Below are 144,179 nucleotides of genomic sequence, written 5' to 3'. Positions count from 1 at the left end.
ACACGCCCACAATAATGTACACGTGCTAGCGAGGAGGTGAACTCTCGGGTAAGTTGGAGGCCATTGCCATATATTCGCTGACATAGATGTACAGTTGGTGTTACAACAAAATTGGGTGGTGCGCATGTGCTTAAAATGATGTCACCATGCACATGGTTTACACGTAGCACCTAATGAGCACGTGGGCAGCTCTGGGTGGCACGTTGACAGCGGCAAAAAGGAGATCCTTTGCTGTAAATTCCGACGCATCAGCATAATATTAAGGAAGTGACCGTAGCTCCCTGACGCAGATCTCGGTAGTTCGGACGATGCGTTGCGGCAATGTTTTAAGATGGACCGTTTCGCGTAACGATTTCTGATTTGAGAACAATGCTGACCACCCTGCGGCCCGAGGGACCGCGTTTGCAGTATTTTCCACTTGTTTCGCTGGTCAATCTTTGTGTGATGCCAATTCATGATATTTCTTATTTTATTGTTGCTAATTTTGCACATCTGAAAACAGCGTGAACTTAGGGCGCGTAGGCGGCATCAATGCTTGGCGGTCCTATTGTCTCACGCATACATTGTTTCAAGGTTTTGAGGTATTGAACCATTAACTTCAACTTCATAGCAAGTTTTTAAACGTTTATTCCCAAGCCAGAGAGCCATTCTAACCATAAATAATTACACTAGCTGTGGTTTTTTTCTCGGGAAGTACCCTAACTTAGCTTCGAAAAACGTTGTTTGCGGAGGAATTGAAGGCTTTCAAGTAATATCACAGCATATCTGTAATGACGTGCAATGTCGGCTGATGTTTGTTTTTCCCCATTTCTGTGCTTTGATCGCCTAGGTTATTGGCGCCAGGGAGGTAAAAAAACAAAACAAAATATTAGTCTTGTTTGGACTACGATAGATATCGGGATCACGCGTGTTTTTAACTGACCCAAAAATCCGTGTGAACGCGTGCGCCTTGACCAGCTTTGCCTCTGTGATGTTTCCAAACCACACTCTACACTGTATCAGAATGTATCTTTTGAGTGTTTCACGTAGTTATTCGCTCGCATCAGATAATCTCTGCAGCTAAGCTCGCGTCCGTACAAAAAAAAAAAAAAAAAGAACAGGCTGCTTTTGAAGAAGATAGTATCGGACCATGAGCAAATCTAATTAAGCTAGAAAACACTATCCGTCAAAGTCAGCCTTGTCAATGGTCCTTGTTACCGTAGTCACTCTTCTGAAGAGGCTTGGCATGTGACCAGCTCTTGCGAAAGGAAAGAAAAATAAAGAGAGACAACTTTGTCGCGAGAAACCAGCGACTCAATTTTAAGGGCGCTGGCTTATCTGCGTAGGAAGTACACGTAAACTTCGCGCAAGGAGGGTATTCCTATAATCTTCAGGAAGTTTAATTACATTACCAACACTCAGTTAACCTTAGAATCGTGGCATACTGAAATACTTATTTCGAACGTAAATTATGGTATAATTTGTAATGAATAAGAAGAAGAAAAAAAGGGAAGTTTAAGACATTTTGGTGCCCGAAAATCTGTTATATAAATAAGGTATCTAACTGCACGTATGCAATACTGCTTTCGCGATTCTTTGAATTCAGTCGGGGGATGGAAAGTAGTGCTTTGAGAGCAGGAAGGAGGGAAATAAGGAATAAAAGGGAAGGAACCATTGACGCGAAAATACCCACGCTATTTTACAGATTAAGCACGGGAGGAACATAGTGCCACAAAATTTCCCAATGTTTGCATTTTCGTGCATGCGCTGTGTGCTCAAAGCCGCCAGAACGCGTCGTTAGTGCTCAGTCTGCAATTATAGAGGCGATCAGATTCCTCTGGAATAATTTCAGCTGTGTGCAAGTGAGTCTGTGTTTTTATGTCAAATTTTTATTCGTTTTGTCCTTCAAAATGAGCATTTACCACTTACTGGCTTCTGACACCGTCCGCGATATTTTTCTTTCTTTTTTTTACTATTCGTGGGGACACAACGTAAAATAAAATGTAAATTTGTTTATAGGAGAGGAAATGCGCGGTACCTGTCACACTTCTCGGTGGACTCTTGAACCGCGCCGTAAGAGAAGATTGATTGATTTATAGGAAGGGAAAGGCACAGTAACTGTCGCACTTGTTTTCTGTAGACGATTGATTTATAGGAAGGGAAAGGCGCGGTAACTGTCTCACTTGTTTTCTGTGGACACCTCAACCGCGCCGTAAGGAAAGGGAGGACGGTGGGAGTGAGAGTAGAAAGAGAGAAAGAGGGGCCGTAGTGGAGGGCTACGGAGTAATTTCGACCACCTGGGGATCTTTAACGTGCGCTGACATCGCACAGCACACGGACGCCTCTTCGTTTCGCCTCCACACCTCAACCGCGCCGCAAAGGAAGGGAGGAAGGTGGGAGTGAGATTGGAAAGAGAGAAAGAGGAGCCGTAGTGGAGGGCTGCGGAGTAATTTCGACCGCTTGGTTATCTTTAACGTGCGCTGACATCGCACAGCACACGAACGCCTTTTAGAACGCAGCTCTTTGGCGCTCGTTCCTGGGTTTCGCGTCGGCGTCGGCGTCGGCGTCGGCCTCGTAACCAGTGCCTCCCCACTTTCATCCCCCCAGTTCGAGCCGGCGCTTGGCAACCGAAGCCTCGCAGGAAGCGCGGAGCAGCCGGAGAACACAAGGAAAGGAAGGGGGTTTGGGGGGGGGGGGAGGGGTCGCCGGAGGAAGCGCTAGCAGCGACTGTCTGATGCCGCTGCCGCCGCTAGCGAGTCAAGACAACGTGAACGCGTAGATAATAATAATAATAATTGGTTCACAGGAAGGGAAAGGCGCAGTATCTGTCACACGAGTTTGTGGACACCTGAACCGCGCCGTAAGGGAAGGGAGGAAGGTGGGAGTTAAAGTTTAAAGAGAGAAAAAGGAGCCGTAGTGGAGGGCTACGGAGTAATTTCGACCACTTGGGGATCTTTAACGTGCGCTGACATCGCACAGCACACGGACGCCTCTTCGTTTCGCCTCCATCGAAACGCAGCCGCCGAGGTCGGGTTCGAACCCGGGTATTCCGGACAGTAGTCGGGCGTCTTACCACTGTACCACCCCGGCGGGGCATGACCGCGTAGAAAAACTGATTTATTTTTTACAGGAAGGGAAAGGCGCGGTAACTGTCTCACTTGTTTTCTGTGGACACCGCATCCAAGCCGTAAGGGAAGGGAGGAAGGCGAGAGTGAAAGTGGAAAGGGAGAAAGAGGAGTCGTAGTGGAGGGCTACGGAGTAATTTCGACCACCTGGGGATCTTTAACGTGCGCTGACATCGCACAGCTCACGGACGCCTCTGTATCCCGTTCCTCTCGCTCGTAACGCGTCCCACGGCTGTGACAACCTCGCGAGGCACTTGTATAGATCTCGTCTTTGAGAATCAAGCATTGGTGTACCAAGTCGAACATATATCAGTCTATTTCTCCGACCACAAAGCTTCCTTCATGACTGTCAAGAACTGTTAGTGGAGTCTTTGTTAAAGGAATACGTGTGAAAAATAAAAAAAAAAATTCTGTGATAGCGCATACATGTGTTGCTCGATTTCTTTGCCTCAATCTATCGAAAGGGTGAAACAGCTTATTTGCTGCGCTCAAATTTTGCATTAGGAAGTAACGTAATCGTCGGTAAATTTTTTGTTTCGCCTCCGTCGAAACGCAGCCGCCGAAAAGCCAAGATGGGAATGAAAGAAGAGAGATGGAGGTGCCGCAGTGGAGGGCTCCGTAATAATTTCTATCAACTGTGGAGTTTAACGGGAACAGCACACGGGCGCTTTTGCGTTTAGTCTCCATTGAAACGCGGCCGCCTAAAGTCGGGTTCGAACCCGCCAGCTCTTGTTCAGTAGCTGAGTGATCTTCCTCCGAGCAACCGCGGCGAGCAACACAACGTCGCCCAATAAACAATTTGTGTTTAGATATGTTTTCTCTCTGCCGTCGAGTTCGTGTCCGTGACTCCGCTTTAGCCACGTGACATATGGGCAGCGTCGCTGAAACTGGAGCATTTATGACACTGAACTCGAGCGTGTCTTACAGCCTTTTAAAAAAGTTGGTTGCTAAAGCGAAGGCTGTACAAAGCGTTCTATCCTCCGGTAGGGAAAACAAAAGCGCCACATTATAATCTCAAAGCAGATTGTAATTAAACCTGTTCGTCCGCGATAAAACCACAACTTTCTGTAGTATCATGTGGTTAGAAAAATGTATCTGATACAGTTTTTATAAGTCGTAAACTTCGTACAAGAGTGGCGTTTCCTTTTTTTTATTATTTGATTGATTGATGTGCTGCGTTTTTTGTTTACATGCTTGGAATAATTCGGGCCAGAGGTCCAGCGATTCGCCTCAACGATATAAATAACAGGGCTGTCAATATCTGATTTCATCTGACGAATGTTTCAAGAAGCGCACAAAAATACGATCGGATGAAGATAAGCGGGAAATCACCAGTGCTGGTCCAACGCTCGGGTCTTCTCTTTCTTTGGAGAAACTGATAGCTTTTCTCAAGGTGCACAGCTTAATAATTAAGGAGCGTTACTGATGTGTTACTGGTCCCCTTCTTCATTTGTCTCTACATGAATCTCTTTCTGTTTGGATGAGAAATAATGCAGTGTTATCAAGTGGCCAAGCTTTAGAATTACTTGCTTTCGCTGAACTTTACCCTTGAAGCACGGGAAGGAACGGAAATAAAAAAAAAAACAAAGGAGCATTGTTACGCGGTGCCGAAGCTGAATGGTCATGACCCTATTTTGGTGTTAGTGATAAAAGATTGCAAGGCTAAAGCCGTTATAGGCTCATGGATGTGGGCTGAAAGTGTCCCTCCGCAGAGGATGTCACACCGCCCCTGTCGAAGAATGACGTAATTTAGGAGTAAAAGAATGGTTCTATGAGATAGATGGTGTAAAAGAATGTCTTTGCGTGCAATATTTCGTTAATGTGGAGTAATGGGGTAATTAATTAGACCCAAAAAACGTCAATTCGTCGTCGAAAGAATCATGGATGTCGATTTAGTGTGCAGACGTCAAAACAGCCACGGACGTCGAAATTGTGCAAAGAATGTGGAAAAACGTTGCACAGCATTAATTTCAGGCCCCGTCATTGCGTTACAACATCGAAAACAGTCAGTCAGGAGTAAAAAAAGGAAAGCGAAATGTTGAACGCGACGTGCTACCTCGCACGCTTCCCAATTGGCCAACTCAGCTAACTTGGGAGCGTTTCTTTTTTCTTTTTTTAAAGTCAAACTGAAACTACATCTGCCCGAGGTGAAGCAGAAGTCTAAAGTTAGGACAGATACATGTAATGCGTAAGCCTCTAAAGAACGATAATAACGGAGAGCGTGCGCTTTTGCAAAGAAATAGAGAAAAAAAAATATATGCTTTGCGCTGGCAACTTTGTTTCAACAAAGCGGAGACATGGAAGGAAAGCTCTGCGAACGCTCTTAACTGCCCAAGTTGCACGCAAGCGCTGTTGACTAAGAGCCAGTTTTTGCCGCGTGACTAACACGAGGCATTCCAGTTTGGTTAGTTAACGTTGGATATGTTCTGGTACCGTCATGAGCTCAGAAGTGTTCATAGTGGTCGCATCCCATAACGTTTTTTTGTAGCCGGCGCATTGTGCAGTGGCTCAGTCTGTCACTGCTCTTGTTAGTGAAACGTCCAAAATAAAACGGAGCATGGGCCTGTGGAAAAAGTGCTCTACTTCGTCCGGGCTGTTGATGAGGAGCACAAAAGTATCAAGCTTAACATCCGGGTGTTCCGCACGCACCCAAGCTATACTCATGCGCATCCGCGAGCTAGCTCGAGCACTCTACTTCCGGACAGCCAGTCCCCCCGACGACTGGGGTAACGAGGAGTGGTTGCTGAATTATGGAGAAATAATCAACCATTATAATTTGGCACGTAGGCTGGTACCCCGCCAGACCCAAAATTGAATAACGAAGAAGCGGCTGCATGGAGGCGCTTGCAAACTAATACGTTCATTAATCCGGTCTTGGCGTACCATGTGTACCCCGAGACGAGAGATCATAATAGATGTAGTGATTGTGGGGCGAGAGGGACCCTCGACCACATAATATTGGAATGCCCGTACTCTCCCGGGGTGGGAAAAAATATAGTTAGTAGAGGGAACTGGGTGACCCTGCTGCAAAGTTCGGACCCTGAGCTCTAGCTGAACATCGTCCACTTGGCGGAGAAGGCTGCCATGGGCCAAGGCCTGCCAGCCAGCCTTTAACGCCGCAGCCTCCGTTTTCTAGGCCTGCGTACCGGGGGCGGGAGTGATCGGCTTTTTCTAGTGGAAAACAAAGTTTTTCGATCAATGTAGGGCGCCGCGAAATGAATTTTGTTCATTCGTGTGCTCAGTTTTATTTTTGGGGGCACTAGTACGTCATATCGCCTGCCTTCCGTGCGTGTACCTTCAGGCAGTAAATACTGTGAAACGATATCGCTTATTGTGAGTGCTTCTGTGACCCACCTTGCAAAGGCCAGCGTGCTAATATGATTTCATTCCGCCCTTATGCCTGTGTATTCGAGCTTTGCAGCGACGCGTATTGGTTACCATTGATCTGGGCTTCATTGTAGACTTCTGGATTAGACTAGACTAGAGCAAAACGAGCAGAATGAATTGAAATATAATATAATAGAATTGAACTGAATAGAATAGAACTTTATTTGAAGTGTATGCCATGAAGTGTATTTCTGGACGGAATTTAAACGGCACTGCTACTGACACGGGCCTAACAGTCTGGTGTTCAGGCTGGCTGACAATGTTTAGGAAAATGAAGTACTGAAGGCACAGTTACAACTCAATTTGCTTACATAAACACCAAAAGTGAGTAATTAAGCGCTAATGGCATACAGCATATTGTGAGAAGAGCGTCGTTTCTAACTCGGCATTGTACTTAAAACCTCCCCGTTCCAACCACTCCTCACTGCAGGACTAAACCTTATCAGGCATCGCATAAATAATGCACATGTCTTTCGGCATCGTACCAATATACGCGCTCGGTCGACTGTTGCCATTTATCTCTTCATTTAACCTGAGCCAAGACGTGATGCTGGCTGTGACATTCTATGTGACATTCGAATGATCTTCTAGTGCATTCTAGAAATTTCCAGGAGGCACTGGCTCTGCTCAAACTGCCAGGGCCGAATCTGCGCAGCAGCGGGTATGTCAGAGAAACCTCACATAGCGTAAATTATTGCGGAGCCAAGCCCCAAACAGCACAAAGCACCAGCCCAATATTAGAAATGTGCGAACCACTTAGTCCGCACATACAAAGAACTGGCACTGTCAACGGAGTTCCAACACTGGGCCGATGCCTTGCAATGCTTGGGCCATTACGGCATCCCTGAATGCTCACGCACTGCTACATGACGTTAAACACCACACTCTGCACAGAGCCTACAAACAGCGGGTTTAAAGAAAAGGAAAAAGGGATAAGGGAGGGGCAGTAGTCGGCCTTATAAACGGAACATATTACACAGGAAAACGACAATGAAGCCAATTTTTTCGACCAAGAAAATGTTTGAGAGTTGCGATAATTATAAGTTAGCTTTTGTGCATGCGTTATTGACCGAAAAGCGTCACTGCGTGTGATGTCTTCGCTGAAAATTCAGGATCATCTACGTAATAACTTTGGAACTATTTCCACCAAATATTCGAAACACACCACTTGATAATGGCCATTGTGGGAAAGCCTTACGAGATTTGTAAATTGAGTTTTCGCTTTCGGCGCTTCGAACCACAGTGCCGCTTCAAACATTTTTAAAGCGCCCCGAAGCTGTGGGTTAAACGTCGCTTTAATAACTTCGTTTATTGCCTTCCAATTTCACGTTTTCACGTAAACATTATTACACAAACAGTAATGGCTACTATAACTTCAAACCTTAAAGAAACAAAATCTACAGTGAATAACTTGTACCACCAGATATATCCCAACAAACCCATCCTTTCATTCTTTCCTTGTCCTTTTGCTATGCATGACTTTTCAGCGAAACTAAATAACTTATGCTGGAACCAGAGTTCTTCAATACATTTCCTGATTGTGTTTTTCTTAAACATCAATTATCTGCCATCTTTAGGCCTCTTGCACTTGCGCAGTCCAGAAATGTGAAGCGGACTCAGACTGACGCGTAGCGTGAAGCCCAAGCGCGTAGCATGAAACCCACGGAATTCATTTACAAAAATCTGTTAAATATAATTATATACCGTACGATATCGCCCGTATCTCAGACAAAGGTTCGCGACCTTGGCACGTTTGTGCCACTGATAACGCCGTTGCTGCACCGTCTGATGGCTCCCATTAATTCCTGAGCTCCCCCTTCGTCGCCGTGCACATTCACCCCCTCGGCCGTTGCGCCGTTTCGCGTAGCGTCGCGCTTAGCGGCGCCTTTACGTCTTCCGACCCGACGCGCTCGCACCACGCCCCGGAGAATGCCAGGCACGTGAACGCTAACCGCCGAAGCGCGGCGCCTTCGCACGAAGCATGCGGGGGGCGTGCGAGGAGAGATGCGCCGTGCACAACAATAACGCGGCAACAAAAACGCGCCCAACGGCTGGGCGCGTGCGCGGCAAGAAGGCGAGAGAGACGTGGGGTGCCTGGCTGGATGTTTGGCACGCTTTCCTTGCGGCACACACACACACACCACAGGCGAGCGCGCGAGCGTGCACGTACAGCGCGCAAAGTCGAACGAGGCCTGGGCCCAGCTTGCCGCCGCTCACTGGAACCCTCCCCGCCCTCCCTAAAATAGCGGGGCGCCCTTGCTCCGGCTCTTTTGTCTTCTCCCGCAGAGCGCAGCCAGCGGGCTTCCTCGTCTTCCTCTCGTGCTTGCCGCGTCGCAGGAGCCGGGGTCGCCGAGCAAGAGCCCCGGGGTTCTGGGAAGAAGGAGGGATGGGTGCGAGGCTTCCTCGCGGCGGTTTCTGCTGGCCGGCCCCAGTAATTGGGACGTAAACGACGACGACGCCGCGCTGTTCTGCTGCATCCGCCTCTTTCTCCCTCGTTGCACTCGCGCCGCGGTGCGCCTTTCGTCTTGTGCCAGGGCTCCGAGACGACGACCAGCACGCCGCAGCCCCCTTCCAGAAGCGATGCGTCCGCGATTAGCGAGCTACCCGCGCCGTCGATGCTCACGCTGCGCGCGCTTGGCCCGTTTTTATTATTATTTTTTGATTTCGCCCCTCCTGTCAGCGCATATGGGCTGTCGACTGCACTTGATGGCTGTGGATGATGCGACCAGTGCGTGCGCGTGAGCGCGAATGGTTCGAGGAAAATGTATTTGCCACTTTTGGAGTGACAACGAAGTCATTTTATAAACGAAATGTAGAGAAAAGTGAAAACTTAGGGCAGGAGAAACCACGGCTGGTGCCTCAGTTCCACGCGTATGCTGCTATAAGTTTCCCGCTTGCTGAAGAACACGCGTGAACTGGTGCCGGAATTATCTCAGTTATTATTATTATTATTATTATTATTATTATTATTATTATTATTATTATTATTATTATTATTATTATTATTATTATTATTATTATTATTATTATTATTATTATTATTATTATTAATTTTATTATTCATTGGTTCACAGGAAGGGAATGGCGCAGTATCTGTCACACTTGTTTCGGACGAGAACCGGCGTATTCAGCATGGTATGCCTGTGGGCACCTGAACTGCGCCGTAAGGGAAGGGAGGAAGGTGGGAGTGAAAGTGAATAGAGAGAAAGAGAAGCCGTAGTGGAGGGCTACAGTGTAATTTCGACCGCCTGAGGTTCTTTAAAGTGCGCTACATCGCACAGCACACGGACGCCTCTCCGTTCCGCCTCCATCGAAACGCAGCCGCCGGCAATCTCAGTTATAAAGGCCGGCTTTTGGAGAAATGCAAGTTGCCTAAGAGAGTGCGAAAAATAAATAAAGAGTGCAATGCTTTGGGTTCGAGAAGGAAAGCCGGTACATAATTACAATCATACACTGCGAAGAATCAGTGGATCTTGCGGCCTGAAGACAAATCAGATGACAATGAGTACGCGCCATGTCGACGTGTAAAGACTTTTGCTTCGCCATGTCGAGCGCATCAGGGTATACTTTATCACGGCAACAGGCAAAATAAAGCAGGAGAAAGGACTTGTGCCTTTGATTTTAATGATCGGACAGGTTGTTAGCGTCCCAAAGCTGCTCTAGTGCCGGAACGCTCCAAAATAATTTTGCCGCTTAGGGTTTCTTTCATATTTATTGAAAGTCAGAGCTTTTACTACTCCTTCATAGCTTCTTCGCCGTGTGCGCATTTGATCTTGAATCTGACTCCTGAGAGTAACCACGTGGAAGTTGCTGAAGAAAAAAAAAAATGACGAGCCGCCTTGGTCCGAGCTAGCGCACTCGCGCATGGGCTCGGGGAGATGCTTTCATAAGTGGCATTAGACAGACGACTGATAGCGTCCTTCTTTGATTCCGCCGCAACAGCTATAATGCCACTCAGCCAGCGCCGCCGCCGAAACCGAGGTTTTCGCGCTCGCCTCGGCCTCGTCACATGACAACCATGACATCACTTTATTTCAGTCAATCGGTGACAGAAAAAATGCAGTGAGGAACTTTGGGAAAGGAAGAATCTCGGACCTGGCCTATCGACCACTGTAAAATAGCTCGTACGTGGGAAGTCCATCCCGCCGCTTCATAGTCTGGGCTCCGGCTCACTCGGGACCAGGAGGAAACGAGGCAGCAGATGCCGCCGCCCGCGCGCTTTCTAACCGAGCAACTTCGTCCCCCTCCTCCTTCTCAGAAGAATTCGCACCAGCCTACGCTTTTAAGCTGTACCAAACCAGACACAGCCTTTACCCCCACCCGTGTAAAGGGTTGAGGAGAGCGGAGGAACGCGTGTTTCTTCGCCTTCTTACGAACACCATGATGTGCCCGGCGTCACTTAAACACTTTGACAGTGCCTTCTCCGGAGAGTGCTCGTACTGTGGGGAAATGTCCTCGGACCTTTTTCACATGGTGTGGGCGTGCCCCTCCAACCCTGCATTTGAACCCCAGAAGGCGTTGGTCAAACGAGCAATGGCGGCAGCGGAAGCCACTGGGGTCAACCTAGTGTTTGTGAGGGGAAGGGCACTAAGCTTGAGCCCAGAGCAACTTCCATGTAACTATTTCTTATAAACGTTTTCACCACCACCACCGAAAGAGGCCAAACGCGTCCTCGAGGCGAGGCCGATAGAACGTAATGTAGAGATAATATAGATTCCAGCGCACGAGTCTATTGCAGGAAATGAGGCTGCACACGAGCTTGCCCGAGCTCTCTATCACCGGGCGGCCGTAGAGCAGCCCTTTCGCATAGGCATGAAAGATAGCTTGATGTTATACAACGCGATCACGGAACATTATAAGCTGAGCAGGAGGGTCTATCCGCCGCCCTACCGTTCCCTCGGAAACGAGGAGGCAATTGCGTGGAGAAGATTACAAGGGGGGAGTCATATAAGCCCCTTCTGGGTATACATGATAATCTCTAAAGAGGAGAAATACCAGCATTGCATAAAATGCGGGGAGAGGGGCACTCTTAACCACGTAATTTGAAAATATGCTAGCAGCCCGGGCGCCGAGCAAACGATAAAAGATAGAGAACATAAATTGTTAATTTAAACAGCGCGAACAGGAAGACACAGGACAAGATAAAAGGAAGCCACAGTACAAGCGCTGACTCGCAACTCAGCCTAAGCCTTTACTCCAAGGCCCAGAGTAAAGAGAGTTGGTAAACAATAGATGTTTACCAACTCGCCCTACAAAGTTACCTTGATAAAAGATAGAGAAGCCTAGAAGACCTTGCTGCGCAGCGAGAACCCCGCTCAACAGCAACACGCCATCCGCCTGGCGGCTGAGGCCTTGAAGCAACAATGTATCTTCACCAGACTTTAGTTGGCGAGGCTCCTGAGTAGGGCTCCCTTAGGCCTGCGTGCCGGGGGGTCCAAAAAGGAATTTTATGTCAATGGAAATAAAAAGTTTTTACGATGATGATGATGAATCGGAACGCTCGAGTCGTGCCGCTCGCTTTGTAGCCTCCGTTACCTCTTAGCCGGCGCCAAAGGGTCGCAACAGCTCTCAACAATTTAATGGCAGCAGTCAACATGGATGATCTAGTCAAGACGCCCCGTGAACTGTCTGCGTCTCAGAGGTTGCGAAGACGACAGGCCGAATCCGATCATCCAGTGGAAGTAGCTCGTCGAGAGTCTGCTGCACAGAGACGAAGTGAGGCGGGTACGTCGAGCGAAACTTGCCGCCTCTTTCGCTTTGGTTCCTTAGGTTTAGCAGGGTTAAACCTTTGCCTATTCTTTTTTTTTTTTTTTTTTTTTAGAGGCACTGACATTGCATATCAGGCTAGCGCTCTTGCATATCCTCTATAATATTCGTCAGGGATTCGACCTCGCGATATTGGTAGCCAAGCGGTGCTAAGCCACTACGACCGGACTCTTTTGAAGAGATGGCATGCGGAAAGTTGTTACTTGCTGTGAATGAGGAATGCACGCTAACTCTGACAGGACAACGAACACTTTTGCGACGCTTCAGCTGCACAGAAACTACTGGACACAAAAACTACGCCGTATACTCTGCGTTTTAAATGACCGTAGCGTAACGTGCATTCGAATTCCTGAGCGAGGAGTGCCAAGCGACCACGCTCATCGTACTTACTGTAGCGGAAGAGTCTTTCAAACTCGTTGTAAAGCCGTGTTCGTTCCTCTCCGCGGGAGCTGAAAAAAATAAAAAAAAAACGATAAAGAAAGGGCATCGTGTACTGCTTAGCGGTGCCGTTTAAATAAACCTCGCTAATGTGCTTGCGCGCGTCGGGCGTCGCCGTTTAAGCTGTTGCAGGCGGCTTGGCTCGACCAGCTCGCCTCTTGTTTTGACAAGGCGAGTCGACAACCGCATTGGAGCCCGCAGTCGCGCCTCTTCGCTTCTTTGCTCGACTTTTCTTTCAGGTGCACTTCTTACTTTTTTTTTTTATTTCTTTCGTTTTCTTTAGGTGATCTGTCCAGGAGGAAGGGATATTTGCCTTCGGCTTGAGTTGTGCCAAGTCGGTGGTGTTGTCGAAGGCCGGGTTTATTTGCTGAACGTCCGGCGCCAGCCGCGTTTTCCCCCGCACGCAGCGCAAACGCTTGGTGCGCGTCTGCCGTGGTCGGCGCCTCGCTTGACTTGGTGTTTATTGTTTCGCGCATACACGCTCGCGCTGCCGGAACGTCTCAGCCTTTTATTTTTTTTCGGAACCTATTTCCCCCTCTTTTTGGCATTGATCCGCAGAGTGGTGATGCTTGAGCAGCGTCTGGCCATCTTGTTGTTTGCTCAGAAAACTCCCCTAGAACATCGGTCGGGACAGACATGCTCGTGCCGTTTACAAAGCACTTAGCATTCGCCGCCCGGCGTCGCCGACGTTGGACGTGTGGTGTGCTTCAACGGTCGTCTGGGTAACGAGGGTCTTCTTAATTTTTGCCGTCGGCCGCATAAAACCTGCTACCCATAAAAGCGCTCCTTTTAACTGCGCAATGTAGATCATGCCTCATTGTCTGTAGAGGTCAGGACTTCCAGTTCAACAGATTTTTCGTTTGCATTCCAAGCCAGAAACGATTACAAAATGAGACCATCCACTTTGTCACAGCCATTAGTTTTCTAGAGGCCAACCACCAATTCTTACCCATAAACCACCAACTTCATTTGGTCTCCACGGAGGCTAGCTGTTTGCCGTGAAGGCAGAGGGGAGCAATGCGCTCTGTTGTGCCAATAATTGGCTCGTATGACGGCAAAATACCAATTAACACCACATTTACAGCCCCCTCCGTCCTCCCCACCTCGTCATTTTGACTGCCCCGCTGCTGCTCCCATGAGCGGCTGAAAGTAACCCTAGATTCCTTTTGGGCAAGACACCTTTTCACTGCATTTAGAGGGAAGCATGAACTTTGCTACATAGAGCTAGCTACCCAGCATCTCTTCCCATTGGGAACATTGGCAAGAAAATACTCTTTCAGCGTCAACACCGGAACGCCTGGGATTTGAATCTCTCCGAGATTCTCAAATCCATCAGCATTCGGCTGCAGAAACATCCGACCCCTCGGAGACCAATCTGGATTGCAATTTCGCAGTACCGCGAACGAATTTCGATTACCTTAGGAACACAATGGGGATTTGGCGAGTAGTTTGAGTCGTACGTGGGTAATCGACAGTAGATACGGGCGAACCGTCGCTCTGTATGCGCGGGCCGACTAAGACTGCTACTGTAGTGTACGCCCACGGCTGAATAGAGGGTTAATCGGTGACAGCCTAAATGTGCGGCACGGCAATAATAATGCCATGCTGACTCGCGTTGTCCTTTGTAGTCGTGGGTCCTTCTAAAAACAGCCATCACTTTATTAGTGGCCATCTGCAAAGCGGCGATCTGCCACACTCGTCTGCTCATGGTCTTGCCGTTCAGCGTGGCCACTAATTGCAGCAGTTGGTTCAGTTCCCGTTTTCAGCTCCGAATGTTTGGTGGTTCGAAAGTTGTGATTTGTTTGTTGTTCTGCTTGTAGCATGGATGGCTTTAGTTATCGCAGCTCTAATTTTGGCTCTGTTGGACCAATTAGGCGGCGGCGCAGTGAAATTTCTCATCTTGCATTCACTACGCACTTTAAATGGCTATAGAAATCGCGAGTGTTAATCTATAATGTCCAAGGGAATAGGGCTTCTGCGCCAGGATTATGTGTCATTCAAAGTGTCAAAGTGTTTTATTTCAGACAACACAGTTGCAGTTGTCTAGGGCATATAAGGTAAGATGGAGTCCAAAGTCAGACTCCTCCCGCACCACTAGTGTCTCTGATACATCTGAACATCGATCGCTCTCACCCAGCCGATCTGCTCTGATGATGTCGACCGTATACAGCCGTCGGCGTTCTCGCTTCCCCTCGCGGTTTGCACGGCTGAGCGCTGCCTCTTCCAAATTGCCGCTTTTCAGTGGCTTTGGGTGTACAATCGGCACTTTCTCCTGTAGGTGTCTAGGGGACAGCCCAAAAGGCAGATAAATGCCTGACAAAGAGTCTGTGGTGTCCTTAGTTGGTTATTAGTGGTGTCCTTTGTTGGTCTTTTACAGCCATAATAATTCGAAGGACTTTATTCTGGCTTTATGAGTACAGGTGTGCGTTTCCTGCACGCACAGCCGGCGAGTATTTGTCTAGTAGTCAATGTAGTATAGCATACGCGAAGCTAGATAAACAGTAGGCTCTTTCAGAACAACGACCTACCTTCTGGGTTGCTAATATGACTCAGAAATAAAAGTTTACCTCCTGATTGAGCACAGTGTTCATAAATATATTCAGCTGACTGTATAGTCAATATAGTTGATTTTGAAGTTGAAAACAAGCAGCGAAAGAACACAGTACACTAAAGACGCACCCCAGGTTGTGTGGCTTTTTCTTCTTCTCTGCGCTCTTGCGAGGCGGGTTTCAAGAGAAAAATGCAGTAATGCCTATGATGACTATTAACTTTCTGGCCACAGCTTCTCATGTCGCATTACAGAAAAAAAAAACAGCAGCATCAAAACAAACAAACAAACAAACAAACAAACAAACAAACAAACAAACAAACAAACAAACAAACAAACAAACAAACAAACAAACAAACACACAAACAAACAAACAAACCTCATAGACAAGATGAATACGTGCGGCCTTACAAAGCGTTTATATTTCACCGCATTTTGTTGCATTTCTCGAAGGGAGTGCTGCCTCGCGCTGACACCGAGCTTATGGATTGCCGTTGTCTGCAAATAAATGTAAAGAGTTGAAAAAATGCAGCAGCATTGGAGAAAAAGCCGTGCGCAAAGAAGCGCACAGCCATGCTGAAACGTCTTCGTGTAACAACACCAGTTCGTCTTCAGTTCTAGCTGAACGCCTCGCGAACGTTATTTTCGGCGTGTCTGTCTAGATTGCCTGACATGTAGAAACAAACGATGCTTGCGATGCTCGAAAACGTGCCGACGTGTGGGGCCAGCTAGGGCGAAGGAAGACAGAGGGACCTTCCTGTTCCGAGGGGTCTTTGAGCCAGCAGGCGAACCACACGCTACGAGCATGCGCAAAGAAAGAAACCTTTGTATACGAATTACATTGCTAACAGACTGCCAAAGTAACAATGCGCAGTCAGCTACTGCAATGAAAGCGCAGTAGGTTAGTGTTTTTATGAGCCCGCGTACCGTATCTTGAACTGTGTTGCAGTGTCCTCTAAACGCCGGTTTACCCTGTTTTAGCATTTGCTTCCACTAAATACTAGACCACGAGTGAGCTAATCAATATGTAAGTGCTCTTCCATTAGCTGCAATAAAATATTGGCCATTTCTTTTGCACGATATGCGTGAGGTTAAACCGCTTCCAGAACACAATGACGCTCATAATTATGCTTACGCATAAAAATGCGTTTAATCGCAATTATGGATGTTTTGGTGAGCTACTGTTACATGACTAAGCTATTGCGCAACCACACACGACATGGCAAGAATGTTACATTTGTCTTTCTCATGTCGTCGTCTCGGGTTGCGCATCTTGTTTTCAAGTCGTCTTTGTCGAAACTCTTTCATGGTTCTTTGTATAGTAGGCATGGAACAGTGCCAGCCACGCCACGTGTGTCGTCGAATGTCTGCCACGAAAACAAGAGAGTAATACCTGAAAAGAGGCTCCTTTAAGATAACTTGTCAGGTCTAGTAGTAGTAGTAGTAGTAGTAAGTGGTAATATAAAAAAAAAAGACAGAAATAAAAATATGTTTGCCAGCTCCGGTATCTGCTATTTAATCATCAGAACCACCTGAACTGGGACGGGGAAAGTAAAGGAATAGTAAGTCATAGCGAGAGGACATGATATAGGTTGTCGACAGGAAGAAAGAACAGGGTAGGTAAAAATAAAAGGTAGGTAGACTATTTTAGCAGGGTGGCCATGCGGGCTAGTTGGTTTGAATCATGCATAATGCAACCAGCGAACAAAACGAAACACAAGAAGAGGGAGTACACAGGACAGCGCTGGACTAACAACTGAACTTTTATTGGAGAGTGGTAAACCCAGGAAGCCAAACGACACATGCGTAACAGCGCGTTACACCCATGTGCTGAGACCCCCTTACACGCTCAACCAACAGCCCCCCCCCCCTCCCCCCCCCCCTCCCCCCCCCAAAAAAAAAATGCATCGACACAGGGAAACTTCTTTTTACTTTTTCCGCCTACACGCGTACACTGTTTTTTATCAACATATATTCTTTATCCGTAAAGAACAGAGATGGAGCGCTAACGCACTTATCACTGCCTTGCATTTTACTGGGGAGAAGTAGGATGCTAGGCCCCACCTGTAAATTGACAGGTCTACGTTCTTGTTTATCCATTTCCTTGTTGTGGTCGATAGTGATGGATATCTTTTTATCAACAATACGTTGCTTGGTGTCCAAAAAAATGTGCATCGAGTGGTTTAGGGGCTTGTCGCACCTAAAAGGATAACGGCCAGTAATAACGAACGCTTGGCAGTTACGCACCTCCGAAATTATCTACTACGAACTCAGTTTGGAATGCGAATAAAACGGGCTACTAGGCGCTGCTTCCATTAAGAACTTCATATTAGCATCGGTTGGGCAAACCTGTCTTTCTGGTAAGTTTCTGATTGCTAATAGCCTTTCGAATTGAGGAACAATAAATAGCATATAACCCCTCACCTCTCGCACGCGAAGCGGCTGTCCAAACTGCGAGGAAGCAACTTAAGGACAAAGGACACGAAAGAGACGCGTAAACGAACAGAGCTATCATTTCGCATCCATTGGGTTTCTGCGTTTGTTCAAAATGTAATTGGTTCCCGGCTGATTCCACAGAATGCTGTTACACACATCGCTCACCCGCACACTGACACACACGCACGCACACACATACACACCATGTAAGGCCCACCACGCACGCAGGTATACAGACACACGATCACTTTAGAGCGCGCAGGGTCCGTCCCTGTTTCGAGACTCTTCCAAAAATAAAAGAAATAAAAACATAGCTGCAGTAGGGGTGCTGCCAGAGTGGGCACGCAGAGGAGGCAAGGGGGGGGGGGGGGGGCTTTATCGGGAGCGGGCAGCCGGCGGCGGCTCCGGTCGAACCCTCCGTCGCGCCCCCGCTCCGCTCGTCTTCGGGGGCCCTGAAGCCATCGATCGGCGCAGCCGTGCTCAGAGTTAAAAATTACTCGCGGATATGTACGTGCGCCGTTATCTGGAAAAGGACGAGATAGAATTCTCTCCCCTCCTCCTCTTTCTTACTTCTCTTTTCTTTCTTCTCGCTTTAATTACCGGATATCGTGTCATCTGTATGGATTAAGTTTCAGCTCGCGCCTAGGAAGGCCGCGTTGTGGGAACAGTTCCTCGTGCAGAATGATCAACATTCCTCATGCTGCCCTATCGCCCCCCCCCCCCTCCCCCCCTCGACCTCTCCCTGCAAGGGTTGAATCGCTGAAAATATGAACCCTAATATTGATGCAACTGCTTAATCTTCGTGTTAGATTTCTAGGTTTTCGTCTCTTTGTTTTACTTTTTACTTGTCTCATTCTTTTTTCTTTTCTTTTTAACTGTGGAATTCGCTGTGCATAGTTTGTCTGTCAGCGGGAACCCCGAATACATCAACAAAATAATTGATATTATTCGCATCCACCCGCGCGAATGTGAAATGTAATTAATCTCGCGTAAATGCACTTTTTTTCGGAGAGTGCTCCGAATTTTCACAGCGAGTAATTCAGCTTGCTGCCGCTGACTGAATTACGTTCGTAAAAAATGCAGCTCATTTCAACCTCCTCGACGCTTTTGAGAGATTAAAATTAATTGATTATCCAGGTGGACAAAGTTGACCGTCGGAGTATCTTGTCCTGTAGCCCTGCTATGAGGAAAATAAAGTCGCGTGGAATACTTACGAAGGCACGTGCTATAGAAGTGTATTATTGTTTACCTTGAGAGAATGCTTGGGATTGTTTGTTTTTATTTTGTTGTCCAGTGTTTAGATTCGGTTTTCCATTCTGCAAAAGTTAAAATTACCTCTTCACTCGGTGTTGGTCTGCCCGCATTTTAAATTGCCGTCACAGTTTCTGGAATCCAGAGGCGGATTTATGGGTCATGGCCGGGTGGAGCGGTTGACGATTAGTGGGAGGAGTGGTCCTCATTTGGACCATGGGTTTCTCGTTCTTTCTGTGTCAAAAAAAAAAAAAACGGCTTGTTTGAAGGAAGAAAGAGTAGGAAGCAGGCATATTAACAGCAGTAGGGTTATAACTGTGTTGATCCATGCATGCAGCCCTTGCTGGGTCTACTCCCGCATATCCCGGCTGCTTGCTTTGTGCTGGTCATTCGCAAAAGCAGTATCTCCGAAAATGCATTTGTCTGTAGAAACATGGCACTTTGTTGAGAGAGGAGAAAATGACAGTGGGAAGAATTGTCTGACGGCCCTCGCTACTCTGTGAATGCTTTCGAAACATGCTTGCCAGCCTTCTCGCTGCCTGTCCAACTGTGGAAAACGTAGAAGCATTTCGCTAACGGTCTAAACACGTTATTGGGACTCATTATTTCTTTGTTTGCAACGAGGTGAAGAATAAAAAAAAATATATTTCTTCGCTCCGCTAATGAAGGTTTATTATTTATATGCTCAACGTCAGGGCACTCCTTTGTGACATACCGTTAGGTTTCTACGTTACGACGTCTGTGTTACGCAAGCGGGTGCAAAGGCGTAAACCAAACATCTACCCATTCTAAGATGCCTTGTTAACCTGGTACGCCGTTTTTATGGCCATATATTTTCAATGAGTTCTTTCCTTCGTGTTTTTTTTTTAACCTCCAGCACTTGATATTTCTTCTCATCTTGATGTTATCGTTTTAACCATGATTTCGAACTATTTTGTTATAGATCAACGACTGTTAGATGGCGAAGTTTCGGGATGCACATATGGCAATCTCTCTTGTGTGCCTATTATGGATAGAGCTTTGCAGCATCATTTTTGTCGCGAGTATAGATGTGAGTGCTCTTGTGCGGAGCAAGCGGACAGTAGTTCAGCATCGTTATACGTACCCCCTGTATGAAAGTCAGCAGTACTGCGAACAGACGATTACTTCCACGCTTACTGTCAGCGTTCAAAATTTAGGCTTTCAATTCGGGCCGACCTTGGGTGGACAACCAGCGGTGAGCCGCACTCCTTCGGTTAATAGCGGTGACCTTTTGCTAACGATGGGCTGGTCCGCACTCGACGCATACGATTCTTATTCGTTTCTCCTGTGCACATACGGTATCGTTCACCACGCTACTCGCAGAACTCGTCCTATTGTTGATTCACGTTTTCTGTCTAATGCAGGCGGTTAGAAAGAAGCGTTCCTTTCAGTCTACCGGCTGGGCGGAAAAGATGCAAAAAGCGGGCTATACGAAGTCTCATTCAGCACCGGCGAGCCGCCGTTGATGGCGCGGTGTGTTGTACGTTTCAGTCTCTTGGCGTCCATTACCATTTCTTAACGCTGCCAATAGTGCGGTTTTTCGCTTCCCCTCTCTATTTCTCTCTCTCTCTTTGTATTTTTCTGCTATTGCTTTCGTTTAGGCGATTTTATCCACTTTTCGGTATAATTCAGCCCTCGATAACCATCTCCGCTTTCCTCTCTTTCGCTCGCTTTCTTCGTCTCTCTGCTCATTTTTGTTTTTTGTTTCGTCTCGTCGATTACAGGCGGCTGAAGACAACAACGATGCGGACGGCAAAAAGAAAAGTGGCTGTAAGTGGGCAACAAAGAGAAGTGACTGGGGCAAAAAAAAAAAAAGTGAAATGTGAGAGAGGGCTGGGAAGGGGAATGGAGGGTGATGGAGAAGCAAGCGAGTTGTTCGGTGGCTTTATGTCTGCTCATTTGCATAAAGAAACGCACAAACGAGCGCGCTGATCTGGTTGAGAAAACATAAAAAGATAACAGCTTTACGGAAGGAACCTATCGGCCAGCAGAGAGAGAGAGAAAGGAAACTCAATATAAAACACAGGGCCATGCCACTCTTCCATCGCAGGGTATATAGCTTCCTCGACGACGCGGTATATGCTCCGTGCTGCGAGAGCCGGGTTCTTTTTTTCTTTTTTTTTTTTTCGGCACCGAGCGGCGCCGTAATAAGTTTGCGCAGGCCGCCGTCTCCGACTAGGCCTGCTGTTCCTCTTGCATGCCAATACGTCCGCCGCGCACGTTTCAGCCTCTTTCTTTACTTTCTCGTTGCCTGGCTCTCTCCGCTTCCCTTGCTCTCTCTGCCTATTTCCCCCATTGTGTTTCAGATGCCACACAGCGACTGCGCTGTACGCTAGTCTGGCTTCGCACGAGCTGATTCAAACGCACACATGAACTCGTTTTCTTTTTCGCACTCCCGCCTTTCTTCCTTTCTCACCTGCTCCCACCCACCTACTCGGCCTCCTCAGGCTGCGCGAGCTGCACCTGCCGTAATTTACCCCATGTGTGCTTCAGGATAAAAAAAGGTGGACGACCAGGAAGCAGGTAGACCCGAGCTTACTGAGTGCGTGGTGAAGGCGCCTGCATCACGCCTCTCTCTCAATCTCACCAATGTGCACTGTCCCCCCTTTTATTCTTTCCTTTCTTGTTCGTTTTTCGCCCGCTGTCTTCATGGAGTGGAAGTACGCTAGCGTTGTCGAGCCATAAACGTGGCGAGCGAACACAGCGCGGGAAACGGTGAAACGGATCTTTTCGTCAAACGTGTGGTGCATGCGAATTCGCCGCAGCTATGGTCAACACTTTGGTGGCGGCATTCCTGCAGCGCTCAAGTCTCTTTAGCAGCGAAGGAGAAAACTAATGAGAGATGCCGGCGGTAGCGTGTTTGGCTGACGTGTTTTAAGAGTAATTCCTGATGGGCTGGTTGGTGGCAATTCTTTAATATTTTCCAGCGCAGACTTTCTCTAGCTAATGTTCACCACAATTTCACGCTTGTTATCCAAGAAGCAAATAAAGTACTTCATCTGAATACTTGCGGTCATAAGATTGTCAGATTGAAAAAAAAAGGGGAAAAAAAAAAAAAAGCCTGAGGTGGACGGTGTTGAAAGCGGAATGCCATCGAAGAATAAACACACACAAATGAAATAAGAGCGATCCGGACGCCAGTGGACATGTAGCGAATTCCCCTGACGCATCAAACCCATTTCACCGCCTGGATTTTTTCCAGCTCTCAGATGCTACCCTCTTCATCTTAATTCTCGTTGCCGCACTGGATCACCCAAAGGATTTGGAAGCAGAGAGATGCAATGGGATGGAGAGTGGACGAAGCAACCATAAGATCAGAGGCGTAGAAGCTTTTTTTTTTTTCTTTCTTTTAACCCCTTTGCTCTGCGCTGCGAAATGGGAAGTTTGGAGGGGAAACGGAAATGAACGGCAAGGAAAGACGCCTACAGGCACTAGTAAAGTGCGGAACGCTCATCACATGTAGAAGTCAAGGCGTCCCTCAACGTCAAGCACCCGGCGAGAGCAGAGAGAGACCAGAAGCTGTTTCTCTATCTCTCTGTTCCTTTTTTGCTCCTACTTCTCTCTCACTCTCAGTCTATTTGGCCTTCTTCCGGTTGATGTCTCTTAGACTCCTCCGGCGGCTGCGCACGTGAGCACTCCGTGGAATTGCACTCAGTCATTCTGCGCGCCCGGAGGGCGTCCCCTCGGAAAACCAAGCTGGGAGGCTGAAGCGGCTTCGCCAAGGGCTCAATCTCGGAGAGACGCGCGTTTGGTCGGCTTTCTCGCTGTCGCATCGAGCGGTGACGAGAAGAGCTCACGTCGACCCACTCGCACACACACGCACACATGCTCGCCACTGTGCCCTCTGTCCTTCTGTCCAATTAACCTTGTTGCCGCTAACGTTGCATGCTGCTGGTCTCTGCTTGTCCACTCGCGTGTACGATGTGTGTAGCGTCAGCATTTCGGACGCGAAAACACTAGTAGAGTTAATTTTGCTGAGACTGGCTTTTTTTTTGTGTTGTTTGCTATAAAGGCATGTTGCGCAGAGATCGCGTGGTTGGTCTTTCGCGCGATATGACGTCATGGTCACGTGGCAACTGTAGCTCACAGGATCCATCGGTTACACTTACACTAACAAACCACGTGACTATAATAACGAGATCTAGTAAGTACGTAAAACGAATATTTAGACTCCTTACTCACGATCATGACCCCCTTATTTTCCCAGAGGCGCTGAAGGGTGTCACGTCACACGAGAATCATGCATGTCTTCTCGCTGTTTTATGTTATAAGGATAACGTTCTCTTTTTGGCGCCACTGTTCCTGCCTTAAAAAAGCTGCAACAAAATCCGTTTCAGCTTTTTCCAGACTATCCGCTGGAGCTCAATTTATCGTAAACTGTACCAAGCCACCGGCGTACTCGGTTCGTTTTGTGAATGAGAGCTTAGGGCAGGGCTTCCCATAAGAATGGTATTATAGACTATTATTTTTAAATACCTGCGTTTCTTTTTTTTTTCTTTTCAAACTGTCAGAAAGCTGCTCGCCCACAACGAGAAGGAAGTCTTCGATTTTAAGCAGACCTGAACCTTAGACAGGCAAGAAATAATCTGCAAGAGAAAAGAATGAGAGGAAGAAGAATGAGGGCTGACGCGAGGACTACGTAGGCTGTTCCGATGGGTATTTTCGTCTGTGTTATATGTTTAGGGTTTTTTTTTTTTTGTACTTTAATTCGCATAACACAACTGTCGAGATCCATAGACGTTCATACTTGACACTTTTAACATTTAGCTGTGCGCAAAAGGCCAGAATTTAAGACGGCTCTATTCTCGCTTCTGTTCCTAAATTTCTTCCGCTAGGTGATAGCGGCGCGTTCTTCTCATGGATTTAGTGGTAATTTACTCTTCACTTTTTCGACCATCATCTGGGGAAGAGTTTTGTCAACAGAAGTTTTTCATCCGTCCTTCCTTGTGTAGCTCACTCACCCAGGACATTCGTGAAAGAGTTCGTTTCACTGGGAGGCTACGGAGTGCTGTTTTAGTGCATCTCTTAAATGGTGATGTATAAGACGGCGGGATTTATTCGAGGGTTACGTATCACAGAACTTTGCGCCGCCACACTTTTCTATGATGCGACTTGTCAATTGAAGGCCTCTTGGCAGTGCAACTTAGAACTGCTCTGTATTGTGTCACGTGCTGCCAGTTGTTTTGCATGCATCGTTAGCAGTGCCAGAGTAACCACGCGAATTAAACAGTCCTGAAACCAGCAGAGCTGCCAGCCGAACGCGAGGCGCAGCAGTCTTTCTATCGGCTAGAGAATGCAGACGCACGTCTCAGCGCAGTAGCAGTTCCAGCACGAATATTGGAAGCAATTTTAGAGCCTGAGTTCTATTGCAGCATTCTTCAAGGTCGCGTTATTCCGCTATTTGACCTTAAGCAATACATCACATAGATATACGGATAGACAGAATTAACTGTAATGGCCAGCGGATACGCTGGTCTACCTACCCCCCGACATGCAGGTCAGGGGGTGGGTGCCGCCGACTCAGATGCAGGGGGGAAGGTCTTGGTTCCTATCAGCCTAACTCAGCCAGTTGGACGAGCAGGAGCTGGATCTCAGGGCACGAGTTGCGCAGTAGGGTCTCCCAGGTGTCTCTACAACCTATATTGTGCGTCCCCCTGGGAGAGTACGGGCATTCTCATATTATGTGATCGGGGGTTCCTCTCGCTCCACCAAGATTACAGTTACCGCTCCTGGCCTCAGGGAACATGTGGTTCGCCATAACCGGGTGCGGATACGTATAAGTTGCAGTCGCCTCCACGCGACTGTTCGTCTGTTGCTTAATTTCGGGTCTGGCGGGGTACCAATCTACAGTCCAATCTATAAAAGCGCGTAGCACACGTGGACACCACACCCGCACCGTAAGGGAAGGCAGGAAGTTGGAGGTAAAAGTGAAAATAGAAAAAGGTGCCGCAGTGGAGTGCTGCGGAGTAATTTCGTCCATCTGCGGATCTCTAACGTGCACTGACATCGAGCAAATAGATCGCACAGCAACAGACCGTACCACGTAACCTAGGTAAATTGTAAATTGGGTTACAGCAAATGAAAGACGTAATAACTGTCACCCTTTTATGTGGACACCTGAACCGAGCAGTAAGGGAAGGGAGGAAGGTGGGAGGGAAAGCGGGAAGAGAAAAGGGGTGCTATAATGGAGGGCTGCGGAGTATTTTCGACCACCTGAATATATCTAACTTGCACTGACATCGCACAGCACACGGACGCCTCTCCGTTTCGGCTCCCCGAAACGCAGCCGCCGGCAGTAGGGCAGGGCTCGAACCCAGGTACTCCGGTTCAGTAGCCGGCTGTCTTAATAACTGAGCCACTACGACGGGGCTATACCATCATGACATGCAGGTGCGGCTGCCATTAACGGATGTGCTAACGCTCGATATTCGTCGCCGCTTCGACGTCGCGCCATTTTAATCCGTCATAGTCGCGGCTGATGCAGACTGCAAGATAAAATTTAGCAGTAGCATTGGGATGAGTAGCACGCATGTGAGGGTAAAGTTTTCTAATGTTAAGAAGACTTCACCGATATACCCGCGATATTTTATTCGTACGGGTGAGGTTTCTCTCATCAGACCTCACACAGCTATGCCTATATACCTGCTTACCTACTTAGCTATAACACTCAAAAGGAAAGTGTATAACCAACGTGTCCTACGAATTTGTGCTTCCACAGGAAAAAAAAAAAGGAGTTTATAGAATTATTATTGATGCAGTGGACAGAGGTGCCTTGGCGGAGCAGTGCGGAGGAAGTAAGAATGATTATTGTAGTTTGGACGCAGAGCTGGGAAGATGCGTAAACATGTTTTCATATTGGGATAATAGTCGAGCAACTGAAGGTGACGAATTCAGGAAGTGAGAATGCCTTGGGCTGCAGCATCTATATCGGCTACCAGATTTTGTGGGGACAAATTTGATTCCCCCCCATAATTTTTTTGCAGGGGTCTTGACTCCGCTCTTGATTTAAATACAGAGATAACAATTAGAGTCGCCATAGACAGCAACAAAGTGAGAGTCTTAGGCGCTTTTGGAAAACAATGAGTCGGACGTGGCGAATCTTTCGCGAGTTTCTTGCAATGCGGCATTATTTCTTTTTCTGTTCTTTGCATTCGTTATGGATGCCACTACGTGGCTGTCTTCTTCGTGCCGTTTCTCTTACTCCAATGCAGATTCTGCAGTGCTCTTTAATTTTTCTTCGTGCATGCTGATCGCTATTCCGTGTGACTGAGAGGGAAGAGGGGGAGGATTGCCCTTCTCCGCCAATCGATCGAGTCGTCGACGGGCCTGCAGCATTCGTGGCTCTCGCTGTTTCCTAGGTGGCACTTGCCGTGCCCGAAGTGTCGCCCGCGCGCGAGCGCACGCCTCCATCGCTCCCAATTATCGCCACGGTTGCAAGATGGGCTCCCTGGCGGCGGCGGCCCTCTTTGAGCGCCGTCACCGCCGGCGCAGAGGCTCGGGAGTAGCGGGGGCTTCGACCCGGGCCCATTCCTTTCTGTCCCGTTGCCGGCGCAGGCGCGGTGTCCTTTCGCAGCCCATTGCATCAAACTGTCGGGTATTTGTCTTCCTGATTGGATATGCACTGGTAATTTTTACTCTGTCCTTTTCCTTTTCATACCGAGAACCCCATTTTCTTGAATTGATAAGGTTTAGAGCGTAAGAGCCCAAATACGATACTATACCATATCAGACCATACCATAGCATACCACACCGTACCACACCCCACCATACCATACCATACCATACCATACCATACCATACCATACCATACCATACCATACCATGCCATACCATACCATACCATACCATACCATACCATACCATACCATACCATACCATACCATACCATACCATACCATACCATACCATACCATACCATACCAGCCATTCGATACTATACCGCACTGCCGTTCCGTACAGAACCATACCATAACATACCATACCACACCGTACCATACCTCAACCTTTCTGCACCATGCCATACCATACCATACCATACCATACCATACCATACCATACCATACCATACCATACCATACCATACCATACCATACCATACCATACCACACCATACCATACCATACTAGCCATTCGATACTATACCGCACTGCCGTTCCGTACCATACCATACCATACCATACCATACCATACCATACCATACCATACCATACCATACCATACCACTCCGTACCATACCGCAACCATTCTGTACCATGCCATACCATACCATACCATACCATACCATACCATACCATACCATACCATACCATACCATACCATACCATACCATGCCATACCATACCATACGATATCCAACTGCACTATACCATTCCAAACCGCACCGTACCATATACCATACATACTATACCTTACCGCACCACACCGTACCATACCATACGATATCCAACTGCACTATACCATTACAAACCGCACCGTACCATACATACTATACCTTACCGCACCACACCGTACCGTGCCATACATTTCGAGCTACTGCGGCGAACCCTGCAGTGTGCAACTGAAAACATCAGACGTGCCAAAATTGTGCTTACATACGATACATCGCTAGAGGAATACTAAGCATTGTTTTGAGCATTTGCTCATTTTACGTTGAAAAGGAAAATTTGCGATGAATAGATATAAGCGGTCTGTCGTTTTTCGCTCTTGCCGTTTCTTATGTTTCGAAGCAGTGTTCGGACACCTATAAAATTGTTTTCATCATATATTATTATATTATATTAAGCATCATAACTTTCTTGCTCTTAATAATTTCCCTCATCGTAAGATCTGCGTACCTTTCGCTTTGAGACTGTCTTTTTTCTCTCAAAACTTCCTTTCGTCAGATCGACCCTCTTGTGCGTTGTAAGAAGTTGTGCGGTGAGCATACTAATATCCCCGACATTCCTAATCTTTTTTAGGGCCTGAAGTAAGAACCCTAGAGAATTGAAGCACGTGCGAAATCTAAGTTTGTCCAGTAGTATTTTCAGTATAGTAATCCATGAGCAGCCAACACAATTAGGAATAACTAGAACGAACATTGCAGTTTCATTTTCATGAGTGATTACTTAAAATCACGTAGAAACAACTTTTCATCTCGTACCAAACTCAGAATAGTAGACTGTTCCTCGTAATAGCGGACTAAGGTTACGTGCCTTGAATATATGGTGTCTCACGACTCTGTGTTTTCCCTTTCGTTATCTCGACGCCCCATTCCTTCCATCCCACGTGTGCCTTTCTGTCCAAAGGGAAACTAAAGTACATCTGAGTGGCGGCGCCGTTGCATTAGGACACCTCTTTTCCCTCTTCTATAACTGAACCGATATTCGAAATCGAACTATTTCCCGTGGCTTTCTCCGCTGTGCCTGAAAAACTCTGGTCACGTTGCCAGGACACTGGCGTTGCCGCACAGATTTCGTCCCAAGCGCGCGAAAGAGCTCCTAGCTACGGCAACAACACAGAGAGAGGACGTTCAATGACGACGGTTGTCGCTTATCGATTCGTTTTTCTCTTGTTCGGCCCACCATCTCGGCTGATGGTGGCAACCGCGGCAGGGGTTGTTTCACAATGCGCTTCTCGCGTCTACTCCTCCTCACTCTCTCAGATTCCTCTTTTCTCGCGGCTGGCAGCAATTTGCAAGCGTTGACGCACTTTGCTGATGCAACAGTTTCTTGTGGCGGCGGTCGCCATAAGACGGCAGCCACTTTTCGTGCGTTTTCGACGACGGCGGATACTTTAAGGAGAACGCAGAAATAATGATTTCTCCCCCCCCCCCCCCAAAAAAAAAAAAATTAAATAAACCGAGCCAGAAAGAGAATGAAATGGTAATCTGCAGTTCCTGGAGTTTCTTGTGTTTTGATACTTGTATGAATGCCAGTAATTAGTGGGGCTACTCCTAGGGCTTTTTGATTTCAAATGTGTTTTTTTTTCATCTTTAAGTAGGTGGCTCCATGAGTAAAGATGAGAAATGTGAAAATGTTCAAAGCTATCGAATGACAAATTTCCTATTTTTCGCTTTAGCTCACTAAATAAATCAAGCGGGACTTGTTGAATATTATGAGGAGGTATTTGAATATGTTTTGAAGTCTGCGGAAAATTTTCAACCGCTGTTTTTTTTTTTTTTTAAACAGTTAGTGTGAAGACGTGCTGCAGTATACTCTGAAAGCTATCTCGAAAACAGTAGTGATTTTGACACCCTGCTGTAATTGTGTGGGGCGGGAAGTAGGGCTCAGCCCCACCACGCTATTTACCCTTTGTCGGTGATTATAATAAGTGCCCCAAATATCGGGTAACTTGGCAGTGTTTGAGCAGGTTCAGCAAAACACGCCGTTTTGCCTACGTCAGAGACCATGACTGAAAACTGGCAGTGCTTTCATATATTGATGCTTCTCGTATAGGAACTCCGAGTGGTTGTTCCCCGCCGGGGTGTCGCAGTGGTTACGGCGCTCGACTACTGTGCTCAAGGACGCCGGATCGAATCCCGGCCTTGGCGGCCTCTTTTCGATGGAGGCGAAAAGCAAGGCGCCCGTGTGCTGTGCGATGTCAGTGCACGTTAGAGAACCCAGGTGGTCGAAATTTCCGGAGTCCTCCACTACGGCGTCTCTCATAGCCTGAGTCGCTTTGGGACGGTAAAACCCACAAACCAAACCAAACCAAACCAAACCCGAGTCTTTGCGTGGCGGCAACTCCAAACAAACACGTTCCCAAACCCAGCGATATATGCTCGCATATATCCTGGAGTCTACTCTTCATCCTGTATGCTATGTGGCCAAAACGCCACTCTCTCACACATACTCTGGGCTTGAACCCGCGACCCCTCTCCCGCAGGTTTGAAGCTTTCGAATATACCCCCACACTATTCTACCACTTCCTGTCGACGGAAATGTAGTTTTTCTCCTCCTCCTCCTGTACCGATAATTGGCGGCAGTTAGTTTATCAGTGTTTTATCCTGCTGACTGTGTTGTGTCTTCTTAATATCAATGCTGCCTCTCCGTAGCCTACCGCAGCCTATACTATTTGTGGGTTTAGTCGGCGGGTCACTAGCAATAAATATTCGGATGAATAGTGCAACCGCATTTCGTGCGGTGTCTTGAAACAATATCTGTACCTGGTTCTAAGTAAAGCTACACTCTTTCAATTCGAATCGGATTCGAAAAAAAAAAACGGCAATCGGCACTCTTGCACTCTGCAGGCAAAGACAGTTTGTATTACTGTGCACGCAACTGTAATAATATAAATAGCACTGAAGTTCATATTCCGAAAAGTATCTAGAGGATGGTCTCTTATGTATGTCACAAAAATTCCTAATTGGTCGTGAGAGGTGACGTCGTCTCGTGACATCTAACAAACCGCCAACTAACCAGCATTTGGCCATGTCAAATGCTAGTTCAAAACACTCGATGTCAGCCTTTTGACACAGTGAAGACCCCTTCATAATGGCGGCCAAACCTCTTTTGGATGCTGAAAGTGGGTGCAACATTGGAGACTTCTGTTGTGACAATAATTTCGCGCAGTGCCCTACACCTCTCTGCCTTGTGCTGTTGTCGCGAGCAAGGGATTAAGAGCAGTGCTTTCAAGTCATTGCTTTGCACGTACCGTTGACTCTACCTAATTTTCAATCTAGAAGGAATGCTGCTCGCTACATTCGTCCATGTCATAAGACCTGACACAGAACTATTTCACGCTGCACCCGTTTTGTGCCCCAATGTCGGCCCGCGCCCCCATGCAATGGAGATTTCTCGATGCAGGAAAGCTGACTTGTGGAGTTTTTCGAAGGGATTGAACGCATTTCATGTATTATTGTATCCGTCTCTTCTCGCCTATTTAAAATTTAAGAATATGCAGTGGTGTGACATAAGTAAAAGGAGTACGCTATTTTATTCTAATGGTGTCCTCGTCTTACCCAACACTAATTAAGACTTAAAGTGCAGCAATTAGAAACCACATAAAAGATTGCTCTCCTATTATCTTAGTTCGAAACTTCGATTACGCAATGCGAAAATATGGTTAAAAGAAAACTGTACACTCTGTTAGCATTTGCCTTCACTTGTACATTTCAGCAAATGTTCTATTACTCAAGCTAATTAAGACAAGAAAAATATTTTTCGAACAAAATAGAAGTTTGGGCTACGTTTTTATAGGCTCTATGGCTTGCTAAAACGTAACTCTACAGAGAAGACTAGGAAACCACAAATTTGTTGCGCCTAAACTGGAACGCAGAAAGAGTATTTTGTGTCCCAGACAATGCAGGTGTCGCGTGTCTAGATGACCCGGGTGAGAGGTTTCTTGGAACAAACCTTATATTTTCTATTTCCTCATTAGTCATCAAGAAATGCAAGTTCACGCCGGTCTCCTCTGCTCTACCTTTTACCGCTTCTTGGAGGTTCTTAAGGCTGTACTGAATGTTACTGGTTTTACTGATCATTACAAAGTGGGCTGCCTGAATTTCTAATGTGTTCCTTTAAAGCGTGTTCTGCCTGTTAGACATTAGTGTACAGCAGCGAAACATGCCAACGCCTTATATTTCTGGCTGTTCAGTTACTTATCAGTTTTGCGCAGTCGTTGCCGCGCTGTCCACATGCCCTTTTCTACTTCTCTCCTCTTCGGTACAAGAAATTGGAAGGAAAATAACAAAATAACAGAAAAAAACATAATGTCACAAAAAAAAAAAAAAGAACGCAGCTATCTCAATTCTAGGTGGACACCTCAACAGCGTGGTGAGGAAAGGGATCAAAATTGAAGGCAAGATGAAGAAGGAAAGAGGAGGAGTATAGGAGGGGGAGGATGAAGAAGAGGACAAAAAAAAAAATACATGGTGGCAGTAAACTGGTTTCGAAGGCTGGGCCCCAAAACGGTTTAGCATGATTGCAGCAAAGCCACCGGTCGGGGGGCAAAACACTCAAATAGAGGAATTATAAAACTACAAATTTAGAACTCCGCACTAACATAAGAATAATAAATATATTTTATCTTGTTGTATGATAGGGGCATGTTATTTTAATAAATCACTTCATTTTTTTTTATATATTTGCAGCACTCTTGTTGCGCCCTGTTTTAATGTTGCAACGGCATTGATAAGACTGCAGGCCTTGCTGGGTACTTCCGAACGAGGCAACGAAGCAGTTTCATATCGCTGCGGTCACGCTACCTGCGATGGGGCTCCCGGGAAGCTACGACGCTAGCTCGTTTGTCTAAAAATGTGCCGGTTGCGAGGTTTTCATTAAGAATGCAAGAGTCTTCTCAGTCATTGCTATTAGATAGGATGCTTTCTCGCTTTGTAAGTCCGTCGTTTTCTCGTTCTACATGCGGTCAGCGCTAAGTGTGGTTGTGCCGTGGTGGCACGTTTGTCGTTTCTTTCAAAGCGCTTGGAACTTAATAAAACTGAGTTCGCGGAATTCAATGGAATGACGAACCGTGCAACAGCGATGACGGTGCTGGACGTTCCCACGTCAGCTTCCGTCTACATGTGTAGTCTGCTTTGGTAAAGCAATAGTAACTTACATATGCTGATCAGTGCTGGCTTTGTTATACATTCTGCTGGTATGCTGTATCACTATATTTGTGGGCCTAATATAATAAAATACGAATATTTTCGAGCGATACTTGTTCGAAACTTCATTGCGAATTGCGCGGTGACGCCAGCGCTTTACAGGTCATGCTGTACTAGTATGCTGGGCCTGTCCCTTTGGAAGAGGTTCTGGTTTGCTCCCCTTCCTGTGCCGCCGTTTAACTACTGGGTTTGGTTGTCAACTGCACTCAAAGAGCAGGATTTGAGCCAAATAAAATGACAAAGCTGGGCGAGCGCCGAAAGGCGCATTCAAAAGGACGTCTTCGGAAATACGGCAGGGTGTATCCAGAAAAATGACAGTTTATATTTCGCGCTAGTATTATACGTAGTCCTGACATCATTCGACGTCACTAACTTTAATTGGCGCCAAATTTTTATGGGCGCTGGAGTGCCCATGAGCCGCCATGTTTTGAACGTAGGGGCGTCTATAGAGCCTTCGCTACCATTGTAGATATTCGGATGCGCCACGTATAAGCTGTGTACGCGCACCAGCAAAACTATGACAGCCGCGTGTATAATAGAACCGCAAATTGCTGCATGAAGTATCAATTGGGGCTTCGTGGAGAAATTGTCTCGCTTTCGCACAACTGTTTTATTCGCACCAATAAACGAGATGCCTATGATGTGCGTCGGTTCTTTCTTTCACCAATTTTTATTTAAAACCCCTCTTTATTTCTTTTTGCCTCCATCGAAAAACGGTCGTCATGGCCGGGATTTGATCCCACTTCCTTGGACACAACAGTCGAGAGCCCTAACCACTGCGACACCGCGGCGAGGCAGAACAACTCAGGCTATGAAGGGCACTGCAGTGGCAGCACTAGTGTTTTGCTGCTCGCCTTCCTCACCGAGAAGCGGCTTTCGGAGCCGGGATCGAACTGGTATCCAAATTCTTTCAATAATGCCTCTATACAAGCTAATGTGCTCTTTGAATACGCATTGTCTTGTACAACTTCGTGTCAATAGCCGGGTCTCTTAATCTCGTTAAGCTCGTTGCTATTATGTCATTAAACTTTCGCGTGTGAAATATTCTCAGCCGCGCTTAGCGACTATAAAATTTCCTGTTTGAATTGTTATCGCAAACGGTACACATGTAAAACGTCTAGGCCATTTCATACCGAAGAGCGCGCCCATATTAACCGAGCCTGCAAATGTCAGTTACGATTTGGTCGTAGACAGCGGTGTTCCCTCTCGAACCCCAAACACACACAGCTCCCACTGGATATGACGACTAAGGCTGCACGCCTATTCGTCGCTTGTAAAAAAAAGTAAGAAAAAAAAAAGGCATTCAAGTTGTTACGAATGAGTGTGGGGAGAGTAAATAAAGCGCGTTCAGTTCTCGCTATTTCGCACCGATAAACATGCATCATTTCGGCAGAGCTATCAGGCTGAACGGCATAATGCGAAACCAAGCGAACTTTAAGCGGGGCTGCGAAATGCGATCTTAATGCCGAGGCTACATGGGAGGAGGGATGGGATGGTTTGCAGTGTGTCATGGCGAATTGCTGCTAACGCTGTACAATTGAGCGGATTTTTATATTGACGTCATGGCGCCGTTTTGGTGGTCTACTTGTTATTGGTGCATGTTTCCTATTTATTTTTGGATGGTTTTCTTTTGAGTATTTTGCTATACCCGCCGCGGCGGCCCTGTGCTTTCGGCTGTTTCAAGTCACTTGCTGATCCAAAGGACTCGGGTTCGATCCCGGTCTTGTCTGCTGCATCATGTAAGGCTTAAATGCTAAGGGCGTCCGAGTGCTGTGCGATGTTAGGGCATTTGTTAAAGAACCTCAGGTGGTCTAAATTGTTACGGAGCCTTCTACTACGGCGTTCCTCAGTCTACTTATCGCTTTGTGGCGTTCTACTTGGGGATTCGCAGTTTATTGTGTTAGGTTTTTTTTGTAAGCTGTCAAGGTTTGTTAACTTAGTGGGAAATTATATTTACGAGTTACTGCGCTGGCCAAAGAATTGTTTCATATAGGGGTATACCTTAATCATAAGGCGCAAGAGGTTGAGGAAGAGGTAAAATTTATTGAAGAGGCTTTACGCGGGTTGATCGGGTCGGAAAGCAACGGCTATCGTGAGTATTCGCGCTCTTAGACAACATGGAAAGCTGTGCTTCTATCCTTCTGCTGGGAGAGGGCAAAAAGTGTACAGCTCCTTGACTGAAATTTGCGCACACTGTTCCTTGTTCATCCGCGCCTAAAAATAAAACAAAAAAAATTTGCTGCGTTCAGTTCGCGGAGGTTGGGTCCTTTTTGCTTAGCATGGGAGGCATGCATCTTTTTTATCGCTTACCCGAAAGAGGCTTCGCAATACGCGCAAAGTGCACATTTAGGTGAATTTGCATGTTTTTCTGGTCTGTTGTTCTCGCATATATGGCGCGACTTGCATGATAATTATATTTTCACCCTGAAAAATTACATCTGAAACTTGCCGCGGGATAAAAAGACGCTTGTGATAAAATTACTTTATTGCCAGAATACGGCCTCAAAAAAAAAAAAAAAAAACAACAACAAAAAAAAAAAACAAACAAGAAAGCAATCGCTCCATATTACTGCGTCACTCATGAATAAGAAGTAACCCTGCTCTTGACAACTTTGCCTAAAGGTGACTCTTCTGCGTAATGACGCGACACTGCGAAAGTTTGTCATACAAGGTTTTATTTGTGCGCTTCAAGGCTTACCATTTTCTTCCTCGTAACTCTGGCCTCTTAAATAGGGCACCAAAATTGCCTACACCACCGCACACGACGAAGTGTGACTCGGATGTCAGTGATAAATCTTTTTCTGGGCTTACATATTTGATGCAGCAACCATGAGCACTTCCAGCTATGCGATGCACGAGTCTCTGTTTTGTTTGTAATTCCTCAGATTATTTCACTTGGAAACAACACTAAATTCGTTAGCGTTTAAAACCATATCGTGAGAAAAAGCCAACGTCACCCCGCTTTGGTGGATGGATGGATGTATGGATGGAGAAAGTTTATATACAACACATATTTGAGGTGTTCGTGACTTGTGCGCCATGGGCGATCCTCGAGCATGGATGCCGCACTTCACTGCTGCTATTGTAGCTCAGAGTATGAGAAGTCGTTGCACTTCTTCGTCTTCGCTGACCAGCAAGTACTCCCACTGTGTCACACTCGAGTTGTATATGATGGTGTACAAGTCTACTTTAGGTCAGGTCAAAGTGACACGCTCTATTGTCTGTTTACCGTGACACCACGGGCATTCGTCTACATATTGCGTAGTTTGTGTTGATGTGCATAGATACCGGTTTGTAACCAGCGTCACTCTACTGCGCCTTCTCGTGTTAGCCTTTTGTGTGGTGCTGGGTAGCGTTTCCACTTTCCCCTGTCATGATCGAATATATCTGAGTACATAGGGAAAACAAGGTAAAAGGTGCCCGCGATGCAGAGTGTTGAGTGTGCTCGGTCGACTACTTTCGGGCTAACTCGTTTGCTGCTTCGTTGCCTCTCATCCCTTCATGTCCCGGAATCCATACTGTACTATGTTTAGTCTTTTTTATGCTTTCTCGTTCATTGTAGAATACGATTGACGATTCTGTCTATTGTGTCTTTTGTGTAGTTTCGGCGGGCTTGCTTGCGGTCCGTTGCTATAGTGAGGTTCTGCGTGTTGCGTTGTCGTGCTATGTTTCAGAGCAATAGCAGTTTTTTCAGCTCCCTATATGCTTGGGTAGTCTGTCGTTGCTCAGCTTATTTATTTTCCTCCTGCGTCCGTTACCACGGCGATCAATTAGCGCTGGTATCGATACTTTGCTGTGTCCGTGTAGTCTATGTTAGGATTGTCGCTGAGTTCCCTGCTGAGTGCTCGGACTCTGGCTTGTCTTCTTTCATGGTGCATATTGGGGTCCATGTGCCTGGGTATTGGTCGTACACTTATGTTATTTTTGTTTTCATCCTTAATAGGTTTCTTTTTTGTGTGTGGTGGTGGAAAGCAATAATTTCTTCATTAGGTGTCTTCCTGTTCATGTCTGCATGAGTCTGTTTAATTGCGCGCTACGTAGCGTTTCTCGTAGTTCGGCAAAGCTGTTTGATACGTCCAGTGCCATTGGCTGACATCGGAAGTATTAGCGCCGTTTTGTAAGTTTTGCGTAGTAAGGTGTCAATTTGTAGGACCTCTTGCTTGTTTAGGCTGCGGCACGGTAGTCTGTACGTTACCCTGCTCGTGACGAGGGTGTGTAATGGAGGCGAAAAGCAAGACGGCCGAGTCGTGTGCGATGTCAGTGCACGTTAAAGAACCCCAGGTGGTCGAAGTTTCCGGAGTCCTCCCCTGCGGCGTCTCTTACAGCCTGAGTCGCTTTGGGACATTAAACTCTGCAAACTAAACCAACCGTAAAGCCAATGCCGGCGTATGACGCCTTGTGGTGTCCACCTGCCCCTGTTGGTTCTCCTGCGGTGGCTGAAATATGTCAAAATGGAGATAATATAATATCCTCTCCACTTGTAGAGGAGAGGCAGGAAGGCGGCTACCGTGAGTAGAAGCACAAAAAATGACTTTGCGAAATTGTAATGAGTAATAGTAACTAAGAAAGGGTCAGAAAAATAAAAATTACTAAGAACGATTCAGCGAAAATAATATAACTGCACATGACTCAGCGAAGAGTGAGCGGTATTCCAGCTGCTCAACAACGTTCAGCGAATAACTCTGAACGGGCTTCATTGTAAAATAAATAGAGTGCAGGTGATAAATTATGAAGAGGGGACAATAAATAGAAGATAAATTAGAGGACCTAATGTGAAGACACGTTGTAGCGTAATAATGATTAAACGCCGCTATAACTTTTTTTTTTTTTATATCGCACGTTTGGCCTCGAGGGCTCTGTTTTTTCTGCAACGCTACTGCGTTCTGACAGCAGAGGTTCTCAGTCGTGGACGGAATTGGGGCAGTCACTTTCCAAACGACTAAAGTGTGTAGCTGGTAATAAAGAGAACTGAAAGTTAGACTGACAGTTACAATCAGATAAACTTTATATAGGCTTTGCCGCCTTCTTGAGCTTCAAAAATATAAGAATGGTTCAAGGCTGGAGTGTTCATTATGTATTCTGTAAGGACCAATGAAAAACTCTGAGAACAAACAAAATCAGCGATCATAGCCTGCCTTTAGAAAAGGGGAAAAAAATCAAGGTATTGCAGAAAACAGAAATGAGACTTATATTAGCATTTACTTCGTTCGTGCATTTCGATCAAACATCTGGGCTCTTTTTGTTTTCCATTTTTTTGCCCGCTCAAAAGATTACTTTAAGTTGAACGACGGAACTGAACATATTCCATTCAACACGCCACGCAGACTTTCCTAAAAAAAAGAAAGAGAAGGCTTTTCAAAGGCCTGTTAGCGTTAGAAATAAGCAATAAATAAATAAATATAAGAAACGAGAGAAGGCGGCAAAGCGGCGTCGACGGCGCATTTGAAAGCGGGCACTTAAACCCCTTTTCCCAATCCGCTTGCCGCTGGGCTTTGGGGGCCCACTGGGGGCTTTTCTCCGCTTCGCCAGGTTCGCGCCGTCCATTTCTCGGTTGGTCACGTTTTTGCGAGACTCTCTTCGAACAGAGCGAATCAGCCCCCAGGTGGTCGTGCTTCGTTATTTCGCGCCCAGGCAGAAATTTCCCGGCTGCCACCCGTTTCTGTTTTCATCCTTCCCGTGCGCTTGACTTCTTGATGCCCTGTGGGCCGTGTGAACTCTTGGTGAACTGGCCTGACTGGCGACCGTGTGCCGAAGGACCTGCTATAGGCCTTATTATTCACGTATTGCTGAGCTACTCTGCGATGCACTGCGTATTTCTTGTTCTGAGTCTGCATTTCTTATTTTCAGTTTTATTTTTTAACGCAGGAATCATTCTGGAGCTTAGCGCCATCGCGTTCGCTACGTTCGTTTAATGGATCGCTTGGAAAGAGCGGCTTGTATTAGAGTCCAATCTACACGTACCAGTCTCCGAAAACTTCGGTTTGACTTCTGTTTCGTACATTTTATTCCGTGAACAGAAGCAAAGTTTAACCCAAAGTCGAAGAAGTCACAGGCGCAGTAGTAAAAGACTCGGAAGGCTGCACGGATGGGCTGCCTCCGCAGAGTATTTCTGAATAGTAGCTAACAGCTCCACTGCATGTGCTTCTGTGCCGCATGGAGTTTCTGCGAACATGAAAACATTGCTAGAAAATTGCCTGCTGCGAAAAAAATTAAAAAGGAAGGCTCTTTTTTTCTACCACTTCCAAAAGTCTGCGAAAAGGACACCTTATATGCCCACCTGCATTCTCTTGCAGTAGTATTATAGAAGAGCGCCATTATTTCCACGACCATATGCAGAAGGCTAAGGTAATGTTCAACAGCCTCGGGAAGGAACAGCAGTTTACATTAGGTAGCGAAGTAGTGGAAGTAGTAGGCGAATATGTCTACTTAGGACAGGTAGTAACCGCAGATCCGGACCATGAAAAGGAAATAACAAGAAGAATAAGATTGGGATGGAGCGCATTTGGCAAGCACTCGCAGATTATGACTAGCAGCTTACCGGTATCGCTCAAGAGAAAAGTATACAACAGTTGCATCCTGCCTGTACTCACCTATGGGGCTGAAACGTGTAAGCTAACGAAAAGGGTTCTACTTAAGTTGAGGACAACCCAGAGGGCTATGGGACGAAAAATGGTAGGAGTAACATTAAGAGATAGGAAGCGTGCAGAGTGGGTCAGAGAAATAACTCAAGCTTCCGACATTCTAGTGGAAATTAAGAAGAAGAAATGGTCATGGGCAGGACATGTAGTGCCAAGAGAGGATAACCGATAGTCGCTTAGTGTAGCAAACTGGATCCCAAGGGAAGGAAAGCGTAGAAAGTTAGGGGGGCGGATGAGGTTAAGAAGTTCGCAGGGGTCAAGTGGATGCAGCTAGCACAGAACAGGGTTAAGTGGAGAAATATGGGAGAGGCCTTCGCTCTGCAGTGGGTATAGTCAGGCTGATCATGATGATGATGATGCTTAGTCTGAGATCATACCTGGGTAGCTAGGTGCCTTCAAGCGGGGCCAAAAACCTTGATAGAGGACCGAGGATCCAAGAAGAACAACGGACCCTGGGAGGCCGAAATGTCGAAGGGTTCCCTCCAAGGAGATCATTGAGTTGCAAAAAACGTTATCTACACCGCAACGTTTTGACTGGTGAGAAAGCAAGGTCTGGTATTCTGCATTATGTCTTACCGCGGGAAAAGCTGTGTTGGTTTAGGCGCACATTCTAATGATGTTTCTGAGCGCGTAGAGCTGAAGCTCATACACTGAGTTCAAGCGGATGCATTGTAACCTCACCCGAGGCTTTCCACTCAACGCGGCGGTATTCGCGTTGTGCTTCGCAGGAGCGCCCGAGCTGCGGGCGACCTGGCGCCGCAGCTAGCGCGCCGCAGCAGCGTGGGCGGCGATGCGTCGGCACCGGAGCCCGTATCCGGGTTCCCGGCTGAGCGCGCTGCGGGGGGACCCCGCTCCTCCGCCGCGCGGAAGGGGCGACGCGGCCGGGGACGACGACGACGAAGGGCCCAGCCCGCCGCTCTGCTGCCGAGACCGCTCCAAGTCACGCTCAAAGTCACGCTCCAAGTCCCGCTCCAAGTCCCGTTCACCGGAGTCCCAGGTACGCTCGCAACTCGTTCCCTGTTCTCCGTGTCCTCTCTCCACTGCACTGGTGCATACGTCTCTCTCGACACATCTTCCCTGGGTCACTACAAAATTCCACCAGCAGAAAAGACTCAGCGCGAGTTTTTTACGAACTCGCTTTTAGTTCCGTCCATCTGATCGCCTCCAGTTCTCCGATCTGTGCAGGTTCTGAAAGTGACCAGATATTCTTTCAGAATGCGCCCTGAAGCCACTGATATACTGAGGGTATTTGCAACCATGTTTAACTTTGTTGAGAATCACTGCACTTCGTCGTCGAAGTTGAATACGAAAAGAAAAAAGAAAAAGAAAATAGTAGTTGAATCAAGCTGTCTTTATCGTTTGCCCTCAAGGTTTCTGAAAATGATCGCTTGTGTTTCTGAGGAGACTGCGAGCCAGTAGAGAGTTTCTTAAAGCTGCATAATTTAGTTTCTTCATTTTGTTTTTAATTTTTAAGTCCGAACTATTTTTTTACGCACAACATAAATAGCTTTGTTTCGTCACCATGCAAAGCTGTTGAACGAGCAAAGCGAATGTTACAGGAAATTGACCCGAAAAACGTCGACGCTACAAACGGCGAAAGGAAGATCCAGTTGCAGATGAAGTAATAAGCACGGAACCAGTAGTGGTGACAAGTTCGGTATCCACAAACCACGACACTGGCGTTGCTCGTGACTAAAACTCATTATTAGGCTGACCTGCGCCCTCAAAATAACTATGAGAATGGCGGCGGTCATAACAGCAAACGCGCTCGTCGGTCGTCGAACTAAGAATCTCATCAGCCTGAATTTAAAAGCGAGGAACAAACATCTCGATAAAACCGCGAACAATGACTAGCATAACCTGGGACATTGTAGAAATACAAGCACGTGGCTAGAATACGTAAGCTGTACTATTAGGAGTTGAACATCGGATTTCGCCTCACCGGTTCCGAATGACGTTATTCTCGTTCAATTCAGGTGTGCACCGAAAAACGAAATATACTGTACCTGCATTCCCCAACCACAAACTTAAAAAAAATATATATAAAGAAACGCGGAATGAAAAGCGGTATGAACTTGACCTCATTAAGTGCAAGTGTTCACCCGAAAGTGCGCGTTTATTTCTCCAAAAATGGACTTACACTAAAATTATAAGAATTATGGGGACATTTAAGCTCTACCTTTAAGGGTATAGGAGCGCGACATATAAAGCCCCGCATTAACTCCGACTTTCTGACATCACGTGGTCCCTAGCCGCACAGGTTCTCTTCCATGGTTTAAACTATGGAAGAACCTGTGCCCGGCAATGCCAGCTGCCACCTACCGCTGTGGTCCCTAGCTGCACAAACCATGAAAGAATCTGTGCCCGGCCATGCCAGTTTCCAGCTATTGCCTGCCAGCGCAATGCTCGGGATCTTTCGCTTGCAACGACTACGCCGGGCATTTAACGCTATCGCGTTTAGGTCGCGGAATGAAAAGGCGCTGTTAAAGGCGCTGTTGCGTCTACTCTGAAGGCGAAGCTTGAACGTCATCCAAAGTCAAAACTTCAAACCGTGTAAAACCTTGCTACCATGCAAAACCATGCTTACCAGAGCTATCGCTCGTCTCACTGGGTTCAAGCCACGCTTAAACCCCTACCATGTTTGGTCTGTCTTCCCGCCCGTACCGCAACCACCCCTCCAACCATCCGTACAGAACCATCATAGCAAAGGGCAATGCGCCCTCAGCTCCGCCGCGGAGATCAGGGAGATCGAAAGATGGATTCAAGGATGCGGGTTCAAATACAGTCCATAGAGACCACTTTTCGATGGTAGCGAAAAGCAAGTTCATGTACTCTGCGATCTCAGCGCAGGTTAAAGAACCCCGGCTGGTCGAAATTTCCCGGGGTATTCATTACGGAGTCCTGCATAGCCTGAATCGCTTTCGAACGTTAACCATATAAACTAAACTAAAGCAAAGTAAACTAAACTAAAGCAAACCAATCCGCCCTTGATCCTCACCGGTGCTGACGCAGTACACAGGTGCACCTGCGCACTTGTGCGAACGCCGAACGTCATGAAATACGCCTATCTAACATAAGACTAAGCTTGCGTGAATGTCTGGAGAACACGAGCTACCACCACTGGCTAGGTCAGCCTGTATGGGCCATTCGATAGTAGAAAAAGAAACCTTAGGTAGCTGATGTGTAAAGGAATAGTGTTCTCCATTTCTCCCACTGCAGTGGCTCAGTAGTCAGGGCGCTCGACTACATCGTGATCCCTAGGAGGTGGGATCGAATCCCGGACGCGACGGCCGGTTTTAGAAGATTGATTGGTTTCTGGCGTTTAACGTCCAAAAGCGAATCAGGTTATGAAAGACGACGTATTAGAGGGCTCCGCAAAATTTTGACCACCTGGAGTTCTTTAACATGCACCGACATCGCTTATCACACGGGCGCCTTGCTTTTCGTCTCCATCGAAAAGCGGCCGCCGCGGCCGGGATTCGATCCCGCATCCTCGGGCACAGCAGTTGAGCGCCGTAACCAATGCACCACCACGGCGGGCTTTTCGAAGAAGGAAGAAAGCAAGGCGCTCATGTGCTGTGCGATGGGTAGTACACGTAACAGAACCCTGGGTGGTCGAAATTTCCGAAACCCTCCGCCGCGTACTCTCTTATAGCCTTAGTGGCTTTTGGGCATTAAAGCCCATACACCAAAACTCTTTCTGCATTTTGTTGTGTTGGATAATCCAGGGCAGCAATGATTAGTCGGGAAAAGTATTTTTTTTTTTTTTTACACCAGATCTTTGAATGTCAGAGATCGGTTTAACAAATTTAATTCAAAGAATACACACAAATGCCTACTATAACTAGCTATTTGGTGAGACTAGAATGCGTAATGATTATTTCCCGCTTTCATTATGGTGCTGCGACAAGAGAACGCACATTTTATCAGAAGCCTGCGTCAAAAGGTTGCCTTAGTTCTTCTGTTTTCAGCGATGTTGTGTTTTTAGTTTCTTTTCTGATATTGAGGACTAAGGAGATTCCAGACAGCGTTGTTGGACAAGAAAATTCTAGTCCCAAACGCATATACAATAGAGCACACCCCTCCGCTGTGTGTTGATACACACAAATGGTAGCGTCAAGAACCGCCAGTGAATATATGAAAGAAGTGTACAACACGAGCCATGAACAGAGTCTCGCTCAGGCATTTTTATTTATTCTCTTTGGCTGGCTTGTTGTTAAAAATATAATATAGGGATAGAATATCTTCACAATTTCTTTGTTGTATGGCACGTTTCCGCAAAGAGTGAATAAGGTAATTCAAGCGCAAGAAGATATCTCCGGGCGCGCTACAGCACGCCGAGCGCCCGAGGTACCACCCGCTATTCGGCAGTGCGGCGTCCACTTTGTGTCGGCTACTACGCTCGCCAGTATGTTCCCCTGGCGTAAGCAAGCAGCAACTGTATACAGGACATGGAAGCGCTATTAGGTGACTAAACAGAAAATAAATGCGGATAGATTGGCGCACTGCCGCCAACTCATGCGAGATTGCATTAGCCCTCTTGAATAATTCGAAGGAACGAGCCATCCTCCCTCACACACTCTGTTTAGAAAAAAAAAAAAAAAAAGAGGAACCACGGCGTCTATGTCCTTTCATTATTTTTTACGCTTACCGTCTCTGCGCTTTCCCTGTCCTTTCGGGGAAATAAAATTTGTCTTCTTTTTATGCTTAGTTTGGAAACCGAAAAAAAAAAAATAAACCTTTGTTGCCGTTGGACGCGCAATTAACTGCATCTTTTCTGCTAACTGAGGCATAATTATTTCAGGGATCGATTTCCCGGCGTTAAGATCGGCTCTAAGACCGGCGTTAAGATCGGTTAAATATCGGCTCGTTGTTTTTATCGCCTGCGAGCGACCGCACTTGCTCGGAATAGCGGAGACGAAGAGATACTGATTTTTAGAATTGGCACGGAGAGTCTACTGCAATAAAATTTTGCACTTTGTAAGGTTTCATTGTTTGAGTTATTGTGACTGTCAGGAATCGCACAGGGGCAAAAGGACGTATTTATCGCCGAGAAATTAAATATCTCCGCTACTGGGTTGGAAGTCGTGACGCTGGTAATGACGTCGATAGAAATATGAACTCCGGGAACGCTGCCTGGAAATAGACTGCGTAGCGGTTCATGGTCGTCTAGACGCCGATATCTGCATCAGGAATTAAGCTATGACGTCATTGCCGAGTACCTGTTAAAACGGGCGGTGCCGTCTAGAATAAATTTGATGTCTATGCCGCTTTGCAGCGAAATTTAGGATTACTTCCTTCCTACAGTTTATATATGACGTTACATTTCTTCCTTGCTTAACTTGTATATATCTACTATTTTTTTCAGTACTGTGCTTCTGCATTTAGTAATTATCCTTCTATGCTTCGTAGAATTTTTTATTTGAATTCTTAAAGTGGTGCCTTGTGATCGTTTAGTTTGTTTGCTTTGTTTGTCGTTATCTTGCTGTACACGTGCATGTTTGCCACCCTGCGGAAATTCGGAAGATAGTCTAAGTACGAATAAGCCCGAAACATCAGTATTTAACTTCTTCCTTTTTTCAGCTTATAAGAGCTGCGTTTTCGCGCAACTAACCATTCCGCATTTGTGCCGCGGTGATCTCTCGAGGTAGTCTAACTTGCATCTTAACTCGGTGGCGATACAGGTACGTTACAAATAAATATGGCGTAGGCGTCGGTGTAGTAAGGGAAAAATCACCGTCATGACTCTGGCAGGTGGTAGCTGCAGCTCACGGGGCCGAACAAACATTTTCTGGTGATTTGTGCGAACTAAAAAGACCACACGACATCAGAAAGCTGGGAGGAGCTGCCAACTCAGTTTTGAGATGGGAGGTGGATAAGAATCAACCTTCCATTGCTCTTGTATGCTCTCAGGCACTAGACACCTAGGCCCCGTAGGCACGTTTATACGGCTTGTTTAAAGCGTGACTTTATATGTTGGGTGGTAGCCTACAACCTGTAGCTAGTAAATGTGGCAGGTTAGTATATGAACGTTATCGAGTCATATTCATAAAGACGGAGCTTAAATATTTCGCAAAAGTGTTTCCTCAATTTTCATTTATTACCAGGAAAGGAAAAAACGGTTGTTCAAAGGACCGGGCCTCTGGCCTATTTTTGACACTAGGAAATGGAATTGGGTAAGTGTTGAATTGTAAGAGAGTGGAAGTGAAAGAACACAATGTCATGGAACAGTGAACTACACCCTCTAATACATAACCCACAAGCATACTCGCTCTAGGAGGTATGACACACGAAATCATCAGATGTGCTCTTTACGAAGAAGCGACCGTTACTCATTCAGATGCTGAGTATGCGATTCTGCAAAGCGTTCCCCAGCTGGTGACGTAGTCTGAAAACATTACTTACTGCGACCGTGAAAGGTGCTAGATGAACGTACTCACGTTCGCACCATGTCAGCCATCAGACTGTGCAAAAATCTGGGGGACACTTAAGCTCCGCCTTTCAGGGTATGACGCGATAGCGTAGGCGTAACATGAATGCAAGGGTCCCGGTAGGCTGATTCTGATATCACCCTCTCATGTAAAAGAAGAAACCCGAGTTGGCAGCTCCTGCCAAACGTAATGTCTAGCAACCCTGTGTCCAGTTCGTGCTCGGCCACGTCAGCTGCCAGCCACTGCCTGCCAGCGCCATGATCGGTATTTTTCTCGCACAACTCCAACGCCGATGATGGCCACCAACGCCGAATTTTCAGTGAACGCTATCAAGTTAAAATGAAGCCGTAGTATTGCTTCCTCTTTGCTTTCGTTCAAGGCTTTCTTTCTGACTCTTGTTCTTTCGTGTGCTCCTTCGTGGCGAATGACCCCGCGATGTCCGCGCGGCTTTGTCTTCCCGTTGATGAAACAAAGGTTAAGGCATTGGATCCTGGCTGCAGCGACTGTATTTCAACATAGGCAAGTAAAAAAAAGAGAGAACTGCGCTTAAATCTGCTTAAGGCCAGAAATGGCGAAAACCACTTTACAGGACTGTTTTCGCTAACTGCATTGTCATTGCTATCTTTACTGTCATCGTCATCATCATCATACCACTAACATCACTATCATCATTATCAGTTGAATGCACCGTCATTGTCATCGCTACAGTCATCATTATCATTGTCACTGACTGCATCATCGTTGTCATCGCTACTATTATGCTCACGCTAGACAAGGATAATTACAATCGGCTGCTCACGGCAATGAAAAAAAAAAAAAGCCCGGCATGGCCTAGTGGTTTGCGCGCTGGGCTGGAGACCAGAGGGATATAGTGGTTCGATTTCCGGTGCAGACAGATTTTTTTCTCTTAGCTCCCAATTCGTGCGAACATTTCCTGCGAACGCTACCGCCGCCCATGATCCGAGAAAGGCCATCGCCTTAAAAACGTCGGTGTATTGCACCGCGATGTCAGTGCGATACTAGGCGGTCAGAATTCACCTGCAGCCTTCATAAAACATTTCTCGGTCGGGGATGCTAAGTAGCCAATACGCTAGAAATCAGCTCCGGTACGCCATAGATGGAAGTGTGAGGCGCTGGATGAAACCACGCACTGTGGACGTAGAACCAGTTCGCGGAATATTTTATTGTTGCCGTAATTTACCAAATAACTTATGACACACACCGACGCAGGGGATCGGCCAAGAACTGGACAGCAGAGAAAGTTTTAGATGTGTACTTTCATGTCTAAAAAAAAAAATGATTGTAGTGTTAGAGAAAAAGAAACGATTCATTGAGACAGCTACGTATGGCACAATGGGCGAAATCCTGGATTCGCTGTCGCCGTTGTTCATAGTGGCCAACAGCGCATGGTATACAAGGATGGAACACAAAACACGGCGGTGCAGGCGTTCTTATTGTCCGCTTGCACCGCACCCTTATGAGCATCCCAACGCGCTAATCAGGCTAAAGTGCGCACGGCTACCTCGGCACTGTTAGGAAAAGTTCACAAGGGCTTGAATTTGGCGTACTTCAGTATGGGGCCAATGAACAACGGACGTCGTCCGCCCATAACGTACGCCCTACTTTCTATACACTGCCGCACCAGTCTACCAGATGCTGAAACTGGGAAGGACAAGGCTTCGGGGAATTTTCCGGCTGAGACTTCCTCTAAATTATCTGCCGCATTTTTGCTTGGAGAGGTTGTGGTCCGTGCTTCGTACGATGGTCTTTACTGTTTCTCCGTTACATCTCCACCCTCTTGTAATTGCCCGAACCTCGAGTGTATCCGTAATCACCCTTCAAAATTTCCATACTCGCCGGATGGGATGACTTGCTCGCCGTCTTTTCGACCCTTTGTTGGGAATTCACTGCGCCAACCGCGTCGGAACTGTTCGAATAAAATCGGAAGTGCGAGCTTTCTACCGTATAGCCAGGCTGGACCCGCTTCATTTGAAAATAAAGACTCTTGGTTATCGGCACACTTGAAGAAAGTGAACACGGGAACAAAACGCGATAGGAAAACAGAACTGGCGTGATTTTTTTTTTACAGAGAAAGAGGGAAACAATAAAACTTGGCAGATCAGAAAAGGAAATCGTAGAGGCGGAGAAACATGAAGAAAGAAGTGGGCGAGAGCTGTCATGCATGCGTAATGCCAAAGAATTTCCTAGGCTCATCACGCTCAGTAGAATCGAAACGAAGCCTTCGTAAACAAATAGCTGTTTTTTTTTCTCATGCTTCGCTTTCACGCGTGCGTATGTGTGCAGCAAGAGATGATTTTAACTTGGGGAAGTAACGAGAAGAAAGTCTGCAGTGCGACTGTCGCGGACAGGAGAGCTCGGAACAATTTGCTTGTAGCATTTACCTTGCGAGAGGTTTTTCTACGAGGCTCTCTCAGATTCGCGCAACAAACCTGAGCACGTGGAAAAAACTTGCATGACAGTCTTGACTTGCCCGCTGTACTAAGGGGTGACACGTCGTATGAACGCGCTCACTGTAATCTCCCTTGGATCGCAGCTCTCATCTAAGCGCAATATTACCAGGAGGCCCCGCATGGGCTGATTGAGAAGAGCAAAATCGTCTCAGAACAAGCCGCACGTAGTTGTTATCCTCTGCAGAACCCGACGAGGAGGGCGTGCAAGTTTAGCTACGTAGAAAAGGTTTGGTTTGGTTTGGTTTGGTTTGTGGGGTTTAACGTCCCAAACCGACTCAGGCTATGAAAGACACCGTAGTGGAGGACTCCGGAAAGTTCGACCACCTGGGGTTCTTTAACGTGCACTGACATCGCACAGCACACGGGCGCCTTGCTTTTCGTCTCCATCAAAAAGCGGCCGCCGAGGCCGGGATTCGATCCCGCATCCTTGGGAACGGTAGTCAAACCCCGTAACCATTGCGCCACCCCGGCGGGTTCTCCGCAGAAAAGGGACGCTGCAATGCTGGTCTTGATGAAGTAAACACGTTCCGAAAAAGCTAAGCGAAAGTTTCTGTACCATAAATAAGCGAGGTGTACTTTGGCGACTTCAATAAATGAGCGCAGTCATTTCACTGCCACTGCAAATATCGGTAGCATTTGGCCACGGTAGCGCAGATTGAGCCGCGTTATCGATGAAGTGTCTAATAGCGTGCCATGAGAAAGAACTCGGTGGTGCGCTATAAAGAGTAAAGGAAAAACAAGGGGAAAAGAAATGAAATAAAATCCGAGCCGATGCCTCGAAAACAGTGATCTGTTTTTTCTTTACCGCTTTATCTTTCTCTTCAACATCCGTTCTAAGCCGTGTGTAGTCAGCAGAGGAGGTCTTAGAGCCAGATCGCAACGGGTCGAAGTAGCGGAAAACAAAAATCCCGAAGACGCGAGACGTCGCACCGGCTTTGGGCATCGCGGGGAGTCGCAGAAGTCATTGATGCGTGCTTTTGCGCAGCAGCCTTTTTCCAGCGGCGACAGCGGCTTTCGGCGGCAGCAACAATTCATGAAAAGATTTCTCGGCTGCTGAACGCTAGATGATCTCTCGGTTCTGGTTCGCTTGCCCCGCCGCTCGCGATGTGGCCGCACATTCCGAGCGTGAATTCTGAATCCAGTTTTCCTCTTCTTCTTTTTTTGTTCATTTGTTTGGATGCGAGAGACCAACAGCGCGACAACGAAAAATTACATGAAATATAGACAAGGGAGTGGGACAGGAGCGGTGACGCGAGTGAGTGCCGCATAGACATTTCCGGCAGCGTATAGCGAAAGAACTGAAATCGGCCTAACGCCCGACTCATGACAGCTTAGGGGGCAAAGTGCGCAGCGATAGACTCGCCAAAAACTGCCAACGAGTAAGAACACAGCGTTGAGAGCCAACCGGCAATACTTTTTGTGTGCCTCTGCCGCTACTTAGAAGCGCATTCGCTGCTTAGAAGCGGTGGCGTTACCGCTCTTACAGTCAGAAAGTACAAAAAAATTGATTACAAAAAATAGTTAAAATATAAACAAAATTATTACGGAGTGAATAGATCAGTTCCTCAGCTAGGGAAGGTAGCAATCGCCACCACCCGATTCTATGCGTGCGTCAACATAATCTGTCTATAATACCTAGCGGGCCATTTAGTGCCTTCTATTGTTAACTATGCTTACCCTTTTTCTCGGTGCCCCGTATATCATGTGCGTGATTTGCTGAGTGAGATGTTTGAGAGCAGAACAAGCAGAAGCAAGGTTCCCATAATATAAAGGGGTGAAGGAAAGGAAGATAATAGGGGGAGGGGGACGGGAAGGGTGATTGAGCCTGTTTTTGCGCGGGAAAATTGCGATACAAAGCGTCTGCCGCCACCATCATGCGGGCATTCAACAGTCACTCTTTCCCTGAACCGAAGCCCAAAACAGTCGTGGACATCGCTAAAAAAAGAAAAAAAAAAGCCCATGAGGTAAACGATATTGAGCTACCAGTCCTCGGCGCTGTTTGCGGCCGCGCTGTACACTGCGACTGCGGGATAACGCCGCACCCGACAGTATATCGGTACATATGGCCTTTCATATATGCGAAAGGTTTCATCTGTGCATAACTGACTGCCTTGCTTCGCTTTTCGCTCCTTCCACGCGCGCTCCTTACTTTCCTGACGTCCGCGAGCGGCATTGAATTTCTCTGGGGCTCCAGTATGTGTGCATTAGCGCTGACGGAGTCAGGGCATCGCCGCCGCTTTCCCGAAGCCGTCGGAAAGAGTCACGCACCATAAAACTCGCGCCGTGCGCGCTCTCGCCTCTTCTTTCACGCGCCTGGGTCGATGCTGCCTCGTGCACCGTTTGTTCGGCCCTGCCTGGCTAGCGCGCCGCTGGCGTCCAGCGCCGCACACGGCCCAAAACGCGATTACCTCGCGCCGGTCTGCACGGGGCATCGTCGCGGGCCCCGAAGGCCTAATAATAACACTTTTCCTCTTTTCACCCACACAGTTATGCGTGTGTAGCGCAGTGCGTTCCCTCTTTCCTTTCTACAGCCTCGCTCTCTCCCTATTCCCGCGGACGGTCTCTTTCGACGACGACACTGCTCATAAGTTTCGCTGCGAATAATTAATCACGAGCCTTTTAATTACCGCACAGACGCACGCGAGCGAGTCCAGGCTCGCTTATACGTAGCTAGCAGCAACTGGAAGGTGAGCGAGGGGGAAGAGGAGGTTGGAGGAGGGGTTCTTTTATTGCGCGCGCTCGCGCAGGGGTCGGCGCTTATTCTGTCTCAACAGCCGCCACTCGCGTGGCATGCAAGAACTGCGGCGATGGCGACTAGTGAGCGCGCGAACTGGTCCTCACGGCGTGGTGTTTGCAGCGACCCGCGCCGGCCGTGGACACTGGATCGTTAATAATTGTTGAGCAACAACGAAGAAGCAGAGGAGAGAGGAAATGGAAACAGAAAAAGCTGTATGCGGACAGCAGTGATGAAGGATGCATGGAGAGCATTTCGTGCGGAGATGAAGCGGTTTTCGCTGCGTCGGCTTGAGCACCTGCAGACACGGTGGAGTCAGTGTGGATGTGGGTTGGGCCGGATAACTTTTGACATTCGCCGCATTTCTGGTGGAGTTAATGTGGGCGTTTTGACTTTTTTTCTGCCTTTTGCTTCTGGTGGCTCGGTTCTGTAGTGTCTACGGCTTCTTCTGCCACTATAAAAAAAGGCTGTTTCGAGTCTTTAAGCTTCACCTTGGGTAGTAATATCTTGACTTGACAAGACGTTATCTACTTCCTGTCCGTAGAGAGCACGCATTCAATATGCAAGGAGCGAGCAGTTGAATTTACATATATCATTAAACCGGACTTAAATATCAGTGCCCTCGTTTAAGCATCAAATGAAAAACAGGCTATGATACCGTTTTCGTGGTAGTAAAGAAATCCAGATATTACAATCATGCAAATGGATCAAAGACCAATGGTCAAAACTAGAAAATTTTGTAGTGGCACGAGTACCTGTAAAAAATTTTGTAGTGGCATGACTACCTGTAAATATACGGATTCTTTTATTTGCAGGCTGTGTATTACTTCTTTCTGGAACACGCCAGAAAAATAAATAAAGGGGAAATAAGATTGTGAAGACAAGGCATTGGTAGGAAATCCAACCTAATTCTTTTTGAAGTTTATACACCTAAATAAATTATGCGCCTTTTATTTTGAAACAAGCAGCTGAACACACAGAGCAGCAAATTGAGCTACTTGTTTCAAGATGATCATTGCGCATTTCATTATTTTGGTAAATAATTACGGGCAAACGGAGGGAAGGCAGGAAAACATAAGGGTTACGCTGGTCTCGTGGAACGTTTTCCTGCACCTCGCCGGAGGAGTAAATACACGCTATTCTTTTATCGGTCGCAGAGAAAAGCCACACCGAACGGGCAGCGGCGCGGGTACTTTCACCGCCTCCCATTTCAGCAGTGGCTTGTATGTTCTTAACAAAGCTCCACGTTGGCAGAGACTAGTAACGGAGACTCTAAATAAAAAAAAAAAAATACGGATGTAAATGTGCCACTGTTGTCGAGACACAAAAACAGTTTTATACGTAATATGTGTGGATCGCCCTTCCAACTGTATAACGAATGGTATTGTGTCAATAAGCGTTCTGTTCAGTCTCTTAGACAGCTTTCCTACAAGATGCAATCCTAAATTTCTTATCGGCATGGTGGATGTGAATCGTATTGACAAGGTGATGCCGGTGACGGCAAGGAAAGTTTTCGCTCATATCACAGGCAATCTAGCCTGAATTATTGGAAAAAGTGAAGTGATAGCTGACGCTTTCTCAAAACAACGTGATGCGATTTTAAATGCAAGAGGTAACCACATAGATTGCGAACGACGGCGTAGTGAAGAGCTCCGGTTAAATTTCTGTCACCTGGTTGTCGATTATCCTGGGTGGTCGCGCTACTACTATATATACACATTGAAAGGACCCTGGATCCGGGCGTCTTATCACTAACTGTAGCTAAGGAGGTTGCCATTAAATAAGTAGGTAACCTGTAGAGTGATGCCCTGAGGTAATGGAGTAAGTACCGATTAAAAGGACCCAGCGCATCCACGCGGCGACAAAGGCAAGCTGAGCAGCTTTCACAAAATCTTCGTAGTTGAGCAGATCGTCCTGGCTAGGCGATTACCTCCATACCTCTAAGTCGAAGGACTCTTCCACATTAAGCAAACAAGTGACAAAATTGCATTAAGAGTATAAATAAACAAACAAACTCGTAAGTTATGTGCAGTACAGGTACGATAGTTTATCAGATAATCTGCAGGTAGCCTAGCAATTCAACTCCACGTGCTCAGGAATGCAATAAAGCAAACATGCCAGATAGGCAGTGATCAGGGGTTCGAGCACTGGCATTTTATGAATTTTGCTTCAACTACAAAAATTGTATAGCTTTTTTTGCGGCTTCATGGCGCCGCTTGGCGGATACTGACAAGTTTACTACATAAGCTTACAGTGATCTACTTCTCCGCTTATAAAATGAGCACCCGCTCCAGAGCATAGCTCGCGCCTCTCTGATAGGCTCTAACACATCTGCGCTATTTTTAGTTGGCAGAATTGATTGCCTGCGTGTTCCTCGAAGAGTGCCTAAAATAGAATTCCTCGACGGTATTCAATGTGCTCGCAGTCCTCTGTAGCTGCAGAAACAGACCCTGGTACGTACACGCCACACTTTCGAATAATGACCGGTGTTTTTATATTCGTATATTGCCGCGGGCACTGGAGATCACGCACGTTCACTCGAATGTCAGAATTATGTACTTTGGTAAACCAGATTTCCTGATCCTCGTCGGTTTCGAACGCGCTGGATGCCACAAACGTAGAGAAAATTGAGCTCTATAGAATGAAGTTGTGTTTAAACGCTGACATAGTGAGGGGAAAGTGGGGAATTTATTATTAGATCGATACATGAGAAAGGAGCACAGCCGCTGACATAAAGAAAATCGTTGAAGTTTTTTGTTAATGACTCTCAAGTAATATATAGTGGTGGTAATGATGCGTCGGCCACTGCGGAGATCCAGCTTGTGACGGGGATCGAAAGATTCACCTCCACCAAGAGATGTTACGGGAAATATTCACAGTACGGCAGTTGTCCACACCACTGAGGATGATCACAGCACAGCACTCGCACAGCATAGCACTCGTCTGCGTCTTCTTCTTCTGGAAGTCTGTCGAACTTCTTTTTCGTCAGCACGGCCAGCGAATACCGCTCAGTAACAATATAATCATGGAGGTAATTGTTTAGAGGGTAGAAAACAAACAACCATATGCCCCTGAGAAATTCTGACCCACGACCTCCGAAGTTCACGTCCGGTGCTTTTCACTGAGCTATAGCGACTGCTGTTTAATATCACGCTTTCCTATAGGTATCTATGTTGAGTGTAGTCTATCTTTGAGAATATTAGCCAACGCCACCCTCCACCGTTGCTGCAGACGAGGAACGTCCTGTGTCCTCGAGTGCCACGTAGAACGTGATCAAACTCCCCGATGTATCTAACTCCTCGATCTAACGGGGAGTTAGATCACATTCTACGTGGCACTCGCGGACACAGAACTTTCCTCGTCTGCAGCTGCGGTGGAGGGTGGCGTTGGCTAATATTCTCAAAGATAGACTACACTCAACATAGATACCTATAGGGAAGCGGGATATTAAACAGCAGTTGCTATAGCTCAGTCAAAAGCACGGAACGAGAACTTCGGATGTCGTGGGTCAGAATCTCCCCAGGGGCCTATGCTATGCTGGTCATAGGCAAAGTTCTCTGCAGTCGCCGTAATGGCTCGTCCGTGGCGCAGCCTATAGTTCAGAAAATCACCGATATCCCGCCACAAGTCATTTAGGTCCGAGCAGGTCACACGAGACCGTATACGTGTAAATCTGAACACAGCTTCACGACTATATTAGCTAGGACGATGACGTTGTCAACATTCTAAATGTTTTTTTTTTGAATGATTGGCAGTGTCACGTTTGAAAATGCGGACAACAGTTTTGAGTTTTAAGGGGAACTTCTTCTGTGCTAGCTGCAGAAAGAAACGAAGTTAAAGGCTGCGAGAAAAGGGCCCGCTCCAGAAGCATGTTATTTTTGAAAACACTATTTTCGACTACAAGACCTACAGGCTGTAGAATCCTTGATATTGCATTTACCATTATGGTGCGGCCCGTCGCGCACATCACCACCGCTTTTCGTTAAGGTTGCACTACTGGTCTTTTTTTTTTTTTTTTTTTTTTTTTTGTAAGACACAATTGGCGCTCAGTTACTCCATTTTTGATGATTTCGCTTAGCGACACATACTCCACAAGGCATAAAGGGCAAGTAGCGGTCCTTGTGTTCTTCTTCTTGTGCTTCTTGTGCATACTAAGTCGCGCCACGTTCAAACGGAAAGCGAGTCCAAACCATTGAGACAAGCCTCTTTTCTGCAAGCCAACTGACTTGTAACTGCTTGCCTTTACTTATTGTTCGATGTTTATTATTTTATTGTGTGTATGCATGTGTGTCGAGTTGAGCAGGGGCCAGACGCCAAGATGCGTGAAGCTTGTTCCACGTATACACGGCCGGTTTTCCTTTTCTCGTTTTCTTCCACGACTTTGCCTTCACCGACTCTCGCTCGAATTCCTCCAGAACAGAGCGACGGTTTCTGGAAGCTTGTCTTACTTCCCGGTTTTCCTTGTTCTTCCCTCGACCACCGCTCTGCCCTCGCTCGTGTAACGACGACAGTGATGAAATGGTGTCGTGTCGCACCACTTGGCCACGCCGGGCGGAAAGCGACATACGGGCGTTCTCCGCAGAAGGCCGCGCGTGGGCCATTTTTTCTGTGTGAGAACTCTCCCTTTACCCCTCTCCTCCATTTCTCTTTCCCCGAAGAAGCGACGGGAGCAGTTGGCTGGCCCGCTGATGTTGTTCGTGGGCGGCAAGTCTTCTTGTATATGGAAATAGGCGGAATCAGTTATCATAGAAACACCCTAGAAATATATTGACTATTCTGCGATAGTGCTGCTCTCTCCTCCCGCCGCAATTTGTTTGTTCTTATTCGCGGCATACATGCCTGGTAGGAGTTATGTCATTGCGGAAAGAATGCTACCTTATACTACGAGTTCTCCGAGAGGTTCATTTTGAAGGTAGCGCGAAAAACGAGGACCTAGAGTAGAAGGACACAACACGAGCGCTTTTTCGCGTTACCTTCAAAATGAACCAGATTCAATTCGTCCAAATTTCAACCTTACTCTGAGAGGTGTCCCACAGTAGTGTGAAAGGGGCACCACGACTGCATTTCTTGTTCGCCTGTAGTGGGGATTTGTGCGCGTGGCCTATTATAACGCACAGATGCAAGAAAAAAATTTGATACGCAAAATTATTGTCCCCCCTTCCTTCCCTTCCCCCCCCCCCCCTCCCCACTTTTTTTTTTTTTTTGGTATATGAGTGGATCATAGAGGGCTCTTGTCAGAGTTATTATGCAAAATGAGCTTCTGTGTTTAGGCGCGCGTTTGTATAATTGTCTCAGTTCTGCACGAATGGTTTTATATGATTAGGCTGGTCTGACGCCACAGCCCCGCTCGGTTCTGAAGTATGCGCTTCCGGTGTGCTGCCAGATGCTATCAGATGAAACAGGGCCGCCCCTAACTGGAAGCCGAGGGATGAATAATGCGCTCTTGAGAGGAGCATTTTCATGATTGGGAATAATTCGCTGCCGACGCAAAGTCCCATGAGAGCCATTTTATAAGTGCCAGGCCCAAAGTGCATTCATTATCATTACCATTAGGCCCTGCAGCATTTGCTATTTTATTTTATTTATTTACAAATATGGCAAACCCGTCTCGGGCCCTTGCAAGAGTGGATAAAAAGAAAAAAAAAGGAATAAGAAAAGAAATGTAAGCAAAAAGAAATGCACAGTAACAATGCATTACCACAGTGGCGTCATGGTGGTAATGACATCAATTCAATGAAACGAAAAAAGCTGGTTGAACAGGGGAGCAAACGTAGTTACAAAGTGAAACGTCAACATCATGGTATTGGTGGCGATTCAGAACGATTAGCATCTTCTGCGAATGATTCTACTGAGTTACAGTTTACAGATGCTGACGATAGTTTATACCAGCATGAAATAGCCGAGGGCAACAAGGAATATTTATGAGCATTAATGTGGCTAATGGGTTGATGAAGTACTTTTTCATAGTAAATTCTCGAGCAGTGACGCAATGGTGCCTGGAGGTATGTTTCTCTGGATATGTTTCAGACGACCGTGATAGAGTAAGCACAAAAATTTAATTCTTGATGCTATTCTACGATGTGCTAAGATTTGAGATCTGCTTTGTGAAGTAGGTTAGATACGCCGGAATGTCGGCAAAAGTTTGAATATACAAACCGAACTGCTACGTTTTGAATGTGTTCCTGTTTGCCTATCAAATATGTCTGGTGCGGACTCCAAATAATGCCAGCATATTCAATAGTTAGTCTCACGAATCTTTTATGTGCGTTAAGGTTTACGTTAGGAGGAGCGTTGCGTAATCTTCTTCTGACGAAAAATAGCTTTCTTTGGGCCTTATGACATATGTTTTTAATGTGCGGTTTCCAGCTTAGAGTGTGATAGTATTACTCCTAGGTATTTTATGCAATTAGTTTTCTCGACTGGGACATTACCTATAGTGTACGAAAAACCTAGTGTGTTTTCTTCGTACTATTACATATTATGCTCTTTGTTTTGGCGGCTTGAGTCTCAGTCCCCACCTAGTGTACCAAGACTGAATAGACAATTGATACTCATTCAGCTTAATTTGATCTTATATGGTATATATTCCCTTTATAAACTACGCATTCATCAGAAAACGAGTCAACTTTGTACCCCATAGTCAACACATAAATGGATAGCGTCGATATATATTATGAACAATAAGGGGGCGAAGAGTAACCCTGCGGTACCCCTGAATATACAACCAGGTTATCAGATTCGAATTTTTTCAGCTTGACGTACTGTTTACTGTTGTTCAAAAAGCAATCAACCCATGTATTGATATTTTTAATCTTTATAGCCTTAAGTTTTGTAAATAAGTCTTGGTAAGGAACGAAGTCAAATGCCTTTGAGAGGTCTAAAAAAATGGCGTCTAACTGACCCGTTATCCCCGCTAAATGTGTGGTGATTGACAATCGTGATCAAAAGTCATGTTGGGTATTGTATAGAAGGCTTTTTTTTTTATTTCTAGGGGGTTAATAAATGCTTTGTAAATGATATATTCGAGCACCTTACATGCAGAGCTTGTTAGCGAAACCGGCCTATAGTTGTTTAGCTCATTTTTGGGACCACCCTTATGAATTGAAATTATTTTAGCCTCCTGCCAGTCAACCGGGATTGTTAGGGTTTTTAACGACAGAGTGAAGAGTTTTAATGTGTATTTCGAAACTCAGAAAGCATATCCATTTAGGAGATTATTTGAGATGTCATCAGGCCCCGTCGTTTTTTTTTTTTTTTATGTCCCGTTTGCGCAGCAGGCAGAACATTAAACCTTTATTAAAGTTTATTTCAAATATGGAATGAGTGACGGAGTATGAATCAAGGCAAGCACCGGAAATCTAACTTGAGAAAACAGACTAGAGAGACGAATTAAATTTTGTAGCAATAACGTCAGGGTTAGTTATGACTCCACCGGACGTTTTTATTTCGAAAACTGCGGATTGCTCGCTTGTTATAAGTAGCGCCCAAACTTTCGTGCGTCATGCTTCATAAACAAGGGCAACGTCTCCGAGAAGAAATGTATTTTCGCGGCTCGAATGTTATCTTTGAACGTACAGATAAGGCTAGCAAGATTGCATGATACGACGCTTGCGCCGCCGCCTAGTGTTTCTTTTCAGGTGGATAATTTCTCGCGTTATATACAGATATTCTTTGTTGACGCGTTTTTTCCTCAAAGGAATGTACTGCTTTTTTAGAAGTGAACAATTTATTTAATATAGGTCCATGTAGCACATACGTGGTTGATTACTTCAAATTTCCAGGTAACAAGTTTCCAGGTGAACTATTACACAAATGTCATCAGCCCGTTCGTAATATTTAACAAAAGTAACAGGTGGTTTGACAGTCTTATTTGAAACATATATGGGCATGTCAGCATTAACGTCTTATGGCCTGAGATTCCTACAGTTACAATGAAATGACAGTTTTCAAATAATTGTTAGCAAGCATAAGGTCGAGCAGAGAAGAGCACGAACGGGAAGTTTAAGTATCAGAAGTAACTAATTGATTTATTCAGAAATTAAAGGTACTTAGTAGTAACAATTCCGTGCTTTTAAATTCTCTTTAGTAGTGCGAAAAGTCTGAAAAATTGATTCCAGGCAATTTTGAGTCTCTTGTAATGATTATTTTGGATATTGAATTTGCACGTTGTGTGACAGGTAGTCGTGCATTACTTCGAGATACTCGAGGGGAGAATCGGGCAGTCGATACAAACCTCCGATGAGTATGCATTTATCCATGTATTCTATATTGAACCATACGCTCTCATGACCATCAATGTCATTTATGCGGGAAACTTTTATTGTTGCTATCGCGACTCCTCCACCTCTTGCGCCTCGGTATTTACGGATAAATTTGTACGATGGTGGGATTATTTCTGTCTTGTACTTCTACATGCAACCACGTTGCGCTAATGACCAGACTATGTGGCTGATAAGACAGTACTATGCCTTCAAAACCACCGAGTTCGTTGAGTATACTCACACGCTTGCCCAATCCGTTGCAGTTTTTGCGCCCCGGAAACCCGAACTTATGCGCTCAACTGCCGTACCTCGCACGCCTCGCGAGGAGTACAAGGCATAATTTCATTCGACGGTTTTATTTCTTATCAAGCCCTGTTCTTGCTCGATTTATCTTGCTGCTCGTTTTTTTTTTTTTTTCGTCATTGATTACGGCACAATACGTGTGACTTCAAAATAACGGCTTGAGGGGCTAGTTGGTGCTGCATCGTATTCAGATATGTAGCGCAACAAACACAAACACAAGAGAAGATACACAACACACGCGCACACTACCAACTGTAATAAGAATCTGAAAACACTTCCTCTTCACCACTTCTCCTCTTCTACACTCAGGCACGTCTCATCTTCCTCTTCTTCTCATCTTCCTCTTCTTTGCCAAGGGGATAATGTCACTCTCTTCTCTGAGAGGAAGAAAGTGCCACTATCCCCTTGGTAAAGAAGAGGAAGAAGAGAAGAAGAGGAAGATGAGATTGGTCTCTGCCATGTTTGGACGATGTTATGGTCTGCGAGGAAGAGAGTGACATTATCCCCTTGGCAAAGAAGAGGAAGATGAGACGTGCCTGAGTGTAGAAGAGGAGGAGTGGTGAAGAGGAAGTGTTTTCAGATTCTTATTACAGTTGGTAGTGTGCGCGTGTGTTGTGTATCTTCTCTTGTGTTTGTGTTTGTTGCGCCACATATCTGAATACGTGTGACTTCCTCTGCAACTCACTTGAAACGCATGAAACTGGCGAGAACATTTACTTTGTTGGATCCGCAGCATTCACACGACACTCGCTAGGTGCGCGAGCTACGGAAGTTTAGCGCCCAATTTTGGATTCCCGCGGTACAAAACTGCAATGCGGGCCTGAGATATGACGCTACATCCACAAGGAAAGCGCTGACAAACATCTACGTAACGGACACGCTGTCTACGCGGTGATCCGACACAGTCGAAAAAGTAGTCAAAGCGATCGGCACTCAAACTATCGTCAGTCGCTGTAAGCTTAAAGAGAGGATTTATCTCGCACGCGATGACCATCGTCCTATCACTTCGCGGCGCTGGCGGCATTCCTAACCATCTTTTTTGTCATTCGCGTTACACCTGGGGGCAATTGTATGGTGCCGCTGTACGTGGGCGGCCTCACGTGCTTATGGCATTGGCTACGTTTTCTTGACTGATGGCTGTTCAGTTTATTTCTGAAGCGGCCATGGCTGTGCGGTTGCTTGAATAGAAGGAGCCAATGTACTGTCTTTGCCAACAGTAACCAGGCTGCGTGTTCCGCTTGTCAGACGGGTAATAAAGAATTGGTACCGCTTATGAAGCTGTAAATCAGTGCAAACCAAAGGCGAGCTCTTGTCCTCACTACTTATCAAGTTGTGATCCTCTGGGAGTTAATGTTGTCATTAGAATATAAGCGAGAAGCTAAGCATGCAGCCTGGTTACTTTTGGCAAAGACGGTACCTGGACAGCGTCCGCACACTACATGAGCTTCCTCTGGATATATTATGCAATTTATATTTCATCTTTTGGCTTTCAACTCCGCTAAGCAGGTATAATACACTCAGGAGAAGAACATCTCAGGTTGTCCATAAAACAGCCTTCGCCCCGTCCTATTGCACTTGTCGCTGTCCTTGTCAATCTGTAAAATAACGAGCAAAAAAAAAAAAAAATCACTATATATATGTTGCCCTGAATTGGTATAAAGTCAAATGAATGGCTATAATAATGATATTTTTCTTTGGGATGGCGCATGGCACCTGACAGATGATTCGGCTGAGCTTGACTTGGTCCCTTTGTTGCAATTCATCTCCGGGCTGTCATATTCCTTTCCTGAGCTCCTGGCACGGTAGGGTGGAAGCTGTGGTAACCTTCTAATTTGCGTTTTTTTTTTCTTTAGCCCACAGTAATCTAAGCCAGGAACACCGTATATACCATATGTTGCTACAAATCCTGTGATTACAGTGACCCTCAAAAATAGGGTACGTCTTAATAGACGCGTTAAGATATAAGCGTTAAAGAACGGTCCGCAAACGTGCTGCGCTCAAAGTACATGCATATACCAGTTTTGCTTTTCTACTTTTTATTGTGTTAATGCTTCATTTTATTTTATTCTTTATTTCGTAATTTTTATTTCGATGTTACTTTAACGACCTTTACTTATTTTTGTTTTCGTTTTTTCCCGCTTTTATTTTGTTTTCACTTACCACTATCATTATCATAACCATGCTTATTATTATTATTATTATTATTATTATTATTATTATTATTATTATTATTATTATTATTATTATTATTATTATTATTATTATTATTATTATTATTATTATTATTATTATTATTATTATTATTATTATTATTATTATTATTAGCTTCTACTTTCTGGCGTCGAAGTCTCACTCTTAGCCTTCCTACGCAACTATCTCCTTGATCGCTCCTGCTTTGTCAGGGTCAATGGACAGACCTCCTTCGTTTACCCTGCAACCAGTGGAGTTCCTCAAGGTTCGGTATTAGGCCCGCTTCTCTTCTCCGTTTTTATTCATTGATGTTTCCTCGGTGATAAAGAACTCCTCGTTTCTTTTTTATGCTGATAATATAAAAATATTTAAGGTAATACATTCTTTTCAAGATTTCTTGTTGTTGCGAAGAATCGACTTACCCTCAATTCTTCGAAAACTAGGGTTGTCTCATTTACTCGTAAAGGACATAGCTTTCTCTACCATTATTCTTTGAATTCTGTGATGTTGGACAGGGTTGATGAAATTAATGACCTTGGTACACGTTTTGACCACACCCTCAGCTTCTCCTCTCATACTAAACGCATTGCTCAGCGGGCTATGCGCACACTCGGATTCATTTGCAGACTTTCGAAAGAGTTCTGTACTGCACTTCCGTTCCTAAAACTGTACCTGTCCATATGCTTGCCGCTCATGGAGTACGCGTGGGCTGTTTGGAATGGCACTTGCAAATCGAACTTGTACAAGGTTGACAGAGTAAAAAATTGTTTTTTTTTTTTTTTTTTTTGTACGGATATTTCAACATCGCTTTCCTTGCGCACCTTTCTCTTCTCGTTCCACCAGGAGCACCCAACTGAATCTTCCTTCTCTTCACTGCCGCCGTGTCAGATTTGGTATCATTTTTCTGTACAAACTCCTTCATGGCCACATTATGTGCCCTCAGCTCTTAGAGTACATCCTACTGCGCGTTTCGCGAAAGAGCATGAGGGAATACAGGCCATTTCAAGTTTCTCCGTCTCTTCATTCCCATTCCCCTCTGAACAGAATGCAGTGGTTATTTAACTCTTTTTGTCCTCACCTTGACATCTTCCAAAACTCGCTCTATTCGTAGCGTTGTATTCTAAATAGTAGTTTATCATATATAACTCCCGCTTTCTAGCCTAAAATATTGCATGTACTTCACTTTTTGCTTTTATCCTGTTTAATGCTGTCTGTATCTTGAACTGCTTTTTATCCCTTTCTTATTTATATTTTAACTTTAAACTTTATATTCGAATCTTACTGTCTCGCGTTGAATTCTATTTCTGTATCGTATTTTCCTGTATTTCTAGCCTGTGTTTTAAGTACCACGCACTTGTTGCGTCTGGAATGGCTGTTTGTTTTATGTATATTTCTATATTACTATAATTAATGTCAGTTATTTGTCGTTGTTTTTTTTCTCTGTCTTTCGTGATGTGCTCAACAATTCTCTCACTCTGTACATAAGACATGCTACTCACTGATTTCTTTCTTTCCATGACACTTTTTGTCTGAGTTTCATTTCATGTGTTATTTATTTCTTCTTTTGTGTTTTACCTGTGTGTGTAAAACTTGTGTGTGCATTTTCATTTTTTTTTATTTGTGCTGCAGCACGAAGAGCACATGGTTGTTCCTGCGCACATTAAATAAAGATTATTATTATTATTATAATTATTATTATTATTATTATTATTATTATTATTATTATTATTATTATTATTATTATTATTATTATTATTATTATTATTATTATTATTATTATTATTATTATTATTATCACCATCACTAATTATAACTATCTGTTTTTTACAAAGCCTACTAATAATTTCGCATCAGTAATTGGTTTGCAGGGCAAGAGAGGTGCAGTATGTTTCACTTTCGCTATGAACCCCTTAACTGCGCCGTCATACACAGTCGTGGCTTCACTTTTTTCGTCCACATTTCGCGTCCCCAGATGGACCTCAACAGCATAGCCTATTAATGCGAAAGCATTAATAAAGGAAAGGTTTTCCCGTGAGAACTTAACATCACCCAAACAATGACGGAACCCGACTAGAAGAGGGCACGGCAGATAGAAGGGCAGCAAGATCACTTGATTCTGACTGCGGTGCTACTGCGCGAACAAATTTTTTTTTCAGCGAATTTATGCCACTGCTACTTCCAGGTGCGCTGTGCGACAGCCACTGGCGGGAAGATAATTTTCGGGCAAAAAATGTGTCTATACGCAGTCTCAGCAACTGCAGAGAAGCAAAACGTTTTCGCCAAAGGTGGCTATGCCGCATGGTGAGTCTGCATGCGGCGAAGCTAGTTTTGCAGGTTCTCCTTGTGTTCGTTATTCAATGATGTTAGGGAGAACTTTTAAAACAACAACATGACTTTTAATTGCCCAAACTGCACTCACAATGACACTGGACGGAGAGCGTCTCAAAGAACAACCGCGCTGCTCCGCGACGCTGAGTGTCTGTCTTCTCCTTGAAAGGAGCACGAGCACCCCTCTCGCGTGCCACCCATCGTCCACACAACACAACACACGCCCACACAACACAACACACGCCCACACAGCCGTACCCCGTGGGAAAGAATGGGCGATTCCAGTCCGTATACGTCCTTCCCCCGGAGTCAGCAAGATGGCCCAGATGTCGTGCCGTGAAGACCGCAGTAGCGGAGGCGGCACACAGAATATTCAACACCTTGTTTGTGCTTTGGCGTCATGAGCGAAAAATCGCGAGCATCGCGCTGGCAGGTGGTACCTGGCGCAGATGACATGTCAGGACTCTGGTTGGCCGTAGGGTAGGAGCTGCCAACTCGAGCATCTCCTTTCATATGGGAGGGGATATCAGAATCAGCCTGCCAGGACATTTAAATTCACTTTACCCCTACGCTCCACAGGCACGTTCTTACGGATTGGTCAAAGCAAGACTTTATATGTGGGCTGGTAGCCTACTTTATCGCGTAATACACTTACAGGCGGTGCTTGTGCCCCCTAAACTAACTTTTACCGTATCTTTCTAAGTTAGTTGAATGAATGAATGAAAGAATGAATTTGTATAGGTGAAACACCTAGTCTAACGTTCTATTGGCCCTTGCCAGTCTTCTCGGCTTTCTCGACTATAGACTTCTCGTTGACAAGGCTCGAGCTGGACATCAAAGCTTTCTAGCGCGTCGGCGTAGGGTTGTTTATGCTTGACATTGCCGTACGTTTTTAGCAAGCTTATGTCTTATGATAAGGAGTAGCGCCTTACCGCACTGTGAACACTCACTGTTGCTAGTTTCGCCGCTGCTCTCTATTTATGCTTCTCGTGCTTTTTGAAAATGTTAGGTCTGTGCTTGAGTATCTGTTGATGCTATTTCCTACCCTGGTAGGGTGCACTGCCAGTAACAAAGATGTCATCTGTGATCGGCCTTTTTGGCCAGCCCTATGCTTGTTTGCGCCCAGTCCCAGCTTGCGTGTCATGCATTGAAGCCCCTACCACAATGAACGCGCTCTTGTTGGCAGTGTTTTCTGCTTTGTTGAGCAGGTATGGTGGATGTGAGAGGAAAACACTTAGTGCTAGAGCTGCACTGAAAACTTCCCAATAAGGCAGGTGCTAAGGTAGGCATAAACGTTTTATACAGCTCATTCCTTAAACCACCCGGTCCAGGAGAATACTGTCCCTGTAGTGAAGAAATGGCCGACTTGACCTCATCTTAAGTAATAGACCTCGCAATGTTTGCCCGCTGCTCACCTTCAAGACGAGGAAAATTATCTTTTAAATGACTGAAATCAGACCCACTGATCGAGTTACTACCACCACTAAGAGCCCTGTAGTGAAGAAATGGCCGACTTTACCTCATCTTAAGTAATAGACCTCGCAGTGGTTGCCCGCTGCTCACCTTCAAGACGAGGAAAATTATCTTTTAAATGACTGAAATCAGACCCATTGATCGAGTTTCTACCACCACTAAAGAGCCACGCATAATAGTTAAAGAAGGCATCAAGAACATTGGAGCCATCTCGGTAACCGTTATCAACTGCTGAAATGCTAGTTTTTCTCGCTGTGCTTTGGATGCCGTGGTCTTCATCCTCTTAATCTGTTCAGAGAAAGTTGAACTTGAGACCTTAATTAGGCCTCCTTCATCCGAATAGAATGTCCGTGTGGCTTCTGACCTTAAATTCTCTCCTTGTCCTTGACTTCATTGTAGAGCATTGCCATGTATGTTATATAACTTGTTCTGACAAAGCAGCCTCATCATTTACGTTGTCAAAAGAACACTTACGACCTTTTAGCCGTGTGCACGACGCGTGATATGGTTTTATATGAAGTGCACTCCTTTTCTCCGCCTACCCAGATTACCGTGCCGTTGCTGTACTGCTGCTCCTGCTGAGAGTTGTGGGGAGGATGTGATGTGAGAGAAGAAGTAGAAGAAGTTAAACGAATTGAGGGTTGTCCAAACGTGGCAAGATGGGGCAAAACAAACCTAAACGACGAAAAAGATAGCTAAACAAGTGCTAAACGTTGCTCTTGCATATGTATTCTTGTTTAGCCACGCTCAACCCCAACTTAATTGTTTTGCTGCCTTTCAGCTGCAGATCTCACATGAGAAATTAGCCGCCTTTCACGTGCGTGAACGCCAACCGTTACCGTCGTTGGCATACGCGGAGAAGTTCGCGAAGTTCTTCCGGTTATTCCTAGAAAGCACGCATGAAGCACATCGGTATGCTGACACCATAGCTCACAGTTTCTGACGAGGCAAGGGACGCAGGTTAGGGACGCAAAAAAAGAAAGGTTTTAATTGATACGGTGCATCAAATAAAGAACCTAAGAAACTAAAAGCGAAATATCGCGTTTAAGACCTATATTTCGACATTCTTCAGTGTACACACACACAGCAGGTGGGCGTGTGCAACTTACTTCTCAAGCCATCTGCGTGCCCTGTTTGAAACGTGTCTTGTTTTAGCTGAGTGCATTCCTCCTCCGCCTTCGGTTGTTGTCAGTAGGTGTGTTGCGTCAGTGGCATGGTTTCAACAAATTTGTGGTCGCTGCTTTACTTTCGCAACCCTGCTAACGGCTGCCTCACCGGACATGTCGCGATTAGGCGAGCAAGTTCAATGTCTATTAGTGGGACGAAGCTGACAAGGACAAAGACACACAGACACTTTCTATCAAAGCGACGGCCCAGCGTGGAGGTGAGTCAAGATGGAGGAGGAGGAGGAGACCTGCAGGTGGCCAGGGATAATAAGAGAAACATAGAGCGGCTGTGGGTCGATCGATATCGAATGGTCGCGACACTCACTCCACCTCACCGCTCCTGCCGGCCGGCGTCTCCCTTGCTTGCTGCCACTGCTGCCGCTGCATCGACCTCAGCGATGTCGCCCTCCTTGTCGTTCTGTGTCTGTGCCAACTCGCCGAGTTTGCGTTCTTGGGGAAATAACGAGCGTGGGAAGGACGTAGAAAAGTGTTTGCTCTTGTTCCATCCCACTTTTCTTTCTTTTTGATTGTCTGCGCAATGTTGTGTTGCGCCTTATTTTATCGTTCACTCAATTTACCCCAAGAAAAGGAAGGTGAAAGTGTGACGTATATTCTGGATGTTGACAGGGGCTCTACGGGCGCTGTGCGGCAACTGCGGAGGAGCCGTTGAATGTTAACAACAGCGTGAGGAAAAAATACTAAAGGTGTAACATTAAGGAACAGAAACAAAGCCGCGTATTTCAGAACGCAGTCCTGAGATTGTTCTATCCGACATTAAGATGAGGGAATGCGCCTCCAGATACATATTGCACAGAACCGACAACCGCCAGGTGTAAAAATCCTGGAGAGAAGGGGGGTCACTTAAGCCTCCTTTCTCCTGGGAATGCAGTGGCGCCCCCGCTCTTACTTTGGAAAAGGCTGGCATGTTCAGACATGTCTGGGCATGCAGTGGTGCCATCTACTTTGAGTTATGACGTCAGACACTGTAAGCATCACTATGACATTGAATAACTACGACTAAATATGACTATAACTATGACTAACCATAGTCATAGCCAGTCATGCTCATAGCAATCGTTAGTCATAGTCATATTTCGTCATTGTGATGGTTATTCAGTCATAGTTGGTCATAGTCATGATTATCCATAGTCATAGTAATGGCTAGTCACTTCATCACAGCCATGATTAGTCATATTCATATTCATGGTTGGGTACTCATAACTATCAATAAATAGTCATAATCATAATCATATACTAATTATTACTATGACCAACCGTGGTTGACAACTATGACTAGGTATGACTATTACTATGAATACAAGGACTGATTATGACTGTGACTAACTACGACTGATTAATGATATCCTAATTGTCGTGATTAATTACCAGTGACTGATTTTAACATCGATCACTGGGATCATAGGCGCGAAAGATGTTTTCTGATCATTTTTTGGTCACCTGAAGCATGAAGCAATCAATACTACCGCATTAAAGAGGTCATTTAATAGATCACTTTTTCTTACTACATTCAAGTATGGTCTTTAAGGTGATGTGACTGATGACAATGATTTAAGGTGACCTTTTTCTGCCCCTTTCGACAAAGATATATCGGTTACTTCGTTTGTTTTCTCCCATCAAGGTTTTCTTAGACAAAATAGTAAAAATAATGAAATGTCTCCGACCTGGAAAAACTCTAGCTCCTTCCGTTATTTATTTTGAAACGCATCTCATGCGTGCTGTGTGAAAGATGATTTGGTCCCATGGGAACTTTTATTGTTGAATGCAGCTGGGCACGGTTATTGGCTTTGAACTTGTGTGTGGGTGGTTACATATATTCCATTTCATGTGGGCTGCTTTGACGAACATAAAAGTTCTGCCTTTGATGATGTGATGCGACAGCGCCAATTCCCCCCTCCCCCACAGACACACACATACACACAAACACACGCGCGTACGCATGCGGCCGGGTGGGGGTGGGGGGGGGGGGTCTTTTACTTGCTTACAGTGATACACGAACACACTAAGAAAGTAAATACACTGAGAAATCAAACTACCCTATTTCATATTATCTCAGATCTAAGCACCGACCGATTCTAAGCACCACCACCACTATTTTCGCATTTTTTTTTTTCTAAAACTCCTTCGCATACGGATCTGAGCACCCCCTTTTTTCGCAAGGAAGATCGCGTATACAAAGCCACAAAGCGCTCTTGTTCACTCTTTTATCGAGCTGGAGCTGTCCCCGAGGCGGGGCGAAATTCATAGCGTGATCTCCGTCTTCGCGCGTTGTTGTGTTCCGACATTGCATGACGGATTGCAGCACAGAGCACTGAACAAGGTCAAAAGCGACCCCAATCACTCTACCAACGTGTTGTAAAGTGTGCCTAATATCGGCGGCGCTCGGCAGGTTTCACGGATATCGCGGACTCTTGTTGCTTGGTTTGGTGTAAGGTGTTTGATAATATAGCGGAGGTCGGAACGAATTTGTAGGGGCTGCCTACAGCTTAAGTTTAGGCGAAGAGTAATCGCATTCGCGGAAGATGTTTGCCAAATTTGTTTCTCTGATAAACTGCTATTTCTTGCTCCCATTTCATCGATATATCGCCGCGAAAAGAAGGGGGGGGGGGGGGGGAGTTCATTTGAGATTTTTTGGATATAATCACTTTCCTCACTTTGGGCATCGCGATCGTGAAAAAAAAGAGGGGGGGGGGGGGGCTTAAAATTGAGTAAATACGGTAAGACAATGTGACCATTTTACTTCTCCGTCTATTGGGGCGGTGGCGTACACAAGATCTTTAGTGGTTTATGGTGGCCGCCACATTCCTACGCAACTATGCCACTTTAATAAAAACCATATAAAACGGTGCGTTTCGGAGATTTTTCGCTGATGCCTTTCATAACATCCGACGTGATAACATCATAACATTCATGCCGCCGACAAACAATATGGCCTTTTTGCGACATGGGAATCTTATGCTGTCATGTAAAAGCCATTGTGCCAAAGCTGTCTGCACAGGATGCACTGACTGCCAGTATGCGAGCGGCCGTCGTGGTTTATAGGCTGATTACTGTATCGAATAAGGCTCGGATGCGTTCCTTTGGTCGGCAAGATAAAGAATGTTCACCGATCCGCTTGTGACTCCAATATTTCCTTTCAGTGTTTCCAGCTTCATCTCATCTTGCAGGCCAGACTGATGGTGGTGAGGCCAGTCTCTAAAAAGGATTGTGTTGTTTCTTGTGCTGAAGGAAGTACACTGTGCTCGCATGTTTTCCGCGCACTTGTGATGACCCAACTAGGGGGATCAGCACTTCGCCCCAGTTTTACCCCTGGTCTTCATTCAAACAATTGGGTGAATGTTCACTGGGAAGAAGGGAATATTACGAATTATAAAACTGGTCTATATTGAAATATATTCTTGGGCTAGCACACGGTGCGCCGTACCCTTGCCGTTTGCAGGATCATTCTCTTGACCTCCTTCGCCAAGTTTCGGCAGCCAACTTTCCCACTTCTTAGCATCGTGCCTACGTGTATGTTTCTTTCTTTCCGATGTGACCTGGCCGGCGATCGCAAAGTGCCACTTACATCTGACTGCCCAAGAATAATTATTTATTCGAAGCAACACCGCTCGCCGTTCTCGCGTAGGCAACAACTATCGGCGGTAAACAAACAATAAACGACGACAAACAAAAAGCGTTCAACATCGCCGTGCATGAGCTGCGCCCCGGACGACGACGGCCGCATCGCCAAGTGGAGCGAAAAGCTCATTTCTTTCTCTTCTCTCGACGGGCGAGTCTGTTTTGTCCTGCCTCGCTGAGTCCCACTAACGAGGAATCCTAAGCGCGCATTTCCCAGCATGCAACCAGAGAGAGAACCTCCTTCTCCCTTTCCTTTCATCTTTTGTTGTTTTATGTTTGTTATTCCTTTGCTTGCCTGCGCGACGCCGATCGGCTCGTGTCGTGCGCTGGGCTGCCTTTAACAAGCTGCAAGCGCACACCGAGACCAAGAGACGGGCAAGCAGAGGGCGATGGGGGGACGCACTTGTCGTTTGCTTTAGACGCATGTTTCTAATCGCCTCTCTATAGCTAAAGCAGCGGAGAGCGCGCACGCGCGCTCTTTTGTTCTTTCCTACTTCGCTGCCTCGCCCAAGCCGCCCTGTAACGGCTGCGAGGCAGGCATGGCTCGCCGTTTTGTGTACAGCCCCGGAGCATCATCCGCCCTCGCGCTTTGGGATGATGCCGTCTCAAAAGCATTTTTTTCGAAAGTTCCTTTCTTGTTCGCGGATCTGAAGCCAGTGTCGCTGCTGCTGCTGCTGCCGTCTCCGTCGACGCTTGTTTACAAGTTGTGCGGGGCGTCATCCAGGATGAGCGGGTACGGAGCGGCGTTCGTGCGCTCTCTGAATGGTGGAATGTTTTCTCGGGACGTCGCTGGAGTTTTGCGTAAATTTCCTCGGCCTGCTTGGAATTTCTTTCGCGGGTAAGGGCGATTTTAGACGTGAGCATGCACCTTGTCCGCCTGGTTTGTGCACCAGGTTGCTCTGTCTCTAATTTAGGCATGACGTTTATAAAATGTAGGACTCATGGTGCGTTTACGAAGCATAGTTTGTTTTTCACAAACGTAAAGGTAAAAAAGAAATTGCGACGTATAAGCACTACTATTCTGGGATCGCGTGAAAAAGCTTTGCCATCTCTGCTTCTAGCAGGGGTCAGGCCCGTAAATGAGCATAAATAACGACAGGCCAGTAGCGCATGTCGCCTGCAAGAAAAAATAAAATAAAAATTGACTATAAATAGTGAGAGCTCAGTAAAGCCTGTCACCCGCAAGAAAAAATAAATAACCTGAGCTTTTAAACTGTATGTGCGCTCATTCAGCTTCACTGATGATGGTGCTGCTAGAATGCGCTTGTAGCTGCGAACGCGCTCGTAGATGCCTCCAACAGTAGCCCAAGAAGATTTTTTTTATGTATATGAATCTTGCTACGTTAATTGAATGGCGATTTTCATAAGCCATCAGCATGCCTCTGGTTGCCGTCAATATGCTCATCTTGTAAATCAATTCCAAATGCGTGCCCTGCGTGTTTGTTGTTGATGATTCTGAATAAGTGGCCATTATCACTGCATAATGTTCATTTTACATATTATGCTGACTTTTACATTTATGAACAGCATGTAGAGATCTTGAAATTCAGTGAACTTTTCTGATAAGGTCAAGCTCTTTGATCCGTGTGGTGTTTTCGTTCATTTTTAACGAACTCATGACACAACTTTTGTGAAAAGTGCAAAAACTCAAGTGGTTTGCACCTGGACCGCCTTGTGCAGCTCGATATACATTCAGTCCAACGTAGAGTGAAAAAGGGTCCAGAACCCTTGCTCTAAGTATCCCCCCCCCCCCTCCCCCCCACCCCCCCCCCCCCCCCCCCTAAAAATATATATCACTGAGTATCCAACCCAACGCATTCCTAATGTTTTTGTTATCCAGTCCTCCACTCTTCGACAGCGTGACTCTCCTGTGAAAGTTAGGACTTACACGAAGGCCCACAAAATCGCATCATACTACGCAGAAGCGAACTTATTTTGACGAGGGCCGTAGATGTATATCCATCGCCAAGTGCGCCGAAGTGGTCTTGCGTGCCGGGAAAGCAGATGTATCAACGATTGCCTCTCGAAAACTGATCTTTGATCGGAGTTTTGTTGCATGTAGACAGGTTTCGAAGAAGTGATCGTTCCTTTCTCTAACGTGATAACGCTGATTGGAATTGAATGATCCAATTACTTTTAACTTGTGTCCACTCTCCTTCTCCCCCTGTCTTTTCATACATTAGACTAGTCCTTTGCAAATAAAAGTTTGTCTCTCTCTCTCTCGCTGGCACGAGCTATTCACGTCGTGTTCTGAGCTTCTTTACCTCTTCAAAGTTAATTTTTTTGATGGCGCAAGCTAGTCATTAAACACTCAATTACGCTCGTCTTGCGCTCCATGAGCGCTCTGTGCACACTCTGCGCTGTGCCGCCCACCTATTTTATATTTTTCCGACGCTGCGCAGTAAGTGCGTATGAGCTAAAAAAAAAAAAAGAAATAAAACCGCAGCAAAAGCCGGAGGCACGCCCTAGCGAGCATTACGCGCGAAATGAGTCATGACTTCTTGAGGGACACGCTTATTGCGTAGCTTCACTTCCCGCTCCTTAAGAGGAAAGTAAAAATACATATAAATGGCAGGACAAAAGGGCAAAAAGAAACAAAAAAATGAACAGGATGAACGCTCTGGATGAAATGCTCTGTCGCAGTCGTATCTGCGTTCCCTCTCTCCGTCACACAGTCCTTCTCGCTATGTTTATTTGCTCCAGCGCTTCATTGCGAAAGGGTGTATCTTTCTTCCAGTTTTCTTTTCGCCTCCTTTCGCGTATGTTGGCGAGGCTTCTCTCCTTGTCTCATTCTCGAGACGGCCGCTACTGCTGCTGCTGCTGCCTGTGGCCAATGCGCGCACCACGGCTGCAGCGTGTGGCAGCTCGGCCGCCGATGTGTATAAAGAAGAGCCCTAATAGATGGCGCCTGGAAATGGAGCCTCCGCGAGATAATAAAGCAACCTCGCCTTCCCTCCTCCACCTCCCCCGTCTTCTCTTCTTCACTACTTCCTCCTCGTCCTCAATAGCCTCGCGACTCAAGAAACACTGCAAAGACGGCGGCGGCCGTGCGGGCTCGATTGTCCAGAAGACTCGAGGGGGAAAGAAAAGGGGAGTGAGGAAGGAATGATGGGGCACTGCATAGAGTTGCATCTTTCTCCCCTCTTTACGCCTCTCTCTCATCTTTGGCGGACTGGGCAGAAGTCTCTCCACTTTCTCGGACCATTGTCTGCTATTGTTTCGCTTTTCTTCGTCCCATATTTCTGTATTTCTTCGCCCGTGTATATCCTCGAGCGTGTTTGCGCTCGAGCTGTCGTTTGTGCAGAGACAAGAAAAGGAAAGACTGCGCAAAGAAGCGAAGCAGTGAAAGCAAGCCTGACACGTCTTTTATGGGATAGCGGCATTCATTCAAAATGCTCTCTCCTCTTGTGGCTCTTTGCCTTGAAGCTATATGCCACTGTGGCATGAGCCGCGTCGAGCCTTTTTCTCCGCTTCTTGCTGAGAGGCCCTGCTCCGGCTCGGTTGATTTGCTCGTTTTCCTCGGGTAGTAGTGTGTGTGCGTGCTGTGCGAAGAGATGAATTACAATATTTCGAGGCCGGAATTACCGGCCTGAATGCGTGTTCTGGAGAGCGACGCTCTCCGCGTTGCCGCGAGAAATGACGGCGATGGCAGATGGGAGGAATTGTATAGAGAGCGGTTTGCTCTTTACCCGCAATTCGAGCGATGACTTGCGCCCTGTTTTGGAGCGCTATGCGTATAACAGCGCCCCCCCCCCCCCCCCCTTTTTTTTTCTTTCTCTATCTCTCGTTCTCTCGGTTATGCGAACGAATCTACAGCTTACGGCTGCGCCGTTACTTCTTCGCTCGCGCGCTGTAGGCAGCCGCTATGTGGGCGCGCGTGAATGGCAGTTTTTCCAGTGCTGTTGCGGTTAGCCGAGTCGTTCACTTTAAGTCTGCCTGAAGAGAGAAAAAAAAAAGACAGATATTTTCGCTCTTCTCAAAAGTGGCCTGCTATGACGAACCATGAGCATTATCTTCTGGCGGCGCACTTGACTTCCACCCTTCCATCTGTCCCCGACCATTGCTTTTTTTTTTTTTTTTTTTTTTTTTACCTTGCAATTTCATATTTTTTCACCGGTGCTGTGGCTACTGAAAGTGCCACTATTGGCGACGGCCCAGGATGGTGTTTGGAAAATAATACATTCTTTTGTTCTTGGTTGCCATCCCAGCTCTAGTCTTCAAGGGATAAACTCGCGCGTCCTTCTGTTTAATTAATCCCCTGCAGAGTGCCATATAGTTTAATAAAGGAGGAGGGGGGGGGGGGGGGGGTGAAACACCTTTCAACATTGACTCCAGATTCCACAGCGGGGACAATTGTGAACACAAGCGAGTTTCTGCGTATGCTGTGATGAGCTGTGGACGTCGATGTCCAAGCGTTAGTGGGCAGAACGAGCGAGACACACATAAGTCGGCCAGAGTGATGATCATCTCAGCCGATACTCCGCCCAGGAAAGGGCGGGACAAGAAGAGAAATGGAATGCAATATTGCGTGTTGGTGGGGACAGAATAGAAGTCCGAATACCACTCGTATGAGCATGGCCCGGCTATGGTATTGTTTGATATTGTATGGTATGGTATGGTGTGGTATGGTATGGTATGGTATGGTATGGTATGGTATGGTATGGTATGGTATGGTATGGTATGGTATGGTATGGTATGGTATGGGATATAGTATGGGTATGGTGTTGTATGATATGGTACAGTATAGCATGGTATGGTATGGTATGGTATGGTATGGTATGGTATGGTATGGTATGGTGTGGTATGGTGTGGTATGGTACGGTATGGTATGGTATGGTATGGTATCATATGGTATGGTATGGCATGGTGTTGTGTGGTATGGGATGATTTAGTATGGCATGGATATATGTTTAAACGTTCTAAGCCGACATGGACCGCTATGCAGGAGCGCCCAGAATAATTATTACCACCTAACGTGATTTAACGTGCTCTGGCTGACATCGTACTGTGCACTGGCGCCCTGTGTATCGCCTCCATTGAAACATAGGCCGCCGCTGCCGAGATCGAACCCGCGTCCTCAGCCTCAGCAACCGAATGTACCAAGCAATTAGCCACCGCGGCGAGCCACAGATAGACTATGGTGATCAAACTGGGGAAAAGCTGGCTAGATAAGCTCAGCATCCATACTGGCTGGAATTTCGACGCATAAAGTTCTTATATTTTACGTGCATTTAGCTCAAGTAGCAGCAATTAAAGAAACGATCAAGCTTGTTTTGTCTCAAGCTCACTTGTTCGTCCTTGTGTGCTGCCTGCGAAGATCACGGCATGCAAATTCATCCAGCTTTCTCTTTTTTTGTTTTTTTTTTTTTTTTTTTTTTGTGATAAACCCGAGAGCAATTGCTGTGCTTCATTTGACCACGCGCTTTCTGCCCAGACGCGACCGCCTGAGGGCTGGCAGTTTTTTCCTTTACTGATGCCATTTATTTATTTATTTATTTATTTATTTATTTATTTATTTATTTATTTATTTATTTATTTATTTATTTATTTATTTATTTATTTATTTATTTATTTATTTATTTATTTATTTATTTATTTATTTATTTATTTATTTATTTATTATTTATTTATTTATTTATTTATTTATTTATTTATTTATTTATTTATTTATTTATTTATTTATTTATTTATTTATTTATTTATTTATTTATTTATTTATTTATTTATTTATTTATTTACTTGACCCTCAAGGCCGGATGCATTTGTAAGTGTCAAGAAATCATGGTTTGAATTATGGTGTTTAACTTCCCAAAACAACTAAGTAATATGAAATGCGCCGTAGTGGAGGGCTCCAGAAGGTTTTACGACGTGAAAGGTAATACAACACAATCTCCACTGGACATGAACTTTGTGATGAAAGACTGCTGAGTCCTACCGCTGAGGAATAAAAGTATACTCGCTTGCGGAGATAGAATTGTATTCGCTGTCTCAACTGCTCTCAGTGTTTAGTTACCTAATAATATCTCAAAATAACAGATTGAGGGGCTTGTTGGTGCTGCATTATACCCAGAAATGTGGCGCAACAAACACAAACACATGCGAAGAGACACAACACTCGCGCACACTACCAACTGTAATATGGATCTGAACACACACTTCCTCTTCTGCGGGGAAGAAAATACTATCTCCTTGGCAAAGAAGAGGATGTTGAGAATATGTACTTGGGTGTAGGAGAAGTGGAGCGGTGAAGAGGAAGGGTGTGTTCAGATCCATATTATAGTTGGTAGTGTGCGCGAGTGTTGTCTCTTCGCATGTGTTTGTGTTTGTTGCGCCACATTTCTGGGAGTTACCTAGTGCTTTTTTTTTTTTCATTTGGCCAGTTTTTAACTCGTAAAAATAAGATATTCAGAAAGAGATCTGTTTTTGATAGTGAGCACAGAGATTATGGAAAGATAATCATAGTGTTGTAAAAGAAAGTGTATAGTGGCTCTTTGAGTTAGGAGACGCAGAAGTCGTACCAAATCACTCAAGTGTTCGCCTCGTTTGGCTCGTATGCGGTGCTGTCAAAAGCCTGTATAAAAGTCTGGAAAGCAGTGAAACCATATTAAGAAGTGTGCAGGCGAAGCACTTGTTTCTCGGAGTAACCAATGCAATACGTCTTCAGTCTATGTTGACCTATCGTGAAAAAACTTTCCACGAAGGCCTTATAATTAAAAAGCAGCGCTGAAATTCGTGCTACATCAGAATTCCCCTACGGCACGAATGCATTCATGGTGAGCTGTGTCCATGTTTAATGAACATAAAAAGAAAAACCTTTAAGGAAACCTAATGGCCCCTGCGTATCTCTCTTATGTATGCTCCCCTTACGAGGCATCGTTCACACAAATACACATTTCTACTGCCTTAATATGACTATAACCTTAATTTGTACTTTTATCTGCTTCCTCAAAATTTGGTAACTTGACTTAATTGTAACATACCGGGGAGGGGAAGGGTAGCCTTGTACTCCAGTGGTTCAGCACCAGACATATGATTCCGAATATATGGATTTTGATTCGGGTTCGGAAGTGGGCGCAGCTTCTGTTATATTTCAAGTGAACTTCGCTACTAAGCTAAGGGTAATACAAGCTACTCACTGCTTAAGCGCTTAATATTCAGCTAAAATAAAGCGTTTATTTCTCTCTCTGTGTTCCTCTCTCTCTCTCCCTACCTTTGTCATTTCCTCCTTGAAATTACTCAAATAATTATATAGTGTTGCTGTTTTACTTAATTCTAAGTGAACCGTTAACATACCACGTCTTCGTATCTAAACAGTACTTTTGAAGTGCCATTGACGATAGTTAATTACTGTTATTTTTTTTTATTTTCATTTTGAAATTATAATTCAAATTTTGCAAAAAAAAAAAAAAAAAGACATGTTGTCTAATCTGTCCTACTCCTGTATTACTGTAGAACCTCTTCTAATGTGGTACACTTACCGGGGCCCGTGCAACGTTAGGGGCTGTCACCAGCGCTCGTGAATACGTGATTACGCCTCTAAAATTATGGCTACCTTAGATCTTAAATGGCAAGTGGGTTTCCATTGAAGTCTATGTGTTTGCAGCATTAACTGTATAAAGCACATTGGCCTCTGTTAGGACGACTTTGGTTCCTTTTCTGTGGACAGGGGGAGAAAGATTAGAGGACATCGTACAACGGTGAATGGGAAACTGGGCACGGAAAAGTCAGTGTCGCTCGCCATGCGTTAATCAATGAACAAATAGTGAGTGAGTAATCTTTAATAATAAATGGAGCTGGCACGAAGACCTATTTGAATGAAGAAATAGCACTCAAAATGTCTGTAACTTTGCTAATGGCGATTTCCACTGGTCGATAGGAGCTGGGCGTCTGAACCCGAGTAGAGCGACCACCTAAACAGCTACAGAGCGAATCACCCTTCGTCGACCAGCGGAACGTGCGGAGCGCGCACGGCGGAAGTCATACTGAGCCAGTTCCACAAGTTGAAGTCGCATCCCAGCGGTTGATAAATATGCAGGAGTGCGACCCTTTGCAACTTGCTTTCGCCCAATTTTTACGCTGTAGAAGTTTTTAAATAGACGCACTTAGATATATAGCGAAAAAAAAAAACAAAAAAAAACAACTGTGATATATAGTGTCATCTGCCAATATCTCTAAAATCGCTAAAAATAGCCGAAAAATTTCGGAATGGAGGACATCACTGGCTAGATCTTCCATCGAGATCAGGCTTTGGTCGGCGGATCGAGCTAGAGCGCCCGACTTTGCCCCGAGTTGCTTCAGACGACCAGCGGAATACGCGCAACATATCCCGGTCAACCAGTGGAATGCGAAATTGTCATCCCCAGGCAAGAAAACGTTCTCCGGAGCGACCAGTAGAAATCGCCATAAAATTCATCAACTTCCCCTAGTCCGGTGGAAGTTAAATTAGCTTGACGTCACCGCGGTGGGAGGATTTTACCGATGTCCGGGCGTCACTCTGTCAATGCGGACAAACATACCCGTGCATATCCCGTGCGGCATGCGGTAACGGCCGCAAATTTGGCGGCGGCGCGCTAAACACGACGAGAAGGACAGCGGAAGGAAGGACGTGTTTTTGTGCCGGCATCGTGAGCCCGCGATGCTGCGGTGGGCGAACCTCGGAGGCGGCGGCTGTGTAGCTGAGGCGCTTATAAATATTTGACGCACGTAATCCCAAGTGCGGGCACGTCGACAATAGATGCGGCCGCCTCAGCGACGCGATACGGTGCTGCCGGCTTCCTTTCTCCCTTTTTCCCTGAACGCGCGCGCGGTGCGCGAGTGATGCGCCGTTGACGTGAGCGGAAGCCGCAAGGACCGTTATTTGGCCCAATAAAAGCATGATGTCTCGTGATGCCGCCTCCGCTGTCCCCTCTCTTGGCGCACATTCGCTCCCCCTTCGCTTTCTCTTGGACCGTGTCGCCAACGTACCCTCGCTGTCGAAGCTTCTGCGGAGCGCATGAGACCTGCGCCTCCTTGGTTGCCCCTTTAGCTGCGGTTGTTTCTTGTTGTGGATTATTACCTCACCCTGTTTCGTTATTTTCCGTTTCAAACGTGGCGGCCTTCGTGGCGTTCGTCGGGCTTCAAGGAAAGGACGTCTTTTTCGGAAGTGTTATTCGGATGTGCGCAGCTCCTTGAGGCCACCCGACTGTAAAGGAAGCGGAAAGGCGATGGCAGTAAGATTTTGGGCGTAACCTTTCTTCTCTCTTCCCCCCCCCCCCCCCCCTTTTTTTTTTTTTTTGAGATCTTGGAAGGCTTGTTGTGGTGCGAGTTTTATTTGGTAACCAACAGAGCGCTGAATTTCAGCTTTCCGGGTCGGGCAGATGATGGGGTGCAAAGTACACTCATGATCTGTGTATTATATATACTATAGACTGGAGGTTGTCAAACTTTTTTGCCTCAAGGAACCCCACAGCCATCAATATGTGCCACGGAACCCCTTCTCACTCTTACTGCTGTCGCAACAAGGCGATGTTATTTGTGAATGGACCCATCCTGGTTTAGTTCATTTTTGTTTAAGCATTTGTTTTCTTGCGTTTGGCAGCAGATATTTTTTTAAACTCGACATCCTACCTTTCTCTCCTGCTCGGACATTTAAATCGAAAACACGAATAGCGAAAACCATGCTTGATCTCATTCGCGCGCTCGGCCTACGCCTGTATCTGGACCGGCACTGCGGTGGCCGCTCGCGGAAACCACAAAAGCAGCTCGTGGACCCCTGGGCTCTTCGGAACCAAGTTTGAGAATCCGAGGTATAGACGCAAGACACTAAACTCTGCGGTGCTTTTGTGCTAGTCTATGGTAAAATTACTGAGTGCGTTAGCTGTGCTTTTCTATCGCTTTTTTTAATAGCACTTCTTGTTTGTTTACGTGGGGTGAATATAAATGAACCGAGTTATAACAAGATCGAAGGGATGTCGCTGTTTCTTCGTTATATCAGCTGTTTCATTATAGCGTTACGCGACATTGGTTCAGACTTAAGCCCACCAACCTTGTTTACTCGCCACTGCGTGCACGGAAGCAGAAATAGCCTGCACTTAGTGTGTCGCCGGCGCGCGCTGCGGAAGGCAACCACGCACACCGATCGCTTACAATGTGTCAACGTTCACTGGTGTCTTCAGCAGTCCACACGAGCTTAGGAGATTACAGAAAGCGTACTGACGAAATATTGTCGTAATGTGCAGGGTCGGAAAAATATGTGGGTTTCTTTTTTTTTTTTTTTTTTTTCTGAGTGCTGAATACAATGCGGGATTTTTAAAAGAGAGCCTTCGACGGTCATCTCTTTAAAGGCAGCTGTTTTGGTTGAATTTTCTTTATAGCTAATTGCAACCACAAAACTTCTCTGCATGACAGAAGTGACTTTCGGTCAGTCAATAATGCAATTGGAGAGTGATTACTCATTCACATTCGCTTTAACGCAGCAATACGGGTACAAAGGAAAGCTATACAACTTTGAGTAATCACTCCCCTATGTGGAATAATCCTTATAAATTGCGCTGACTCAAGGATGCGTACGCCACACTAAACTCTTAAATTATAATCGCCTTCTAGCCAAACAAAATTGTTTAACGTTTTTGTTTTGCGCCGCTTTGCCCTTTGAATCGAGCCGCACTTTGATGCCACCAAGCACACCGAGCGCAGCTTCAAAAGACTTCGACAATACGTGACCGCGCTGCGTATATCGTAACCAAACAGCAACTGGAACAAGAGGAGCAAAGTCCTTCCGTAGTGGGTTTGTGTGCATATATGAGATTCGAGAGCAGAGGAACTGCAATTTCTCGCATCGAACCAACGCGGAAGCTTTAGGAGCTGTTAAAACGTGGATACTCATATAGCGAAATGGCCAGTGCCATTGGCCGGTCCTTAATCACGTTAAAGAAATATTTTACTTCATAAAAACGAGATATTTGATAAATGTGTTTCGTTGACACCTTTCAAGAAAGATTACTGATCATTCGTTATCTTCAATACTTACGTAAAATCAGTTTCGTTATAAGTAGGTTACACTGTGGTACTGATAATATTCTCTTCTTGCAACGAGAGTGCTATGTTTGGCAGGTCAAGCTTTCCATGGAACTGGTCAAATACTGCATGCACAGCAATAAACAAATACAACGACCGTGCAGCCCAACCAACTCGTTAACCGAGAGTGAAGACGCTCGAAGAAACGCAACGACGCTTGTCTGGAAGAAATATTTTCATCGCTAACGTAAACCGGATGAATAGAGAATTGGTAGTCGCACAATAACTCGCGCGCACGCGCGCACAGAGCTTGGAATAGGAGCGGCTCGTCGTCGTAGAAGGGAAACGGAACAGCCGGTCCGGTTCATTGAGCGCCCTTGGCCTCTTTATGGCCGGCAACTAAGAGAACAAAGTAAGGAAAGACACGAAGAGACAAAGCAGCACAGCTTGCGCCGAGACGGCAGCGTTGGCGTCTTATTCAGGCCGCGTGAGACGAATAGATGAATGGTCGCGTGGCCGCCGGCACAGACAAAAGAGAAAGGCTCTCCCTTTTGAGCTCGCTCGTGCCCACCAATAGGTCCGTTCGTCGCGCGGCATTCTGTCCCGTTGACGCAACGCCATTTATCAGACGCCGGCCAGAAACAGGACGAAGAAGGGGGAGGGATGTGGCGCCTTCGCCGGTCACCGATAAGCATTTATCGGGGTCCACCGTCGGCTGGGGTGAGCGCCAGCAGTAGAAAGAAGCAGATGCGAAGGAGCCAGAGAAGCTGCTCTGGCATCCGCTCGATGGAGCGGAGACGTCAGGGTTTGTCGGGCCTCCAGCGTCCGAGGACGTCGGCGACGACGGTGTTGGCGGCCGCCCGAGCCAATGTCAACCCTTCTTACTTTCTCTCTCTCTTTCTCCGGGAGCCCCTAGCAGGGTCGAGGCGTCCTTTGTCGCCGCCCTTTGTTCTGCGGGAGCATTACTCTTGCTCGCTTGAGGGAGCCAACACCGTTCTCCCGCCAGCTCCTCGGGTCGCCTTCCCGCTTTGCCGCCACCGCTCTGTGGAGGCGTGTCCTGTCTCCCGAGAAAGGAAGGCGTCCGGCGGGGAAGCAGTCCGCGACGAGACGATGTATCGTCCGCCGCGTGGGCGTTCTCGGTGCCGTAGCGCCGCGTTTCATTAGGCACGCGACGTACACGATCGCGAGCGTCGGGAGAAAGCGGTGGGTGGCGTGCGTGGGATGGTGGTTGTTTTCGCGGGAACAGAGTTAGTGCGAGACAGGGAGATTGGCGGTTTACCCAGAGAGAGCGGTGTCGGCATTCTCTTCTGCTAGAGTCATCGTTGTCTCCGGACGAGAATGTCAGGAGCGAAGGGGAGAGTTAGATGAAAGAGGTCGATAGTGGGGGTCATACCACAGCTGTGTTGTGCGCGAGCCATTGCAAGTGACCTTTGTTGTCGCGTCCTGTATGGATTTTAGAGGATACAGTGATAGCCTGGAAGTGCAGCATTCGCCCGTGGGTTCAGGGACTATGTAGAAAATATTTCGTGGAATCAGGGTTACGCGCACTTTAGATAAACTCGGGTGATCGCACATCATTAAGCATTCCTTAATATGGCGTGCCACTCTGCATGTTTTTAGTTTCGAGGGCAATCATTGTTTGTATTTACTTTTTATCTACTGCGTAAATGAATTCTGTTATTGTGCTAGGGTTCGTGGAGAGAAGATGCATAGAAATAAGGACACAAACATGTGCACACTTGTAACTGAACCTCAGGTAATCCGTAGCATGCGATTTCGTTCTAATAATTGGCGTAGGCGGCGATTGTACTGTACCGCCCTTGACAGATGACTAAAATGTTTTGTGCTTCGCATTGAAAAGAAAAAAGCACCACTGTTCAGTTCCTTGTTCCCGCAAAGAAATTTCTTTTCTTATTCGCTTTTTAATCGCTATTTTATTACTGGAGATTTATTCGTTTCTATATTTTTTTTTTTTTACGTAAAATAACTAACGTGATTTGGTGTATTGTGGGCTGCTTCTTCTATCTCTCTACCTCTATTGACAAGATAATGAAATTACCAGGGACAAAAAGCACGAAAGAACCGAAAAGAAAACCGCGAATAAATACAGAAGGAACTTGTAATTAATACCGCGATGCAGGACAATAAATGGCGAGGCAATAGCTGCAATTACTAAAGATTGAAAGTAGAGAGAATGTAACAAATGTTTCAAGCAAAGGTTGCAGAGACAGGCAGTACAGTGAGGAGTGCTGAAACAAAGAAGCTGTCGTAGTAGGTCGCTCTCCTCGACGTAATGGACTATAAAGGAGCCTGGAGAACGGAGTACATAGACATAGCTTATAAGCAACCTCTCACAGTTGTTACAAAGACTGTGTAATTTAGCTTCGTTTCCTTGATGTCTTTATTACATAAGCAAAAGCTTAAAAACGCACTTTGTTATAAATTCTTGCTTTAAGGAAACGCGAAGCCAAAGCTAAATTTCAGTTTCGCTCGCTTACAAAGATAAAAATAGAAACGCCGGAGGGGGGAAGAAAAGCGAGGATTTCGGATAACATATTACGGGAGAAAAGGGTCGTCTCTCGTGTCGGGCCATTTGTTCAGCTGCTTAGTATATCTTGGATGCGAGCTGGCGGGGTTTGCTTTTTCTTTCGCTATATCAGCTAAAAAAAAGGGGGGGGGGGAGGGGGGCGTCAGTCTAGCTTTGGCGTGACGCGCGAAGCCACGCCTCGAAACACGCGCGCGCTCGTTGCGTGCGCGCTGCGGTAGGGAAAAAAGAATAAAATTCGGTATATGCACGATATGGAAACCGCGCTGCTGACGGGGAGCATCAATCTAACGAGGCGCGGACGCCCTGCTTGCCCCCACTTTCTTTTTCGTCGCTTGTTGCGAGAGTGTGGTTCAGTGTAATTCACGTTTATTGATAGCCTCAAACCAGAGCTCCCTGGAACACGCGGGACAGCGTGCACGACGCCTTCTCGCGGCTTCTTTACTTGCGTTTTTTGTTCCTCATTCCAGGACTCCCGCTACTATCTTGAAGTTATGCCCCGTGCCTCATGATCCCCTTTGACGTCCTCACCTCATAACACGCAATGATTGCCAGTACGACGCAGATGCGGTTTGGTGGACTGGCATGCCCGTTATATTTTCGTGCTTAGCGATTAGTGAGAGCTGCTTTTCAGCGCGCCTACATGATGATGGAAAACCAACTAGCCGCCATTACAGCATTGCTTGCGATAATGGGTACAAAAGCTAGAATGTTCTACATTTTTTTCTGGCAGATGGCTAGTTATGTAAGTAGGATTAACCAACAAACACGGACCAGAAATTTCAGCACAGAATCTGTCTATTATTCAGACCTGACAGTTCTGTATGGAGGTCTGGGCTTGAATGCAGGGAGGACAGTCGCGTCACGCCGGGACCGGTGGTGTTTCATGGCCAGATAAGTGGCGACTGATTGTCGTTTAGACGCCACTATGTTTTACCTTAATGTCCTGCGTGGTTTGTTGAACAAGCTAAAAGTACTGAAAAAAAAAATATTACCCACTCTCTTGTTCTTTTTCTGACAGCAATGCGCAATAAAAAGGCGCGATAAGATGATTATATCTACCCGGGAACGATGTCAGCCAGTGAGTTTTGTGATCATAAATAACAATGACCTTTCCACCGTTTTCCTCTATGTTTTTTGGTGGCGGAGCGTTTGCTCTCTTGAAATGTTTAATGCGTCCTTACCAGCTTTGTTCTTGCGTGTCACAAAATGTTTTCGGGGCAACGTTAGAATATTCTAGCGGGAAAACACGTCAGAAGTGGAAGTCGAGGAAAAAAAAAAGTGCGTTCATAGGCACACCAATTCTTTTATCACAGCTTCATGGCCTCTTTCGGGATACTAGTTTATTTATGACTTCATATCTATAAGAAAGTACGTTCTGCTTCGGCCGTTATGATTTACTGAGAGGAACAGAAGAACAGTGTGTCTGGAGATGAAATTATCATAAAGTTTCCTGAAGTGTTATCGTGTTAGAAAGCGCAGATATTTACAACCAAGTTTGGGCGGGGCTCTAGATGGACTGACGTTTTGTGGGCGGGAACGGTATAAAGATTTTCAATGAGTGTGCATTGGCCCACTTGTGAGAATGGCGCACATTTTCAGAAAAGAAATGACAATTTTTTACGTAAAGTGATTCTCGACATGCAGTTAAAAGAAAGCTTCAATTTTGCCAAGAGACTTCTGTGAGCATTTCCATGTGTTACCGTTTTGTTAGTTTACTGCTTTAACCAACTGGAAATTCAGTCGAGCGTCGGGTATAGCTATGTTGCCCAATTTCACTGAGTACTTAAACGTATTCACGCAGATGTTTTTGTGTATAAAATGCTATAGCGCAGCAGAGTCTCTTTTGAAGTTGCGCCGTTTTCGAGGCTGAAACTTTGTTCAAGGCTGCTGAGAACACATCTTTATTATTTTTTAATTGAATTGTATTGGACCGCCTGTATTGAAAAGAATGAAATGCCCTCTATATTTGCGCCAAATTGCATTTTGAACCCTGTAATAAAATTTGCGATTGCATTCAGTTCCTGTGTAATATGAAACGTTGCTTGGTCGCTTTTGGTTCGGCCAAGTTTGTATTCCCAGTGCGGGTGGAATTACTTTCCTTGTTGAGGCACTAACGCTGGGACGTCTCTATGGACTTTAACGGTGAATGTGACCTGCCTATTTGTGGTTCCTTATCATGAACTACAACGTCATTACAGAAGAGCCAGTATGCAGTCGCAGAGAAGGAATTAAATCCTTTGGCCGGTGGCTCAGCAGCCCTGGACTCATTAGGTATTATGGCGGGTATAACTACGGCAGAATTGGAAGGGCTCTGTAGCATCAGTATGCCGGGCCGGCTTGAAGCGTGGTCGTCGTGGCCGGCATTAAATCCACGGACCTTGGTTAACAAGCCGAACGCCGTATGCACCAAATCATTAAACCCGCGAAGTTGGGTTAACAAGCCGAACGCCGTTTGTACTGAATCGAGTTGTACACAGGTTCCACCTGTTAATTTGGAATGAAATGAACCTTTAAAAAGTTGCATATAACTAACTTAAGCAGCATTCTGGATGAAATGATACTCTAAAATGTGTGGAACAAGTTTTAGGCTTCACTAATGTGGAGCTAGCATTTCACGCTAGTGCATCTGGAACACCGTTCCATCTACTGATTCCTCATATGAAGTGGGCCAGGGGTGAGTTCGACAACCTCTCCATGGCCTAGTGTTTCTGTGGCGTTTCCTGCTACACGGCAGAAGACAGAAAGCCAGCTTATTGGTGGGGAGGACACCGTTAGTCATTGAAAGAGATCTTGCTTGATTTCAGTTTGCTCGGACTTCCCGCGCAGAATTGAGTTCTCTCCTTTTCCTGACAGAGCAGAAAATGGCGTTCGGTCATTCCGAGTCGTCCTATCCGGGGATACTAAATTTAATTTACGAAGCGTAACTGGCAAACAGAATAAAAATTATTTCGGAGCAGTCACATAATAAAGCTGCCTGAAATGTGTCAAGAAATAAGGGAGAGCGCTTGCACTATCCTCTGAGAAAAATGCCATACAATGGGGTCGTCGAAGCGGAGTACAATAATTTTTAATTTTTGTTTCCGACAACATTCTTCCTGCTCACTTATGCTGCCATATAGATTTGGCAATTAAGTTGAAACAATGACACAACGTAAAATTAAATACAAAATTTCAACACTTTACAACTTTTTAAACGGCCCCCAAGGCAATTTCATCTAAGAGAGGGCAACTGCCCAACTTTCTGAGAGTAGCATCCAGGGCCTTCTTAGTATAAAAAAAAAATTATTTTCTTTTTTCTCGAAATGTTGCAGCTCAAGCGACTGGAGCTTTGCTTCAACTCCGACATTGTGGACGTAGCTTTTTGGTGTACGCTACACCAAAGCGTAACCGATGAAAGAGAGTTCCCTGATGTCACATATCATTAGATGGCGGGTGCAGTCTTGAACCTGCATCAAGCCGAGAGATGTGGTTCACCTTTTACAAACTTCACTTCCATAGTACGAAGCAAAGCTTTGAGTAATTTCGGAATTTATGAAATCAGGAAATGACATATCAAGGCTGATGAACTTGCACACTTTCAATATTTCGCATTATTCGATAAGATCACGGCGAGTGCGGTGTTCTTACTGTGGAGCCCAGACGCAGCGGGCAGGCTTCGCGCACTTGCGCGGGAACAGACTCTCCTTGTAGAATTCTGAGCAGTTTACGAACTGCTGCTTAAAATCCCTGGACCCTATCTTGAAGCTCTGCCTTCCACCTGCAGCCTACCCCGACGCGAAGAAACTTTGCTGTGCCACCCGTGGATTGGTGCAGCATTCACAAACTCGTATTCTTTTATGATAGGCATGTCAAACAGCCCTGCATGTACAAACTGTGGATGCGACGAGTTTATAGGCCACATTCTTTGTGAGTGCCCGATATACAGTGAGGAAAGGCAGCGTCTGTGCCGTACGCTGGAGCATCTAGATGGACGCCCATTGACTGAAATTAAGAGTTTAGGTCCCTGGCCACGGCGATCGTCTGCGGTGAAGGCCCCCCAGGCACTGCTCCGCTTTATGAAAAGCACAGGCCTAATCGAAAGACTATGAGTTTGCTATGATAGGACTGTGACATGATGTGATGGGGCATGTCTGTTATGTGACTGTACTAACTTCAACTATCCCTCTCTCACAACTTTTGTATCTACTCATCCCCTTCCCCCAGTGCAGGGTAGCAAACCGGTTGCTTTTACTGGTTAACCTCCCTGCCTTTCCTCCTCTTCTTCGTCCTCCATGACATCAACCTGTTGGCGAAGCATTGCTGCTGTCATAATCCTGGGCGCGCGGGTCAATTACCGCCCGGATTAATTACTATTCGTTGCGCGAGCTATCAACTATTCGACATGTATGGCGTGCGTGAAGAGGCAGATTTAATTTTCCTCCCACGGCTGGCACGGTCTGAATGCCGTGCGAAAAACTGTTTCTGCTTTAAAGTGTATGATTATGTGCTCGTGGAAATTTCAGTCGTTTGGTCGAAGTGAGCAAACCAATAATCTCACGCATGTGAATGGTGAGGTGTTGCATATTGTGGTGACTGTAAACGGGCTGAATGGAAGGGCGTTGTTAAATAAGTGCTCTGTCACCTGCCGAATCATTCCATCCGTTCCATTTGGAAGATTTCTCGCACTATAACACTCTGTCTATATAGTCATCAGTATGATAAGATTGATTGATTGATTGATTGATTGATTGATTGATTGATTGATTGATTGATTGATTGATTGATTGGGTGAGTGAGTGAGTGAATGAGTGAGGTGAGTGAGTGAAATAAAACAGCCCAAGGAACGGGACGAAACACGAAGGAAAGGAAACAAAGACACAGCGCCTGTGTCTTTGTTTCCTTTCCTTCGTGTTTCGTCCCGTTCCTTGCGCTGTTTTATTTCATTATGCAGTACCAACTAGCCCGGCATCTTGCACTTGTGAGTGAGTGAGTGAGTGAGTGAGTGAGTGAGTGAGTGAGTGAGTGAGTGAGTGAGTGAGTGAGTGAGTGAGTGAGTGAGTGAGTGAGTGAGTGAGTGAGTGAGTGAGTGAGTGAGTGAAGCGAAGCGATCGGAGCGATCGGAGGCTTCGTGCGCAACATAAGCGCTGTTGTCTCTCTTACCTCTTTTTAAGCAGCAGCAGCGGCCCTCGTCATCGGCCAGCGCCCGCGGCGTGCTGAGCCTGGACCAGGAGGTCGGCTTGAGCGACGCCCTGCTCCTCGAGCCGCCCACCGAAGAGGCCTTCATCGCAAACCTGCACCAGCGGTTCAAGAGGGACCTCATTTACGTATGCACAAACGTCCTCCTCTTGAGCTTCGATGTAAAGGCCTCGTTCGTAAACTTAGTTTATAGATCATATTCAAGGGTCAAAGGATTGTGATCAAAAGTTTAAAGGCTATGTAGTCGTCATGAACCTGCTACAAATCACCTAACCGAAATCCGCCCGTGATCGTGACCAATTTCTGGAGTGCAGTAGATGCTAGCGCCTTGGAACTCTTTCTCCGTCGTTATTTTCATCTTTCATATTTTGAGCACTGTTAGGAAGATAGTCTGGATCGCTGCCTTTCACTAGATGAATCACTCTTCTCTTCCCGCTAGAGGAACTTAGTACCGTGAATTCCTCGTATGGCCTGACAGTCTCCGAGCCATCTAGTCTGGTGGTAATAAAAGAGCTGGATACTGATAAGTGGAGCCCGCGGGTCATATCATGGGTGGCAGTGTTAAGAACTCTGATCATGGTCTCGTAGAAACCAGTAGCATTTTATGAGTTATTCTTGTTTTATACATTTACTAAAAGGGCATGAGATTCAACATGATTACAATATATTATATAATCTGAAAACATGTATGCGCAATGGCTTAAGGGAGCAGAAAAGTATTTCCATGTTTCAAACTGAACGGAGCTCTACTGCACTTTAGACATATAGAAGATTTCGTGGAGTGCTCAGGTCAGATTGGTCGCACGAAATCGGCGGGAGAAATTGAGTGGTTCAAGGCAGGCGGCTTGCTCGAATATGTGAAACAAGCACGAATGCGCTAAATATTCTTCCTCGAGATATGCTTAGTAACCATGCTGGCTTGCAATATATAGAGTCATTGCTAACGACAATAATGCTCCTAATTGCACTCATCAGTGGTGGATGAGAAGTAGAAGTTGGCTGTCAATCATCGCCTCAAGCAGGGCACTGCGATGAACTTGGCTTAGGTTCCGTCAGAGCTATGCTGAAAGCACTGAAAGCATTGGCGATGCAATAAATAAGCGGGACAGCAAGCGTGCATGACAAGCACCCATTTTTCTCCTCACGCAGGGCTTGGGCCCCTGTGCGAGGGCGAGTATATCTCGGCGTTACACCGAGGTCAGCTTGGTTTATGACTCTGGGCCAGTGTTTCCCTCCGGTCTCTGCAGCTTCGGGGAGCTCACTTGCCCAAAATTACTACAGCTGCGGAGACCGGATACGTTTCTTGCCACTTCCGCGCTGCCCAACTGCGCTTCCTTCCGCTTGACCTCACAAGCAAGCGGGTTCCATGCTTCTTATAGCTAGCGCCTTTGTTACCCTGCCGCTGAAATGAGCCTTGGCTATGGCGCTTACTCTGTTATCTTTTTTCAGCTTTGTTTTGTGTCCTTACTAATGGACACTGCAAGTGAGAACTTTTTATTTTTTTGTCATTCGTGGCTTTGGCCCGCGTATCCTTAATCGCTGTCTCTTCCTCAACGGTAATGATGAAACAGCCAGTGATTTCCGTGCATTAATAAAGTAAAGCAAATTCGGCGAGATATAATCGCCGTCTCCTCTCGAGCTGTGTTGTGAACAGGCGTTCGCAACAGAGCGGCTTTCGTGGTACAGTTTGTTGTTTCTCCGTGCTGGAAAAAGGATGGAGGTCGCTCCGCGTCGAAGCGTTTTTCGTGTTCATGAAAGTGGTGGCCGCTTCGAGTAATCACCTCGCTGTTGGTTTCTCTCCTGGCCATTGTAGACCTACATCGGCACCGTGGTGGTCTCCGTGAACCCGTACAAGAAGCTGGCCCTGTACTGCCCGGACGTGATCCAAGCCTACGAGAAGTGCAGCATGTTCGAGTTACCCCCGCACATGTGAGAGATCGGCTTGCACTGTCGAAGATGACACCACATTTTCGTTCATTGCAACAGAAGTGTTTATTTAGCGTTTTTGCCCAATACCCGTGGTTAAAACTCTAATTCTTATTTATGAAGAATACTCTTATAAGTATTTGCTCGCTTTTGTACTAGTGACAGAATTGCACAAGACTAAAAGACAAGAACATTGGGAGGGCGGTTACGATACTCCCTAACCTTAAATTTGAGCTTAGCGATTTAAGCGTTTTCGCTATATATTGAGACAATGGATTTGAGACATGCTTGCATGTATGTGCAGTTACAAAGCACTCTTTTTTTTTTTTTTTTTTTTTTTTTTTTTTTTTTTTTTTTTCACGGACGAAGCGAACCTCGACCAAGCGGCGCAGCGCTCGTGTCCCTCTCATCTGAGAATTCAACAGGATAGTTAAGCGGGCGAGTTGGTGATACATTATCCATAAGCGATAAGGGTGATACATAAGCGTGTTTCCTGTGATTAAACTTTAGTTGAGAGTCAGCGCTTGTTCCTGTGGCTTCTTCACTTTCGTCCCCGTTTGTTCGCGCTGTTTTTTTGGATATCGTCTGAGAAATTGCCTTTGGCTCGTGACTCTCTCATGACTCGTGAATCGCGATTCTCTTTCTCTCGGTTACATCAACAACTGTGACCCGGGTCAACCGCCGAACGGGCATTTAAAAGCTGCGCCCTAAAACTATTGCAGTACTGGAGAAAAAACAAAACAGATATACATATTTTTTTTTTATTTCGACAAAACAGCATAATGCCAAGGAGGGTGGCTGGTCCTGGCCCTGATGGGGCTGGGACAGGGAGATCACCGCCGCTTGCGGCGGTGGCTAGCCTGCCATCGAATTTTTATTTGTTATAGGCCGTCATTGCACCCGCCACCGCTTCGGGGGTGTTGCGGCGCGCGTCTTTCTCTCCCTCTTCTTTTTCTGGCTTACCTGTGCCGACAGCGTAGGTGATCGAAAGTTTACAAAAAAAAAGGTTCGGAAGTTTAAAATGTGCATTCAAAAGGTAAGTTTCTAGCCGATTGCCAACAAGACTGACATTTTAACACTCCACGAAGAAGTTGCTTGTAAAAGCTGTGCGAACATGGACCCGTTTCAAGTTACGTCTTTGCCAAAAGGGCAGTTCCCAGTGAAGTAAATCTTCAAGAGTGATGGTATAAAGGCTCGGACAGGAATCAATGTGCCTATTTCTTAATAAGATGAAATGGTCTAGCGCGAGAGAATTGAGTTGCGCAGCTTACCTGCTGGTCACAAACTAGGAGTCTCGTGAACAATCTAAGACAAAGAAAATTAAAAGGTTTGTAACTCGTTAAAAAATGCTTAGTTCACTACGGGAGCCTGCTGTGACGCTTTTTTTTGTTGTTGTTTATTCTTGTTTTTGCAGCTATGCAGTAGCGAATAACGCATACACCTCATTGAAAAATCGAAATCAAGACCAGTGCGTCATCATCACCGGGGAAAGCGGCGCAGGAAAAACAGGCAAGTCATTTGGTTTTCTTCATATAGAAATTGTCCCAAAGCGTCTGCTGCGGGAATGTTATATCCACTCCTTTTATTCCTGTCACTTAGCGCTACAGGAATGTTATAAAGGCTAATTTAAGTCAAAATAAGTAACCTTTACTGAGGTTTTTCAAGATTTATGAGCGCAAAACTCCCCTAATGCTTAACTATTCGGTGTCAAATCGTGATGCCTACTGTATAGATATCTCAATTTTTCCCTATGCTTTTTCTATGCTGACCCTGCGATGCAGTGTGACAGTTAAGAAGGCGCGCCGTATGCAGTAAAAACTGAAAACAGTGACGAGATAACGGCGCTATTCACTACCATAAATGTGTCATCGTATTTTACTTGGGTGCAGAGTGAATTTTGGCCGTCGGCCAGGTGAAAAAGGCCGCGCGACGGGACTAATGGCACGTTCACATTTGACCATTTGGCGGAAAAAGCGAGCGAAATCCGCTGCCGCGGCAAGGAAAGACCGATTATTGCCGCCGGTTTTTTTCCGACGAATTCCATCAGCCGATAGGAAGGCGAGGAAGTTGAGTCGGCGCGGCCCGCGGCGTTGACCGGTAGCATCCCTCAGGAGCCAACACGACAACAGCGTACTCGCAATCGACCATCGGCTCAAAACAAGTGAAGGCTACAGCTGAAATGCTTTCGACGCCGTGACGCCATATCGTGTGCGGTAGGACAAGCGTCACCCCGAACACAAAAGCAATGTGTTGAAGGATGACATTTGGAATATGATCGACGCTGTCCTTGGTATGAGCGCAAGTGCAAGTGTGCCCCTTTTGTTTACGATTCCTGAAAATAGCATGTTGAAGCTCTTGTTGCCACAGTACGTGGGTCAGATGTGCCATGATTTGATAAGAGTGGCCAAGCTTAGTCACAGGGGTATGACGTAGACACACAGCGAACGTCAGTGTCACCACTTTCTAGTTTCCACAGGAATGTCCTGAATGCTGCTTTTTCGACGCTGTTTAAGTTTTACTGCAGACGGCTAGGAGCTCGCGTTTTACCACTGATGCGGCCACACATTAAGGCATACGAGTACGTTTGAGTCCGGCATCTGAAGAAATGACATTGCGTACGACGCTTTTTGCAGAGCTACAGTTTCCTGATGACCTATTTATTTTTATTTGAGGACAGCGCAATATAACTAACGAAGGGTGTTTTTTTTTATGCTAGACGTAATATTTATTAACAGTAAAGTTATTTTAAAGTGTGGTATTTTGTGTTCCGCGGCTTTTTATATCGTACCGTTTGCCTGCAACATTATTGGTACTATCGCTTGATGATTTGGCGCTTGCCGCATTTGTTCTTTTTGTACAACTTTCGAGTGACAAGCAGATAGAAAAGTGTGGCCGATCTCTTCTTCGCACGCCAAGGTCTTCTATCACGTATTATCTGTCGGCTTTTTTAACAGGACAAGTCGGGAACTCGAAATGTCGATATAACGGCCAAACCGTCCAAGCCAGCCTTATTAACCTTGACTTAACTGCTTAGCTGTACCCTTCCTTGTTTTCATTATCATCCGCTTATATTCACTGGTTGCAGAGGCGAGCAAGCTGGTCATGCAGTTCGTGGCGGCTGTGTCAGGCAGAGACGAGGAGGTGGGCACCATCAAGGAGCACATCCTTCGGAGCACACCCATTCTCGAAGGTGCGTATCTAGTGGACCGTGCACGATCAATACGTACAATGTTCCCGCACGTGCGCTTCTAGCCTGGTTCCTGTCCTCCCAGGCATTGATTCAAGCGTGCATTCAAGAGCGATTACTATAATAGTTTTCATCACTAGAAGAAAAAAAAAACACGAAAGGGTAACGACTGTATGGCGTTAACCATTTAGTCGGTGGCCCTGAATATTATCTTTCGCAAATGGTTCGTTTAGGCACACCCCTTACGCCCATCACGTGTATCACGTCATCGCTACAAAAGTGAAATGTTTTTTTTTTTTTCTTATACGAATCCTAGGAGTATTTTCAATACAATAAGAAAATCGGCTGCTTCTCTTGCAGCAAAGTTGTGCTTTTTCATATGCCAAAAAAAAAAAAAAAAATTTGCCGACGCCGCCTTTTCAGGGCCTCATTCTGGCGCGCCTTCACCTTCCGACACGCTACTGTAGCATGTGTTCATCCTCCATCTCATGCATTGTTGTAACCTTGACAGAGGCTCGGGGGCTCTTATTTATATGCGCATCACCCGTTTAGTGCCCTCTACGTTCACGCCGCACTGACAGTGGAGACGGGCCACTTGGTGGCCTACGTGACTATACCCCTAAGGCGACTACCGCAGGCTTGACACAAAAGTTTGACCTCTAAATCTCCCTCAAGGTGGAAACCGTACATACCCTACGGCTTGAACTATACCTGGCGTAGTGAAAAAAAATGAAACTACAGCCTTTCACCATGTTCCTTTGGTGTGCCTTGGTAAAGTTTGGGTGGACCACTGACGCGCTTTCAAAGAAGTGCGGCCAGATAAAGCATTCAAACGTTTTGCCTGATTTTTAAAGCCAGTTGAGCGCAATTGATACAAATTGTGAAGACGGAATGACTTCAGACAGACAAAACATTTGAACTTTTGTCCAGCTGCGACATTTGTGCGACATAGCCTTATTCGCGACGTCATTAAACGAGATTGACGTTGTGTCCATCTGGCTTTGATCGAAAAGCCGTCGAAGTAGTAGTCGTAGTCGTAACAATGGTTGGATTTGGTTCGGTTTATGGGGTTTAATGTTCCAAAGCGACTCAGTCTGTGAGAGATGCGACAGTGGAGGATTCAGGAAATTCCGACCGCCCAGGACTCTTTAACTTGCAGTGACATCAAACACACGGGCACCTTGCTTTTCACCTCCATCTAAAAGCGGTCGCCGGTGCTGGAATTCAAACCCGCATCCTTAGCCACAGTAGTCGAGTGCCATAAATACTGCACCATCGCGACGAGGTAGTCGTAGTAGTAGTCAGCACCGCGTATCGGAAATAATCAGAGGCTGTGTAAAAACATGTCGTATCATACTTTGTGGTTACAGTTATTGATGACTGATTGATGTGTGATAGGCGTTAATGAAATCATTGCAATTAATTGAATTATTGATGAATCATATAATTGAAAAGGAAAAATTGGAGAAAGCAGGTTCACAAGTGTCAAAATTCTGAGAATGAAAAGCGAAAGCTGTATGATGGTAATAAAAATGTAGTATTTAATTGATCAAATAATTCATTGAAGTAATTGAAAAATTGAAATGAGTTCAAAAGGGTCATCTGCTCAGAATGGAAAGCCAATGCTTGATGATGCTATGTATAGTGTATAAAACATTCTTTAAAAATTTCAAATAAAAGTCAAAAATACATTGTTCATGTGTGCGAAAGGCAATTGCGTTTTACCCTTAACGGCGGAGCTTAAGTGTCCTCCTAATTCTTCTACTACACTTATGGCCCCGTGAAGGTTTTCAGTGTCCAACTTAGGTGATAAACATCACACTCATTCTTCTATCCACGCAGCGTTCGGGAACGCCAAGACACACCGGAACGACAACTCGTCGAGATTTGTAAGCTGCTATTTGTTTCAATCTTGCCATCTCGTTCGCTGGACATCCTGCAAGTGCACTGGCGATGCAATACTTTTTTTTTTATTTCAGGGCAAATATATTGATATAGAATTCGACTTCAAAGGGGATCCAGTTGGCGGAGTAATCACAAATTGTAGGTGAACACTTAGTGCATGAATTTTAAATGCTTACAGCCTGACATTGTTTGGCGGCATGACGCATGTCTCTGCTCTTTGCGTTTTAATGATACTCCTGGTACTCTCTTTGAACATGTAAAAGACTGACACTTTACTCGGAACTCTGCGTGGTTTTCTGGACTTCAGCCGAAAGCTACATTGCTACATATACAAGCTAGCGTTTCACACTCGCAATAATTTCTTTAGTTTTTCTGCGAAAAAACTCTGTGCAGACGTAGTTATTTTTGTCTTAGCTGTACAGCTTTGGCTAGTACAGCGTCGGTTTAAATGAGCATTTAAACCGCCAATAAAAACTTTAACAGTCTGTTCTCAATTCTTTTCTTTGCAGATCTTCTCGAAAAGGTAAGCATAATTACTACCCTACTCACGCTTAAATGGCAAGAAAAATATGAATATCCTGAATTAATCAAGAGGAAAAATAGGAAATTGTTCTGAGAAAAAAAAAATCTGTGGGAGGTGATGATAAATATTTCTTCCAAGCCCTCTGGCAAGTTTGTGGCTAAAGTGTTCGGAAATGTTTCAAAAATATTTATTGTATACCAACTGAAATATAATGATGTTTAAGCAGAGAACATATATATAGAAACATGTAAACTTTTGTATAGTACGATGAAAGGGTGATGTGGTAATTGAAAATGTTTGTTGTTAATTTGCTTGGGCTTGTTTGCGATTTTACATAAAACGCCTGTAAAGCATACTAAATAAATCATGATATAAAAAATGTTTACTAAACTTAACTATGTTTGTGTTTACAGTCCAGGGTAATCAGCCACACTCAGGGAGAGCGCAACTTCCATTTCTTTTATCAGCTGCTTAGCGGAGCTGAAGTTCATCTGTTGAGTAAGTACGTTTTCGTGTTGACCTTATGCTAACTTGCGAAGTCGGAGAAAAGGAAGAAATAGTAACCTTGCGCAATCTCGATAAACGACTGGCATAGAAGAGTTGCGTTAGTGCCGTAGAAATAACAGGAACGAAAAGGTGCACCATTCTGGTTTCTGCTTTGTATAAACTACGCATCCGAGCCGTGGCGGTGCATTGTTCATTTAGCTTTGTTGTTCTGCATGCCTTTAGTGTAATTCAGTTAACTCTAGTGAACCACGACAATTGTTCTTTTAATCTATTATACAGGCAGAAAAACACCGTTGGACGCATACCGTACTTAAGCCGAGATGACCTCTCTGCACAAGTGCAGACTAGATACACAAAAAACAGCTGCCGTGTAGTTCTTTCTCATAAATTCTTTCTAGAAATTGGGCGCTTCAAAGACCGACACTTCAGATGAACACATGCGTACGCGCAGCACTCACACTAAGCTTCTTGAGCTACATACGTCTGGAGATCATAGCTGCATCCAGATGTAGTCAAATACCCTCTCCACAGAAGGAGTGTCTGATGTACCAAGTCTTAGTGGACAGAAACCACAGAAGGACAGAAAAAAATAAAGTGAAAGGATATGCTATGTGAAAGATTTATGCGTAAATTGTATTTGTGTCAGTCGGTCAATATATTTAACGCGGGGCGAGCCTGTTCAGATGTGCGACACTAGCGTCATTTGCGCAAAACCTGAAACGTTAGTTCTCAGCTGATGTGCCCGAGCTGCGAAACATTTGTAACATAAAACCGTTCCATTTTTGCTGTTCCAGAGAGCCTAAAGCTGCAGAGGAACACCGAAAACTATTCCATTCTTAAGCACAGCAGGTGTTCGCAATTGGAAAGCATGGATGATAGGAGTTATTTTGTACTGACCAAGGTGAGTATGCTGCCCAGCGTAGAGAAATCACGAGTTGCGTTTGTTGCAGGGATTTCGCTCTCTTATAGTATTACAAGTTGCTTTTCACCCTTGCACTAACCTGAGAAAGAATGCAATATTTTAGGTCTTTGTGTTTTTATTTCAAAGAAATTAACCCTCTCGCATAGGCGTTTGCAGTGATAAGTTTCAGCTTGATAGCATCCTACGTGGCGTCCTTGACTTAACAGCGCTGCTCATTTCGCTCCACGAAGTATCAGCAATACTTTGAGAGCTTGGCTGATCAGTCTAGCTGGTAATTCATGACAGGTGAAAATGCTGCACAGCTCAACTTTAAGACAAGAAAAAGACGGTACGCGACCTCGCTGACGCCTCTGCGTTGACATCATCGTGTCCTGTTTTCGTCCCTACCTAAAGCTGCCTTATGGTTGCGTTGTTGAGATGGAGCAGTGACACGGGGTGAAGTCCTCGTGCGTCATTATCTTGCTCCTCTAGAACCTCTTCGTAGCGGCTCAGATATAATTCACCGCCGGCAATACGGCACGTTTGCTCCAAATAGCGTTGCCCGGAGCACACCGACGCGCGCGATAAGACCGGCAAGCTTTTTTGTCGAAGGATTAAAAACTGGATCACCCTGAATACAGTTGCAATGAACAGCAACACTGGCGAAGGAAGTTGATGCGATTTTTTTTTTTTGTCTATTTCTGGCACGCCATCCTCGCGAGCTAGAGGTCCATGGAGGCACTGGGAATGAGCCAGGGGGAAGTACTCGCCGTTTTCCAAGTGGTCGCCGTCGTGCTCAAGTTGGGAAACGTGGAGTTTCAGCCGCGCGCGAACATCGATGACACCGAGAGCTGCGCCCTCCTCAACGAGTATGGTGAGCTCCTTGACCATCCACGCGCCCCGTCATCCAGTCGCGCAAATTCAGGACCACCTCCCGCCTTCCTCCTTTTTCTTCTCTCTCTCTCTCTTGCCTTTTGACTCCAACTTTAACTCCACCCCCTGAAAATGCTATTTACCTGGCGACAATACTGCTGTTTTATCCCTCTCCCCTTTTCTCTATCTTGTTGTTGCAGAGTTGTATGAAATTTGCGAGTTGCTCCGGGTGGACTTCGCATTCCTCCATTCTGCCTTGACTCAAAAGATGGTGGAGACGAGGCACGACGTAGCCGTCACCGACCTCTCAGCCAATGAAGTGAGCGCCCTGCAGTTTCTCCTCACCTTTACTCTTTTGTACCCAATTGCTTGTGTCCACGTTTTGAGGGCAGCTTTGCACCTTGAGACATAGGCAATGGTAAATGCCCTTGGCCTACTTTGTCTCTTTGCTCTAGAGACAGTCACTTTGCAAACACATTTGCTGAACCGAAGCTAGACCGTGTCTGATTTTATGTAGCAATGACAGAGAAAGAAAGTGAATCGTTAGACGTTGTTTAAACATTTTCAGAGTGCCTCGATTTGAAAACATTTCTTGCAAGTGGTGATTAAGGGCTGATACCATAACCTTATGACACGTAGTAGCTCGGAGAAGTACTAAACAGAGATTGAAAATTAATAAAATTCTCCGGAGCAAGAGCTTTGCATTACGGTCTTGTGTATATTCACCCGTTAACGCCCTGAAATGTTATCACAACAGTTCTAGATTACGTGGACAGCCCTAATTACAGGCTACTGCTGAAAAATTCGGTCGTCCCTGTCAGGCTCACTGAAACAATCGTTTATCCCTTTTTTTTCTTTTTTTTTTTCAGGCCACATATTCCAAGAATGCCTTATGCAAAGCTTTGTACAGCCGCCTATTCACGTGGTTAGTAAGCCGAATAAATGATAGCATACGGGTAAGTAAGGAGATTATTCTTTATTTTTGTCCCTTGATAAGTCTCGTCACTTCATGCTGACCATCCTGCTGCCGTGTTTCTCCGCCAGGCGAAGCGCCTCGGGAAGAGAAAATGTCTCGGAATCCTGGACATTTATGGATTTGAAGTTCTAGAGGTGATATACATTCCTTGTTCCAACAACATGCTTGCATTGCACCCGCGTTTCGTCTAAACATATTTTATTCTGGTGTTACGTTTCTGAAGTAAGCTGGTTTCCCATTGACGTTTTCTTTCCCAGAAAAACTGTTTTGAACAGTTTGTTATAAATTATTGCAACGAGAAGCTTGAGCAACTCTTCATAGTACTTACGCTCAAACAGGAGCAGGAGGAGTACGTGCGTGAGGTAGGTGTGCGTGCATTCTGCTAAGTGTCGCCCTTCTATTGCTTCTGGCACTAGATGTTTTCTTTCTTTTTCCATTCAGGGTATTCAATGGGAGCACATAGACTACTTCAACAATGCAATAATCTGTGACCTCATTGAAAAGGTACGTCGTACGAAATAAATAGTTTGCGTGACGTAATAAGTATTTCTACTCAGAAGAGTAGATTTTTAGTCGCCTTTAATCTTCTGTGTTTTCTTCAGAGAGTTTCTGTACAGCAGTGTAAAATGTTGCTGCTGTCAAATGCCTTCTTAAAGGACGACAGGGGTTAGTCATGTTTCGGCGAAACATTTTCGTCTTTCTTTTAATTCCTAAGTCAAAATAAGCACGCGGAATTACGTGATGAATACGCAACTTATGAATACCTGCGCACTAGAAAGTTTGTTCTTTTCCTGGTTTTACGTGAGGTCAGTTCTGTCACCACCTTTATTACGTGGTTTGCTATTCATATGCATTGCGTGCAGCTTTAATACAATATTTCTGGTAAATATTGAGAGTAGCCTAAAATCGCCGTGGTTCTTGTAAGAAGTGACTTCATGGTTTAGTCACATATAATCAGTGCCGCCGCTTTGAGGGCTCAAACCTGGGCCCGCTTGCACGAAACGATCTTAAGACTGTCTTAGCTATGTCCAGACTTAACAGAGTCTAAACGATAGGCCGCTTAAGACTAGAGTCGAGACTGGGCTTCAGTCCTGACTTGAATAAGTCGCTTGCACGATTACGGCTCTAATGCCGTCTTAGTTAAGACACAAGGGCGCCAGGTACCTATATAGATAAATTAGGGAAATACAGGGATGCTCTGGCCCTGTCCCCCGCTATAAGATGTAAACATACCGTTAGTCTTGAGCTGCGTAAAATCAGTGCCATTGCTTTTTGCGGCTTAACATTGTGTTACGAGGTAAAATGCCCCAAGTGATTGCTGAGTGCGTTCAGGGAAGCCACTCTGATAAACACGAGCTGAACCGAAGCGTTCTGAACCCGAGCCGTCTCAAAGAAGTCTAGTCTTACTAAAGACACCGTTTAAGTCTGGACTTAGCTCGGACTTTATCGTGCAGGGCGGCCCTGAAACCTTCCTTGGCGGCCGAAACCTCGAGTTTTTACTCATGCTGAGGTTGTTCTTGTCTTACGGCGTTGCTTTAACAGGAGCGGAGAGTCAATGATTTCGCTGAGGTAGCAACAGCCCTTCCGATGAAGCATGTCGGCAGTTTCTGCGTTAAGAAGCGATGGGCGATATTTCAGAATAACCACGGCATCCTGGCGATGCTGGATGAAGAGTGCCTTCGGCCGGGGCCCGCCAGTGACGAGAGCTTTCTGTACAAGCTGACCAAGGTGTGCCAGGAGAGCCCCTACTTCGAGAGCAAGGGATGCAAAAACCTCACTGGGGCCGCCGACGTCTCGCTGCCGCCACAGTGCTTCCGTCTTAGGCATTACGCCGGTGCTGTGAGTACTGCGCTCTCTCTCTCTCTCTCTCTCTCTCTCTCTCTATATATATATATATATATATATATATATATATATATATATATATATATATATATCTTCAACCTGGCCGTTGGATGTGAGGCGATGCAGCGAACCACATCCTTTTGTTTAATTAATCTTGTCAGCTTCTCGCTCATCTGCGTACTTTAGTTAAGGCAGGAAGGTAGTCAGCCAATAGCGAAAGGCTCGGAATTAGTTTAGAAATTCATGCGCTGTTTGAGAGTTATAGAAGCTCTCCCTATTTAGCGAAGTAAGCACATATAAAATATACACCTCGAAGAGCTTGTGGCCTGTGCATATTTTCTTAATTTCGAAATACTGTAAGGAAATTTTCTCTATTGTGACCTCTGGTGCGAAATGTACTGGGATAGCTACCCAGCACCCTCAAAAGATGTCTCACCGTGGTGATAGTGCTGTCACCCCCCCTCCCCCCCCCCCCAAATAAATAACAACAAATAAAAACAAAACACAAACAAAACCGACAGGCGTAGTACGTAGGAATTGGATCAACTCTTTATTGCGCTAACTTGCGTCCTCATAAGTAAGCAACTCGGCGGTGGCGATAGCAGCAAACTTGCTCGCTTGTCTTCGAACTACGAAGGCTCATTGCCTTCGGCAGCCCTAAATTTAAATGTCGCAGCAGAAATATTGAGATAACACAGCTATACCGGAAACGTATGGAATAATACAGAAGCAGTTGTGCTTGCATTCAAGACTAATCTGGGCGTATTTCGCGCTACAAAGAAAGAGATAAAGCCGCGTTCGTCGGGGCACTGAGCATAAATAAACAAAAAGTACAAGATTGTTTCGGATGCTACAATCAGATAAAATACCACATGCTGGCGGCTGTTGAAAACAATAAAGATTGCAATAGTTCGCGGATGTATTTATTTATATATATATATATATATATATATATATATATATATATATATATATATATATATATATATATATATATATATACATAATATACACAAATATGTGTGCGATGTGTTTGTCTACTCTATTATTTTGTTTACATTTTGCGTCGCGAATTGTAGCGTTACTGATGTACTTACTTTGTTTGCGATGGCATGGTTGTTATTTAATTTCTTACTATGCCAAAATATAATCTAATAAGTTTTTTATCATTTGTTATGTTTTGTTTTGTTTTGTTTTGGTAAAATTGACCTTGCCCATCCTTCTGCGATTGATGTGGGACCCGGGGTGAGGCCTCGTCAGGAAGTATTCCACCAGCTTCTTCCTTTTGCCTCTTCCCGTGGTCATGTTCTGTTTACACGTGATTCATGTCCGAATAAACTTATTCTCTTCCTTTACGGAAAGTGTGCCCACAATTACTTTTTTACCAATTCTTAGCAATTTGAGAGCCAACAGCTGTGGTTTCAGCGGTGATTACCAGCTTCACATTTTACTCTTTTTCAGGTTACCTATTCTGTTGTTGGTTTTATTGATAAAAACAATGATCATCTCTACCGTGACCTGTCTCAAGCCATGTACAGTTGCGATCATCCCCTGATGAAGGTTCTGTTTCCTGAAGGTAAGCACGAACGTCTGATGGTTTTCAGGCAGTTACAGCTGACGATTAGCCAATCCTGGCGTTCAGTTGCACCACTTTGTACTTTAGGCATGATCTTGATATTTGAGGGAATTCTCCTCGACATTTTTTTAATGAATAAGAAAAAGAGGTTGCCCGCTCTCCATTGTGCTCGCAGTTGAAACTTTATAGGCGCTTGGAAAGTTAGTATTTTACTTGATGTTTTGTCACTGCACATACGTTGTGAATCTCGAAAAGTAATTTATGCATTCACAGGAAACCCAAAGCGCACGACGCTGAAGCGTCCAACAACGACTGCCACACAGTTTAAGATTTCAATTGGAGCACTTGTAAAAAATCTGCAAGCGAAAACGCCAAACTACGTACGTTGCATCAAGGTACGTGCCATAAATTTATGTATTTAAACCATGCATGGTATGTTATACAGCTTTGTTTTGAGTAGAGTAAAACTGAAAAAAGCTTATTCGTTGATGTCATAAAGCACGCCGTATATTTGTTCCTTCACATCGTTATTTTCATTAAACATCACTGAAGCATGTGTTGATCTGCGGTATGTTTCTCGCAGCCAAATGAACTCAAGCAGCCGATGATTTTTGAAATGGCACTAGTTCAGCACCAAGTCCGGTACCTCGGGTAAGGTCTTCCAGTTGTTCTTATGATCTTCTTAGTTTACCGTGACGGTTTTCTCGTGTGCGAATACCGTTTTTCTTTGAGTATTGTAAAGCCGCCTTATGCAGAGCTTCTTGTTGATATTGACAAAATACGGAATGCAACGTTTCGCCTCACAGTTGGGTTTTAGGGGGACATGAAGCCAAAGTCGTCACATGGAAACGTACGGGATTTTATCAGTACATTGACAGGGCTAAATTTGACGTTTTGTTGCACGAAAACGATGCTTCACTATGAAGATTTTATAGACTCTGCGGGTCGCAAGGTTTCTTAGAAGCACTAGAAATTCAGGGTAATAAGGTTTACGAAGTTTATGGGGTTTAAAAGTACGCAGGAGTATGTCGTTTAGAGAGAGGATATATGAGTACTCTGTGGACGTTAGCGAAATTCCTAGGGAAAGTAACCATATGCGCTTTTTTGCCATGCACGCAGACTGATGGAGACCCTGAAGGTGCGCCGCGCGGGGTTCGCCTTCCGGCAGGACTACGTTGCATTTTTGGAGCGCTACAAACTGCTCAGCGTCCGCACCTGGCCCCAATGGACGGGGCTCCCCGCCGAGGGTGTCACTCTTCTGCTCCGAGACCTGCCCATCCACTCATCGGAGTACGTCTTTGGCCGCAGCAAGATATTCATCAAGAGCCACAGGACGGTGCGCCTTTCTTTTTCTTCATATTTGAGCGGCAGAAGTTTGGCTAGTAATGATTTCTTTCGTGTTCATAGCGTCCTCTCATGAAAGAGTTTGCAAATAACACTCCAACTTTTTCGTATATGTGCGAAAAAAACGAAACAAACACTCAGTGACCATTTATCTACTTCTGCGAATCAAAGCAGGTTGAACACATGGACAAGTGTATCCGACTGTGTTTTTACAATAGCGCAACGCATTGGCTGAAACGGAAAGCGAAGAGATGCAAGACGAGGCTCTGCTTCACAAAAAGTTACTTGCGCACCCCCGCAGGATAGGGCCGTGTTACCAGCACATGATGGGTGTCTTTGTACAATATCACGTTTCTTTCTTGGTTTTTAGCAATACGTGCACGCATGATGACATGCACTTTCCGTCCTGAGAAATTTTCGCCATGCCCTTTGCGTTACACTTCTCTGAGCGGGGCCCTACCTTGTGCGGTTGTCAACATGGCCACAGTGGTTCTGGTTAGATTTTTTCTCAACTGCGGTAGTGCTGCAGTCGGTTGAAGTCGTCACACTATTCACCCACGAGGGTAAAACCGCAATTACGTTCAAAGGGCAGGGAATGAAGAAGCCACGGTACAGCGACGCATGAGCGTGAAAATGAACCGGGTTGTTGTGTCTTGACGTTTGGCAGCCAATATATTCCAGAAACATGATTGCTGCAATGTTAGTAATTGCACACAGTGACATTTATTAGGGTGGCTAGCTTGTGGAGAGAAGGTGCTGCATGATTGCGAAAGCAGTTCTTATAGGCGGCCAGTTATACTTCAGTAACGCATGTGGTTCGAATACCCAAAATCATTATAACCTGTTATCACTAGCCCGGTGTGAATAACTGATTAATTGTCGATTTATTGGCCATCCAGTAGCAGTAGGTGCACGTTCTTCCGCTCTGTTACGCGCACTGGAACCGCACTCTAGCAGCAAATGTAATGCTTGGCACAGGCAGCAACCGAGCTAAAGAGCCCGTGGCGCCATCTCACGCTAGGAACCGCAACGATTTTGAGACAGGTGGCGCGCACAGAGGCGGATGTGGGTACCACGAAAACGGGGTTCTCTAAAGCAGCAGCACGGAGCGATATTGAAGCTGCGCGAATGATTTTGTCCGATCGTGTCCAGTCTTCGCGAATCCAGCACTTCAGATCGAAATGGTCAACTCTCTCCCGCGCGACGTTCCTTCGGTTTGCGATCGGGTGAGCGCCCGTGGTGCATGTTTTTATGCTGTGTTCCCTGTGTAACTGGATTCTGGCTGACGAAGGCATATGTCTATGGTAAACGTGTTTCAATCGCTTTTTCACCCTCAGCTCCACATTTATTTTGCTGTGTGAGTGTGAAGAGGGACCGACTTTGCTTTGAGGTACTTCGCGCCGTGGAAGTTGTGTTGTCCGCACATATGCGAAGCTTTAATGGAACCGACAAAGAAATCCTACCTGTTAACGAGCCCATTGAGCTGTTGCTACGCCTCTTCACTTCCCTCACTGAACTGTCAGATCAGCATTTTGGCAAGCTTGACAACGGGATGTCATGCAATCAACCGATAAATAGAGGCTTATTAATTACATGGAGGGCTGACACACACAAACTGCACAGACTGCAGACGATGATGCGAAAATCAGTCGAATACATAAATAGGGGTAAAAAACGTCTACACCAAACAATCGCCCGAAAAATAATGTTTAATGCAACAACATGTATGTAATGGGGCTTTTAATTGTTACAGAAACACAAATGTAATTTTGTTTAATGCTTTTTTTTTATTTGACATCTGCCATGTAATACATTAATTACGATCTATGAAATAGTAAAAATACAAAACAAAATATTGTTGCATAAGGTACTGTGATGTTAGGGCAATATTCAAGGTATAATAAACGCTTAAATATAAGATTAGGATAAAGGGATTGAAGAGAAAATGTTTACATAAAATATTCCAGTAAAACGGGAAAACTTGACGCGCGGCTCCCCATAGTTTTATCTCGGATTACCGCATACCTTGCGTAGCCCGTAAAGCGTGCTCTGCCGTATGCAGCATGTTAGTCAGAAGAAGCCAGCTTTACAAAAAAAAATATTATAGACACACGTGGTTTAGGTGTTCCATATGCAGTCTGCTCAGACAACAGATGACGTAAAAAACGTGAACTAGACTGTCTTGTAGTACCCCTCCCCGGCAATACTTGCTGTCGAAACGAAACAAGTGGTAACGGCTTCGGCCTAAATGCACGTCAGTCGGTTCGTTTCATTCACGCTGGCCGGTATGACTTTTTTTTTTTTTAAGCGAAAGCCTTTTTAGGCTCATGAAACGAAATCCCGCGCACGAGAGTTGTGCGCGGGATCTGTGCGTCGGATCTGTGCGCTGATGTGTTAGTTGCTAATAACGGATGTATGAGGAGGGAAAGTAGGAATGGAAACGGTTGATGAGGATTGGCAAGGAATAAACGTTATAAGATAGATATCGATAGAGTTAATCAATAACAATAATTACTAATAAAATGATAATAAAAGGACTAAATATGACTTCGGAATGAACAATATGTTAAACGATGATTTGTAATGACTGCAACTGACTGGGAATAAGTAAACATGCTTAGCTATGAGTAGTAATGACTACAGTGACTAGGCATGACTGGGCATGAAAACAGAACGACCAGTATGTCAAACGATTACTTTTAATGGCCACAACTGACTGGAAATGAGTTAAAATGCTTAGCTATCAGTGGTAATGACTACAATGACTAGGCATGACTCAGCATGACTATAGAAAGACCAATATGTCAAACGACGGCTTGTAATAGCCATAGCTGACTGGAAATAAGTAAACATGACTTGTTATTAGTGATAATAACTACAATGACTAGGCATGACTCAGCATGACTACGGAATGGCTAGTATGTCAAACGACGACTTGAAATGTCCGCATCTGACAGTAAATGAGTAAATATGAGTGCACCGGTGGCGTAGCGGTAGAACATCCGCCTCGCATGCAAGAGGACCGGGGTTCAAATCCCGGTGCCGCGCAATTCTCCACCGGATGAAAAAAAAAAAAAATCGCGTGTCGATGGAATTGCATACACAGGCTTGGGGTGCGACCTGATGCCGGTGAACACCTCCGGCAACGCACTCCCTCACCAGAACGGGAGTTGGCCACCCTGGTGCAGTAATTGGCTGCAACCTCCTATGATAAGCTCCATAAAACCCCGGCCCTCAGTCACCAGCGGCTGCGGAACAACCGACCACGGCGGCGGTCAGACCTGTGACGCAGCAGGGGGTGCTAAGAAAGCCTGGCTCCGCTGGACAGGCCGCCATTGGAAACTGACCCTGGCAACGTTTAATGCTAAAACTCTAGCTAGTGAAGCTAGTTTAGCAGTGCTGTTAGAGGAACTAGAGGGCATGAAATGGGATTTCATAGGGCTTAGTGAGGCTAGGAGGCCGAATGAGGCGTATACTGTACTGAAGGATGGGCATGTACTGTGTTATCGAGGTTTACCAGAGAGGCGACAACTAGGAGTAGGTTTCCTTGTCAATAAGTATATAGCGGGTAATATAGATGAATTCTATAGTATTAATGAGAGGGTTGCAGGCATCGTAATTAGGCTTAATAAGCGGTATAAACTGAAGGTTGTACAGGCCTATGCACCTACATGTAGTTATGATGACCAGGCAGTTGAAAGCTTCTATGAAGATGTAGAATCGGCAATGCGAAAAGTAAAGACGCAGTATACTGTACTAATGGGCGACTTCAATGCCAAGGTAGGGAAAAAACAAGCAGGAGACAAGGCAGTAGGTGACTATGGCATTGGTTCTAGGAATAGCAGGGGGGAGTTACTAGTTGAGTTTGCAGAGCGCAATGACTTACGAATCATGAATACCTTCTTCAGCAAACGGAAGAACCGGAAATGGACATGGGAAGGTCCTAACGGAGAGACTAAAAATGAAATCGACTTCATAATGTGTTCAACCCACGCCATTATGCAAGATGTAGAGGTAATCGGGAAAGTGCGATGCAGTGACCACAGGATGGTGAGGTCCCGAATTAGCCTAAATCTGAAGAAGGAACGCAACAGATTAGTGAGAAAGAAACCCATCAACGAATTAGCGGTGAGGGGGAGGGCAGAAGAGTTCTGGATCTCGCTACAGAATAAGTATTCAGCTCTAACTGAGGATGGCGACATTACCCTAGAGGCAAGGAACAATAATTTCAGAGATACCATTACTGAGTGCGCGGTAGAAGTAGGCGGTAGGATAGCTAGAGAGGATACCGGTAAGCTGTCTAAGGAGACGAAAGATTTGATTAAGAAACGCCAGAGTATGAAAGCTTCCAATCCAACAGACCAGATCGAATTGGCCGAGATATCAAAGCTAATCAATAAGCGCAAGGTGGCCGATATAAGGAAGTATAACATGGAGAAAATTGAGCATGCTGTAAAGAAGGGGGGAAGCCTTAAAACGGTGAAGAAGGAATTGGGCATAGGCAAAAACCAGATGTATGCGATAAAGGACAAGGCGGGCAACGTCATCACTAATATGGAAAAGATAGTCAAAGTAGCCGAGGAGTTCTATACAGATCTCTACAGTAGCCAAAGTAGTCAGGACCGTAATGAGATTGGCGATAGGGAAAACCAGTCAGACATTCCACCAGTGACGAAGGACGAGGTCAAGAAAGCACTAAAAACTATGAAAAGGGGAAAATCAGCTGGAGAGGATCAGATAACTACAGATTTGCTGAAGGACGGGGGGGATATCGTGCTAGAAAAACTGGCCACCCTGTATACGCAGTGCCTGGTGTCATCGACGGTACCGCAACCATGGAAGAATGCAAACATTATCCTCATTCACAAGAAAGGGGACTCTAAGGACCTTAAAAATTACAGACCAATCAGCTTACTGTCTGTTACGTATAAGGTATTTACTAAGGTAATCGCTAATAGAATCAGGACAACCTTAGACTACAATCAAGCAAAGGATCAAGCAGGGTTTCGGAAATGGTACTCTACTATCGATCATATTCATACCATGAATCAGGTGATAGAAAAATGCTCGGAATATAACCAGCCCTTATACATAGCATTCATTGATTACGAAAAAGCATTTGACTCAGTTGAAACCTCGGCGGTGATGCAGGCATTGCGAAATCAGGGGGTAGACGAGCTGTACGTGAAACTGCTGGAAGATATATATAGTGGCTGCACAACAACCATAGTTCTGCATAAAGAAAGTAACAAAATTCCCATAAAGAAAGGTGTTAGGCAAGGAGACACAATCTCCCCAGTACTATTCACAGCTTGTTTGGAGGAAGTATTCAGAGACTTGGAATGGGAGCAGTTAGGGATAAGGGTAGATGGAGAATACCTCAGTAATCTGCGATTTGCCGATGACATTGCCTTGCTAAGCAACTCGGGGGATGAACTGCAAATAATGATTGATGACCTAGACAGGAAAAGTAGAAAGGTAGGCTTGAAAATCAATATGCAGAAGACTAAGGTAATGTTCAACAGCCTCGGAAAGGAACAGCAGTTTACATTAGGCAGCGAAATACTGGAAGTAGTAGGCGAATATGTCTACTTAGGACAGGTAGTAACCGCAGATCCGGGCCATGAAAAGGAAATAATAAGAAGAATAAGATTGGGATGGAGCGCATTTGGCAAGCACTCGCAGGTTATGACTAGCAGCTTACCGGTATCGCTCAAGAGGAAAGTATACAACAGTTGCATCTTACCTGTACTCACCTATGGGGCTGAAACGTGGAGGCTAACCAAGAGAGTTCTACTTAAGTTGAGGACAACCCAGAGGGCTATGGAACGAAAAATGGTAGGGGTAACATTAAGAGATAGAAAGCGTGCAGAGTGGGTCAGAGAAATAACTCAAGTTACCGACATTCTAGTAGAAATAAAGAAGAAGAAATGGACATGGGCAGGACATGTAGTGCGAAGAGAGCATAACCGATGGTCGCTGAGGGTAACAAACTGGATTCCAAGGGAAGGAAAGCGTAGCAGGGGGCGGCAGAAAGTTAGGTGGGCGGATGAGATTAAGAAGTTCGCAGGGGTCAAGTGGATGCAGCTAGCACAGAACCGGGTTAAGTGGAGAAATATGGGAGAGGCCTTCGCCCTGCAGTGGGTATAATCAGGCTGGTGATGATGATGATGAGTAAATATGCTTACATATTAGTGGTAATGACTACAATGACTACAATGACCTGGCATGACTCAGCATGACTACGGAACGACCAGTATGGCAAACGACGACTTGCAATGGCCGCAACTGCCTGGAAAGAGTGAAGGGGCAAACGATGAGAGGCAAATGATAGGAGACGAAGGGCACACTTTCGCCGTTCTTCTCTTAAGAGATATCTAAGAGGCCCTCTAATTTTCTGTTTGCTCTACCCCAATGTCGGCCCGTGGCCTGTGCAGAGAAAGCGTTACAAAGAGTCCTAGGGTTATCAGACTCTTCGGGTTAAATAAACGAGTAGTTTGTTTAGTTCCCCTGTCGTAGGCGTTGCAGTCCACTGGTACGCCTGGAACACGCTATTCTGGAGCCAGTGCTTTCTGACAGAAACTAAGGGTACACACGGCAGCAGCATGAATCTAATTTTTCCATGTCCTAATTGGGCCGTCCCGTATAAAAGGCAGGGGGATGTGCTCGCTTCGATTCGTGACATTCTTTCTGCTTGGCCAAAATGTCGGGAGACGTCGGAAAAGCACCAAACCAAACAACGGGCGCTTTAGCTCCGCAGAATATGCTTGAAAGTATGTGTAGCATGTAATTAAAAATACGTTTGAATAGAATTTATATAAATGTGCGTACTTTGCAGGGATGTGGGAAATGGCTTTTTGGTGCCGAATAAATCAGCGGTTTTAGCGCACATAACGAAGTTAGCCCCCCTAAGATGCAATCTTTTTCGTCATGATGCAGTTGCGGTATCTGCAGTGAAATAAAATGTACAAGAGCACTGTAATTTAAAATTATCCTAACTGTCCTAGCCAAACTAGTTCAGTATAGAATCGACAGAAATCCACGAAAACGTATGTGCAAGATATTGCATGCCATGAGAATAAAGTTCCGAAGGTGTTAGTCATGTAGGTGATACCTTTTTCTTGAAAACGAACAAACCACTATGATCAGAATGTATCTGGTCTTGCAAGAATGCCGACTTCAAAATAGCATTTTGGCGGCTGTCCTCCCTTTGTATTCGCTGTTGAGTACCTGAGTTGACTACAAGAAATCTTTGTTGGGGCCCATGAAAGACCGCAGTATTATGTGCATCTACACGTCAGCAAATAAAAATTATACATTTGTACTTTTTGCTCTCTGTTACTGTGCATTTCAAAGCTTCGATTCGTTTCTAATGGTCCAAAAGCCAATAATAAGCTTCAAATAATGGTCCACATGCAAGAGAAATATTTTACATATTTTGTCGTGGGTAAACCTCACGTGGTCTAACGTGTTCCTTTGTGCTTGATTGTTGGTTTACAGCCAGTGTAATTGCGGAAACTAATTTTTAAGTTCATGACAGCGCGGAGAACCAGAAAAATGAAAATAGGGGTAACAGTAGAAGACATAAGACGATAAGAGTGAGCCTGGAAGTAAAGGTGAGCTAATCTGTTTTAGACGAAATAAAGAAGAAATCAACATGGGTACAGCCTACAAGCGATGCAAAAATAATCCATTGAGGCTTAGAGTCAAGGTGCTCTCTACAATGTAGAAAAAGCGTTGCAGGATTCGGCAGAGAGTCGTTCGGGCAGGATGAATACTTTTGGCCATTTGGAAGTATACTAGGGCGCAGCTGGCCCTAGGCGCAATTAGTTGGAGGCGTATGGGGTAGTTTTTGTTTTATTTCGCTGGACGCGTTTTTTTTCGTTCGCAAAATCAACACGCTGGATGCATGCGTGTTGGTTTTGAATCAAGGCAGCTATGTAAACTGTTCTAAGCGTATTTTATGGCTTTCACTCGTAGTGAACTGAAACCTTCTAAGCACGCTTTGTGATTTTCACTAACTCGAATTGCACAATGTGTGCAAACATCATTTGCTAATATTAAAGGAAGGAATATTGTAAAATATGTTAAATTGTGCCTAGAATGTCTTTAAATGAGGGAAAGGGTTAGTGACTGTGCTTGGCAAGTTTGTTGAGTGAAGGAAATAATTTACTCGGCACCCACCACTGCTTTAATGAATACATTCTTTCGTCTAGCTTGTAAGGCGTCTTTTTCGCGTTGACGTGCTTGGGATGGATTTAGACTCAATCTTGCGTGCGAAAGCTTCTAAGCATGTTCTTTGCTGGCACTTAGTCGGGATAATCGTGCAAAACACGATGGGCATAACTTTAACCATTAGAAAATTTTAAAAATCACGAAAGAAGGAAGGACTTTTTTTGTTGCATTCCAAATGACTACTCATGTCAGCCAGGACAAGAGAGGCGTGGAACGGAAGAACGCTGGAAGCGCCAATTCGCAGGCATACTGTAGCAACGCGCTGTATGGAAATCACGAGGGCTCTTTCACTGCTAGTGAAATCATGAACGTTCATGGTGACGAGTATTCACGTTCCGCTTACTCACAGCGAGTCTTTTCTAGGTAAGCAACGTACGGCGAATCATAAAAGAACGCACGAACAAACTAGAGGCGAAAGTTTACCAAATGTTTGTATCACATTTCTTTGATAGCTCTCTATTTTCAGCCCCCGCCGTGAATGAAAAGTGGTGCACATAAATTTGAATATGATTAAAAGTTCACGTAAATGTTTTATAAAGGACACTGAACATGATTATGAAATATTCTGAGCTGAAGCATGTTGTATATCCAAATCAAAAAATAAAAAACCCAGAAAACTCTCTGTTTTCACAACAGAATTTTTGTGCGGTTGTCGACACTGAACCTTGCATGACAACTAAAAAATCTGTAGTAATATCACAATTTTCTGTTGTTACAACGTAGCAAATGCTACAGTAATCATTCAGCCAGCCAGCAGCCTTTTGCTGGATTACCTACAGTGTTTTGTTGCTTTATTTCTCATTTGTCGAGATGATTCTCTATTTCCGGCTGTAAAAACTTAATCGCTCCTTACGAAAGCACCCTCTTGACAGAAGAATCCAATGAGTTTCTTGAGAAAACTAGCTATGTGAAAATTCTGGCAAATGTACTGGCCTTTCTCTACTTAGCATTGAATTGTTGGAACAATAATGAGAATAATATCAGTTGAAGTGCTCTAAAAACAAACTTTTTGTGTGTGTGTGTGTGCGCAAGATGAATCAGGGACACCATGTTCATCGTCGTCACTATAATCATCAAGGGGCTGCATTTATTGGCGAGCAGGGACCGCTATCACTGGTGTCTAATTAACCATCCTAAGTCAGCCTCGACTGACACATTATATAATGTTTCCAACCGCTACGCAAGTAGCGTACAATATCAGTGTGCACGCATTGCGCTGAACGAAGTAAAATCTAAAGTTAAAAGCCAAAATGAATAATTGAAAACGCTATCGCATTTGTTAATGAAAGTCGCAACAAAGCGACAAGCAAAATAAGAAAGGGAAAAATCCTGACAAATGTTTCGCTTCCAGGTTTGTGAGCTGGAGGAATTCCGGTGTGAGCGTTTGCACGAACTGGCCACTTTGATCCAGAAGACCTGGAGAGGGTTCGTGATGCGGGAGAGGTTTCTGCGCATGCGCGAGAGCCAAGTGACTCTCTCGAGCAACTACAGGTGCTGGAAGGTGAGTTAAGCATTGGCGAACAGTGTACGCAAAGCATTACGAGTTCGGAGCTCAGAGTGATTCCAAAGTTATAAAGCAGTGCACACGCGCAGAGGCAGAGGCGCAAACAATTTTTGTTATTTTCTCATTAAACAATGTTTTCTGATTTTTGCATTTTGGTTTTCTTTCTTTCTTCTTTGTTTTTCCTATCGATAGGCTCGTCGTGAGTTCTTGCGTAAGCGGCAAGCGGCGACCACCATTGCTGCCTATTATAGAGGATGGAAGGTTGTATGCTAACATGCTCCATATTTTTGTCATTTGATCACAGCTAACCCTTGTCTCTGTCGTCCGTTAACCCGCTTGCTAGTCGTGTCAGGTACGCAGCAGATCTGCTTTAATTATGCAATGTAAAATATTTTTGCAAAGGTGCTTTTACCTTGATTTCCAGAGATACCACGAATTTTTCATTCATGTGTCACTTCTAGTTAAGATTTTGTGTTCTAAATACATTGCAAATATATCAGTGTCAGAACGCTAAGTTCAAACGTCAAAACGTGATGTGATCTACTTTGGGTTCTGCGACTTTGTCATTTAGCTTGCTTTCGGAGCTAATAAGCCTTGATTAAGAACTAAGGTCGACAAAGTATTTAGCCTGTAGGCACACTGTTAATTCACTGAATACACGCATAAACTAACGCTGAATAGCCAGAAAATCAGCAGCTAAGGACTTCGAAACATTGTCTCAGCCTGCTGTTGGTTCCTGCAAACGGTCGTTGTATACCAAGAATATCATTGTATTATAATAAGCACAGTTTATTTTTATGCATTATACCTTCCAGAATTTGTTTTCGTCTTTTATGTTGTCTAAGTTGCTTTGTTATTTATCTCATTCTAGGCAAGAAAGGAGTTCGAGCGCCGGAAAACTCTTGTGGTAATTTCTGTTTGTTTTGTTATGCATTTTGTTCATACGCTTCGGCTTCTTTTATGATTCTTGTGTTTCTCTATTTCGTTTTCGTGAACACATTGCTTTTAATGCTGTGTTTTTGTTTTACTGTGACACCGGTTTTGTCAACAACATATGTAGCACGAACTAACCTCTATTTAACATTTCGTACGGTGCGAAAGTTGACCTTGACAAGTGGCACAGTTATGGCAAAGAAAGGAAGATGTTTTTAAGGCTGCAGAAAAAGGTAATAATTTGAGGAAGAAATAAAGAAATACATTTTAGATTTTAGAGCAAGGAAAATTTTTATTTACGTTTTCTACATTTTCTTCTCTCAACTTTTATTATCGTATATTGAACCATCGGTTTAGTGCACAAGACTTGGTACAGTCCGCACTGTTGTAAGTTCACTACTTCTTGGCTCCTTGCAGCAAACTTGACTCTTGCCTCTTTTGAGCACTTGCGTGACAGGTTTAAGGTTATAATAATTTAAATGGGAGCCCCTGTTTGCAAATTGTTCAAGTACGGGAAGACCTCGCAATAGAATCTTATGAGGCGTTGGGAATGGTATCTACAAATGCTGATAGCATGGTGGCACGACTAGGCACAACGCACTGTTTTAAACCATACGTTTAGGGCTCAAGTACTTCGTCTCTACTGATTCTACTATACTACAGTAAATTACTCCGTTAGTGTGATATGGTGTCATGGCTGTGCGCTATAAAATTTATTCATATGCGCTGCCCTGATTAGCTGGCATAACCCATTCCTTCCTCGCTTACTGCACACCAAATATTAATAGGCATTTCATTTAAGGTATAGTGTTACCAAAAAGACCAGCAGATATTAGTTGTCGGCCCCTTAAATAGATTATGCGTTTTTGCTTTTATCCTCGATACTGAACTGCCCAGTCTGTTTTCCCTTATTGACACAACATGTCTTACTCTTTGTGTCTATTTAGTATAACGTCGATGCTAAATTTCGCGCTACAGTCACTTTCGCATTTTACACAAAAGGTTGGGCAGCGCTTATGAAATAAAAGCAAATTTTTAAAAACTTAAAAACGTTTTATAGCATGAAAGGATCCCTAATGTTTGAATAAATTGTAAGCCTGTCCTGCTCACTGTGCTTTAGAGCTGGGGTTAAATGAGATAGTGTCTAAACTTGGAAGTGTTGATGTCGGTGCGGATTTAATTCCGTGCCTTAATGATGGTTTACTAAAGCTTTGTTCCAGAAGAACCGCCTATAGTTTCTCTAACTGGCGTGCTGTAATGTCTAAAGCAAAACTCATATTTCTTTTTTTTTTCTATAATTATTATTTTTGCGTGCCAGTGCTAGAGTGATTGACTGACACTCACGAACGAAAGCGTCATGGCATTCGGACACCGTTTTTAGTTAGGGTAAGTTAGCAAATTGGGCGGTACGGAACGGGCCCGAGCGGTTGCCCTTCAGTCCATAGCACCGTTTAGGATGAGCTCACGGTTTGGGCCTACTTTTTACTGCGGTGCGGTACGCACGCGCTGTTTTCCAATTATTCTATCTAGAACCGTTGTATTAGGCTGAAATGGAACAACACTGCGTTTTCGGCGAACTAGAAAAAGGCAACCTTGTTTTCAAGAACACACAATACAAACCTGATGGTTGTGTAGCAAAAGTTGCCAGGAAATGTGCACTCATGCGCTGGCAGGCAAGGTCTTTACAGCCCTCTGATGACAACCACACTTTTTGATATCACCAGTTTCTTTGTTATGCCGTAACATTCGGAACTATCTGCTGCCACCGTGATTTCGAGGTGCTCTTTGTTCACTTTTCTTTTTGATGACAAATTATTCTTCACATGTTACTTACGAGCATACATAAGAAACTATCTCTGCTGCTTCCTAGTTCTTATACCTTCAATATCAGAGCAATCCAAACATTAAAATGAAAACTACTAGACGTGCCCACGATTCAGAAAAACAAAAACTAATAAATACGGTAGCCTAAGAATAGTTTGCACTATTAACGTAATATTGTTACAATGCTGACTTGGTGTGCTCACATCTGAAACGTTCCGCCCGATGCCTAAATGTCAAGATATATTTTTTAGCACGAATAGCCATATGCAAAGCAGCATAATTTTTGGGTTGAACACAGTGGCACTTTGTCTACTATCGCAAACACTTCTCTTTAGTGGACGTATTCGCAGTAGGCCTAGAGGCCTTATCTGCTTACTCTTTATGCACGAAGCGAAGGTCCGAGTTGATTCTCTATCAGCGGCATTCTCAGGAGTCAGAAACAGCTACATTAGGCGCAGCGCATACGTGGGAAACTGGCTGTACCGAAGCACTGCGTAAAGAGTATGTCTTATAATTGGTAGTTTGAATTGTAAGTTCAGACTTTCATAAATACTGAGGGTTGGAATTTCTTAGTTTTGCTATTTCGAACGCTTGCTGCCATACGACTCGCTTGACGGCTCGCTGCACGGTGTGAACATGCATTCGGCTGGGTGCGCGCTTGTCACTTGGCTTTGTTTGGTTTATTTGACTGCCGTTTCTTTCGTTTTTGGTGCACTTGGCTTGCTTTAGAGCGCACTGCATCTGTGATGGCGGACTAAAGCCTCGTCACATCGCAAGCACACTGTAGCCATGTTCTGTGGCACGCGTTTGGCTAAAGCTGTTGTGCACGACCCGCATTATTGGCGACGGTCTTTAGAGTGGAAGCTGGAAGGAGGAGGAGAGGCGATGGGATGAGAGACGCGCAGGTGCATGCTCTGGGGATTTTTTGCTTGGTTTCTTCTTGTGCGTGTCCTGAATTCGCATCGAGGGGAGTTTTGTTCTGTCTGTGTGTGTGTCTGCATGATGGACGTTTGAAGACGAGGGAGGAGCTCCACGGCGTCAGGCAGGCAAGGCGGCGGGAGTGTGCAGCGCGCGTCCTGGGCAGGTCCTACCGTCTCTACGAGGTGAGAGGCCTCGCGAGCCACAAACCGCCGCCTTCACGCGCAGCCTTCCCGACCTCCTGGCCGTGCGCTACTAATACCGTCCGCTTACTGTGCTAACCTTCGCGGAGAACGGGATGCATGCTGTGCTGCATGTGCGGCTTCAGGCTGATCTATAGGCGCTTCTAACAGACCACCAATCGCCATAGCTGTTAGTAATTGTCTCATGCATGACACTTCCCTCTTAGCAGTTCAGTAGGCGGAAGAGAGGGACTTGCGTGTGTGTTTCATGGGCTTAGGAGCGATTCATTTGCTTCGATCACATACTAGGATATAAAATTGTTACTGCGACATCGAAATGACTTATTTTCAATTTTTTAAGCGGTGCTATGTCGAGAGGGTGGAGGTGGAGAGATATTGTATCATTACAATATCGATTAACTTTGCGTAAACCATTTACTCAAGGCCCATTTGTTAGATATACTGATATAAACTACTGAGAACAATTATTTTTCTGCAGAAGAGATAAACAAGCATTATGTAACAAAGTTGATGTGAAGCAGTCTTAGGAGTACCTTTTTTTTTTTTTTCTGTGCTAAAGTGTGACATCGGATAGCGCACTATTTTCTCACCGTCTACTTACTATGAGTGAAGTTTTTCTTTTAACATTAGATGTTTCTTACAGAAGACACTGTTGTATATTGCACATTGAAGGTTTGCATGCCATGAAGTCGCTTTTCAGCCTGTCGTGTTTATTAAAAATGAGCTCTGTTTTACAACTACAAAACCTAACGCACTTATCTCTGCAGTTTGCTAACAATGCTGTCGAGTAATTTCTGTACAGTTGGCATTCTTATGAAGCGCTCAGAAAGTAAGAACGATTAAAAAAAGTATGTTCGGCCCAATAGAAGTAGATTGTTTTAAGCGTTATCCACAGGCCCAAATATTTAAGGAGCAGTATGCTCAGTTTTTCATAAGTGCTGTAGTATCTGTTAATGCTCATGTACATTATTAATCGCCAAGGACTGGAAAGCCTCGCGGTTCAGGGCCTGTTTTTCTACATCCACACCTCGCATACTGGATGCACGAGGCGTGTATTCGCGCATCATCGTTTTGGGTAATACATGGTTTTACCATTCCGAAATATTCAAATTGACTTATATTACGGGCTGCTTTCTGCAATGAGTCGTCATCAAATTTAGGTGGAACTTTAAGCAGCGAAAATTTGCAATATGGGCGTTTCAGTTAGTGCTTTTTTTTTTTTTCACCAAAAAACCAAGCTTTCCTAGACGAAAAGTGTAAAGAAAGAAATGAATGCACGACACTTTGCTGTTATAACTATCCTACCCAAGTGCGTATAAAATCTACCGACACTAACCACTCTGTAGATTCCTCTGTTGGATATAAAATGTTGTAGCTTATAGAATACTTGCACGGTAGTAAAGTTACGTTTACACTTGCACATGCAATACTTTGCGATTGAGCGTTTACTGTTCATTCCGAATAATATCACTTGAATATATCAAACATGCGCAGTCAAGTTCGTGTATAGCTGCAAAAACTAAAATATCAGCTGCAGTCCCAGCGCTGTCAAATGTGTGGCTCACACCTCACTTAAGCCGACTTCGTAAAAAAGAAAAATACGTTGAAAAAATATAAACCATTGTTCACGCACATCATCACTGGTCCCTTCTTGTTAGCCTCGGTGTTCATTTTGCAGGCTGGTTAAGTCCTACACCTTTTATGTTTGGATAATTCTTTTTTCTTGGTAACATAAAGTCGTAGACTTTCTCTGTTTCGTATTACTATTGATGCATGATACGCCTTTTGCCTGTTTATAACCATGCTATAGCTAAGAAAAGAAAATATATTTTCACTTGACTGTTATTTTCACTTCTATTCTGTGATTAGCATTGTTTCAAATTTCCTGCAGGATGTTTCTAGGCTCATCATTTGTACCCCTGACAATACAAAACAAAGTGAGCAAAGGTTGAGGGAGAGCCCGAGTCCGCTAGTAAGCAAGGTTTTAGGAAGAAAGAAATGAGAGGAGAGGCCTCATGTATCTAGATATCCGGGAGCTGTGTCAAAAAGCTACCCATGGAGCTGCCCCCCCCCCCCCCCACACACACACACATACTCCACACTAATTCTGTGCGGGGCGCGGGTTCAAGAAAAGTGAGGTTATGGTCTCTTTTTATTTTCGTTCCTTCATAGTTGAGGATAAGCCTCAGTCTGCTGTTGAGGCGCCCCCGTAGCCTTTGTTAATTTTGTTTTATATTCGTCTCCTACTCATGCTATATTATAAAAGGTAACGTGAAACATCACAAAGAAACAAAGGCCGTAGATATTGACTGGTATGAATCCGTGCTGTATTGGGCGGTATTTTACGTCTATCAGCGTTTTTGAATCTAGATTGGCCTTTTGTAAACATCAATGTCAACCCACTGATGTGATAAGATTAAGACAATAGTCTTATGAATAGAAACGCTGTGGCACCCCATATTAGCGCTCGAGTTGCACCGGCAAACTTCAGAAGCATTGTAGTTAAGGCAGGAGGATCTATGAAATAGCCAGCGCTCAGCGTTCTCTATGCTTTCAATGGTGACTGGTAAAAGTGGAAAAATTTCACAATTTAATTGCGAAGCAAGTGATAAGCTTATGACCAAGTGCACATGCACGAAGACTGAGTTCATGAACTTCTCCACGAGAGGCGAGCAGTGATGTGAGCTCGACTAATTGAAAGCTATTGAACATTCCATTAATGCTTTCGAAGGAGCTTGGTTCTGTTCATTATTTTATCGACGTATTATTATTATCATAATTATTATTATTCACTCCACTCTCCTGCATGCCCGAATTGTGCTGAACCCTATGTTAATTTAGGGCACTGCATTTTCTCCTGCCCCGTTGCAATTCAGTGCACTCATTTTCCATATCCTTCTTCCACAATGTGGCGGGCATGGCTAGCCTTGGACCAGCTAAGGACCAGTTGACCTCGGTGACCCTCTAACACACACTGCCTAACACTGCTTCTCAGCAAACTTTCTTCTTCATCCTCCTTATTTCAGTAAATAAAATCCTTACTAGGGCGGAAGTCTTTCAGGCTCGTAGGCTGTTGAAATGTCTGCAAGAAATGTTCGCATGAACTTCGTTAAGAAAAAAGACCAATCTTCATCGGGAATCGAACCACTAACCATCGGATCTCCAGGAGAGCGCGCTAACCACTAGGCCACGCCGGGCGCGTGAGAGACGAGTGGTAATTCTCCTTGTCTACCGTGGTGATAATACTAGCGATAACAACGACGAAATACTCATTCAGTGACCGTGATAATGATCATAGTATCGATAGTGATGATGTTGATAGTAGGGGTAACAATGGCGATGCAGTTAGTGAACACAGTCCGGCAAAGTGGCTTTCGCCATTTCTGCTCTACTTAAGCGCAGTCCTGCATTTTTTTTTATTTTTATTTTCCTTGAGCCCTACTCTGTTACTTTAACTACACTTTCCTTTATATTCGCGCTTAGAGTGCGAGAACCCTTTTCCGACATCTGTTATGTGCGAATAAAGCATTATTTAAACAACCATGATTTATTATGCATATTTTAACCTCTTAGTAAAGCACCGAATGCTGCAGATTCGATTGCAGAAGAGGAACCGGCAACAACCTGTTGAAAACATTTGTTGATCTGTAAACGTTTGCTATCAAAGGGCTGTATCCGAATGCACCTTACGTACATCTCACGCACAAAGTGCTCAGTGATGTTGCATCGGGTGGCCCCGTCCCTTATCCTTTGTGTCCTCAGCGACGGCGGTACCTGCTGTGGCTGGCGCGCAACCTGCCTTCGGAGTCTCCAGCGGACCGGTCTTGGCCTCCGGCGCCCCGTTTCCTGCTGCAGACCAGTCACCTGCTGAGGAAACTTCACCATAAATGGAGGGTGCGTCAACCCCTGGCCGTTATTTGTGCAGTTTTTGTTAGCGCTGGTCAGTAGCACGCGTGGTAGTATATGCCCTGCGCCGACGTTGTGCATCACTTTGACAAGCCCACGTCTCCTTCCCCCATGCATTGCGAATCGGACACAGTGCGATCGCTGAAATGCAGACGCAGTTGTGCGCTGTAACGTCACGTTTAGCGCCGCGCTATCGTCGTCCAACCTTAAATTACCCATCTTCTGCTCCTCGGCACTTGGCGAGGACGTTATTCCAGCTTTGTTCTGGCTTGTCACGGGCTGCACGTGGAATCACGCTAAACTAAATAACTGTCGCTGTAAAACACCACTTACGTCTTTGAAAGAATGCGCTACTAACCATACATGGCCACGTACTCAACATGAATTACACTCTAAGGAAGTAGATAGGTAGTAACATATCGTCGAACGCAGTTCTTAAAATAGGGGAGGTATGCTACCCCTTTCTTGCGTTATATTTATATCTCTAAATATATGAAATACTTACGATTGGTAACGGAAGCAGATTTTGTCTTGAAAAGGTGCGAAGTTCTTGCAATTATCAAAGGCTTAATCCAAATTTGAGCCATCTCTAATTGATGACCTCAAGAGCTCTCGCACCGCATTCAAGGTCATATTATGTCTCTGCTGCTAGTAGCATAACATTCCGTATATTAGGGATCGAAATCTATACCCTGGTACTTAGGCGGTAACCCTGCACCCATTGGGGGAAAACGCTAGAGAACGTTACTTCCTTATGGGGTGTTTCCTACTTAAAGTGCATGAATATGCATCGCTTGCTTGGGTGCAATTAAGATGATAGCATATCAGTGGTACTAAAGTGAGCCCGAAAAGACAGGACGCTGAAAAAGAGGAAGGGGCGCCTCCGTGGTCACCACTTCGAGGCTGCACTTTTGCATCCCCACTTCGGCGCTGACTCGGGCACCAACACTGGTAGAATTTCATCTGAATAGCGACAAATAACACCAAGGTCGTGCCACGTATAGCGTTCGTTGTATATTCACAAATGTTTAGGTAGCAGCTAACTCAGCAGCCTAATTTTACTGTTTTGAGGCAAAAACCTTTCTAGGCTCACGGGCTGCGCATATGTTCACGGAAATGCCCACACGAACTGAAGTTACTCAAAAATATGTCTCCTTGATAAGTTAGTCAAAACTCTGTTACTTGATAAGAATGATAGTGACGATAGTGGTGATGATAGTAGGGATGACAATCACGATACAGTTAGTGAAAACAGTCCTATAAAGTGGTTATCGCCATTTGCGCTTTTAAGCAGACCTTAAGCGCAGTCCTGCGATTTTTTCTGACGACAGATTTGGAAGCTGTTACTTGTCGGAAGAAAAAACGAAGCCCGTTTCTCTCGTCGCGCTAAGCGACCATGCGACAAAGTGATAAAATTCGGAAGCGCACGGCTTCCAACAGAAAAGTAATGCTGTAAGGGCAGGTTTTGTATGTCCTTCCCTATCCACTCAATGAAGATATTTGCGTGTCTTTGTTATAAAAACGAGTGTACCTTAGTACCTGTGCACAACGGTTTGACGCGACATAAAATGATTGAGGTCCTTTTATTGCAGTGCACACGGTACAAGCAGAAACTCGACCAAACTGCGCGAAACCGCATGCGTGAGAAAATGACAGCCAGCATCCTCTTCAAGGATAACAAGGCCTCCTACCCAAGAAGGTAAATAACTTGTATGCGCTGTTCGCGACTTTTCGATGAGTGCGAGATGGTAGGTTTTGCCATTCCATGGTGTGAGGTATGCTTTTTAGGTCTTTTTGCACCGAACAGCTGTCAAATTAAAGATAAAAACAAAGTATGCTTTTCATGTCTTTTTGTACCAAACAGCTGTCAAATTGAAGATAAAAACAGGGTGTGCCAAGCAGTGTACCAGCTCTAACCTCTCGTAGTAGCAGTGTGGTTAAGTCTGCGTGGGTTCGGCTTTTCTTACCTCACTTGTACTGGTAATATGTGGTTAACACCGCCAAAGGAATGAAGAAGTTCACAAAGAGAACCAATGAAAAAAAAAAATCAAACAATATAGTCCTTCCTAGAAACCATATGTGAGAACAAGAGCCGTACGTCAACATCATGAGCTGGTTAGTTTTGAAAAAGTGATCAAATTTATTTACTTTCTTCTCTGGTCCTGCTAATCATACATCAGGGCAAAAGCAAAGTTTCTGTCGCGGGGTAGGTCGTACTTATCGAGGAACGCTTCTCCACCTGCCCCTGTTCAAAAATATTCTCGAGCGAAGATTAAACGTGTAGTTCCTTTTTTTTTTTACGTAACGGCGAATTTTTCGTCCACAGTCGCGAACAGCACTAAATAAGGCACACGTTCTTGTCTTACAAATATAATTTCGCCTGACCAATCAGAAAACAATAAAAATTCCGCATCTTTGCGCAGTCGCGGCGCTGATAACTAAAAGCATTGATGAATTTCATATTCGTTTATGTCGATCATCTCAGGCCCACATAACTTTATAATACCACTTCATACTCTTTTAATGGTTTCCACGTCTGTACTCTGTATATATAGCAGCTTATGCAGGAGGTATGGCATTTTGTCCCAAAGTTGCCTGTGTTAGGGCACTTGCGTTCGGGTTGTGTTCATTATGCTGGTGTGGTACCAGGAAGAAGTAACAGCACGGCGCCGTGTTCTCTCTCTCTTCTCTCTGCTTTATATTTGTTTCTGCAGCGTGTCCCATCCGTTCCGTGGCGACTACGTAAGGTTGCGTCAGAACGTGAAGTGGAAAAGGCTGTCGGACGAAACAGGAGACCAGTACATTGTCTTTGCGGACATCATCAGCAAGATAACAAGGTCCAGCGGAAAGGTGGGTTCCGCAGTGAGATCATATAAAGGGATGCATTTCTCCTTCGTAATATAGAGCTATTTCGGGAGCAAAAAGTTCTTCACGAAGAGGAAGTGTAAGATTCGACATATAGGTAGAAATAAGATACGAAAAGTGCAAGGTGAAGCATCGTGAGGCAATTCTTTTCCGTATCTTTGGCGCACCGCTCGACGCCAGTGCAAATTACGACACGTGAAAAGGCATATGCTAAGTAGGAGACTCGGCGCTGCCGCATAACAAAGCCAATTCAGCGAAATGACTACAGGTATGCCGCAGTAGACACCTAAAGGTTACCTTTGCCATGGCGGGAACATGGTCGCTCAAGTGGATTGCAAAGCCGCTCTTTGAAATGTGAGATTCAACCTCATCCGCTCTCTGCGCTTATTGCTAACAAAAGATTACCGCGGAATGCCTTCTCAAAGAGAGTGAACGCTATAGCATGAGGGAAAGTGTATAACAGGTTACCTGCGAGTGCGTGGTCCATAGTAACGGATTATAACTTCAAATTCAGTGCTCTTGACTATTCCGTAACTGTTATCTGGATCACGTTTTTCACGGCAGACATGTCGTGTCCGTTTCGCTTGAATTTGTAGGTTATTCGTACAATAGTTTCATCGTCTGTTTTCAACCGACTTCTATCTTTGCAACATTTTTGCAATCATACTGAACACCGACATCATTTTCTACAGCTAAGAACCGAATTCCATAGGGATTTAAAAGAAAATATTTGTGCAAATTTTGCTGTAGGACATCCGAAAAGAAAACGCAATCTCAAAAATCTATAAACACATATTCAGCAGTCTCCGGCTTTCTACACAAAATGCAATTCGCACCTCATGACACAAAGATTCCTTTTTTTCCGCCATCCATGTCTTGCACAGGCACAACCACCGCACTTGATTTAAAAAAGAAAGTTTTCACAGCAGGCTGTACCGGCATTCTTTTTAATAAACTTTCAATTCATTTTGCCCTGGCCTACAAGAGTATAATGGCCGGTACACAGGAACAGACAAGGCTATTTCAAAAAGATATTTGTGAGCCTTCTTCTGGGGACATTGGTTGAAGATTCTATTTAAAATCGGGTACATAAAAACCGGTTGTTTAACAATTCCACGAAAATGACTAAACGTTTCACCTGCGACGTAACAATCGGTTGACACCACAAAAACTGGCAATTCTCTTGCTAAGCGTAATTGACAAACGGTACGAATAAAAGGATTCTTTACATCCCGTAAGAATAGGAAACGTTTAACGAAATGTCGCAAAAATCAGTGCAACAAAGATAATCAACCAGGAAAAAGGTTCTTTTGAGTTTTCTCATAACCCAGATAAATATTGCAAAGACCCTGTGTATCGTTTCTATGTTTATCCTTGAACAGTGGAAAGCCTTAATCATACACCACACTTTGCTGACAAAAAAACAAGTTGCCTGTGGTCTCGTGAGCAACCCGTGACTTTACTAATCGTCCTTGCTTTTAAGGAGGCTGGAGAGAATTGCGGAAAATAAAATAAATGTGAACATGAAAATGAAAATGAAATACGAGCTTAAAAAGGATAATTACAAAATTTAAAAGAAACCCCCAAAACTACAAAACCGAGTCAAAGAGACGGTAAACTATTGTGTAAGTATGTCCTAACGTAAGCCTTTTTTGTATTTCTATAGTAGTTTTCTGTAATTCCGTAGTTTTTTTGTCGTATTTTAAATTGAAGTTCTGCAGTACTGTTTTGTCGTAAAACAGAACATCCTGATGGCACTATAGACATTTCTGTTTCTCAGCAGGTTTACTGTTTCACAACAGGCATTTCTGTCGTTACAACAGAAAAGTTCTACAGAACAAAAGACTACAGAAAAGTACTCTTTTCTGTCTCTCAAAGTACTCTTTTTTTTTTGTCGTCACAGCAAATTTTTTGTGGTGTTGGCAACAGAAATGTCTGTATTGGCATCAGAACTTTTTGTTTTGCAACAAAAAAGTACTGCAGAACTTCAGATCAAGGTACTACAGAAAAAGCTTCCGAACTACAAGAGATTTCTACAGAACATCAAAAAAGTTTGACGTTTCGACAGAACTACAAAATATTCAGTCGTATTTTTGACACGATTCTGACGTGTTTATTTTTTTCGACTGGTTAGCTTTTTCGACTGATTGACATATTCTTTTCCACGAAGAAGGGCAGGACGTGCGCAGACTCACAACTGAATTTTAATGGCTTAAAGATTACATATATATAGTGAACAAAAGAAAACATTATGCCCCGGGGCCATTCAAATGCATATTAGCGCTGCCGTCCCATGTTTACGTCCAAATAGTTCTTCGTATATACGTATATACACGTATATCGCAACAACTCTCATGTTTTCAAATTCTAGTGAAGGTTTGCAGGACCCTGAAATTTTTGCGTAGATCATACGACGAACTCTGTCGAACTGTTCCAGTTCCGCAGCATTGTTCCACAACTGTTCTGCAACAAGATTCCTTTTTCCTCTGTTTGCAGTGCGTGCAGACCCTGTTCGTGGTTAGCACCAACGCGATGCTCATCATGGACCAGCGGACCCTACAGATCAAGTACCGCATTCCAGTGTCCGACATCTACAGGATATCACTCAGCCCTTTCCTGGATGACATCGCCGTCTTTCACATACGCACGGTGGGTGCGAGCGAAGAGGCCGTTCTAGGCATTGCTTGCATCTTTGCAAGCATGTTTGATCATTTTTACTTTTCCTTTCTTTCTTTCTCATCTCTCTCTCTCTCTCGCTCTCTGCATCTCGCAGAACAACGCAGTCATGCTTTGTGTTGTGACTCATGCAGTTTACAGCCTTGTTTTTGCGAATATATTAAGCATGACAAGGCAGGAACACCAAGCTGAAGTTAGTTTCACATCTGCCAATTGTGCATCCGATAAGGAACAAAATGAGTTCAAGATTTGTATAATCATTAAAATTTTGGTTGCTTATAAGCCATATACCGTGTGCCCTTCCGTAGTGCACAGGGCTACATCACTGGATACTCACGTTTTGATCAGAATTTGCAACTCATTCTCTTTTTGTTTGTTTGCCTTCGCACTATGATGGCTATAGCTATTCACACGTATTTTGAACCTTGCTCAAAGAAGAGCTCTGTGTTACTTAGGCACATTGTATATAGCGGAATATAAACAATTACTATCGATGAATGGCTGAATATGTGTTATTTCACTTCAGCGCTTACTTTTTTTTTTCACCAGACTGAGGCGACGAGAAAAAAGGGAGACTTCATCTTCGAAACTGGCCACGTGATAGAAATTGTGACCAAGCTTTTTCTCGTCGTCCAAAATGCGACTGGGAAAGCACCTGAGGTCAACTTTTCGACGGAGTAAGTGCACCCACCTTATCAAGACACTTTTTTGGAGGGTCAAATGCCTTTGTATTCTTTTTACATAGCATTTAGCAAATCATGCCTTCTCTCAGACAGCTAAACTGGAATGTAGGACTGCTACGCTCACTACTGCTTCCTTGCCAGTCTACGGGTCCTCGACTGCGACTCAGGAATGCTGACCTCAGAAGAAAAAAATTCACAGTGTCAGCTAATTGTTTTACAGGTCGGCACTGAGGCAGCACTAAAATATTTGACGCGCTTATACCGAGTTCTTTCAAGTCTGTGTTAATGGACCCCTGTATGTCTGCCAGCACACAGCCAGCCATCGTTCCGGGTCATCTAGATGATGGTTAGAATTTTCTGCAAAGTTGTCTGGAGTTGACGATAGAGACATATTTAAGGTACATGGAAACAAAGTCGTCGCCTCCGGTCTGATGACGTCGCTGCCCTCCAGCCAATTAATTTTATGGCGACACATTTTTTCTCGATGACGCATCTAATGCTGTAAATTAAAAAGCACACGCGCTTGATTAAAACCTTTCGAAAAAAATTACTGCTTATGCCTTTCTGTGATCGCGACTGGATGCAAGGATGGAATGAGCACCATGGCGGCCTTATCACCTTCATGAGCGGGCGCATAATCTTGGCATTACCGGCAAGGGCGAGCAGACTTCCGCAGTGGCGTGTAACGCATCGATCGCTTTCCCCAAGGCGCTTCCTGCCTCTCCTTTTATCAGGCTTCATTGCCCTCACGCGCGGAGAGTGTTTCAGCATTCCATATTCTGGGGGAGGCCCACCTAAATTTGGAAGTCACCACTGAGTTAGTCACACTCAAATTAGGTTGGACAGCATTTTTAGCCAAATGTTTGGTGTCCAGAGGGCAATATTTTGGGGGTGCGGACAGACAGTTTCTCGGACACATGTCGGTGCTGCACTAAGGCATGATCCTGTTTCGGTGCCCGGGTATTGGTTCCTAATTTGTGCTCCACGCCTGCCTCAAGGGTGCCGACAGCTGGAGTTAAAAGCATTTCAGAACTTCAAACTTGAACATGAGCTTGTAAAGTAATGAAATGTGCAGATGGCAGGAATTTCTTTATATCCAGTGGCAAATTATTGGCCAGAAGTCTGAGGTCGAGGATGTTGCAAACTACAGGCGGTGTGGTGGGGTTGGCCTCGAGGACGCTGCCGTCAATTGCGCCACCGTAGTGACACCTAAATGTTAATTAAATTTAGTGCGTCGGGAAATTACCTTAAATCCGACATGTCTAAATCATCATACACACAATCGCCCACAATAGCTAAGATTTACTCCTGCTGTCCCCTTCTAGAGTCCAGATCTGAGTCTTTCAGCGTGGATAGACAAATGTGCGGAAGTGAGGTGTGAAGGGCTGTTGTCTTCTTCGGGGAAGCGGACCACGAGCACCTTTCCAGGCTGTACTCTGGACAGCACATAATATAACGTCCTATATCCTCGCAAACTGTATATGTGGAAGATAGCGGATACGATACCAGACATGTCTCATGCACTCGAGCAGGAGTAGAAGCAGAACTTGTTTAATACGTAGTGGCTGACTTGTTGGTTCATCATTCTGAGGACTACAGCGCACTAGCAACACAGACAGAGCAAGAGAGACGGACGCAAACACGGGCGCTGACTACAGTCTTAATCTGGTTCCACACAGATTTCAGTTATGAGTGGAACTTTTGAAAAAGTTCCCCTTATAAGTGGAACTTTTTTAAAAGTTCCACTTATGACCGGAACGTATGTGGAACCAGATTAGAACCAGTTGAAGACAATAGAAACGATGTTGTTAGTCAGCGCTTGTGTTTGCATCCGTATATCTTGTTCTGTCCGTGTTACTACTGCGCTGTGGTCCTCAGAAGCGTAGAAGCAGAACCCGTGAGAATACGATGTAGTAAAATGGCTTCAGATCTTTTAAATCCCTTATTCACACATGGCTTCTTGGGTGAACTCTATGTTGTACTTAACAACGGTTCGCATAAGAGCCTCTTGGCATCCCAGAGAGACTTTTCTTGATTGGATCCCAAAGAGCTCCTTATTGGCGAGGCTCTCATCTGCCTCGGTTCATATGACATATACTTGCCAGCGCACCCTTTGGAAACACATAAAGAAGCCGCTGCTGTGCAGACTATGCACAATGCGTATACATCAGAAGCTAACAGAGCTGTAACTCTGCTTAATTTTATCGAAATTGCCCCGCAGTAGTGGTACAGTGGTTAGGGCGATGTGCTGCTGTACCCAAGGATGTAGGATCAAATCCCGGTCGCGGCGGCCGCTTTTCGATGGAGGCAAAATGCAAGGCACTCGTGTGTTGTGCGATGTCAGTGCACGTTAAAAAACCCCAGGCGGTCAAAACTTCCGGAGCCCTCCACTACGGCATCTCGCATAGCCTGACTCGCTTTGGGATGTTAAACCCAATAAACCAACCAACTTTCATCGAAATTATTCTGTAGGGCATGCGTGGGCGAGTGTGCCAAAAAAGCAATTTACTGACCAGTCTTTCTTTCGCAGCTTGCATGGCTGAACTAACTATACAGATGAGATGCCGCAAAACGATCTTCAGATAACCTACATTTTCATCTTGGGAAAAACCAAGAAAACAAAGGGAAGAAACATCTTATCAAGCATATGAGAAGCGTCACACCACCACGCCTTTCTGTTCGGATAAAAACATATTTTCTTTCCCGCTGAACGTAACCGAAAAGGTGCTCACATAACCACCTTCACCCACTATCAAAGCCATTAAAAAGGTTTTCCACAACTCCCGTGTGACGTGGCGTTTGACCTTAGAAGGATCGATGCTCAATTTTACAGTTATGTCCTTAGCATCGCGCTGCCAGGTTGCCAGTCGTGACTCTTGTGAGATGTCGTTATTGTTCAGTTGCAACCTCTTTTCACGCGCTTGCCGGTCTGACCCCCATAGGCCGCACCGCATGAGTGCGTTATTTTGTGGAATTTTGTTAAGACGTGGTGTACAGACGCGGTGTACAGGTCACTGGTCACACTGGTGCTTGACACCGCAACACCATTCTTTGGCCTGTTTTCCTCGTTCGTTAACCTTTCCTTTACTGCCCTTCTTCACAGGTTCGAGGTGAACTTCGGCAAGGAGACCGGTGTTCTCGCATTCCGGTGCACTTCGCTGAGCGACCACCACCCGGGCCAGATCAGGATCTACCGCAAGGGGAACCGGATGGAAGTGTTATTATGAGGATGACTTTCTTAGGGCACCTTTTTTCCAATTGCACTTCGAGGATGCGCAGCACCCTCCCCGGCGAGTGACACTGTTGGGCTGGGGACGCCGGCGCGGATAACTCGTCATGCACAGAAAGAACGCTGTTGTTTCTACTCGCTTGCCCACGCTTTGCGGCGGGATGCCTTTCGTTCGGTGCGGAGCGACCGTTTTCTTGTGCGGATGGAAAGATAAACAATACTGCCTTTCGCCGAGGTGCCGACGATTCCTGCAGTTGCCAGGTTTGCTATGTTTACTGGAAAAGATACGGGCCAGGGGCGTATTATTCGTCTTTGACATGTGCTAGTTGGACGTTCTTCACTTTTTATTTGCATCAAAGGAAAGGTTCTGTGGCTGGCGACATTGTGGCGTCTGCGAAAGGAAAACAAAGAAAGGGCACGCTGCATTACTTGGTGCTTTGGGTGCCTGGCCATATTTAAAGTGTGTTTACCAATACTCAACCCATAAATACTTCGTAAAAGTTACCTCTATGAAGCATGTACTGAACGCTCGAGCTATTCGATGTTAAATTAGTGTATATGGTATAGTGACTTGAATTGCGCGGTTCATGATTCTTCACAACAAAATTCAGCATGTCTCTTTATTATACCAAAGTTTAAGTCTATTGAATATTCTGGCAAGGATGCCTGGCATCTACTTCAACACAACACTGTCCTTATTGAAGCAGTGCCAAATGTTTTAAGTTCTTAAGTTTTGTGTTTCCTGCTTGTGAGCGTCAAAATTCACACCTTGTGACTTCAATACGTTTTGAAGAGCCCAAGGGTGTACCACTTCCCATATTCAATTTCAGGTGGACATGCTTGAAACGAAAGAGCGTTGTCATTCGGAAGCAGTTGGCGTCCCGCTGAACCTTTTCTTTGAACAAGAAACCTGTATAGACTGCGTTTGTCACCGGGCTTCTTTATTGGCTCATATTTGCGTTTCCTTCAACTCACGCAAAGATTTTTGTGATCTGCAACCACAAATCGGGGAGCGGTTAATTTTCTCGAATTTATTTCTTTACGCAACACTTTCTAGAATCGTACTTCTCGTTATATACTTCTCTGTGTCCGTTGCTTATAGTTGTAGGTATACATTCTATGCATCACAGCCAATGCTCTCATCAGCCAGCTGATGTAGAATCAGAATACTTTGACGCAAATTTATGTTTGCGTCGCAACAAGATATTTGGTCGTAGTAAGAAAATGGAAGCAGTGTTCAGCAAGCACACTTTTGAAGCATCAAGAGTGACTGGCTCTATTGCAGCCATGGTTGAGGTTCAGTCTGTGTTGCATCGTTTCGCTGGAACACGAGTGCAGTTGCGTGGTGTACAGTAGATATTTGGAGGCGAAGTGTACGCGGACACACTAGGAATGCATCCATTGCTCAAAAAAGAAAAAAAAAAGAAAGTGCGTAGATTAACAAAGCATGTATTTATCAATTTTCACTTTATCTGTAAATACGGCATTTCACTTGAGGTAGACCTTGTACCATTTATCAACGTTCATGTACACTCGTCTTATGGGAGGAATGTTTTACCTCCATTAAACACATCCCCTAAAGCTCGTCACATCTCTGTTTCGGGCATTTTTTAGACAACCTTCATAATGAAATTGTTCGTTCTTCTTTAAACCATTGTAAATATTTCACGCGAACATCACAGTGAGAAAAAAAGAGAGGTTGAAAGAGGCGCGGAAAATAGAATGACTGAATTTGCTTAAAGGCAAAAAAAAAAAAAAGTGCAGAACATTGTTGACAATTGTGGTGCATTCGAATACTTGAACGCAGACGCTGCAGGCTGCCATGCTGACATGTTCTGTTCTGATTTGTTAAAGTTTTTTTTCCTAACTTGACCATTGAAATGGTTTTAGGTAGCAGCGCCGACGGTAATTTTCTTGTTCCTAATCTCTACTCTCTACTCTCTACCCCCCCCCCCCCCCCTCCCTTCTCTGTTCAAAAGTGATGTAGTGCTTGCTAGGCTAAAAAAGTTCTTCCCTTGCATGTATTTCCTAAATTATATGCTCTCGCTTTACTATTTGGCGTCTGTTCTGCCCACGCTGAGGGGTTCTACAGGAGCATAAATATCTCTCTAAAGAATAGCGTAAGACTAGCAGATTCGTCGAGGAGCTAGCCATACGCTTGCGATGTCGTGGAACTAAGTGAACAATTTTTCCTAACCACTTGGCTTATACAAACGTGGCTTCATTTGGTCGTATTGCGACACCAGCGGATAAGATCTCGATTCTGCCCTTTCCCGCTCCGTAGTTCCATTTGCCAGCAGGTCAGTCGGTTGCATCTGCAGAAATAGAGCCACACGCTGATTTCATTGGGGAGCTGCAAATACGGATTTGTTCTTCACTCGCGATAGCGGCCAACCAACCAACCAACCAACCCCTAAAGCCCCTGTGCGTCAGTGGGATTGCAAACTCGGGCAGAGAGTGAGAGCGCCTCTAATCATAAACGGGGGCTTCGTTTATTTTCGCTTTCGCTTACAGCTCTTGTCACGCTGTGTCTGATCATGCTTAAAATGCATGCAAGGACACAAAACGAGCACAGCTTTTCGAGGCACCATTCTTTTTAAGACCAGAATAACTGCTCAAACACGTTAGCTGTACCGATTTAAAATTACGCTGACGCTGTTTGTGCGTTCTTTTCAACGGCTAACTCTGTTAGTACCCAATGGGATCGTTATGTAGCACTCATTCGTCGCTACTTATCCGAATAAGCCTTATTATTCGCCTTTTAATCCCTTTTCAGCTTATTTAATGTCGTGTTCGCATTGAACGCCAGACTTTTTAACCAACATCTTTGGATGTGACTAGAGCAGCTTTAGTGCTTTAGACTTTTAACATTCTGGCTGTGTCAGTTTTGTTTAGCGTTGCAGGTCGATGAGGTGGCTAAGTGATTCTGAAAGCTTTGTAATTTATCTGCATTGGCTTAATACGTGCAATACTGTCTACAGTTACTGTGCTAAGACGCGCACCAAAAAACTGGTTGGAAGAATTAAAATACGCTCGAAATATGCTCGAATTGTGTACGACGAGGCCTGCATGCATTTGAACAGAAACAGCGGTTGCGCGTGGCGTGTGTACTTCGCTGCCAATTTGGATTCTTTAAAACTGGGTTTCAACTTGTTGCGGACCTCTCGCGAAAATTTCTGCTCGAGTTTCTCCCATCCGCAATAGGAGATGACCTTGAAAAATGTCGTTTCTCCCGTGTCCCCTTTGACAATGCAGCTTCAGCGCACATTGGTGGTCATTTGTTTGAGATTCGTCAACATTCAAAGGATACTGTGTGTTGACAATCTTTCCCGACACAAGTGTTTGAATGGTGCCAACATTACACTGCCAAACGCACTTTACGACATAAGAACATAGGCTCTACCCATTGCGACTAAAGCTTTTATTTGTTGCTGTTCTTGAAAACTAAGCTTGATCTGGCTGTCAGCTGCTGGCTGCTCTCTGAAGCATGACGTACTCGGCGTGCCTTAGTTAAGTGGAGCCTTTACATTACGAGTAAAGCTTCTGCGACGTTAAGACTTGAGTGTGGTCTCAATTTTTAAAAGCAACATGCTTAATAAATTGGTGACAAAATTATTCGTACAATCTTGCAGCAAAGTTTAGCAGGCCACGTATCAGGAGTATGTCCTTGCTGCACAAGACACGCGGCGTAATCTATTTTGAACTAGAATTCGGTTCCAGCATGATAGAGACTGCACAACTACCACAGCGAGGTGTTCCTAATTTCTCGTAGAAAGTTGACAGAAATGCCGGGCATATTGATTTTAATTGATTCGCGATTGCGGTTAGAGTGCACGCAGATTTCTAGTTGGTGTTCTTCTCGTGGCAGTTGGAAAGTAGTGATTACGATAGTGATTTGTACAGCGAACTAGTATCTAAGAAGTCTCTATAAATACTAATATATAATGCACCTTTATCTTCGTCTAAGGTCTTAGGCAGTGTATTCGAATGAATGCGTTTGTAGCCCAGTAAAGCATTGGCATGTGCGCCATCCCGATCCTTTACTGTTCTATTTTTTGGCAAGCTTAGGTGTTCTATTCAAATTGTACCTCTCAACTTTGTTCACGTGAATTCGTCTTTCAAGCTGTATAGTAATGCAGACTCCACGAGTTTAAGCAAGAGCAGCCTTACATTAAGGCTGCCACGTTACGTGTTCTCTTGTTTTTTTCTTTTCTGGATGTCATTTGTTGCGTTCTTAAAAGCCACTGTCTGTTGACGTCGCGAAGTTGGGGTTGCTGCGGCTTGTTGAGTACTTCTTGTCGTAAATGACTGCTTTGGTTGTTTTTTTTTTGTTTTCAGTGCTAACAATGACCGTTCGCAGCCCTGGTGTGTTTGCATGTGTGATTGAGAGTGTGTTTAGAACACAAAAAAAAAGACATTCTCTGCTTTCATGTCTTACGTAGGTCTCGGTTAGAAAAAACAAGGCACCCAGAGCTGGTACCGGTGCCGTGTCTTTAGTATATGCTTAATTAAGGTCCGTGTGCTACAATAATATGTGTATATGCATTACAGTTAGCGCAAGGGCGCAATATGTTCTGTACAGGTCTAGTTGACGCACTACAGACAATGCTGCCGGCGTTCGTTGCGCTCTAGACAGTAATAAGAAGGAAAAAAAAAATCACCGTAATATATGGCATTGAACGTTTATATATGCTGAAATGTTTTTCATACTGATTTTTATAATAAAACTCAATATTAAACGTTGACGGCTTGTGCTTCTTGTTAAGGTAACTGCTTGTGCAAGTTTGAGAGAGAAACTCTAGCGTCAAAGATATTCGGGGACGGGGCGGGGGAGATGTTATCTCTTCCAGGGGATGGCAGATGATAGGCCGCATCTTTTCTCTGCATTAAATTACCATCGCTTCATAGCGTTGTAATCATGGGGTGCATGTCTGTTTTCTTAGTGTTCGTGAAATTTAAAAAGATGTTACCGTCTTATAGCCGTGTCCTGTGTCATGGTTGCAAGTCTCAATTATGAATACCGAAGATAGTTTGGTTTTCGAGCGTGACTCATCAGGAACCAGAAAGTCTGTATATTACAAAATACTGCTCGCAAAATGTTTGTATAACTCCTCAAAAAGATAAGAAGTCGTTTTCCGAAATATCTCTGCGAGCATAACTTGTTTGTTTTGGACAGCTCGGACTGCCTCCGACGCGGTGAAATATGACCAAGAAAGCAGAGAGAGCTGAATTATAGTTGTTGGCACAGTAATGTCTCAAGAATGAAAATAGGGAGGACCTCAAAATATCCTTTCGGTCATCATCTTGCTGCGCGATAAAGTTATAGGGCAACTCCGGTGGTTTCTCGATATTTGAATATTCTGGCAAAAAGTTTACTGTAGGTTTTTTCTCTCTACCCTGATGCATTCTAGCAAATTCGGGCGCTGTGCGTCAAATCATTCACGCTACACACGATTTTCAAATGTTCAGTTTTTGTTGCTTCAGTTGAGACCATTTCTGTGAATAACACTGTGTTTGTGACGTCACAAACATTGTGCCTGCGTTACTGTACACTCCCTGCGGGATCATTAAATTTCCAGGCCTACATCAGGTTATCTCAGACATTTTATGTAGTGCGTCATGATTTTATATACTTCATTTTCAACCTTCCAACGAGCATGCGAGTGATTTCCCAATACTGTATGTGACGTCACCATTTCTTCAACTGGAACGTCGTTTCTGGCCACGAAAGCAGTCTCGGTTTCGATTTGCTGTTTTTCCTTTTTAAATATAGTTCTACTTGGAATTAAAAAAAAAAGGCTTTTTCGTGCTGGAGTCAGGACACATGAAGGAATGTAATGCAATCAAAAACAAAAAATGATGAAAAAACTACAGGAGTTACCCTTTAACACAGAGGTTACCGACGCAAGTGGACTGAGCGAACTTAGTATAGATATATGTTATTTTTTAGTCTGCAATATCCATGCAGTAACTCCAACTCGTGATGCTGCATCGTTCGGCACCTTTCGCCTCAGCACCCGTTTTATACGATTACAAGTTCACTTTCTGTCAGGCCTACTCAAGGTGAAGTGGTGCACTTCGGGCTACAGGCAGCGTTAAAGCAATGGATTGATATCTCCCAGCATTCCCACCTAACTGACATGCAAAAAGGCAAGAAATGTTGCTGCCAAGCTTTCTTTCAGCTGCGACACTCACGGGATAACAACCAAAAGTGCTTGCTACGCAGCACCAACAGAACGCAGCGCGAACCTGTTTGGCCAGTTCTCCGTCGATGCGATCGCGGCACCACCGTAGTGTGATTTTATGGCGTGAATATTGTAGTATATTCACAGGGAAACTATGGCAACGACATCTGAGCGCGCTGATAAGGAGCACGCGAAAAGATGCCGCCAAACGGGTCTGCGCTCTGCCGATCTTTCTGGGACTATCTGCGCCGCCATCGCAGCTTAGCAACGATTTCTTTTTTGAAAAATTGCCAATACAGTACTTTTCGCATGCCAATAGGATCTTATGTACCATTCTGTTTCCACGCTCGACAAGCCTTTTCTAGATACGCTGTTTCGCACAAGTTTTTTTTTTTTCTTCACTGGATTGCCCATTCACTTTCTGCAAAGCTCAATAAATGTTTGTGGTGCTATAAACACTACAATTACAGGGTCGTCCACTCTTATTTTGAACACGGTCGCTGTCTTCTAAACGTCATTGTTTCCGACTCGGCCGCGCACTGAAACTAAGCACTAAGCGGCCAGGACCCTCTGTGTTTGCATTCTTTGATTCATTAATCGACCACCCACCTTAGGTGGGCGGATAAGATTAAGAAGTTCGCAGGGATCAAATGGACGCAGCTAGCACAGGACCGGGATAATCGGAGAAATATGGGAGAGGCCTTCGCCCTGAAGTGGTGTAGTCCGGCTGATGATGATGATGATGGTGATGATTAGTTATTCGACCGTGTCGTGTGTAATTTTGCTTTGGAAGCAGCGACTGGATTCAAACCAAGAGTGCAGGACCATGTGCATCACAGTTTCTTGCCACCATTTTCCGATCCCGGCTATCTAGCGTCGCATTGTGCGCGAAGCCAATGTCACCAGACTTCATGAAACAGCTGTTGTTGCTCTCTCAGTTGTAATGACTGGGTAGGAGACAAGAGAAGTATTTGCAATTAAAGCCACATCAGAGGAATGTGTCAGTAGATCAGTAGGACCAAGAGAGAGATAACTAGCAATGTTAAAACCAGAATGAGGAGGCGGAAAGTTATCACGGGTTTTAGGGATCCTAGATGTTGTACACTGAAAAAGAATCAGAATAGCAATACGACTAATCAACAGCTGCCAGTTCGCGAAGTTCTCTTGTGTACGTTTGTGTGTCTACGTATCAGCTAGCGTCAAGTTTATTTTCAGCATGAAGAATGATGTTGTGCAACCAAGTAGCTGCAGTCCCCAAGTAGCAAAAAATCATTGGTCCTACAAAGATGCTTTGGTGGCAAACATTGGCATGAATATAGGTCCTTAATTGCGATTTGGGCAATCCTAGACTTTTTTCATCAATGGCCGCATCATATATGCCAACAGGTCACCTATTATCCGCCAGTATAACTACCAAAAATTCCCCTTGCTCGCACCTGATTGGGCCCATGGTTAGCCATTCTGTCAACAATGGGTCACATTCGCGCCGTGGCTATCACCATGTCCAGCCATCTACGCGCCTTGACTGCGCCAACTTTTCAAAAATAGCCCATGTTAGCGCCAAGACTAGACCTATTGTCAACTATTTTTCCATTCCGGCCTAAAAGTCATCCCTTATGTACTGCCAATATTGTTTTAAGGTGGTATTCAATCGCAAGGTTTCAGTAAAATTATTCTTGCATGCGATTGGAGCCTCACGGAGGTTTCAGCCATGACAACTATTGCTATATATACTACAGTTCATTTTCGGCCGTAACAGTGAAGTCTTTTTGCAAGACTGTAAACAGTAGTTCAATACATAATGCAGACTGACCAAAAATTCGCAATATACACCGCTTGTCCTCCCGCAGCAAGGGGTTTCATATGCAACCTTTTCATATGAGAGACCAGCGGACATGGAAAAAAGGGAACCAAACGATCGAAGAAAAAACTTTATTTTATTTCAAACGTACAGAGCTAGAGACGGAAAGGGCAGGCTTGCAGAAGGTGGTTGGGCTGAGCGTGTGCGCTCTTTGCAGCCTCAAGGTGTGGCAGAGACAGCAGGTGGGTGCGACTGTAAGCAGGGGGTGCGAGCCATGGATTCGGGGCTCTGCGCAGGGGGCTGACCCAGCACTAGGACTCACTGGTAGCGCCGAGAAGCGAGAGGACGGGCATGCTGGAAAAACGTATCGTCTTCAGCAGGCCCTGGATTGCAGGCTCCTAGCAGCCACCTTTGCATAACTCGTTACCTCCAGGTCCACCGCTGTCTTTTCGCATATAGCATCTGCGCAAAGTAATTGTGCCTGAAGACCAAGAAATAGATTTTACAGCAGCGAACTCAGCAGGCAATATAAATAAAGTTCATTACTTGGCAAAAGGAAAAATATAGGTGTGCATGTTATAAAACAGAGGATGTCATGTAGTCATAGATTGTACAGAATATATTTACCCAATAATGAACCTAGCCTTCTTGGACGCTTCTGACAGATTGTCAAGACGTTGCAGTAAACTATACTTTTGTGAAAGGTCGCCTACTATTACTGGGGATCGACATCTGGAACAAATAACTATCATTGAGAAGCGGAAATCAATGATTCGAGGCTTCTTCCGCGGACTTGTGCTTTCTTGAGTTTACCAGACACTGAACTAAGCATATAAACAATTAGATCAACAGCATATTCATCATATATATGCACAATCTGACAAAAAATTCACAAATTAGCGTAGAAACGTCTGTTACGTGTTTAGAGGTAATATTTCGATGATATACTGATATCAAATATTAGTGAAGTTCAAATTGAAGTTTGCCTGGTGAACCCTGAACAGCTTCAAAGCCTATTTCCTAACCTCCCGTAGACACGGTGAAGCCACTCACCGCCACCGCTCATTCTCAGCAATCTACTTCAATTCCTGCCCCCCCTCTCCCCTCATTGAAAAGCTGTATATCAACTTATAACGATGCTTTCTTTTTACATGGGATAAAAATTTGCTATCCGAAATGCCAGCAGAATCAAGTGAAATACATTGAAAATAGGAATTGGAGGCCACTTTTATAAAAATAAAAAAAAAAAAAAAACAAATGAACTTAAATAGTATACCTACGTTTTTCCGGGTGCACTGAAGTGTAGGTACGATTGGGTTATTTCGAAACCCTTAAAAACCGCCCTCGAGACAAACGAGAGTTACAGCTTTTTCACGGAGAGTAATCTTCGGCAAAATTAAAACTTTCGCTGCATCGCTACCTTCTTCTTGCTCCTTTCGCACAATCGCTAGCATGTGAACAAGCTTTTAGTGTCCCGCTGACCAGAAAAAGCAAGCGTGTAAGATTCTTGTCTTGCACAAATGATAGATGACCTATATTCCACGATCGCATGAGATGCAATACCACATTACATCTAATCCCTCTAATTAACAAAGTTGTCCACGTCCCCTGAATGCATCTTAACAAAAACAAATAATAATAATGATCTTACCATTCCAGAAGTGTTACTTCCTGCGCTACGTAACTTTGATATTACAATGACAGTTGTCCCAGAAATCGGTATGCGTATCGCTTTTCCTGCTGAAAAAAAAAAAAAAATCGAAATGAAACGCCACATCGAGCAATCAACAAATCCGCCCAGAACGTTATTCATTTCCGAAATTATGTGAAGGTAAACAGATGGTGGTACTCACAAATAGGACTTTGTTGACCGGCTTATGAACTACGCCGGAGCTGTCGTAAGGTGTCAGAAGATGTGGCTTGCCTTTTGGCTTGTACAGAACCACGGCCGAACGTAAGCCTCGACTCCAAGCACACACGTGCGCGCCGCTGCCGCCATCGCCGTGGGGAACACTAACAGCTCACCTCGAGCGAGCAGGCTTTCTTATCGCGATGGTTGTTAGGCAGGCTGCCAGACCAGGCTCATTACCTATTATGCAGCTTTTGCGCTTGTAAGAATAGGTATGCAGCTGAAAAATCAAAGATGTGTAGAAGAGCGAAGAGAAGGAAAATAAGCCACGCGCGGCGCATTCAGGCAGGCGAGATGGAAAACAGGTTCAAGTAGGCGAGTGAAAAAAAAAAAAAAAAAAAAAAAAAAAAAAGATCCTGAAGAAAAAAAGCGCCTTGTGCGGGGAGGGGGGTGCTCTTCTGGGAAAATGGGAAAAGCAGGAGAATAGATGCGAAGGTAACACTCAGAGGAGGCGAACCTAGTGAAAGAGGGCGAAATCGTGGAAAATCCCTCTTGGGTCGTTCACAGCCAGACGCCAAGTAGCGAAAGATCCTCTTGCGATTTTTGCAGCGAAAAGCGTTAGGCATCTCCAAACACCCCCATAACTCCGTGCTGTGGTCTTTGTTGGTTAAAGCTGGCATAAAAATATTGCCATAACATTAAGAAAATAATTTTTAAAATATACTAATCGGAATTGGGCAAAATGCATGATATTACACTGTTTTATTTAAGATACATGTGGCACACAAACTAAGATGCCAAAGCCATATATATATATATATATATATATATATATATATATATATATATATATATATATATATATATATATGCAGCGGGCAATTTATTCTTTTCATGGAATATTTTTTATTCTATTCATGGAATTCAGGCGAGCGTCATTCCGCAGATGCTGTGCCTAGTCCATCTCAGACAAAGCATAAGAGCTTGTCTAAGCCATACTCGATTCATTTCCTGTGGGCCTCTTCAGCCCGCGTTCGTTAACTACTTGATTCGCTAGAGCTTTCCGAATAAGTATTTCACAGCTCAGTGTTCAATCCGACTGGTTGCCTTCGTTTTTTTTATTTCGTTATTATGCGCCAATTCAAGAAATGAAACTGCCAAGTAACTACACATGCCTGACCGCATATATGTTGTTTTCCCCTATAACTACATTATGAAACTGCATATATATTACCCTATTATTGCGCATTACAGAAGGCAACATCAAAGAAACAGTGACAAGGGCTGTACACTGCCCCATTTTGAAATTAGCGTAGGCAATATGGGGGAAGCAGCAGACAAGAGCCATTACGGTCAATGTTTTGGCGTGGCACTGACAATACGGGCAGAGTAGCGGACAATCACAGCCATAGTTGGAAGTGTGACGCAGTGGCAGTGCCCATATAAGTGGAACAGAGGACAAACAGGGCCATCATTGGAAGTGCCAAATAGTCGCACTGCCTATAATGGGAAACTAGTGGCAACAGGGATCCAGCGTAGGGCCTGATTTGCCAAGACTCTCCCATCTATTTCCCAGTATTGGGCGTTTCCTTTGCGCTGACTGGATCGTAGCTTTTCTTGAGGTATAACATGTTGTTTCGAACAGTCCGCATCACTTCATACGCGGGCGTCAATGTAGAGTGTGAAGGTTAACTCAGGATTACTGGCAGAGTAAAATCTCAATACTGAACAGAGGGAGACATTCAGAGAGCATAAAAAGGACCCCTATATTGCTACTGTGTTGGCAATGCCAGGGCCTACATAAGACCAGTGCATTGTCTACCCTCCAATATTGGGCTGCTGGATTGTGCTGCCTGTAACATATGAAAAGTATACAATGGCACCTTTGCGGTATATCCGAACATAAAAGGAAGCCACTGCGTCTGAGGCGAGCTATACGTAAAGGCGCATGTGTCGAACGCTTTGAAAGCTCACTTTAAACGTACCTCTCATACGTTGCGCCCTTTTATTGCACTGATCATTCACTCAGGTAAAATTCTCTGAGATTGTCCCACCAAAAAAAGGTGGGAAGAGCAATTGTCGGGCAAGAACAGAAGCAGAAACACGCGCGAAAAGATGCGAACTTGCACTGATGGAGCGCTGTCAATATACGAAGCACCTACGTGACTGTGGCGTGCGTGCACAACTCTGATCCTGCAATACAGCTTGATTACGTTGTGTGCAGGTAAGTTTTCACGACAATCGGAATAGTTGTGAACTTGTCACGGTCGACTCATCTCATGTATGCTTTTTTTTTTTTTTTTTTTTTTTTTAGAAACGGCAAATTTAGCGCCTTGAAGCCGCAACCAGCTGCAAATCAGCTGCTAGTTAAGATATGCAAAGAAACGGTGGTGCAATTCATTTTCTGATCTCTTCAAAGAAGAGAACGCCCAAAATGTTGATCGTTCACCTTTTTTTTATGCTTCTGGTAACGGAAACGCAAACGCTAATGACTGAGGACAGTGTGGAATTCCTGACAGCCCTATAGACTCCCAAAGCACCGCTGAGCAGTGCTGCAGCTTTTGATGTACAGTGCCATCTGTGACAGAAAGTCACAAACTGGGACGTTGACGGCGCCGCTCGCTGCTTTCGCCGCGTGCGCCTCATGCTTCCTTTTGCACGTGTACACGCTCGCGCAGTCACGTCGCGATGAAGCGCCTCCACTTATTCTTGAAGACTGGCCATTCTACAGCGGATTTCTATGAAGGAGAAATAAAAGCGAGAAACATCTTATGTCTACACCTTAGAGCAGACGACAGACGGCGATGAATCACTATGGACCGCGAAGGGTATTTCCCACGTGAGCGACAGCATGGTGTATGAAGTGCACCTTGATTTAAGACCGCTAATCAATTATTTTGTCGCATATAATGTGTTTCA

At 45.0% G+C, this 144,179-nt stretch overlaps 1 protein-coding gene and 1 long non-coding RNA gene across 2 annotated transcripts; one reads left to right on the top strand and one right to left on the bottom strand.

Annotated features, from left to right (window-relative positions):
- Window positions 1-39,965: 39,965 nt before the first annotated feature.
- LOC146185436 (unconventional myosin-Ia-like) lies at window positions 39,966-133,363 on the top strand. Its single transcript, XM_084607822.1, has 31 exons — window positions 39,966-40,172; window positions 88,865-89,014; window positions 90,700-90,815; window positions 92,227-92,321; window positions 93,898-94,002; window positions 95,842-95,888; window positions 95,979-96,042; window positions 96,414-96,427; window positions 96,841-96,925; window positions 97,729-97,835; window positions 98,562-98,709; window positions 98,909-99,027; window positions 99,578-99,664; window positions 99,753-99,818; window positions 99,942-100,046; window positions 100,126-100,188; window positions 101,323-101,523; window positions 102,991-103,105; window positions 103,379-103,500; window positions 103,689-103,756; window positions 104,225-104,441; window positions 114,036-114,185; window positions 114,381-114,449; window positions 115,060-115,095; window positions 117,962-118,048; window positions 121,829-121,960; window positions 123,565-123,671; window positions 124,687-124,822; window positions 127,334-127,486; window positions 128,063-128,190; window positions 131,300-133,363. Exons 1-31 carry the CDS (start codon window positions 39,966-39,968, stop codon window positions 131,421-131,423), a joined length of 3,423 nt encoding a protein of 1,140 aa, XP_084463948.1. The 3' UTR covers window positions 131,424-133,363.
- A 6,204-nt stretch (window positions 133,364-139,567) lies between these two features.
- On the bottom strand, window positions 139,568-141,489 carry LOC146185435 (uncharacterized). The gene is made up of 3 exons (XR_014707800.1): window positions 141,265-141,489; window positions 141,063-141,151; window positions 139,568-139,873 (listed from the first exon to the last, which is right to left on the bottom strand). It is a non-coding gene; the product is annotated as an uncharacterized LOC146185435 (long non-coding RNA).
- Between the last annotated feature and the right edge of the window lie 2,690 nt (window positions 141,490-144,179).

Source organism: Amblyomma maculatum, chromosome 6 (genome assembly GCF_055883805.1).
Source record: "Amblyomma maculatum isolate TAMU_Amacu chromosome 6, ASM5588380v1, whole genome shotgun sequence".
Lineage (NCBI taxonomy): Eukaryota > Metazoa > Arthropoda > Arachnida > Ixodida > Ixodidae > Amblyomma > Amblyomma maculatum.
The sequence above is the reverse complement of the archived record's forward strand: the minus strand, read 5'-3'. Positions and strand labels throughout refer to the sequence as shown.

Excerpts from the sequence above, each read along its gene's own strand:
- LOC146185436 (XM_084607822.1), top strand. The coding sequence starts at position 39,966 with ATGCGTCGGCACCGGAGCCCGTATCCGGGTTCCCGGCTGAGCGCGCTG. Across the intron at positions 114,186-114,380 it reads GCAACTACAGGTGCTGGAAG|GCTCGTCGTGAGTTCTTGCG; the intron begins GTGAGTTAAGCA and ends TCCTATCGATAG. Across the intron at positions 121,961-123,564 it reads AACTTCACCATAAATGGAGG|TGCACACGGTACAAGCAGAA; the intron begins GTGCGTCAACCC and ends CTTTTATTGCAG.